This window comes from Artibeus jamaicensis, unplaced genomic scaffold, assembly GCF_021234435.1.
Source record: "Artibeus jamaicensis isolate MK-2021 breed Jamaican fruit bat unplaced genomic scaffold, CSHL_Jam_final contig_233, whole genome shotgun sequence".
NCBI lineage: Eukaryota > Metazoa > Chordata > Mammalia > Chiroptera > Phyllostomidae > Artibeus > Artibeus jamaicensis.
Window position 1 is genome coordinate 64,380,191 of NW_026521486.1, and position 142,433 is coordinate 64,522,623.

At 39.2% G+C, this 142,433-nt stretch overlaps 3 protein-coding genes across 8 annotated transcripts in view; all 3 read left to right on the forward strand.

Moving 5' to 3' along the window:
• Positions 1-16,432: 16,432 nt before the first annotated feature.
• NUP107 (nucleoporin 107) lies at positions 16,433-59,114 on the forward strand. 2 transcript variants are annotated; one of them, XM_037136725.2, is made up of 28 exons: positions 16,433-16,537; positions 18,143-18,234; positions 18,739-18,825; positions 19,472-19,587; positions 23,543-23,687; positions 25,052-25,155; positions 27,683-27,810; positions 28,484-28,532; positions 33,473-33,544; positions 33,939-34,027; positions 36,335-36,413; positions 37,880-37,993; positions 40,737-40,827; positions 40,971-41,047; positions 42,846-42,905; positions 43,751-43,896; positions 44,672-44,720; positions 51,686-51,755; positions 52,068-52,186; positions 52,911-52,949; positions 53,447-53,597; positions 54,114-54,226; positions 54,825-54,927; positions 55,392-55,552; positions 56,320-56,445; positions 57,587-57,700; positions 58,359-58,526; positions 58,854-59,114. In XM_037136725.2, exons 1-28 carry the CDS (start codon positions 16,530-16,532, stop codon positions 58,959-58,961), a joined length of 2,778 nt encoding a protein of 925 aa, XP_036992620.2. In that variant the 5' UTR covers positions 16,433-16,529; the 3' UTR covers positions 58,962-59,114. The 2 variants fall into 2 exon arrangements, with proteins under 2 accessions (XP_036992620.2, XP_036992622.2); XM_037136727.2 differs by lacking the exons at positions 16,433-16,537; positions 18,143-18,234 and having other exon boundaries at positions 18,754-18,826; positions 19,445-19,587.
• A 5,870-nt stretch (positions 59,115-64,984) lies between these two features.
• Positions 64,985-92,302, forward strand: SLC35E3 (solute carrier family 35 member E3). 2 transcript variants are annotated; one of them, XR_008390955.1, is made up of 6 exons: positions 64,985-65,581; positions 66,453-66,563; positions 70,288-70,446; positions 74,257-74,339; positions 77,979-78,548; positions 91,755-92,302. XR_008390955.1 is itself a non-coding variant. In XM_037136721.2 (5 exons), exons 1-5 carry the CDS (start codon positions 65,003-65,005, stop codon positions 78,163-78,165), a joined length of 1,119 nt encoding a protein of 372 aa, XP_036992616.1. In that variant the 5' UTR covers positions 64,985-65,002; the 3' UTR covers positions 78,166-81,207. The 2 variants fall into 2 exon arrangements, 1 of the variants encoding a protein (XP_036992616.1); XM_037136721.2 differs by lacking the exon at positions 91,755-92,302 and having other exon boundaries at positions 77,979-81,207.
• A 35,925-nt stretch (positions 92,303-128,227) lies between these two features.
• MDM2 (MDM2 proto-oncogene) overlaps positions 128,228-142,433 on the forward strand; it is a 20,821-nt gene continuing 6,615 nt past the window's right edge. The window contains exons 1-8 of one of the 4 annotated variants that reach the window (XM_037150081.2): positions 128,228-128,445; positions 129,310-129,394; positions 131,674-131,748; positions 132,075-132,208; positions 135,913-135,962; positions 137,232-137,299; positions 137,421-137,517; positions 138,544-138,704. In XM_037150081.2, coding sequence (XP_037005976.1) covers positions 129,314-129,394; positions 131,674-131,748; positions 132,075-132,208; positions 135,913-135,962; positions 137,232-137,299; positions 137,421-137,517; positions 138,544-138,704 — 666 coding nt within the window. In that variant the 5' untranslated portion in view covers positions 128,228-128,445; positions 129,310-129,313. Of the gene's footprint in view, positions 128,446-128,932; positions 129,168-129,309; positions 129,446-131,673; positions 131,749-132,074; positions 132,209-135,912; positions 135,963-137,231; positions 137,300-137,420; positions 137,518-138,543; positions 138,705-142,433 lie in introns of those variants that run through there. The other 3 variants (XM_037150083.2, XM_037150082.2, XM_037150084.2) reach the window with 3 other exon arrangements.

Here is a 142,433-nt window from a genome sequence, read left to right on the forward strand (position 1 = left end):
CTTGAACTTGCTCTTCTTTATAAATCCTCACTCAAGGACATGTTTATTGATATTAGAGGAAGGGAGAGAAACATCAACCAGTTGTTTCCTGTAGCCTGCCCCCAGCCAGGGCTGAACTTACCCCCTTAAAACATCATTGTTAGTGGCCTATATATCACTGACCTTAAGAATTCAAAGATTTTCCCCAATATTAGTGAAAGCTACCAGATTTTTGTATCTAAGGATCAACAGATGTATTCAGCATTGCATGTCTACCTTGTTTTACCATTTATAAGCAATCGGTAATTTCTGATTTTCTGACTGGTGTGGCCCTGGCTTGGGCATCGCCCCACAAACTGAAGGGTTGCTGATTGGATTACAGTCAGGGCACATTTCTGGCTTGCCAGCCAGATGATTGGCTGGGGAGTGAGAGGGGTATGGTTGACATTTCTTTTTCTCACTATCTGCCCCTCAAAAAAAAAATCTTTAAAAATATGTGGAGACAGTTTTTACTGTTTTATGAATCTAGTTTAACCCAATTCTCCTTATATAATGACATAAATGAAATAATATGCAGCATTTGGGTCAAAATGCAGGGGTTTTTTCTGAAAACTAAATAGCACATAGATCTTACAGGATTTTCATGTGAATAATGTTTACCTAAGACAAGATTTATAGCAGTTTTTAAGTGGGCAGAAATCAAAGCCTTTAATGTTTTTGTCATCTGCCATTATTACTCACTCAAATTTCTATTTATAGTGTAGTAGTTTATGTCCCCTGTGAGCACTAAGTTCGGGACAGGAAACTTAGAGTCGCGTGCCGCATAATGTTTCCATAAATGACGGACCGCATATATAGTCTATGTGTGTGGTAGGCTGTGCCGTCTAGGTTTGTGTAAGTGCAACCTGTGATGTTCACATAACACATTTCTCAACATATCTCCATTGTTAAGTTGCTGATTACTATACTGTCAAACTTGAATGCAACCTGCTGTGTTTGGGGGCAGAGGGAAGTAGCAAAAAGTACATGATAAACCCAAGTCCCTGAAGACGAGGTGCTCAACATTACCAGTGGTGGGAAAGACAAGTCAAAAAGTATCAAGTGAAAATCTAATAGCATATTCTAAATAGATCACTCTCTGTTGTCCATGCTATGCAAGCGACTAACAGTAAAAATTGTATTTTGCTTTAAAATGTATGGATTATTTGATTTATACTTCTATTAGTTTTACTCAGGTCAATGTTAGGTTCTTTGAGCAAATCAACCAGTGATGGAGAGCTACATGGCTGGCAGGAAAAAAAATGAGTTATCTTTCCCTACTGGAAATGAAGTGAGTAATAGGATTAAAGTAACACTTTGACAGCGATATGAAAATATCCCAGGAAGGAGTAATGGTAGAACTAGGGTTAACCCAGCCAGCTTGTAGGCTGCTTGGGTCTGGAAGCATGAAGTAAATAGGGCTGGAGCTGTGAGGAGGAGGAGAGCCCAAGACATTTTTAAAAGAAGTAACTGGAAAACTTGTTAATGGATGTAGGGGCTGAAGGAAAGAGTCAAATAATCTGATTTTATTAGCAGAACCAGAGAGATTGAGCACCAGTGATAATAAGCCGTGAAGGAATCAGTTTTTACTGTATGGTTGAACAAATTTGGGGGCAAGACTATGTTAAGTGAAATCTTTTCATGAGTATCTTTCTGGGGAGAGGCTATGTTAACAGTTGGACCTTGAAGTCACTGACGTACAGGTGGCAACTGAAACCATGAATGTGAGTGAAACTACTTTTATAAGGATTAAGCATGGAGAAAGGGAAATAGAACAGCCTGGCCTACGTGAGCTGAGAGTGGGGAGGTGAGGGTTATAGATCAAGGACTGCCGGTACAAAAGCAAAGGCAGACAAGGCAGCAGATAGCCTTCTGAAGCCTGAGAACACAGCATCTTTGATAGCAAGGAGCAAGCTAATGCTCAATAATGTTCCCCTCTTCTGTGCTGTGGGTCAGCAGTAATTTCATTCTGACATGTCAGTGAATATCTGTCCCTGTATATACTTCTTAGTGGAGAACTGGCTGCTAGTCCAAGATGATGGGATAGCTTTGGAAATAACTGTCCTCTCATTAGTACCAAGTCTATGGGTGGGTATCTGCAGGGATTAGAAAGTCTGTTTCAGTGTCAGTGTTGGCAAACTTCAAATTCAGCTGCACTAAGGCCACAAGACATCTTTCAAATACATGTCATTGAAATACTTCTTCAGAGACCTTCCCAATAATATGAATATTTTTGCTCATCTCATTTTTCTTAAGTGATACTTTGCTATTTTACCTACAAAAGTGTGTTAGGGGGATTCTTAACTAACCGGGTTCTCATGTTGATCTGTTTCTACTTTTTCAGATACTAAAGTCCTAAAAGATATTAATGTTCTAAACAGTATGTATTAGTTCTTAGGGCTACTGTAACAACCACAAATTTGGTGGCTTAAAACAACAAACTCACAATTCTGGAGGCCAGAAGTCCAAAATCAAAGTGTCAGCGAGGCCTTGCTCCCTCCAGCAGCTCTCAGACAGAGTCCAGTCCTCGCTGCTGCTCTTCTTGGCAGTGGGCCACAAGCACTCCAAGCTCTGCCTCTCTTCCTGTGTGTGTGTGTGTGTGTGTGTGTGTGTGTGTGTGTGTGTGTGTGTGTGTGTTATGTCAGGTTTAAGGACATTTGTGATGGCAGGTAGGGCCCCTCAGGGCAATCCAGGATCTTATCAAGAACCTTAACTACACCTGCTAAGACCCTTTTTAAAATAAAAGTAACATTCACAGGTTTGGGCACTAGGATGTGGACATATCTTTGGGGGACATCAGCCCACCACAGGGTGTTATTACTAATTTTGCAGTAACAAAGACTACACTAGAATAACGCAAAACATGCTGAATTAAATCAGACCTGGTGGGTTCCCTGAAGAGATTCCACCTAGGTTGGAAACCCTCAGAATTGAGCTACTCTTCAGGATTCTTCTGAGGGAAGCTAGAATCAATCGGGAGTCAGTAGAGGTCCAGTCTGGGCTCATCCCACAATTCCAAATTCAATATAGTGTCCATGTAATGTTACGTTAACCATTATCCCACCGAATTACCTTCCATGTGTGTTAGCATACATCCTGTCTGCCATAAATATTTTCTACTTTTCAGTGATGACAGAAATTTCCTTCTGCTGAGTGACAAAAATAGCAAACTTTGTTTTTCATCTTCAGACAAGCAGGCTTCCTCCACTCAACCCCCACCTGTAAACAGACGTGTAATTCATATTAAAAGAAACTAAGTGCTGTGAAACCAGTGTCATGATTCAGATTTTACTCAACTTCTGCACTGAATTGAATGTTTACTCTGGTTTTTATTTTAGAAATGGGAGTAATGGACAGGCACAAGAATTATAAAAATGCATTTGGTTAGAATGAAGTACATTGAACATTCAAACAAATTAAGGATTAATTTAACACAATGGGTGTGAAGGTTTTTTCTATATTTGTTAGTACACCCTAGGGGATGAGGTTTCTGTCATTGGATCATCTCCAAAGAGGCATTATTCATTAATTATTTGCAATAATGATACAAGGAGATGGTCATCATCTGTGTGGTTTATAGGTCTAAGACACATGTTCCCAGAAGTCGGTTCAGCCATCCTGTCCTAGAACTATTCTGGAAAAAGTTTTCACCACTTCATTCATTCCCTTGAGTTTTCTGACTTCAATAAAATACGACTTGGATTGTACAAGACTTAACTGAAGAGTGAGAGTATTTTATTAGACTAAAAGTAATTCCTGAACTACATCTTGGGCTCCTTGCAGAAACTGGACCAGCTGGTAATATTCAACACCTGACTCAGTTTTTCAGAAACAGTCGCCACCAAGACACTTCATTCACCAATGCTGTCTGTCATACAGGGTGTCCCTAAAGAAGGAAGTAGTACCCACTACACATCCCTTCATCCTTCCACTCCGAATCTGTACAGCGTAGTCCTATGGTCAGGGCATTCTCCCCTTGGCAGGATGTAACTAAAAGGAAATACAGAATGAATGATTTTGTTACTCTAGGCCCCCTGCCAAGGCACTGGTTCAGAGACAGTACAGAGGACAGGTCTCAGGATGTCATCCAAACAGGATAGGTGTAATTTGCCCTTGAAAGTGAACACAATTTTAGTGCTCAGAGCTGCATCTACCCAAAGCTATTGCATCACAAGGAAGGAATTTTTAACTCCCTTGTTCGTAAAACTCGGAGGAGAAGGATTAGTCACAATTGACTCAACTTCTTTATATCATTTTGAAGAAAAAATTCTAGCAAGCAAAAGATTTTGACAGGCCTTGATCTGCACAGATGAACCATAAAACACCATATGAGTTAGACCAGAATATATTCACTGTCTAGCCTTAAACCTGGTTTGACTCTTAACTTCTCTTTCCCAAAGAAAAACAGTCTGTGAAATTCTAGTAATTGTTACATAATAATTATTAACCTGTTGTTATTACACAGTAACAATCTGTGGTATCATTTCCATACACTGCTTCTCTGCTCCCCTGTCCTGCTATCCTGTCAAGGAAGATAATCACAAAAGTTTAAGAAGGTTGTCACCCAGGTTCCCCAAGACCAATTAAATTGGGGAATAGTGAAAGAAGAACCACTAAATGGTAGCTTAATTCTTGGTTCTTCAGCATGATGTATCTATGAAAAAGACATTTCTAGAATGAACAACTCACAAGCTCTGATGGTTAGGAAGTAATAGTACTGGTTACCATTTCTTTGACCTCCTACTTTATGCCATCCACGGCACTAAGGGCTTACATGTTTCTCTTAGCCCCCAAAACAATGCTATGAAATAGGGACTTTTTTATTAGTGTCCCTTAATAGTGCTAATGGATACATCAAGTAATGGAATGAAATATTCATTATAAACACTGGAAAAGTGAGATTTTTTTTTTGCTGATATAAGTGAATACTTAAAAACCTCAAAAAAAATTGTGTAAGAATCATTCAGGAACTTAGAACGTGGCTTGATACAAGGTAAGTATGCCAAAAATCAACAGCTTTTTTTCTGTACCCACAATAAACACAAGTTGATACAGGGAAAAATATTTATGACAGGCAAAAACTAAATGTCTCAAGGAATAAAACTAATAAGAAAGCTATCATATAATCTTATTAAATGATATAAATCAAGGTCTGAACAAATATTCTTGAATGAGAAGACAATATAAAATATCAAATTCATCCAGTTAACATTTAATGTAATATACCAATTTGAATTTCAGCTGGGTAAGGTTTTGAAATTGAAATTGTACTAAATGAACTTCAAGGGTAAGAAGAAATGGCATTAACCAGTAGAGCAGAATTGAGCCCAGAAGCAGATTCCAATGTATAACAGAAGTTACTACAAAACAAAAATATATAACAATAAACTCTTATTTTGTAAATAATGCTGATACAGTTACCAATCTGAAGAAAATAAAAGTTCGATTTCTATATCATACAAAAATGCAGATATATTAAAAATTTTCAAGCTATAAGTAAAACAAAAATCATAGAATCAAGAGACGAAGAGAAGTCTAGAGATAGGGGAGACCTTAGCTAATTCAAGACGAGCTATTTTAAACTTTAAATATTTTATATAAATTAAATTGCTAAAGTTAAAGAATACGGATTTGAAAGTTGTTTGGGAAAATACAAGGTCAGAATTTGGAAAACAGAATTAATATCTATAAAATACAAATGGTTCTTCAAAACTGAAAACAATGTTCTCCCCAAAAATGAATGAGATAACATAACTAAGCAGTTAAGAGAAAAGCAATTCCAGATGACCCATAAACATAAAAGGGTACTCTAACTAGTCACAAGAAACATGCAGAAAGTACCAAAGAACCCAATACATGGGCAAAAATTGTGAAGAAATAACAGTACAATCCCAGAAGGGAGCTCTGAGGGCAAGAAATTAGTCATATATTGCTGATGGTTGCTATCTGCTAATGTCTATTAAAATTTAGAATAAGCAAACCTGATCCAGCTGTCCTATACCTGATAGAAGACCAAAGAAATGACAGGGTATATACTCAAGACTATTTAGTGACACTACATAAGCAAAAGCAGAAATAGGATAAATGACCATCAATAAAGAATGATTGCATAAATTATGATTCATAGAACATTATGCAGCCATTAAAGACGACTTTCATGTTGCCCTGGCGGGGTGGCTCAGTTGGTAGGAGCATGGTCTCACACACAAAAGGTTGCCGGTTGATTACCAGTCAGGGCACATACCTAGGTTGCAGGGTCCATCCCTAGAAGGGGTACAAATGGGAGGCAATCAGTTGATGTTTCTCTCTCTGTATATATATAGATAGATCTCCCATTCTCTCTAAAATCAATAACAACATATCCTCAGGTGAAATTTTTTAAAAATTACTTTGATGTTTAATTATTGACTTACAGCAGTGATTTTCAACTTTTTAACCTAATGGCACACATAAACTAATTATGAAAATTCTGCAGCACACCAAAAATATATTTTATGGCTATATGCCAAAAATGGGTATAATTTTGAGTGATTTTAATAATAATAATTACCTATCCTTTTTGCTCCAAAGTGACTTTTTGAAAAAATCAGTTACTGCCTGGCTGGTGTGGCTCAGTCGGTTGGGCATCATCCTACAAAGCATAACGTTGCCAGTTCAATTCCCCATCAGGACACATGCCTGGGTTGTGGGGTTGGTCCCTTGTTGGGCACGTACAAGAAGCAACCTAACGCTGTTTCTCACATCAGTGTTTCTCTGTCTCTCCCTCCCTTCCCCCTCTCTAAAAATAAATTAAAATCTTTTTAAAAATCAGGTGTGTATACTTGTATAGAGGGATTTCTGGTACCAAGACTAACCAATTAGATGCAACCTTATTATGTGAGGCGACCAATAAGATGCAGCTATTTTTATGACATATATATTTGTGTTTCAAGACTGGTCATTCACACCAGACTGCTACTGTGTTGAGTGTTGTCATTTTTTTATTTGACAATCTAAGTGAAAAGAGGTCAGTGCCCCTGACTAAATAGTCCAATATTGCATGTTTTCTTAAAAATATATCTCAATGGGCCCTGGCTGGTGTAGCTCAGTGGATTGAGCATGGGCCTGCAAAACAAAGGATCACTGGTTCGATTCCCAGTCAGGGCACATGCCAGCGTTGCGGGCCAGGTCCCCAGTAGTGGGGTGCACACACTGGTGATTCTCTCCCTCTCTTTCTCCTTCCTTTCCCCTTTCTCTAAAAAATAAATAAATAAAATCTCTCAAAAAAAGAGATATATTTCATTGGCCCTTGCTGGTGTGGCTCAGTGAGTACTAGCCTATGAACTAAAAAGCCGCAGTTCCATTCCCATCAGGGCACATGCCTGGGTTGTGGGCCAAGTCCCCAGTTGGGGGTGTGTGAGAGGCAGTCAATCGATGTTTCTGTCCCTTTCTTTCTCCCTCCCTTTCCCTCAGCCTAAAAATATATTATTGTATTGATTATGCTATTACAGTTTTTCCAATTTTTCCCCCTTTGCACCCCTCTACCTGGTACCCTCCTTCCCACCAGCAATCGCCTCCCCCTCAGTTTATATCCGTGGGTCATGCATGTAAGTTCTTTGGCTTCTCCATTTTCTATACTATTCTTAACACCCCCCTGTCTATTTCATACCTATCAATTATGCTTACTCCCTGAACCTTCACCCCATTCTCCCCATTTCCCCTCCCAGCTGATAACCCTCCACATGATCTCTGTATCTATGATTCTATTCCTATTCTGCTTATTGGCTTAGTTTGTTCTTTTAGTTTCAGTGTTTGATCATTGGAATTTGTTGCCATTTTAATGTTCATAGTTTTGATTTTCTTTTTCTTAAGTCCCTTGAGCATCATATGTAATAATGGCTTGGTGGTGATGAACTCCTTTAGCTTTACCTTGCCTGAAAACAATTTATCTGCCCTCCCATTCTAAATGATAGCTTTGCTGAATAGAGTAATCTAGGTTGTAGTTCCTTGCTTTTCATCACTTTGAATATTTCTTGCCAGTCCCTGCTCACCTGTAAAGTTTCTTTTGAGCATCCTGGCTCGTATAGCTCAGTGGATTGAGCACAGGCCTGCTAACCAAAGCATTGGCAGTTCAATTCCCAGTCAGGGCAATTGCCCAGTCAGGGCAAGCCAGGTTCCCAGTAGGGGTTGCTCAAGAGGCAACCATACATTGATGTTTCACTCCCCCTCTTTCTCTCTCCCTTCCCCTCTCTCTAAAAATAAATAAAATCCTATTTTAAAAGTTTGTTTTGAGAAATCAGCTAATTGTCTTATGTGAACTCCTGTGTAGGTAACTATCTGCTTTTCTCTTGCTATATTTAAGATTCTCTCTTTATCTTTAACCTTTGGCATTTTAATTACAATGTGTCTTGGTGTGGTCCTCTCTGGGTCCAGCTTGTCTCTGTGCTTCTTGAACTTCCATGTTTGTTTCCTTTGCCAATTAGGGAAGTTTTCTTTTACTGTTTTTTCAAATAAGTTTTCAATTTCTTGCTCTTCCTCTTTTCCTTCTGGCATCTCTAAGATTCAGATGTTCATACATTTGGTGATACCCCAGAGGCTTTCTATACTATCTTCTTTTTTTCCCCTTTTTCTTGCTATTCTAGTTGAATGCTTCTTTCTTCTTAATGTTCCAAATTGTTAATTTGAATCCCAGCTTCCTCCCCTTCACTATTGGTTCCCTGTAGATTTTTCTTTATTTCACTTAATATAACCTTTATTTCTTCCTTTACATTGTTGCTGTAGTCAGTGAGTTCTTTGAGCATCTTGATCACTAGTGTTTTGAACTCTGCAGGTGATAGGTTGAAGATAGGTTATCTCCATTTATTTAGTTCTTTTTCTGGGGCTTTATTCTGTTCTTTCCTTTGGGCCTCATTTCTTTGTCTCTTCAATTTGGCAGCCTCTCTGTGCTTGTTTCTGTGTATTAGATAGACCTGCTTTGACTCCCTGTCTTAGGAAGGTGGCCTGTTGTAGAAAAGGCGCCTGTAAATTGTGTGCAGTGGAGCTGTAGGTAATTACCAGGGAGGGGCAACCTGCTTCACCACTTTGTGTGTGGGGAGGCCTTGGAGAGGGGCAGTGCTGTTACCTGGCTTCTGGAGGTTTGCCTGGCACTTGCCCTGTTTCCAGTCACTTCATCCACTCTCCATATGTGTTGGGCACCCTTCCAGCTGTTGCCCTGGTGCTGAATCCCCGAGTGAGTGGGTTTGCATATGTTCTAAGACCATGTGAGCCATTTAAGTGGAGTCTTCTGAAAATCCAGCAGTTTATTCCTGTACCCCAACACCCACTCTTTTTTATAGCCACATGTTACAGGGATTTATGTTCCTGGTGCTGGAACCCTGTGCTGTGTGGTCTGGCCTGGGGCTGGGATTGCTCACTCCCAAGGTATTCCAATTTTTATCCACCACACATGAATGTGGGGGACCATCTAATCTGCTGCCACTGCCTCTCTCACCACACTGCATCTCCTCGCCTCTCTGCCTGTCTCCTTGCCTGCGCCCCTACGACCCACCTGGATGGACGTGGCTTCTTTAAATCCTTGGTTGTCGGACTTCCATACAGTTTGATTTTCTGACAGTTATGGGTATTATTTGTTTTGAGGTTTCATTGTAATTCGCTCTGTGGTTACGTGAGGAGGTGAAGTATGTTTACCTACGCCTCCATGTTGACCAGAAGTCAGGTATTGCATGTTTTAAAAATTCTTGCAGCACACTGGTGAAAATCACTGACTTGGATTTCTATGAAGTATTGAAAGTGAACAAAGTAAAATACAGAGAAGAATTGTGTTGTGTGTGTGTGTGTGTATTATATAAACCTGGGAAAGAACTGAAGGATACATACATATCAATTTGTTAATATGGTCATAAAGGATGGTGGGGTGAGGAATTTAGGGAGATTTTAGTAGGTGGGAGAAGAAAAGCAAAAATACAGGGATTGGGAGGAAGAACAGGAGCAAAACGTATAGAGAATCTTCATTGTCAGGAGCAACTAAATATAAATATTAAAAGCTATATTATTATATATACATACAATGTTATTGTATATAAAATATAAATGTAAACATGGGAGGTAATGTACAATTATAAAAATTACTGTGCCAACAGTAGTAATGTGGATGACTTTTGAATCATTTTTCCCTAACATTGTTATCTTTATGTAAAAATAAATTTAACAAAATTTAAGCCATTATCATTGTAACTTCATACTTAAATCAGAAAAAAGAAATCATCATTGAAAAAGCCAAAAGAGTATAGCTGTCTTTTATTTACGTCTTTACTCTTTTTTTTTTTTTTGTCCTCACCCTAGGACATTTTTTTTTGTTGCTTTTAGAGAGAGGAAGAGAGAGAAAGAAACATCGATGTGAGAGAGAAACATCAATCGGTTGCCTCCCATACGTTCCCAGACCAGGGATCGAACCTGCAACCTAGATATGTGCCCTGACCAGAAATCATATCCAAAACCCTTCAGTTATTGGATGGTGCTCCAACTGAGCCACACCAGCCAGAGCTAGCTTTCTTTTATTACCTGAAATGCAACCTTTTTACACAGCTATAAAACTTCAGTTGATCTTGTGAAGGACAAAGATGCAGAAAGACTCCCCTAGGATGGCAGGCCAGTTTCCTAAAGATGAAGCTCAATCATTTAGAAATTGCAAATAGGAAGCCAGGATGGATTTTGAAGCACATATTTACCTAATTCCCCTTTGCCGCACAGACTCAAGCTTCCAGACAAGTTTCAAGGGCAATGTTCAAGACAGACACAGCTTTTTCTTGGCATTATATTGCACTGCCAATACTTACATTCTATGATTTTATGCTTTAAATGTACTTCTATTTATAGAATCTGCATAGTTTGCTCTTACATGTCAATAGCTTTATAGTTCAATATAAACATACTCAAAGTATTTTAAAAGTGAGTTTCTGCTCTTGATTTATAAAATAAATATACTTTATTTTTCATCATTAAAATACCACCTTGAAAATTCTGTTGTTAAAAAATAGATTCATAGCATCATGCATGCTGTATCCTCTTAAGGATACATTTTTATCGATGCTCTAAGGCAGGGGTGTCGCATTCATTTTCACCAGGGCCCACATCAGGCTGGTGGGTGCCTTCAAAAGGACCAAATGTAGCCCTGGCTGGTGTGGCTCAGTGGACTGAGTGTCAGCCTGAGAATCAGGGGGTCACTGGTTCAATTCCCTGTCAGGGCACATTCCTGGGTTTCGGGCTGGGTTCCCAGTGTGGGGTGCCTGAGAGGCAACCACACATTGATATTTCTCTCCCTTTCTCCCTCCCTTCCCCTCTGTCTAAATATAAATAAATAAAATCTTTTTTTAAAAAGGGCGGAATGTAATTTTAGGACTGTATACATGTAAACTACTCCTTAACAGTTAAGTGAGAGCTCGGCACTGCCACCAGGTAGAAACCAGGTGCTGGGCCGGATAAAACAAGGTGGAGGGCCGGATTCAGCTTGCGGGCCTTGAGTCTGCCACCTGTCCTCTAATGAGAAGATATTTACTTAGAGACAAAGAAAACTGTATGTATGTGCTAATTATCCATTCAGATTTTTTACATTGCTTCTCAAAATGCTATCATTTAGTCAGATAAGGATGTGTGTTTGTTTCCCTTTGTTCTTTCTCCCTCCCTGCCTCCTTCTGCCTCTCTCAGTACGCAAGCAGCACGTGCCTCCCATCTGCAGCCACGCCCTGAGGTCTGGACATGACACGCATTAGGTGAAGTGGATTGAAGAGTGAATGTCTTCATCTGTATTCGCAGCACCACAGAAGCCACCCTTCTGGATTCCTGTCCGAACCTCAGAAAAGAGGAGAAAACCCCCACTAAGTGTGAGTTGAATTTCCTGCCTTCAACCCACCAAACCATGCAGGATGAGGACTCAGTCAGAATGATGACTACATAAAAAAATTAACGTGACTTTTCTTACCCAGCCAGATTTATGCGGTGAGGTTCATGCTAGCTCCCTTCTTTTCATGATAAAATCTAAACAGTATAAATCGTGCTATTTAGAGAAAACAGAACAAAACAAGAGACCTAATAAATCATTTTTCAGAAATGCAAATGTGTGTTTGATCTACAGGATTTCTATGCCAGGCAGAGAAATATGTGAAACAGCAAAGGTAAAATGCACAAGCTGCAATAATAGTTTTGTGGTTTAGCTGGAGAGTGTGTTATACCAACAGCAAATAATGATTTTAGTTTTACAATTGCCCCCAAGATCATTTCCACTATTGATGAGGCCTAAGATGTCTGTAAAGAGAGTCATTGAATTAATTTATTTGTCTGGCAAATTTTTTTGTCAGCAGATTCCTCACTACCTTGAAAATGTCATTAACTACTCCTCTGTGCTGAGATACTAGAAGCACAAACCACAATGAAACCTATATTGAGCTCTTACTTAAGTTAGACTTCTATGAAGCAATAATATCCTTGTGACTTCATGTTAAAAATCTTCTACATATCAATGTTTAATCACAATCCAGCAATAAAAGAGTAACTTGGAATTATAGTTTTACATTTCACCATTTTATTTTCCTCTTCAAATTGATCACAAGAAATCAAAAGGAGAAAGAAGCTATAATATAAATTATTTGAGGTTTTTTCCTGTTGTTAAGATCCACCAGGTTAAGATGACAAAGAAACCTTTTAAAGTAGTAGAGAGTACTTGAAGTATCTGTATATGATAGAATATAAAATAAACATAAATTCAATCTGATAATACAAATGTAGATACTCTTTCTAGAATATTTTTTGAAAAATTAAATGCACTTGTGCTGATTGGAAATAACCTACTCCTTCAAGAAAAATTTGAGCATCCGCCAAGTGACAAAAGGTAGAGATGGAAAACACAGATGTGGTCCCTGCCTTCTTGCAGCTGAACGAAAGAGCAAACGCACTGAATACTTCCTACATGTGGTGCATTATAACGACAGTCAGTGTTTACTGAGTGATTATTATATACCAAACACTGTTCAAAGTGATTTTCATATATTACTTCACTTAATCCTCACAATAAATCTATGAAGTAGGTACTATTATTTCTGTTATACAAAAGTAAAGTAATTTGTCCAACGTTCCACTGAGTGAGTGTGGGAACCAGAGAGTTTTTGTGTCTGTACCACCTTTCAAATTGCTGCATAAATATTATTTAATTGCCCGTACAAACTTTTTGAAGACAATACTCTTATTATCTCTGTTTTGCAGAAGAGGGAACAAATGCGGAGAGCTGAAATAACTCACCCAGTGCGAACTGACCAATATCCTACCCACTGTACTACGCTACAGTGCTTTACTGGGAAGATAGACAACCAAGTGTCAACCAGGCTCCACATTTAACTTTGACCCCATTTGACCCTGGAGTAGGCATTTTTCTTCAAACCAGACCCCCACCACCACCCCTCCCTCTCATCCACCTACCTCACAAAAAAAGTCCTATCTAAAAAGACAATGTACTCAATCAACAGCTTCCTTCTATTATCATCACAACTACATTCTTTCCTAGAATCATGTGTCTCATTGAGTCCTTCCATTAGCCTTTTTTCTATACATGAAGTCCAAGTAAAATATCCAAACCTTAGAGGGCACACAAAGTTTATACTCCACACTTAAATATTTTTCTTCCTCCCTGATTCATACACTTCTTCTTCTTGAAATTTAACCTTCTTTTTTCTATCATTTTGCTGCCTGATCTGGATTAAATCCAAATCTTCCAGATTCCCCCTAAAATATATTTAAAGCTCTGTTTTGCTTCACATCACTGATGCTTAACTACTTTGAAATATCACGGGCCCTAGCTGGTGTGGCTCAGTGAATTGAGTGCTGGCCTATGAGTCTAAAGGTCACTGGTTGAACTCACAGTCAGGGCACATGCCTGGGCTGCAAGCCAGGTCCCCAGTTTCAAGTGTGCAAGAGGCAATTGATCTATGTATCTATCTCTCACATATAGATGTTTCTCTCCCTTTCTCCCTCCCTTCCCCTCTCTCTAAAGATAAACTAAAAATAAATCTTAAAAAAAGAAATATCACTGCTACTTATGCATAACTGTGTCAGAATTTTATTCCCATTACCAAGATCTGATACATCTTGAACAGAAACCAAATTAAATAAAAAATAATTTGGGGATAATTTTGTATTATATATGCCATCTATGTGACTAGTGTGTGTGTGTATATATATCTATACAGTTTATTTATAAAAATATATTTATATATGTATAGCATATATGACTAAAATATACTCATATGACTAAAACATTGCCTTGTATAACAATGTGAATGTAGTTAATGCCACTGAACTGCACACTTAAAAAATGGCTAAAAAGGTAAGTTTTATGTTATGTACATGTTACCACAGTTTTTTTTTTTTAAATAAAAGAGCCCTGGCTGATGTGGCTCAGTGGATTGAGTACCTGCCTGTGAACCAAAGGGTCACCAGATGGATTCCCAGTCAGGGCACATGCCCGGGTTGCAGGCCAGGTCCCCAGTAGGGGGCGCACAAGAGGCAACCATACATTGATGTTTCTCTCCCTCCCTTTCCAATCTCTAATAAATAAATAAATAAATAAATAAATAAAATCTTAAAAACAATTTTAAGAATGTAATAGCCAAATTTTATTTGATAATTACAGTAGTGACTTAAATATTCATGTATTTAATGTTATAAGTCAATTATGTTTGAATAGGTAAGCTTACATTATTTTTTCATTAGTAAATTTCCTTTCTCCCCACAATCTTATGATCTAGTACTTTTGTTACACCCAAAAAAGAAACTGAGGCACACCTTGCACCGAAAGTCACATAGCTAGTAAGTAGTGGAGCTAGGTTTTGACCCCAGGTAATTCAGCCCTCAAGTCTGAGCCTTAGACCCCTTGTCTCTATTGCTTTTTTCAAATTTTATTTTATATTTTTAAGAATTTATTTATTTATTTTTAGAGAGGGAAGGGAGGGAAAAAGAGAAGATAAACAATGATATAGGAAAGAAGCATGATGGGTTGCCTGGCCACGACCCAGGCATATGCCCTGACTGGGAATCAAACTAGTGACCTTTTGGTTCACAGATGATGCCCAACCCATGGAGCCAGTGCTTTTTTCCCAAGCTTTTTCTCCAGCTTCTTAACAATTCTGTAAGTTCCTGATAGGTTTCTAGTAAAATCCCTGTCACTGAATCTAAAAACCCTAAAAATAAAGCTACAATGTATACAATATGCACCACACAAGGAGTTACTCCAGGTACTTGTAAAGAAATCCAATGAATATTTTTTGAAATATTTTAGTGTAGTGTAATGTTTACACCTACCAGTTGAATGTATCAAAAATGAACCCCAAGGCACTTCTCAGCAAGTGTTCTCTCTTTGCATATGAACTGAACATAAGGCCACTCCTTCGCCTAAAACCCCTCTTCCTTTTTATTGTGTGTCTTATGGCCAATCACTTCAAGTACATTATACGGATAAAACGCATGGCAAGAACCTGAATCACTGGTTCACGCTTTGAATAAACGTGCCATGGCACTGACAAAAGTCATTAGGATCACAATTCACTTTCCATAGAGAACAAGTGCACTTTTGTACAGGAAAATTAGGAGATAAGAAGAATGACAGAGCACCAGGGTGGGACTGCTCAAGCAGGTTATTAAAAAAGAAAGATCACCACTTTGATGACAACTATGCCGTAGTGTCCTCTGGCATCTCGTTTTTAATCTTCACAAGAACTCTAAGGTAAAGGCATTATCTCCTTTCCACAGATGAGAAATCTGAGGTTTGGGGATTCCGAGCCTACAAGGAGACCAAAGCCTTGTTGTCTCAGCAGGGAAAAAAATACGAAAAAGCCTTCCCAGGAACAGTTTCCCAGGATTAGAGCAGAATGTAAATGCCTACGACAAAACTCCGACTGATTCCCTCCAGGCCAGAATATAGTACATTTTGTCTATATGGCCCTTTGAAATACAGGGCAATACCATCACCTTTTACGCTTTTTAAGGCACGTGATGCTTTTCTCCTTATTAGGGAAATATACCAAGTAAGGAACAAATAGCCGTTATGGAAAACAATTTCAAAAACTGCAGGCTCGTTCTCACGTGGAATACTAGGAAATGACTTCACATTTTTTCGAAACTACCAGTATACGTAAGTTTCGCAGTAGGAAGACCAGGCGCCTGTACCATACCCACAAATGCCAGTCAGACAAAGTGGCAAACACGCGTGAAGGATAAGCCCTACCAGGCCCCACCCCCTGGGAGGTGCTAGCCCCGCGGAGTCCCCACCTAGCACACCTTCGCGCTTGCGCAGATCAGACCTCCGACTGTAAGCGGAAGTTGTCGCCTAGCTACTTAGAATAGTTATTCCTCCGCAGCTCCCACTTTTCCCCACGGCGGCCTCGCGAGAAGACTTCCGGGTCAAAGGGTTTGCTTCCGGAGAGCGGGAAGGCTAAAACGAGGTAACTGATACGAAATTAACAAGATTCTCGGTGGAGAAGGCTGTGGCCATGGACAGGTCAGTTCTGGTGGTGACTGCTGAGCTCGGACACTTGTCCCTCCTACTTGGCAGACTGAAGCAAGGGGAACTCAACTCCCAGAGGAAGCTAAGGAGGGCGTGGGTGTGGATGCTTAGGACTTGTCCACGGCTGGGAGGCTCTGCAGCTGCTGGAAGAAAGACCGCTTGGGTGGGAGAGGGATGCAGAAAGACCGTTTCCTGCATTCCCACGGCGGCTCTGATCTATCGAGCCTTCGAGGAACATTTTTCGCTGCTGCGGTGGGCGGGGTAGGAAGCGGCGAGGCTTGTGAGATTTTGAATGACCTGACGGAGATCACAAAGCCAATCGATAACGGAACTAGAAATCTCATCCTAGACTTTCTGATTACAAGTTCCATTGACTTTTCCTATGACCCTAACGCTGTGGTAGCCGTCTGCGACAAAGATGAGTTATTCAAGTTTCTCGGCCTTGGGGAATTTGTTGTGTAGTGGAGGAAACGTACAGGTAGTTTTGTACAGCTCTATGGGAAAAGAAATCAAGCAATTAAGTCCCCCTGCCACAGGGAGGTATCGGGAAGACCTCTCAATGGAGGTAACTTTCTAGTCGGTCTTTGAATAAAACTAATATCCAAGATTGAATGCCTTAAACACTTTAAAAATATTATTAGCTAATTTAATTTTCGTAACAGTCCTGTAAGGAGAGGTGTTATGGTTGTCTTGTCATAGATAACACTGGGACTAAAAGAGGTTAAGGAACTTGGTCAAAGTTAGGGAGCTAATAAATAGAAGAACCAAGTAGCCAACCTGGATCTGTGTGTCTCCAGACTCTGGAAGGCTAGCTGAAGAGTTAGTGTTCACCAGGTGCACCAAGGGGTCAAATGTTCCCTGGAAAACACGTGTAGAGCTGGATATGAAAGTGTGTGCTTTGCGTAGATAAATGGTTGCGTGTATATGTTTGTATGGAAGAGATGTTTGTGGCTATAAACCTGAACTGGTAAGTTGGAGTCAGATTGTAGAAACCATGGTAGGAAATTTGGACCTGATTCTGTAAGTGGAGGAAAAGCACATTAGATTATTCTCTTAAAGTACAGGTCTCTTAATTCACACAATTTATTTGACCTTAAGCTGAGAATGACAGATGATCTGGAACATTGTGACTACAATAGTGCTGAGACAGGAGACACCCTTAGTGTACTAGAATTCCTCTTTACTTAGCCTCCCCTCTCACTATGCTTAGAAGTATTTTGGAGACTACAGAAAATCCTTTTAAGAGATAGCTCTTGCAATTTTAGGGAATTCCTTAATGTAACAGAGGAAAAGTTTACCTTCATGAAGCAATTATCTAATATAGATTCCAAGTGTTGCCATAATTGCAAAGGGGAAAAATAAACTGAGTGCTAGAAAGTCAAAGAAGTCTTTGTGCAGGTAATATTTAAGCAGGACTTTGAGGGATAAGCAAGATTTGGAACTGAAAGGATACTGTCAACAATAAGAGCAAAGATGTGACTACTGAAATGACATAGACCTGGACTGACTCAGGGTCCTTTGCTCCAGTCATGACTATAAAGTTCTTTGCAAATGCTACATTCTTGTTTCACTCACATGAGCTTGGTTATGCTATTTTAGGAGCGGTTTTGGAGAGATGTCATCCCCTGTGATCCGGGAGGCAGAGGTGACTCGGACTGCACGGAAACAGAGTGCTCAAAAAAGAGTTTTAAATATCCTTTGCATTTTAAGCATCATTATAAAAAATCGCAGCATGTTTGAAATAAGGAGTACAGAATTTTCTTTTTATGAGAGGTATTAAACATTAGATGTAATAATAAAATGCTGCAGAAATTAATTTTTTTGACTCCTCAGATATATTACTTGGTAACTAGCCTGAAATTCAATGAGATTAAAATTTATATCTTCCTAAAAAGTTAGGATATTCCATTACTACTAACTACCATATTGTGGTTAGCTTCTGCTGAGATTAGATAGCCTTTATTAATTTGAAATGTGCCTAAGAACTCATAGTTCAGTGGGTAGTAATCTGAGACTGATATCTGAGAACTTAAATGGTAGAAAGACTTATTCACTCTTCGCATAGAAAAAGTGATAGACATAAAATACCTTGTCCTTGAAAAACATATTCACATATTTTGTATAGTGTAAGTATAGTTAATGCTAACATTAATGGTGTCTTTTCTATATGGAAAACTTTTCTTAACTTCCTGCAGTTCGGGCATCCCAAGATGAAATTTTTGCTAATACCACACCAAGAAATCAGGTTACCCCTCGAACTCCCAGCTCATTTCGGCCGCCTTGTAAGATTTTTTTGCTTTCAAAGCATTTATTATTAGTAGTAGTAGTTAATACTTACAATACACATAATAAATAATATTTGGGTACAATATCAATAATTAAGAACAAATAAAATGGTTGCAGTTGCTATTTGTTGAACTCTGTACTTTATGTAAATAATACAATAATTATGATGTAGATATTATCTCTGTTTTACCAAAACTGAAAGTGAAACTTGGAGAAGTTAGTTAATGCTGATAACATAGCCAAGTAAGTATGTAAGTCATGAAACCAAAATTCAAATAATGATCAGCTTACTCCAAAGCCCATTCCCTCTACACTATACTGCCTCCTCAATGTGTTATTTTATAAAATTAAAATATCAACAATCCATTGACTCATTAGTGTTCTTTTTTACTGCTCAGTTATGTTATAAGGAAAGCATCTCTATTTACAATAAAATTTTTCTTGATGGGCTTAAAAGTACCAAAATAAGTTAAAATATTCTTATTGTGGAACTGTTAATATGTAAAGTATTTATTTGGTTATAGTCAAAGTAATTGAAAACTGAAGATTATTTGTTCTTTATTGTTTATTTGCTTGTTTGTTCTCTTTTCATGATCAGTGCTCATGCACTCTGGATTCTTTTTGCTAACTTATCATTTGTAGTTACTCCACCAAACCGAAGCTTACCCAGGCAGCCAGATGTTTCCTGCATTCTCGGAACAGGAGGAAGGTCTCCCTGGGTTACACAGTCTTCAGGGTTCTTGGGAAATCTATCTATGGTAAGTAGAAAAATAGGGCTGAAATTCTCGCCCTTTATTTATTTATTTATTTATTTTTATTTTTAATATATTTTATTAATTATGCCATTACAGTTATTCTATTTCCCCCCTTCATTCCCCTCCACCCAGCACACCCCCTTCCCCACCATCCCCCCTTTAGTTTATGACCACATTTCTCAAGTTCTTTAGATTCTATATTTTCCATACTATTCTTACCCTCCCCCCTATCTATTTTCTACCCACCATCTATGCTACTTATTTTCTGTACCTTCTCCCCCCTTCTCCCTCTCTCACTCCCCTGTTGCTAACCCTCCATGTGATCTTCATTTCTATGGTTCCGCTCCTGATCTAGCTGTCCTCTTAGTTTGCTTTTGTTTTAGGTGTGGTTCTTAATAACTGTGAGTTTGCTGTCCTTTTACTGTTCATCTTTTTTATCTTTTTCTTAGGTAAGTCCCTTTAACATTTTATATAATAAGGGCTTGGTGATGATGAACTCCTTGAATTTGATCTTTTCTGAGAAGCACTTTATCTGTCCTTCCATTCTAAATGAATGTTTTGCTGGATAGAGCAATCTTGGATGTAGGTCTTTGGATTCCATGACCTGGAATACTTCTTTCCAGCCTCTTCTTGCCTGTAAGGTCTCTTCTGAGAAATCTGCTGACAGTGTGATGGGAACTCCTTTGTAGGTGACTGTCCCCTTATCTCTTGCTGCTTCTAGGATTCTCTCCTTCATTTTAATCTTGGCTAATGTAATGATGATGTGCCTTGGTGTGTTCCTTCCTGGGTCCAACTTCTTTGGGACTCTCTGAGCTTCCTGGACTTCCTGGAAGTCTATTGCCTTTGCCAGATTGGGGAAGTTCTCCTTTTTTATTTGTTCAAATAAGATTTCCACTCGTTGCTGTTTCTCTTCCCCTTCTGGTACCCCTACAATTCGGATGTTGGAATGTTTAAAGATGTCCTGGAGGTTCCTAAGCCTCTCCTCATTTTTTTTGAATTCTTGTTTCTTCATCCTTTTCTGTTTGGTCATTTTTTTGCTCCTTCTGATCCACTCCTTTGATTTGAGTTCCAGTTTCCTTTCCATTACTATTGGTTTCCTGTGCATTTCCATTCATTTCAATTAGTTTAGCCTTCATATGTTCCTCTAATTTGTGACTAAAATCAACCAGTTCTGTGAGAATCCTGATCACCAGTGTTTTGAACTGTGCATCTGAAAGTTTGGCTATTTCTTGGTTGCTTAGATTTATTGGCTCTGGGGCTCTGAGTTGTTCTTGAGCCATGTTTTGATCTGTTTGTGCCTGTTACCAATGAGGAGGGGAGCCTTAGTTGTTCACCAGGGCGGGCCCCCCAGGTCGCTGGTTTGTGATGCTGCATGTGGGGGCCGTGTCAGAGAGGGACAGTGGTGGTTCCCTTAGCTGCTTCCTGGAGCTGGGGCCTTCGTGGTCCGTCTCACTGCTAGCTCCTTCACCAGTTTATCTGCGTGCCAATGTGTGACCGCAATCAGCCCTCAGTGGGTTCAACACCTTGCGCCCTCAGTGGGCCCAACACCTTGCACCCTCAGTGGGCCCGCCTGCTTCTCCACACCTGGGATCCACCCACGGCTGCTGGCGCACCTGGGTCTCAGTCCGGGTCGGTCCGGTGGATCTTTCCTGCCCGACCCTGCTCTGCTGCTGGCTCTGCCCCTCTTACCGGTTTGGCTGAAGTGTTCGTTGTTGTCAGACTTCCGTGTAGTTCAATTTTCTGTGGTTTGGCTGCATTTTTGTTGCTAAAACTTTGTAGTTTTTAAACTTGGTTGTGCGAGAAGGTGCAGTGTTTCCACCTACACCTCCATCTTGGCGGAAGTCCCTCTCCCTTTTATAAAAGTCTGATATCATGCTCTTAGAAATCACTAGGGTACATTATTTGAAATAGCAGAAATATATAAACTGTGATATAGAATGACTTGACCTAGGTGTTTAAAATACTACAGAAAAAGAATTACATCTCATCGAGAAAGAAAAAGAAGAATTATGTTGGAAAAGTAGAGTATTAATAGGCACCTTTAATTCCAAAAATAAGATAAAAACAATTTTTTTATATTTGTCTCTGTACTTACTAAAAAGGCACAGATTTTTACATACATTTGAAATTGTCTAAACTTGGTGTTTTCTGAAGAGTGGTTTTCTTTGTTAAACCTTTCTTTGTCTTACAAGGTTAACTCAGTCTTTAAAATATTTATTATGTAGACTGGGGGATTTATAGAGCATAACAACGATCTGGTCATTGAACAGTTTTACTCTGCTTATGAAACTGGTTTATTTTGGCAAGATCTATCTTGTACTTAAAAGATAAATGAATTAACTGCCGCTGGGTTTAAGCAAAAGATAACTTTTATTATTTACTGCTTCAGAACTGCAAGATTAATAGTAAAGTTGCTACTCTCTTAAAGATAGTGGTAGAATAAGTGTGTATTAATTATTGTAAAATGTTTAGGAATTAATGTGTAGTTAAATGTATTTTCTTGATTGCTTTGATAGTTTTAATAGTTGGCTGTAAGAGGTGGTCTTGGATATATAGGTTGCCCTGAAGGAAGTAAAGTTGCTACATTAATTTTACCATATCTGCCTACCAAGATTTGATTCTTATATTAATGATAACAAGTACCCAGAAGGGACTCAACTATTAATCAGTCTCAAATAGCTGAAGTTTAGTTCTCTTCAGCCCATGTTACTGTCTCATGAATATATAGGGTTCCAGCACCCATCTTTAGCATTTTTCCTTGGGAGACTAATTTTAAAGATACAATTTTACTGTTCCTCATGCGTGGATTTTAAATAAAAGTGAATTTTGTTTAACTTTATTATGGATATTTAAAAATGTCAAAGTAGAATAGTATGAGTCCCCATGTGCTTATTCCTCGGTTTCAATAGTTACCAACGTATGGCTGATCTTCTTCCACCTATACCCACAGCATTTCCCCTATATTACTTTACAACTCTCGGATTTCATAACCATTTCATCCATAAATATTTCAGTACATGCCTTTAAGATATAGGGACACTTTCTGTAACATAAGCACATACAAGCATTGTTTTATTGCACTTTGCAGATAATTGCATTTTTTTTACAAATTGAAGGTAAGCCCCTCCCTCCACCAGCAAAAAAAACTATGACTCACTGAAAGCTCAGATAATAGTGATCATTTTTAACAATATATTTTATTAAGATATATGGCATTATTTTTTTTAGACATAATGCCACTGCACACTTTATAGACTACAGTATAGTGTGAATATAACTTTTATATATACTGGGAAACGCCAAAATTCATGTGACTCACCTTATGGCCGTATTTGCTTTATTGTGGTAGTCTGGAACCCAACCTACAGTATCTCTGTTAAACTGTTAGCACATTTAAACTACCCTTATACACCCACAGGCTGTAACTCTTTAATATTTCACATATCCACTTTATTTTTTTTTATTATCTGTTTCATTGAGTATTTACATTTCCTCAGTTCTGTCAATTTTTTTAAGTTGGTTGGTTCAAATCAGGAACTAAACTGGGTCAACACATTGCATTTGCTTGATGTGTCTTTTAAGTTCCTCCCTCATCCTTTTTAAATTATCATTTATTTGTTGAAGAAACTGGGTCATTAGTCCAGTACAATTTCCCCAAAGGGAAAAATTGATGTGAAATTAGAGCAGTAAGACTTCCTTATTTACCTATTAATATCAGCTTTAATATTGCAAAGTGTGATCTTTATTGCCTTTTGTTTAAGTATAGAATAGGTTAGGTAGTACAAAGAAGAAAACAATTACAAAAGCCATACCTTTTTTTTTTAACAAAATAGCCCCTGTGGCTATCTCTTGAAAATGGAAAACATATGTAAGGTTAAAAAATTTTAACAGTATTAATCTCTTTATTCACTTAATGGCAATAACTCCGTTCCTTTTCCGTATCTCCCTTTTTTGTAAGGTAACTAACCTGGATGACAGTAATTGGACCGCTGCATTCTCAGCCCATCGGTCAGGGCTCTTCACACACACAGAGCCCCACGGTGTGACTGAGGACGTAACTCTCAGTGCTGTTATGTTACGTGAGGATGATCCTGGAGAAGCTGGTAAAATGGCTTTGAGCTTTGTTTGTAACAAAGGAGGTTGTCACTTTACCGAGGTCAGGGAAACTATCTCCTTCTGTTCTTGGATGTCATCATTAAATTTGTTGTTGTTAAGCTAATTAGCTATGGTGATGATGGCTAAGCCACTTGGGGAAGTAGCTCTGGAAGTTTAAAACTTCATCTTAGTTCTCAGTCAGGGCAGCACGTTGCCATTTTGCCCTGCAGTGTAAATAGCAGCCTGTTAGGTTTTTAGTAGACGGGTCTCTAATATTTTTATTATTTTCATATTTGTGCTCCTGAAAGAGCTTCTCTTTCTTTAGATTTAGTTTTTATCTAACACTGTTGATGTGTCATTCTTTGGCCTGTTTGCTGATGCAATGTTTTCAAATAGAATTGAGATTTAGGTTGGTTATTACAGTTTTCTTTTGGGGGAAGAAAGATTTTGCTTTTAGTATCTCTGTACCTACACAGTATCACATAAGTTCTTTATTACTTTATCATCATTATAAGTTAACATTATGAGTGCTATATATATTTGGGGATTAATCCCTTATCAAGTATATGGTTTATAAATATTTTCGCCCATTTTGTAGGTTGCCTGCTCATTTTGTTGATTATTTCTTTTGCTATGTAGGACTTTTTAGCTCAGTTATTGATTTTTGCTTTTGTTGCTTATGATCTTTGTGTCATATCCAAAACATTGCCAAGACCAATGTCAAGAAGCTTTTTCCCCATTTTTTTTCCCTAGAAGCGTTACATTTTCAGGTCTTATGTTTAAGTCTGTAACGCATTTTTAATCATTTGAATGAGTGGTGTAAAACAGAGTGTAAAAATTTAATTTTTCTGCATGTGGATATCCAAGTTTCCCAGTACCATTTATTGAGAAGACCTTTCCCCATTGAATATTCTTGGCTCCCTTGTCAAATATTAATTGCTTTTATATGTAGGGGTTTATTTCTGGAGTCTAGTCTGTTCTGTTGGTCTGTATCCATTTATAAGCTGGTACCATACTGTTTTGATTACTAGAGCCTTGTAGAATATTTCGAAATCAAGTAGTGATGCCTCCAGCTTTGTTCTTTCTCAGGGTTGCTTTGGTTATCCTGAGTTTAGTTTTGCAAGATGAAAAGAGTTCTGCAGGTGGATGGTGATGATGGTAGCACAACAGTGTGAATGTACTTAGTGCCACTGAACTGTACATTTAAAAATGATTGTGATGGGGAATTTTATTATGTGTATTTTACCACAGTTACAATTTTTTTAAAAATAGGTAGTAAAAAGAATACTCATAGCTGTGATTTTAAGTTTCCAATTACCTAGAAGTATGTCATTTAATATTTATTATTCCTTTTCTTTTTAATGTTTTCTAGCATCTATGAGTATGTTTTGTGATTTCCTGCAGTCTTTTCTGAAGCACTCTTCAACTACAGTTTTTGACCTTGTAGAAGAGTATGAAAACATTTGTAGTGTTCAAGTAAGTTAATTCACCCCATTGTTGGTTAAACATCAGTACTCTTAGTTTTTTTGAATGGCATCAACCTGTGAGAATTTCTGAACGGTATGTAAGGGAGATGTCTTAGGTATAACGGCAGGGCGGCATGGTTGGGAGGTCAGCCAGAGTAGCTGTGCTTTTTATATACTGAGGGTCCATATAAGATTTATTTGGGGGACAAAAGGATTCTGCTGCTTTAAAAAAGGAAAATTTAAAATACACAAAGAACTCTTAAAACTCAACAATGAGAAAATGAACAATTAAAAACGGACAAAACATGTTAATAGATGCTTCACCAGAATAAGATATACAGATGGCAAATAAGCATATGAAAAGATACGCAACAGCAGATATCACTAGAGCTTTGCAAATTAAAGCAAGTGATACCACTGTACTATTGGAATGGCAAACATCCAAAATGCTGACATCACCAAATGCTGGTAAGGATATAGAGCAGCCAGAACTCTCATTCATTGCTGGTGGGAATGCAAAATGGTGCAGTCACTTTGGAATACACTCTCTCAGTTTCTTACAAATCTAAGCATATCATTAACATATAATCCAACATTCATACTCCTTAGTATTTACGCAAACAAGTTAAAAATTTATCTTTACACAAAAACCTGCACAGGGATGTTTGTGGCAGCTTTATTCATAATTAGCTTAACTTGGAAGCAACCAAGATGTCCTTTCCTCAGTAGGAGAATGGATAAATCAACTGTGGTACATCCAGACAATGGAATATTATTCAGTGCCAAAATGAAATAAGCTATTATGCCATGAAGAGACAAGGACGTGCCCTAAATGCATATACTAAGTGAAAGAAGCCAATCTGAAAAGGCTACATACTATATGAATCCAAACATCCTGGAAAAGGCAAAACTTGGAGAGAGTAGAAAGATTAATTGTTGCCAGGGGTTAGGAGGGAAGGGCAAAAAGTGGAACACAAGCGGATTTTTAGGGGGATGAAATTATTTCGTGTATTATAATGTTAGGTACATGTCATTATACATTTGTCAAAACTCACAGAATGTACAAAATCAAGAGTGAACCTTTATGTAAACTGTGGATTTGGGATGATAATGATGTGTCGGGGTAGGTTCGTTGATTATAATAATGGTACTACACTGGTGCAGGACACTGGTAGTGGGAGGTGAGGCTATGGGTATGTGGCGGCAGAGAGTAATGAGAATTCTGTACTTTCTGCTCAATTCTGCCGTGAACCTAAACCACTATAAATTAGAAGGAAAGGGGCTTCAAGACACTTGCATTCAAGAATAATTGAAATAATAGCCAAAATTAAAAAAAAATAATAGCCAACATTTTTTGAGCATTTAATATTATTTCAATAATCAGTCTTTGAATTGTTCCATTATATAAAGCACTGGCTTCATTAAATAACAAAAGGAATAATGATCACTCTAGTGAATCACTAGTTAGGATTCTAGTGGAGAATTTCATAAATGAGTGAGAATACAGATAACACTTTTATTAAAAACTGGCCTTAAGACAGCAGTGAAATTACTTTGTGGTTTCTTTTCAAAGCGGAGGGAAGACCTGTTGTGATTCTTCAAGTTCTGAATGAGAATAATCATGTTTCTTTATTTCCTTTGATAAGATAAGGAGGTGCTGTTATTCATAACCTTTGAAAAAGGTTTTTCTTAACCTGAGTCCTTAAACCTCTGATAAACAATTTTATGTGTGTTTCTGGGGAGAAAATGTGTACCTTTCACTAGATTTTCACACGTGTTTCATTCAGTCCCAAAAAGGTTAAGAACTGTTTTAGAACAAGGAGGGACCGACTTTGAAGTTTTGGCAAGAAATGGCGTTGTTTTGATCCCTAACTTAGGAAAATATTTTTCTTGATTTGTTAATAGGATGTAAATTTTTTAGACGTAATTTGAAGATATTTTTAATTTTCATTGCTACTCTTTAGGTTTGTGTTATGATTTTGTCCGGTATAGGTTAGATTTAGCTTATCTTCCGGGTATATATACATGGAGGAAAAAATGTACCCAAGGCAGTTATTATTTTGAGTCTAGGTTATGTTAAATTTTTACATATATACTTACATAAACACACCTTACTTTAAATTAAGGCCATTTCTAGTGGAAACATTATATTACATTCAGTTTAAGAAGATAAGAGATAGGCAGGACAAATTTATAATATAAATATGTACATTTACAGGGGTGGGCAAAAGTAGGTTTATAGTTGTTTGTATGGAGAAAGACATGTAGGTTGGTCATTGGTTCAGTTACCAGCTATCACTGCCTAAAAGGTAAATCATAAATAAGGATATGAAATAATACTAAGACAACAAATAATACAAATAAATAATACAATAATTAACAAATGAATAACGACACCAGAATAAACTTAGTTTTTTGCAAACCTACCTTTGCCCACCTGTACATATGTAACTAGTTTTAGCACATTGTACTTGACGAATACAGAGTTGTTACTCAAAATTATAAATAACGTCCTTCCATCTGTGTTTATAATTCAGGTGAATATACTGAGTAAAATAGTGAACCGAGCAACACCTGGACTTCAAAAGTTTTCAAAAACAGCTAGCATGCTCTGGCTTCTTCAGCAGGAGATGGTCACATGGAGGCTGCTGGCTTCTTTGTATAGGTAAAGTTGTGTAGATGTCATAAATGAAATAGACACAAGGTAACAAGCCAGTAGGCAAATTAATTTTTAAGTTAGGGTAGGATGTGTATGGAAATAGGTTCTGCTATTTTTGATGCTTATCATTTCTAATGCCTTAGTTGTTGGGAGTGAGTTAGGAGGAAGTCCTAAAGCTGGTAGCTACCAAAAATTGAGTATGTAAAAGATATAAGGAAAGTGCTAAAAATCCTGCAATACTTAGGATAGATTAAGAAAAAACAACTGAAAGGTAGAATTTATGTAATGGGGAAGATTAAAAGTTAACCAAATTTCCCTTCTCTCAGATGCTCAGTGGTTTTGACTCATTCTGTTGCTTTCTCATTCTTATGAGAAGATCCTCAAAGAAAAACATAAGCTTTTAATTTTGCCATGTGAAAAGGTTACATTAAAAAGTTAGGTGTATGCATTAGCAGGTAACTGTTAAAGACTTTATGTATATTTTTAAGTATCAGTTTTGTTCAGATGTCAGTAGCAGATTCAGAAGGCATTTACAACTTATATCTCGTTCCTAAAGAAGGAGGGCTAAGTTAATTAAAACTCATTTTTTAGATTGTAGGTTTGTACATGCATATAGCTTCAAAGGTGATTTTATATATTTATATCAAATAAGGCTTTTTAACTTTGTTATTTTCCTCAGAGACAGGATACAGTCTGCCTTAGAAGATGAAAATATGTTTGCAGTTACTGTAAGTTTTATATTAATTTGTTTGTCAAATGCTCAAAACTTAAATGTTTTTAATACTAGAATTTGATTTTTGAAGAATGAAGAAACTCCTCAATCATGAATTTCTTCATTTTTAAAATTTTAAAAGTAAACAAAAGATACAGTAAAAGATAAAAAATCAAATACTGATTTATATTATAGAGCAAAAGGTAAAAAATCTGCTTTATCTCTTACTGTTCAATCTGACAATTTGGCATTGTATCCTATGAGACATTTTTCTGTACATCTTTATACATGCATATACACATAGTTTCCTTTTTTGTTGTTTTGGGGGTTTTTTTGAGATGAGAATTTCATTGTGAAATGCTTGGTAAAACCTCGGAGAGAGCCGCTGTGATGCTCTAGAGATCTCTTCCTTCACACAGAGGCCCTCAGATGTGAAGAGTGGTGTGCTTTACTCTCTTCTGTATCAGGCACTGAACTTCTAGAAAATTTAGGGGAGTGGTCCTTAGGCAGTTCAGCAGAAGCCCAAGGGTTTAATTTTTTATGCAACCTTGGTAAAGTATTGTATAATTCTGACTTGGTTCCTAGCACTTCTCTGACTTGTGTGCACATGAGTGTCACCAGGGGAATCTTGTTAAAATGCACATTTTCTAAAGTAATTTCTTTAGTAATACAAGTTAATTATTAGAGCAATTTAAAACTACTGAAAACATTATGGATAGTTTGGAAGATGTTTCATTTATAGCTTTTTAAAAATCACAGTGTTCATAGTCTTTCAAAAACTAAAATTGTGGCATTTTGCAGGGTTTTGTTCATTAGAAAGGTGACTCAGCAATCTCAGCTAACCAGGTAGAATCAGGAGGGTGATTAAATTTTACAAAAACAGATACGATGATTTCAGAGGTTAATATATATTTTTCACATTGCTGCCATATAAGTATTTATTCCAGCATATGTGTTAACTGTAGGATTCACCAGCTAAGTGCTAACTCCAGAATCACACAGCTTGACCCGTCCTCTTGTGTTTACTACCCTATTGGAGGGCTTCACGTCTGTTGGGTGCACATGAGTCACCTGGGGATTTCTACATTTCTTGTGAAAATGTAGACTATGATGATTCACTAGTTTTGGGGTGGGGCCTAAGTGCATTTTAACAAGCTGCCAGGTGATGCTGCTGCTGTTGTTGGTCTGTGTATTACACTTTGAGTATTAAGGGTATAGACTCTGGTCTCCACTTCATCTCCAAAATGTAATCCATCATCAAGTCTTGTTCACCCTCTCCTGTCTCTTTAGTCTCAGCTCTGACCACTCATCTCTGTTTCTGTGGCCACCACTTCAGATGAAGCCATCATCATCATCTTTTGCAGGGATTATGGCAGTGGCTTTCATCTAGTCTCCCTGGCTCTATATGCACACAGTTGGTTTTTTTTCTTTTAACATGTGGTATAATTCTATTTATACATTATGCTGAGAGTTTTTAATCCATCAACATTTCTTAGTTTTATAATGTCTATTTAATTTTACCTTACGTTTTCTTGTATACCAGAGCATAAACGTACCATAATTTTTTTCAGATATTCAGCTGCATACATTTAGGTTGTTTCCAGTAGCTTTGCTATAGCAATAAATAATGCAAGGAGCATTCTTCTTCATACTTATCTACATATTTGAGTACTTCCTAAATTTCTACAAGTGAAATTGTTGGTTCAGAGTTTGGTAGAGATTTTTATATTACCTTCATAATGGAATGTACCAATTTATATACACTCTCACAGTGTGTAAAAATGTTTACTTGGATACTAATCATTTGAATTTGCCATTTGAGAGGAAGGTACCTCATTGTTTTAATATGCTTATCATTGACCATCAGTAAGGTGGAGTATTTGTCATTCTTAAGCATTTATATAAATTCTGTATGCATCTCTTTTGTTTTCCTATTCTTTCCTTGTATGTGTTAGAGATCATCATCTGTTGTCTTTCAACTTGTTTAAGCCGACATTTCCATATATAATCGATCACATCTGTCATGTTTTCCTTTGTCATTCGTGATTATCTGTTTTTTTTTTTTTTTAAGGAAGGCCTTTCCTAACTATTTAGAAAATATTCTACAGTGTTTTCTTCTAAATCTAAAGCTTATTTTCTTTCTTTTTATTAAAAAAAATTTTTTTTACTATTATTCTGTTACGGTCATCCCAGTTTTTCCTTCTTTGCCCTCCTCCACCCAGCCCACCCCTGCCCTCACAGGCAGTCCCCACACTGTTGTCCATGCCTATGGGTCATTCATACATGTTCTTTGAATATCCCTTCCCCTTCTTTCCACCATTATCTCCCCCAAACCTTCTGGTCACCATCAGTCTGTTCCATGTTTCCATGCCTCTGGTTCTATTTTGTTTGTTAGTTTATTTTTGTTCATTTGGTTCCTCTTATAGGTGAGATCACATGGTATTTGTCTTTCACCAACTGGCTTATTTTACTTAGCATAATGCTCTCCAGTTCCTTCCATGCTGTCACAAAGGGTAGAAGTTCCTTCTATTCTTTCTGCTGCATAGTAATTCATTGTGTAAACATACCACTATTTTTTGATCCACTTATTTACTAATGGGCACTTATGACTGCTGTGAATGTAAGTGTTTTAGCTATTTTTGCACACCTTTGTTTTCCAGACGAACTTTATAGTTGCCATTATTAAAAAGTTAATTGAGACATTTATGGTAATAATATTCAACTTGTAAATTAATATAAGGAGAAATGACATATTTATGTTGAATTTTCCTGTTTATGATCGTAGCATATCTCATTTATTTAGGTCTTTTATAGTTTAATATAGATTTGTATTTTTTATAAAAGTCCCTGTAAATCTTACTGTAAATTATCCTCCTTCCTACTATATTTTATAATTAGTTATTACTATCAAATAAGTGAATGATTTATGTGTAAAGCTCACATTTGGCCATCTTTTGGAACTTTTATTAGCTCTAAGTTTTTCAGTGATTTTATTGGATTTTCTATATTGATAGTAATTTGCAAGTAGTAAACTCCCTTAATCTTTCTTAAAATCTTATTTCTTTTACCTTATTTCATTGACTAGGAGCACCCACACAATTATATCAGTTAGTAGGCATTCTTGTCATGTTTCTGACTTTTGTTGAGAATGCTTTTGTTTTACTGCAGATTAAGAATTGGTTTTTTCTCCTAACAGAGTTGGGACGGATATTAAATGCAGTCACATGTTTTGTTTTGATTTTTTTTTTTTAGTTTCTATAGATCTCTGCTTTAATTTATTACTGAAATAGCTTGCATTAACAACTTTCCTAATGTTGAATAATCCTCAAATTGAGTAAATGCTTGAGTTGTGATGTATTCCTAAAAATACTAAATTTTCTTAACTAATGTTATTTAGAACTTTTCAAAACATTTTCTTTGTGTGAGTTACCCTCATCCAGTTCTGGTGTCTAGCTCTCCCAAACAAGTTCATAAATCTTCCATAATTTGTCTGTGCTTTGTTTGAAGAACATAGGAATTACCCGTTCTTTGAAGTCTTGGTAGAAATACCCCTTTGAAACCATAAAGACCAGATGCTCTTTTGGAATTTAATTACTTCTTATTTTCTGATTACTAAAGTAATTCATGTTTGAAGCAACAGTAGTGAACAAAGGAAAAATAATTGTACATTTTTATAATAAGTTATTTCAGCCACACATGTCTGTCAATCTGCTTTTTCACCTCAAATATTTTTTACTATCTTTTCAATCTTTTATTTAAAAATTGTTTTTTGGCTTTCCAGCAGCACTTTTATTATTCTTCATTTTTTAAGGTTTTAAAAATTGGTTTTAATTTTTTACTTTATAATTATTGGGGTGACATTGGTTACTAAGAATTCTATAGGTTTAAAGTGTATATTCCTGTAATGCATCATCTGTATACTGCATTGTGTCTCCACCACTCAAAATTAAATCATCTTTCCTGTCACTGTATGTTTGGCCCCTTTTACCTTTCACTTACCCCGTCCTTCCCCTGGTAACCACTGTTGTCTGTGTCAGTGAGTTTTTGGGTTTTTTCTTGTTTATTCATTTGTTGCTTTCTCAATCTGTTAATATATTTATTCTGCAAATACTTATATCATTCCAACCAAGTGATATGCATGTCTAAGAAGATTATTTATCCTACATTTGGCTGTTTATTGAACTTACTGGTTTTAATAGTTCTCCATTGTCTGGGTTTTCTGGTGGACAATTCTATTATCTAAAAACAATGACAACTTTGACTCTTTCTCCGTACTTACTACCATTTAGGTTTTTGTTTTGAGGGTTTTTTTTGCTTGTTTGTTTGCTTTTAGAGTTAAGTGACATTTGTTATAGGCTTTAGCTAGATAGTGTATCATATTTGCAAAATATTCTCCTATTTATAATTTATGAAAGTAATTACAAATGACATTTTGGCATCTATCCAGATATTTCTATGGTTTTTCTTACTGACTCTGTGAATAAGATGGATTAATTGTTAGGTTCCATTACCATATTATTCTTTTAATATTACTTGCTAATATGTCCTTAAAGTTGGTCTTAAGAGCCTTGAATTGTTAAGTCTTATCACTATCAGCTGTGTGGAATAAACAGACTTTAAAGTTTTTAATGTTAATTTTCTAATATGTCACATGACTACATTCATCCCTTTATTATGATTTTTTTTTGTTTTGTGTTTTATTTTTCCCTAAAGCAACATCTCTGGGGAAATTAGATATTTTAAATTCCAAGCGTAGCCATAGAATTAAAATACCAAGTAGATGTGGCCACACATTGATATAGCAGTTTGAAATTTATTTATAAAAATTTTCTTAAATGAATATACCAATTTACTCTGTGGTGACTAAATATACTTCGGATTTGCTTTTATCATTCTGTTGAAATAATGTTCTTAGACTATCTTTTTTCTTTCCTTCCATTTATATGTTTTTAATAGGCTCTTAATGCTAGTGAAAAAGCAGTTGTGGAGGCATTATTTCAGAGAGATTCCCTTGTCCGACAAAGTCAGGTATGACTAGAATTTTTAATTTTTTTATGAAACCTGGAAAGAAAAGATAAATAACATAAAAGAACTTACATTGTTTCATTTAAAACTTTTTCCTTAATTTTTTCTTTTTATTTGTAATTAAAAGGAATTAAGAACCTTATTTTGGTTTTCAAATAATAGTCCTGGTATTTCCAGGAAAAGCCTGTTGAAAATTGTATTATTCCTATAGAAAATTTCATTCTTTTGCCATAATTTTTATATATCTTTAAAAAGTAAAAAATACTGGTTGGAAAAATTATTACTTGGTATTTTTACACTAGGAACTTAATTTTTTGAAATTAAGTGTAGGAGTACTGCAAATAAAATGCTAACAGATATTTTAGTTAATACTTTTTTTTTTTTTTAACTTTCCTAGCTGGTGGTAGATTGGTTAGAGAGCATTGCCAAAGATGAGATTGGAGATTTTTCTGATAATATTGAGTTTTATGCAAAATCAGTATATTGGTAAGTCATTAAACTTTTATTCCAAAAACTTGAAGTTTGTTTTGTTTATTCATCTTTCAGCAAATACTTATTCACTTCTTATTCCGTCTGTGAGCGAAACAAATAAAAACTTTGCCTTTATGGAATTTACAGTTGTTTAGGAGAGGAAAAACAAATACGGATCCTGTTAGGTATTAACAGCTTTGAGCAAAAATAACCAGAATTGCTAGATAGAGGATGATAGTGAGTACAGTTTTAAGTAGAAGAGGTGATCAGGGATGGCCTCTCTAAGGAAGTAACGTGTAGTTACAAATAAGAGGCTTTTGCCCTGGCTGGTGTAGCTCTGTGGGCTGAGCGCCGACCTGTGAACCAAAGGGTCACTGGTCTGATTCCCAGTGTAGGACTATCCCTGGGTTGTGGGCCAGGTCCCCAATTGGGGGTGCATGCGAGGCAACCACACATTGATGTTTCTCTCCCTCTTTCTTCTACCCTTTCTAAAAATAAATCTATTTTTAAAAAGGAATAAAAGGCTTTTAAAAATAGAGGAGGAAAGCTATGCAGAAATAAAAGGGATAGTGTTTTGGTTAAGAACAAACTGCAAGGACCCTAAAAAGGTAAAGTATTTGTTTACAAGGAGGCCATTGTGAACACAGCAAAGAATGGTAGGAAGTAAGATTGAAGAGTGCCAGCTCACAGAGGACTTTCATAGGTAGGCAGAGGTAAGTGTTTGGAACTTATTCTAAAAGTGATGAGAAATCTTGAGAATAAAAGAATGTGACATAGTTAGACTTAAGTTTTCAAATAATCACCTGCTATATTTTCTTAATAATCATAATTCAATCAAGAAAACACTTGTGCCATGTATCTAGCTACCTTTGATTTTTTTTTCAATTTTATTTTTCCCATACCCTTCAATACTTTTAAATTATTATAGGCCTTTGAAACCAGAAAGCACCCTAGGTTAAAGGGACAAATTTATTTCAAGACTTGAAGAAAAAGTTCAGCTTACCTTTGAATTCAGTATATTATGTATACAAAGTCTGCAAGTCAGTTATATTTTTTCTCTGCTTAACTAGGAAATTAGTGTTACTAAATGTTTATTAAAAATTAAATCTTCAAAATGAAACAAAATTAAATCTTCAGCCCTGACTGGTGTGACTCAGTGGGTTGGGAATTGTCCTGCAGACTGAAAGGTTGCTAGTTCTATTCCCAGTCAGGGCACATGCCTGGGTTGCAGGCCAGGCCCCTAGTAAGGCTGCATGACAGACAACCACATACCGATGTTTCTCTCCCTTTCTCTCTCCCTCCTTTTTTCCCTCCCTCCCCTCTCTCTAAAAGTAAATAACTAAAATCTTTTTAAAAATTAAATCTTTAATAATTGTGGTTTTCCTAAGCAAAAAATGAATTTTCATCTTCAGAAAAAAAGAATTTTAGTTAAAATGTCTTAAGATTTTTGCAAGATTTATATGAATACAAAATAGAGAACCCCCAAACAGACCCACACTTATATGGCCATTTGGTTTTCAACAAAGCATTCAAAAGCAATCAGATAAGGAAAGGAATGTGAAAAAAAGATCGATCTTGACACCTCTTTTGCATTTTTCAAGATGGATCCTAGTCCTAAATGTAAAAACTAAGCCATAAGCTTTCACAGGAAACTATAGGAGGGCATCTTTATCACTAGGGGATAGGCAGGTATTTCTTTCTTAGGTCACAGAAAGCAATAATCAGGACAAAAGTTGATGTGCCTATCAAAATTAGAAACTTCTCATTAAAAGATATCATTGAGAAAATGAATTGGTGGTAAGCTGCAGGCTGGAAGAAACATACAACCCATGGTTCATAAAGAACTACAACTCAGAAAAAAAACAATAAAAAGCTCAAAGATTCAAATAGATCACAAAGCATACTAGTGAATGGCCAACAAGGACATGAAAATGCTCATTATTAGTCATCTGTGCTAAAATGTGAAATTCTCTTATGTGAAATGCTATAACTTAGCATTTCTACATGTTTTTTTCTGAATTTATATCTTTTACTTTGATGTAATTATTTTTTTAAAGATTTTCTTTATTTTCAGAGAGGAGAAGGTAGGGAGAAAGAGAGGGAGAGAAGCATCAGTGTGTGGTTCCCTCTTGCACACCCCCATCTGGGGACCTGGCCCACAACCCAGGGATGTGCCCTGACTGGGAATTGAACCGGCCACCCTTCAGTTTGTGGGCTGGCACTCAATCCACTGAGCCACACCAGCCAGGGCTGACAAAATTATTTTTTAAATAAACCTATTAAAATTGCTCTTTTAAAAATAAATTGCACCTTTTCTTTCAGGGAAAATACTCTGCATACCTTGAAACAGCGGCAGCTGTCTTCTTACATAGGAAGTGTTCGTACTCTTGTCACTGAATTGGTATGTGTTCTCTTTGAAATGAAATTTGTCTTCAGAGAAAGAAAATAAGGACAACTGTTTTCCAAGTACATGATCTTTTTTAAAGCCTTTTTTTTGTTGTTTTCTGAGGATTTGCTCATACTATTTAACTGTAAAACTAGTTGTATTTGAATTTGATTCAATATATTTAAACATATCTGTGACATAAATTATAAATTTAAAAAGTTATAGAAAGTATTCCTGATTTGCCAGCATTAAAAACAAATTAATTTTGGTCTTACAGCAACATTTGACTCTTACTGTTGGAAAGGACATTCTAGGGTATGAGTAACAATGGATTTGCTAAGAACAAGAGTCTAATTGTAGAAATAAAGGCATAGAACTTTGTGACAGGTGGCAGCATGTAATTTAAATGTTTATGGTGAACAGAGGGGGAAACAAGTAACAACTGAAAAAGTTGCTAGAATTCCATTTGGTAACAAAAGTGGTTTTTGATGAAAATTTTTTGGAAACTACTGGAAGAAGAGCTTGAAATAAATTGTAGCAAAGCTACTCAGTAGCAGGCAACTGAAAGTCATTTTCTCTTATCATCTGGAAAGAGGTGGTTTCCTTCTTCCTAGAAGGAGATCATTTTCCAAAATTGAATGATCGTATTTGTTTCAAAATATTTGTGAAAATAGCCAAACCTATTGTGCATTCCATTTTATGGGCTGGTACTCATATTGCCATACACAGTAACATTGGAATAAGAATCACTTCCTTTCTTAAATCACATTAAAATAACTTTTCATTTGAAAGTCAACATGCAGATCATGTGTGCTCTTTGCTGAAAAGTAAGAACAGTATATTATCCAAATGTTTAAAAGCATATTTCTTCCTATCTGTGAAAGGTAGTAATAACTGGTAGGAATAATTGGATTTTGTTTGTTTTGGAGAGGGGTAATTCTTTATTAAAAGTCTGTTTTTAAAATAAAGAACTTTATTGGGAGTTGGTATGTTTTATCTAGCATCAGCCCCATAATGGGTTCTCTTCTTGTAGGTCTCAGAAACCACCAACTAGCCCTTTCTAGTCACAGAATAGATTGAGATTCTTTTCGTTTTCTCCTCTGTATTCATTTTTCATCTAGGCCTAATTCTGTTTAGTATTAACTTGGCCATACAGTTGCTATTACATCAGTGTGAAGACCAAGTCATCTTGAATTATGAGTAGCATTTCTAGAGTTACCCTGGGTGGGCTGGGCTACTGATGTTTCCACCTTTCTTGACTTAGGCACGTACCTTTGTGGGCTAAAGGAGTCTATTTTGAATGGGCAGCAAGCAGTTGTATGACTATTTGGAATGCTTGAGACACTTCGTTCCCATTATTGATTAACTGAATTGTAAATGAATTTATATCAGCACTATACTCAGGAGGGATTTATCATCTTTTACTGATATTTAAATGTATGTGGGTACAAAGGACTTATAGTTGATGATTTTTTTTATAGGACCCTGATGCTCCCATAAGACAGAAAATGCCCCTCGATGATCTGGATAGAGAAGATGAAGTTAGATTACTCAAATATCTTTTCACTCTAATCCGTGCTGGAATGACAGAAGAGGTAAACACGTATACCATGCTTGTCCAATTTTAAAAAGTCATTGACTCTTACTGACTCACCTCCTATGCCTTCTCGGTGCAGTGACATCTTTCGCAGTGTATCTAGATCTAACTGCCATTGGAACATTTCCACTGATAAGAAACACGTTGCCTCAGAAAGCATTGCACTCTAGTTTGCACAAACCTAACAGAAAAAATTCTTAGGAAGTCAGACTTTGCCTCTCTGTGCACTGTGTAGGCATGTTTTCTTTATTTATAGTTTTGATTTTTAAGAGTTGAGACTATCTGACTCAGATTGCTCTTTCAGATGACACTATGCATTTGAAGACCACCATGGCCCTCAGACTTCTTCCTTTTAACCTCACCTCTTTAAGATGTAATCTCCTTTGTGATAGTTAAGCTCTTATATATATAGGCATACCTCTGAGAGATTCAGGTTCACTTCCAGAAAACTGCAATAAAGCGAGAGGCTGGTAGAGGGTCTTGCCTTCATTTTCTAAAAAACACAACCTCTGTAAAGCACAATCAAGTGAGGTATGCCTGCAGGATGTTTAGTATCTAATCAGACAGCTTACTGGATGGTTCTGTTGACTTTTGTGGTGAGGCAGTCTCATGCACAGGAGCTTCAAGCTTTGGGTATTATGTTGTACCTCTCGTGCAGTACTCTTGGTGACAGTTCTTTCAGAATTAATTCAAAATGGTATCTGTTCTATGGTTTAAAAACCATTAGCATATATTAAGTAATTTCTTAACATTAGTAAGTCTTGGATTAATAAGCCTCACTCTTATTTTTTAATTAAGAAGTTGATATATATTCATTTACTTAGAAAATATTTAAGTCCCAGCCACTCTGCCAGGTGATGTGTAAGATACTAAGAATTGCAGTGGCAAATAAGGTTCTGTTTTTTAAAAACAGAAAACAAAAAATTATCTCATTCCTGAAGACATGAAAACCAAGAACTTCCAGGTCCTACTACCTTTACATTGCCATAGTAATGGGTTTTTGTATTTACTTAAAGCTCTTTTTGTTTTATAACTCTTTTTAACATAATTGTAATCATATTATATATTCAGGGTTTGTTTTTCTTTTAACATTTTTATTGAGCTATAATTCACATACCATATAATTCACCCATTTAAAGTATAGTCATACCTCAGTACTTGTCAGCAACAGAGCTCGTCAAACCCTGTACTCATTGTATGTTGATAAGAAAAAATGTTTCAGCTCTTGGCACTTGCTCAGGATGTGGTGCACTTGCTAGAACTTGTGTGTGTCAGGATGCCGCCCAGGAAGAGAAGATGCTTCATTGTTTGGTACTCGTCAATTTCCACACTTGTCACGAGTTCCAGAACAAATTAGCAATGAGTACTGAGATACCACTATATATTATATACATATATATACTTAAATGATTTTGGTGTATTATTAACTTTTTCTTACGTATATAAGAAAAATGTATATAACAAAGTTGGTCATTTTAACTACTTTTAAGTGTGTATTTCAGTGGCATTAATAACATTCACAACACTGTGAAACCATTGCCTCTATATCCAAAAGTTTTCATTACCCCAAATAGATACTCTGTACCCATTATGCAATAACTTCCCATTTCCCTCTTCCCCCAGCTCCTGGTAACCTCTAATCCACTTTCTATGAATTTGCCTCATCTAGATATTTCATATAAGTGGAGTCATACAATATTTGTCCTTATGTGTTTGGCTTGTTTCACTTAGAATGTTTTCAAGGTTATACATTTCGTTTTTACCCTCTTTTTATATAGCATATCAAAACATTTTTCATGTTTCTACATAGCTTTCATAACTTATTTCATAACTTTTTAAAGCCATCAATCCAGAATGGTGTTTGAGATAGTCTATACCTGATTGTACGCATTAGATTTTCTAGGTTCAAGAAACCGAGCTCAGGTTACTTACAAGAAGGGAATTGATTGGCTCATGGAACAGGGAGGTATAGAGGGTTAAATCTGTCTTTAAGCAGGATCCAGGGACTCAGAAGATGTCATTAGGTTACTGCCTCTTTTCCCAGACGTTTCATTCTGCCTTCTTTTCTGGCTTCATTCTCAAGAAGCCATTCCTTGTGTCTGTAAAGGCCAACAGCAGTTTACATCTTCCTGCCAGGTAGCATTCCCAGCAAAAGGATTGTATCTCTTTCTCAGTATTTCAGCAAGAGTCCTGGGGGTAATTCTTGTTAGATCACATGCCTAACCCTAGGGTTCAGAGATGGCATTAGGCCTGCTCCAACCATGTGAACTCACTGGGGAAGAGGTGGTTCCTGAAGAGATGATGGAACAATAGACATCTTTCTGTCTTACTAGCATTGTAAGCTCATTTGGCCGTATTTAACATAAAGAAATACTGTGAATAGAGTGAATGAGCAATGGCACCCTGTCATTCTAGTAACTAACAATGTTTTTGTAATACTTTTATGTAAATTAAAGGTCATCAACCTCTTTGGCCCCATTTGTCTCTAGCAGAATTAAATGCCTGTGGGGCCTGTGGGAACTTGTTGTTAAGCCCAAAATCACTGCAAAGGGATTATTAGGAAAAGAAAGATCGCAATAAGACGTGCATATGGTGATACAACGAAATGCCATTACTTGTCTCCATCATTCTTTGTAACGTGTCATAAGTTATCTGCTCCTGTCATACATTGCTTCAACTTTCCTATAAGTTTCCACTACTGCACTCGTCATGTGACTAACTGTTCTTTCTTGTTTCCAAAGGCACAACGGCTCTGTAAACGTTGTGGGCAGGCTTGGAGAGCTGCAACACTGGAAGGCTGGAAGCTCTATCATGACCCTAATGTTAATGGAGGTATTTTAGTAGATTTTAGTCTGAGAGTTGGGGATATATTTAGCTCTAAATGCCAGTGTTTGTGAAGTATAGCTTTTATGTTTAGAAATCAATGAAAGATCTCATTTTAAACTATATATTTTATTTCTTTAACTGTTTTATAGGAACAGAATTAGAGCCTGTTGAAGGGAATCCATATAGATGCATTTGGAAAATAAGTTGTTGGAGAATGGCAGAAGATGTAAGATATGATAAAATATTTACTGATACTGATTTTTACTCTAATTAATTGAAGGCCTGCTGAAGGTGCTGTGAAACGTTCATAGTAGTATAAGACTAGATTGCCTGCTTTCAAAGAACTTGAATTCAAATTGAGGAATAGGAATTGGCAGACTTAGTTACTAATCAGTATTACTCAGACACTAAGTAGTCAGAATTAAACACTAATATAAGGCAAAAATATAAAGGAGGTACCAATGAACTCTGACAATAAGCATTGGGCTAAAACTGGTTCCCAGGAAAGAGAATTAAATTGAACTTCTAAAAATTAGTAGGATTTGGGCTATTGGGCATGCAAATAAAGAATTCTAGGTAGAATCATAGGTTATGGTGCAACTTGTGCATTCCTAAAAACCACTGCAGTATCCAAAATTCTGCAAAAACTCACAGGACTTTTGGGGGGAAAGGAGTTAAGAGCACAATAGTCACAAACCATCAGCTATACATAAAAAAATAAAAACAATAGAAACAGCAGTTTCACATTATTAAATGCTTAGGAAATACATAAATACTACAGTAAGTGTGGCACTTTACCTTGAAAGAGACCTGAAGTTTGCTTGGGTGTCAGAGGGTTCCAGCTTATGCATTGCTGTGAAGTGGTAAAAGGAGATCAAATAGAAAATTATAACACTTGCTGTGTATTCATTTAGCTTGTAACACTCCTAATAAATTAAGGTAGCTGGCAGATGTTTGAGGTGTGTTACTTTTTATATTTTCCAATGGCCAGTTCAGCTGGGTGTAGTTTTCTGCATTCACTTAGTGTTTCTTGAGGGTGAAATTATGCACAAGCAAGTGGGAAATTTGCATTATGTTCAGATTGTTCCTTGATATATCACTTGCATTGAAACAAATGCACATTTTCAAAATAAGCACTGGAACAGAACTGACTAATGGAAAAGTGATTGAAAGAGGTAAATTATGAACAGACAGAGGTGGTCCTCAAGTGCTGCTCTACAGAATGAGAGATGGTTTGTTTGTGTTTTTTAATAGATGGATAGTGGTGAACCATTGAAACCTCAAGGGCACATGACAGCAGTATTTTAAGATTAGCTTGGCAGTAGAAAATAGGCTTAAAATTGAATGGACTAAAGGTCAAGAAACCAGTTAGGAGCTTGTCAGAATTATTCAAACACTAAATAATTAAGGGCCTGTCCTAGAGTAATATGAGAGTGAAAAGGGAGGGAGCAAGAACGGTCAGGACAGGCAATCGGAGAGAGAAGGCGGAGGAGGCCTCTGACCGTGAGAGTCCCCGAAGTCACGTGTGTGGATGATAAGAAAATTGAAAGTGCCATTTATAGACTCAGGAAGTAAAATGGAATAAATTAATGAATATAATTAATTCTACTTAGGATTTTGATGCAAACTGATGCCTGACAGGTTCCATGTGCTTTGTTTTGATGTTTTAAAGTCAGTATCAGGTAGTGTTAGATATTTAGAAACTTTGTAGCTGAAAAAACTTGTATAAATTCTATCTAAAATAAAATCTGACTTTTATAAATAAAGAATCCATTACACTTTGATTCGCTTTCACCCTGTATTTGAAATTCAGGTGTCTGACTTTTCCTGAAGAGTTCAGCATGGAATATAGCATCAAACCATGGGGTCCTTTCTTCTTATTACCCCACTGGGTCTTTTGCTAAGTTTAGAAACTATCAAATAAATAAGTTCAGTTTAGCAGACACTGCAAAATTTCAGATTAAGGGGAAAAAACTGACTTATTAAGAAAAACAATTTTCCAAATTTATTTGTATTTATTTCAGGAGCTTTTTAATAGATATGAGAGAGCAATTTATGCTGCTTTAAGTGGGAATCTCAAACAGGTATGCAGTCTATTTTAATAATCTTTATTCCCTGTGAAACAAACTGAAACATAAAATATTCTAATAACTGTATATAATAAATTTTATAAACTTGTTACTTTTTAAGAGTAGCAATGAGCCCTGGCTGGTGGGGTTCTGGGGATTGACTGTTGGCCTGCGAGCTGAAGGGTCGTGGGTTCAATATCTGCTCACACACAGCACATGCCTGGGTTGCAGGCCATCCTTGTTTGCGGGCCTGTGAGAGGTGACTGATTGTTGTATCTCTTGCACATTGCTCTTTTTTCTCCCTCTCTTTCTCCTTCCCCTCCCCTTCTCTAAAAGTAAACAAATAAAATCTTTTTTTTTTAAAGTAGCAATGATAAAGATAATCATGAAATAGAACAGTGATTTGAGCTGCTTAATATGATATATCCCAAACACCAAATGATGTTTTAATACATGAAATCAGACTGTAGTTTCTAAGAACTGTAAGTTTAATTACAACATACATTTATTGATGACTATAGTATGCATAGCTTAATGCAGAAGTGTGTCACTGAAGCATAGCAACTGTTTGGATTGTCTAACAGCTATTTTGAGGTATGTTATAGTAATTAGTTGAAACTGCATAATAGATCGCATGAAAAATTGATGTTATTGTGAACTCAGTATGGAAAAACCTTAATAGTTCAAACTTAGAAGATGTAGTTTGTCAGGGAGTGGGTCCATTATTCGATATTTTATATTATAGCCCACAATATTTTGTGATTACAGTGACTTTATAGTCCATATCAATGGATGTAACTGCTTTCACTTTCTTTTTTGTTGATTGTATTTCTGTGTTCCTGTTTTGGAATGGGGAAAAGCTTCTTCCTGTCTGTGACACCTGGGAAGACACAGTGTGGGCCTACTTTCGAGTGATGGTGGACAGTCTAGTAGAACAGGAGATCCGGACATCAGTAATAACCCTGGATGAAACTGAAGAACTCCCTAGAGAATATCTGGAAGCAAAGTGAGTTTGTTGGTTTTAGTTTTGGGGATTTTTAGTATACGAGGTCTGTTCAGAAAAAGTCCAGCCATTGTTAATATAATGAGAATGGTTTACACAACATTGGTGTAATCTGGCAGCCAAGGAGAGTGGACTGGAATGTGCATGTGTGAATGACGACTTCACTGTACTAGTCAGTGGGGGAGGTAGACACTGTTGAGTGAGCATGTGCACTGTGTGGCCATCACATGACTGTGTGGCCAAAATGACTGAGTAAGTAGAGCAATGAATCTGTGTCAAATTTTGCATTAAACTTGAACATTCCTTCTGATGATTCAGAAGGCCACAGCTATGGGCAACTGGTGATTGGCAGCTTCATCACGACAACACGTGCATCATGCACCTCCATCACATCTCATGCAGGGTTTTTTGGCGAAACATTGAGTCACCCAGGTGACTCAGATTTGGTACCCTGTGACTTCTGGCTGTTCCCAAAGTTAAAATCACTTTTGAAAGAGAAGATATTTCAGACCACTGGTGAGATTCAGGAAAAGACAATGGGGCATCTGATGGCAATTGGGAGAACTGTGTGAGGTCCCAAGGTGCCTACTTTGAAAGGGACTGAGACATCAGTGTCCTGTGTACAGTGTTTCTCATATCTTGTGTCTTCTTCAGTAAATATCTCTTTTTTATATTACATGGCTGGATACCTTCTGGATAGACCTCCTAAAGTTTTATTTTGTAACCATTGTTCATATTATTAATATTATTTTATCCCTTTCCTGTCTTTCTTTGGAAGTTGGACCTTAGAAAAGGTTTTTGAAGAACTTCAAGCTACTGATAAAAAGGTAGATATTTATATGACTATTTTACAATAACTGAATAGGAAACAATAAATGTTATGCTATTGTGCACTGTAGCTAGGAGGCAAAAAAACGTGAAACCTTGTTATTCTTTCCCTTTTTTTCCTCACCTACTATCCGAATAAGAGACGTACTTTGAAAAGAAAAACCTAATTGCATATTTAAGTAATATATTATTTCTGTTTCTTTGGTTTAGGATTGGTCTCATCTAAACATATGTTAGGCATATAAGCTAATTTATCCCTTTCCTTTTGAAAGATAAAAACACATAATGGAAAATAGTAAGACTTTTTCTAGATCTCAAAATAATCTAACATTTCTTAAAGTAATATGCTTTAAAATTTTTTAAATGACCAAAGTAATAGCATATATCCCTGGAATACAGTAATCCAATAATAAAACCTTTATAATAATTTCCTCTCAACACCTTTATGGTTATTCTCATCCCCCTGAGATGGTAAACCGTATTGAAAAGTACCCTTCCATATCTTTCTCCACACTCTTACAAATATTGTAGAAATAATGTAGAAATTCTTCTGTAGGATTTTGGGTTGTGTTTTCCTCATACTAATATACATTACTTTACAACTTGGATTTTTTTTTCATTTAATGATACTTGAAGTTAGTGGATATACAGTTAATAAATTGTTATTCCTTTTAAAAGGTACATAATGTTCAGTAGAATGAGGTATAATTTTTAAATTATCCCACTTTTAGTGATATCTAGGTTATTTCTAGCACTGTAATGAACATTTTTCATGTATATACTTACCCTTTTTTTGACTGTACGACAAACTTGCCCCTCACCCCACCCCCAACTTGAGAGTAATAATGGTTGTTAATGCTGCTGTTGAGTTCTGTTTACATTTACATTGGTGAAATATTGTTACTTATGTTATTAAATATTTTACCACATTTTTTGCTTCAAAATTTTTTTTCCCATTTTCCTCTTCTAAAACCCAAGTGCATCTTATGGTCTGAAAAATGTGTGTGTGTCTGTAGATACATACACATATCTACTTGCCCTTTTTCTTTAGGATAGGTTTCCTGAAAGTGAGGTTGGTGGTAGAGGGGTATATGAATACTAAGTTAATTAACTGCCTATAGCAATTATTTTATACTCCCACAAGTAATTTATTTATTTTAATGTATTTTATTGATTTTGCTATTATAGTTGTCCCAGTTTTTCCCCCTTTGCTTCCCTCCACCTGGTACCCCTCATTCCCTGTGGTAGTCCCCCCTTGGTCATGTCCTCAGGTCGTGCACATAGTTCTTTGGCCACTCCATTTCCTATACTGTTCTGAACCCCCCCCCCCCGTCTGTTCTATAGCTCCCAATTTGTATTTCTCAATCCCTGCACCTTTTCCACCATTCTCCACCTGCCCCCCCAGCTAGTAATCCTCCAAATTATCTTCATATCTATGATTCTGTTTCTCTTCTGCTTGTTTACTTTATTTTTTAGATTCAGCTGTTGATAAATGTATTGCCATTTTAATGTTAATAGTTTTGATTTTCTTTTTCTTACATAAGTCCCTTGAACATTTTCTGTAATAATGGCTTAGTGATGATGAACTCCTTTACTTTGTCTAGGAAGCACTTTATCTGCCCTTCCATTCTAAGTGATAGCTTTGCTGGATAGAGTAATCTAGGTTGTAGATCTTTGTTTTTCAGCACTTTGAATACTTATTTTCAGTCCTTTCTAGCCTGCAAAGTTTCTTTTGAGAAGTCAGTTGATAGTTTTATGGGATCTCCTTTGTAGGTAACTCTGCTTTTCTCTTGTTGCTTTCAAGATTCTCTTTATCTTTAACCTTTGGCATTTTAATCATGATATGTCTTGGTGTGGTCCTCTTTGTGGACTCACTGTTCTTCCTGGTCTTGTATGTCTATTTCCTTCACCAAATTAGGGAAGTTTTGTTTCATTACTTTTTCAATTAAGTTTTAAATTTCTGGTTCTTTCTCTTTTTTTCTGGCACCACTATGATTCAAATATTGATACATTTGAATTGTCCCGGGGGCTCCTTAGCCTATCCTTATTTTATTTGAATTGGTTTTTCTTCTTGCTGCTCTGATTGAATTTTTTTTTTCTTCCTTATATTCCCAATCATTGATTTGATTTTCGGCTTCATCCAGTCCACTGTTGGTTCCTTGTAATTTTTTTCTTTATTTCAATTAGTTTACCCTTCATTTCTGCCTGGGTCTTTTTTATGCTGTTGAAGTACTCAGTGAGTTCCTTGAGCATTCTAATAACCAGTGTTTTAAACTCTACATCTGATAAATTGTTTATCTCCATTTTGTTTAGGTTTTTTTCTGGAGTTCTGTCCTTTCATGTGGGTCATGTTTGTCTTTTCATTTTGGCAGCATCCCCATGTTTGTTTCTGTATGTTAGGCAGAGCTGCTTGGACTCCATCTTAGTAGTTTGGCCTGTTGTAGAAAAGCGCACCGATAGGCTGGATGTGGCGGAACCTCAGATAATCGTACAACCTGTGTGAACCAGGTTAATGGAGTCTCTGATATGGTGTCATTACCCTGTTGCTCTGTGTCGGGGAGGGTTCAGAAAGGGGACAGTGCTACTGCCTGGCTTCTGGTGTTCTGTCTGGGAGGGACCTGTCCAACCACTCTTGCCCTGATGCCAGACATTTCAGCTTCTCGCCATATGCCACTGGTGCCCTTCCAGCTGCTGCCCTGGTGCTAAAGCTCAAAGAGAATGAGTCTAAGTCTATTGTGGGCCTTTAAGAGGCCCACAATAGAATCTCCCTGAGAATCTCCCAGTTTCTTTAGCTGCCCCAACCCCACTGGTTTTTATAGCCAGAAATTATGGGGACTTATCTTCCTGGTACTGGAACCCTAGGCTGCGTGGTCTGGGTTGTGGCTGAAATCCTTGTGTCAGAGGTATCCCTCCCGATTTTCATCCACCACACATGGTCACGGGACCATCCCTTCTATGTCTCCACGTCACCACATCTCCGCCCCTCCTATCTGTCTGGATGAATGTGACTTCTTTAATTCTTTGGTTGTTGGACTTCCATACAGCTCAATTTTCTGAGAATTATGAATGATAGTTGTTTTGTAGGTCAGCTGTAAATTTTGCTGTCATTGTGCTAGGATGCAAGCCATGTTTACCTTTATGTCCATCTTGACTGGGAGTCCCCACAAGAAATTTATTAATGTGTTCATTTCCTTGCATTCTCACTGGTCCGAAATATCACCCTTTTAAATTTTTTGCCGGTCCATCAGAGTAAATGGAAAAATAGGACTACATTGTTCTAGTCACATTTTTCTGTGTATTCATAAGGCTGAGCAAGTTCTCCTTTGTTTACTGACCATCTGTGAATATCCCTGTTCAGATCTTTTACCCAATTTTCTCTTGAGTTTTAGATCTTGTTTATTGTATAATGAGCTCTTTGTATAATAAGAAAATTAATGCTTTTTCTGTCAAAGGTTTATTGTCAGTTTACTATTTTGGAGATTCTAGTTAATGCAAATAAATCAAGGAAGTCAAGGAATAGGTAATTAGAAAAGAGGGAACATTTTCATATGATAAAAGTGTAATCTAGAACCTCAAAATTCAGTAAATTACTAGAATTAATAAGAATTTGTTCATCTAAATTCAAGAAAAAGTTACAAAAAATCATAGCCTTCCTATACTTGTTACAACTAGTTATAAAAAGATACAGCCTTCTCCAAAAGTCCGATTTAAATTATTAACTAAAATACCTAGGAATAAAAATTAACCAAAGGTTTGATAGCCTTCCTAAAGAAAACATGAATAAATATACCACGTTCCTAGCTTGGAAGACTGAATGTAAATGTCATTCATTGCAAAATTAACAGAAAATCCTAGTGCTTTAGATTATTTCTAGACGGAAAATTTCCAAAAAGCAGAATTAAGAAAGAATGAATGGCAAGAAAATTTGGAAGAGAACAATAGTTATAGGATTGTTGCCTTCACAAGAAAACTTTAATATAGAGATACAGTAAAACAGTATGGAATTGGCACAGGAATAAATAGATCAGTGAAGTTCAAAGGTTCATATGAGATCCAGATATAGATGAGAACTTATTAAATGAAAGAGGTGACCTTTCATATTAGAGGGAAAGGGATGGTTTAGTTAGATCCTGGGTGTGAGCATAATTGACTTTTCATCCGGAAAGAAAGCAAAGCTAGATCCCTACCTCATGCCATGTATTACAAGAAATTCCAGATGAAGCAATGGTTCGAATGTAAAAAGAATAAATGCTAAAGGAAAATTTAGATAACCAAATAAAAATTTTTAATATTGGACAAAAAATAAACTACCAATTTTTTCAGACTAAGATGCACCTAGGTTTTAGAGGAGGAACATAAGAAAAAATTTTGAATCGTAAAATGTGGTAAAATATATTTAATAATATAAATAACACAGGCTGCCCCTGTGGCACCCCTGCCCACTGCGAGCCAGGTAAGCTACATTTGGACTATAAGACGCACTCCCATCTCTTCCCAAATTTAGGGGTTGCATCTTATAGTCTACAAATTACGTTATTTTCTGCAAGAAAATCCAGCTGCAGGTTACTCTAAATGGTTTTTTCAATTCTGCGTCTAATCACTAGTTTGATGCCTTTTTTATTACTCTCAGTGCCATGTTCAGAAGAGGATATTCAATGCATGCTTTTAAGCATGGCTGTTCATGTTCATTGAAATCTTCATTGTCTCATCTAATTAGTAGTAAGGAAAACAGTAGTAAAATATAAGAAATTACTTCCAGCCAAGATGGAGGCATAGGTAGACACAATGTGCCTCCTTGCACAACCAAAATAGACAACAACAATTCAGAAACCAAAAAACAACCAGTACTGACAGAAAATTGAATTGTATGGAAGTCCTACAACCAAGGAGTTAAAGAAGACACATTCATCCTGACTGGTAGGAGGGGCAGTCGGTCAGCTGGGCAGAGAGGACTCCCGGCAAAGCAGCTGCTGGCAGACCTCCAGTGCGCAAGGCAGCAGTGGGTGGACCCAGTGAGGCGGCAGATTGTGGAGGGGCGCTGCCTGCAAGGCAGCTGGCAGACCTGGTGGTCCCACATTTGAGCGCAGATAAACCAGGTGAAACTGGGAGGCGAGGTAGACCTTGTGACCCAGGGTCCCAGCACTGGGAAATAAAGCCTCAAAATACCAATTAAAGACACCTGTGGGTATTGAGGTGCTGGGAGAAACTCTCAGTCTCACAGGAGGGTTCATTGGAGAGACCCACAGGGTCCTAGAAAGTACACAAACCCACCCAGACAGCCCCAGCACCAGAAGGCCCCAATTTGCTTGGGGGAAGGGAGGGAATGACTGAAATCCGGCAGACAGCAAGGCAAGCATCATTGTTCCCTCTCAGACCCCTCCCCCACATACTGAGTCACAACCCAGCAAATGAGTTTCCCCACCCAGGTGAACACCTAAGGCTCTGCCCCTTACTAGATAACAGGCGTGACCAGACCCCCCCCCCAAAAAAAATGGCCCAAGCAACAGAACAGATCAAAGCTCCAGAAATAATATAACCAAGTGACAAAGAGATAGCCAACCTATCAGATGTACAGTTCAAAGCACTGGTGATCAGTATGCTCAGAGAATTGGTTGAATTTTTCCATCTGATGCTCAGGTGAAAAAATTAAGGCTACACTAAGTGAAATAAAGAAAAATGCACAGAAAACCAATAGTGATGGGAAAGAAACTGGGACTCAGATCAAGGGAGTGGACCAGAAGAAACAACCAAACAAAAGAAGGAAGAAACAAGAATTCAAAAAAAATGAGAAGAAGCTTACGAACCTCCAGGACATCTTTAAACATTCCAACATCTGAATTATAGGGGTACCAGAAGGAGAAGAGGGAGAGCAACAAGTGGAAAACTTACTTGAACAACTAATAAAGGAAAACTTCCCCAATCTGGCAAAGGAAATAGACTTCCAGGAAGTCCAGGAAGCTCAGAGAGTCCCAAAGAAGTTGGACCCAAGAAGGAACACACCAAGGCACACCATAATTACATTAGCCAAGATTAAAATGAAGGAGAGAATCCTAGAAGCAGCAAGAGATAAGGGGACAGTCACCTACAAAGGAGTTCGCATCAGACTGTCAGCCGATTTCTCAGAAGAGACCTTACAGGCAAGAAGGGGCTGGAAAGAAGTATTCCAGGTCATGAAATCCAAAGACCTACATCCAAGATTGCTCTATCCAGCAAAACTTTCATTTAGAATGGAAGGGCAGATAAAGTGCTGCTCAGATAAGGTCAAGTTCAAGGAGTTCATCCTCACCAAGCCCTTATTATATGAAATGTTAAAGGGACTTATCTAAGGAAAAGAAGATGAAAAACATCTACAGGAAAATGACAGCAAACTTACAGTTATTAACAATCGCCAAAAACAAAAACTAAGCAAACAACTAGAACAGGAACAAAACCACAGAAATGGAGATCACATGGAGGGTAAACAACAGAGGAGTGGGAGGAGGAGAGGGGGAAAAGGTACAGGGATTAAGTAGCATAGATGGTAGGTAGAAAATAGAAAGGGGGAGGGTAAGAATAGTGTGGGAAATGTAGAAGCTAAAGAACTTATGGCACATGGACATGAACTAAAGAGGGGGAATGTGGGTTTGAGGGGGTGTGCAGGGTGGAGGGGAGTGAAGGGGGGGAATGGGACAACTGTAATAGCATAATCAATGAACTATATTAAAAATATATAAGAAATTAAAGTTTGAATAGTTAAGGAAATAAAATAATGGTTTTAAAGATACCATTCAGTCCTGGATTTGTAAGTCTTATATTCTGAAGGCAGTATCCTTCCCATATTTTGTTTCGATTTCCTGTGATCCTTCCTTTCCAAATTTTTCCTTATGTGTGTGTCTTCAGAAGCTTGACATTTTTAGTTTAACAATGAGTGCATACTACACAATGACCACTAGAAGATTTATGGGAAATGTAAAATTTTTTTCAGAGAGTTCTGGAAGAGAATCAAGAACATTATCATATAGTTCAAAAATTCCTTATCCTGGGAGATATTGATGGTAAGATCATAATTTTATTTTACTTTGTGTGAGTTCCTGGCTTTCTTACAGTAATTTTGTAAAAAGTTTCAGAGCAATGCATATGACTTACCACATCTCTTAACCCTTATAAATATTAGCCTATTTGAACACAACTGTCTCCTTGTTAGAAAGTTTGAATTTCATCCAGAGTTTGTTTTATGTGATGGTTGGTAACAATGAGATAGTGATTGAATAGCACTACAGGGATGTGGTAAATGTTCCTGGTAATGTATATTTATCTCCTTTTGATTTTTATCCCTATTATTGCGTCTTTGCTTTGATGGCTTGTAGGTTTGATGGATGAGTTTAGCAAATGGCTTTCCAAAAGCAGAAATAATCTACCTGGACACCTCCTCCGCTTCATGACTCATCTCATTTTGTTTTTTCGCACACTGGGACTACAGACCAAAGTAAGCAAAAATGAACCATTTACTCTTCTCTGCAAGGCAGATAGATGCTTTATACCTATCATCAGGATTACACTGCTTGTTTGTTGTTTTCTAGAAGTAGTTGATGGGGTGTAGAACTCTTATATACAGTCTCACATGGTCACTCCGTGGTAACTCACTGTGGGTAACCTGTTAGAGTTCTAATCTGTGGCTGCAGAATGCTTATGTTCTTCTGGTTTCTGGTAAATTTGTAACTTTAATCCTTATTAGTACCCAACTCGGAATCAACCAGCTAAGCTAACTGAACTAGACTACATTCTGTGTGAGATTTTAAACCTTTGTTTTCTTTTTCTCTTTTCTCTAAGTGGTGAATATCATTTTGGTTAGAATTCATGTAAAAGGCAGAATGATACAGCAGTTAAAAACTTGGTTTTTAGAGTAAGACTCCTGGTTCACAGCCTTACCCAACAACTTCTAGTTTGTAATTCTGGGTAAATGAAACCTCCATAGGTCTTAGCTTCTTCCTCTGTAATACGTGAACAATAGTAGTAACTGGCCACAAAGAATATGGTTAAACCAGGCAGTGCATGCTGTGCTATGCACTTAGCCTATCATATAATTATTGCTCATTGTTAAATATTCAGTCATTAAGTAATTTAATGGTAGAATTTTTATTAGATATAATGCTGGTACACATAAGCAGTTGTGTTTATAATTGAATTATGTCTTTTTTTTTCCTGTGAAGGAAGAAGTTTCCATTGAGGTTTTAAAGACATACATACAGGTAAACTTTAAGAATTCACAATTAAAAATTTTTTTTACTATTTTAATGAAAAAGAATGGTCATATTTTTAATACCCAACAGAACGACATTTACCAGAGATCATTTCCTTTTTTTGTAACATTTTATTTATTTTTTAGAGAGGGGAAAGGAGGGAGAAAAAGAGGGAGTGAAACATCAGTGTGTGGTTGCCTCTGGTGCTCCCCCTCCTGGGAACCTGGGCCACAACCCAGGCCTGTGCCCTGACTGGGAATTGAACTGCTGACCCTTAATTTGCAGGCCAGTGCTCAATCCACTGAGCCACACCAGCCAGGGCTGAGATCTTTTAATTTCATAAGTTCATATTTAGAGTGTAAAATTATTCTGTTTAGCAGCATAAATCTGTTGGTATGAATTTCTTCTAAATGTTTGAAATTTTGAATAAACTGTTTAAAAGTACCACTGATCCTTGAACTGCTTTATTATTACCATAAATACGCTGATCTTTTACTGTTTTCTAGCTTTTAATAAATGAGAAGCACACAAATCTTGTAGCATTTTATACCTGTCATTTGCCTCAAGACCTAGCTGTTGCCCAGTATGCATTATTTTTGGAAGGTGTTACAGAATTTGAACAGCGTCACCATTGCCTGGAGCTGGCTAAAGAAGCAGGTAAAAATGATTAAGAATTTCATCTATTGGGCTTTAGAAAATTTATCTTTCTAGTTTTAAATCATATTTCTCGAGAGAATTTCAATGAAATTCTGTTTTAGGAAAAAAATGTACTTTCACTCATGTATCTTTTAATTTTGGCATTTTTTAACAGTGTCTTTCATATTTTGTTATACTTTTTAAAAGTTATTATCCCTGTCCTAGCTGGTATGGCTGAGTGGATTGAGTACTGGCCTGCAAACCAAAAGGTCTCTGGTTCGATTCCTAGTGAAGGCACTTGGTTGGGTTGCAGGCCAGTTGGGGGTGTGCAAAAGGCAACTGATTGATGCATCTCTTGCACATTGATGTTTCTCTCTCTCTCCTTCTCAACCTCCCTTCCCCTCTCTCTAAAAATAAGTAAATAAAATAAAATAAATAAAAATGACTATCTCAAATATACCAAATTATTGTGACAATTTAGAGAATATTAGTGTGGATGATTAATTCTTGCTTTTGTCTCTTCAAAAAATTCTTTAGATTTGGATATTGCTACTATAACAAAAACTGTAGTTGAGAATATTCGAAAGAGAGATAATGGTGAATTCAGTCATCATGACCTGGCCCCGGCCCTGGATACGGGCACTACTGAGGTAATATGAGGGGAAGAGAGAGTGTTGGGCTGTGGTGAACTTCTGCCTTAAAATACTCTGGCTTCTTTTTTCAGAATCTTCCTTTGTCAGCTAAACCTTTTAAATTATAAAAATTGGAAGCAAATTTAAGGTCTCATGTAAGGATTTACTTACAGTAGTATTAAGTTAAAGAAAGCTTCTTTCGTAGAAAAATCCCTGAGTATTGGATTTTTGCTCATCGGATTATTCTATATACTTGGTCAGTCACTAACTCTTATGTGGTTTATTTATTCCTGTTTTCAGAAAGGAATGAAGGTTTTATCCAGGAAAGAAAAAATATTAGAGTAACATGTAAAGGAATCAGTGATTAAATTGGTGGGACATAGAGTATGTAACTCCAGATTCACAGCCTAGTAAGTTTTTCTGTAATTTAATAGAAAGCTATCAAATGTGAAAATAAACTAAGGAAAGCTAGATTCTTTCACAATTTTGTATAACTTGAAGGAAAAGGATGTTTACTAAAATGCAGATATAAGTTAATTTCACTAATTTACAGAATAACTTAGAAAATAATAAAATTGATGGTTCTTTTTCTTTTATTTTTCAATTAAATGAATAGGAGGACCGTTTAAAAATTGACGTAATTGACTGGTTGGTATTTGACCCAGCACAGAGGGCAGAAGCATTAAAGCAAGGCAATGCGATAATGAGAAAATTCTTGGGTATGCTGTATTTTTATATTCTTTCTTAAAGTTTTTGTTCAAGTCCATATATTCTAATTTTGTTTTTTGTGTTTGTTTTTCTAACCCTCCCAATACAATAAGGAAGGGTATAAAATAGCCACTCCTATATCAAACCTGATGTTATGAAATAAAATATATTTACAGTGAACTTTCATGTCCTACTTAATTTTGCATAGAAAAAGGTCATCCTTTTTTTAAAGATGCAGAAGTATGTAAAAGTAACTGCATTTAGTGAATCCTTTTGTGACTATATCATTGAAATAAGGAAAAGGCCCAGCCATCAGGTGGAAAGGTCACCCAGACCTTTAGCAGAAGTACATGGGACCTGAAATGGTTACCACTCACTGTAAAAGTTGGACATCAGTGATTAGACTCCATCAGAAACCATTACACCATTACACAGAAATCCACATATAATGAAAAATTTTATATCTTTTTCACAGCATCAAAAAAGCATGAAGCTGCAAAAGAAGTATTTGTGAAAATTCCTCAGGATTCCATAGCAGAAATTTATAATCAGTGGGAAGAACAAGGAATGGAAAGTCCACTTCCTCCTGAAGATGATAATGCTATCAGAGAACATTTATGCATCAGAGCTTATTTGGTGAGTTTGTAAAGAAAACAAATGTTCTGTCTTCGTGATGATTTTTCTGATTCACTCTCAGACTCTGAACTGTTTCCAAAAGTGGTGACTGGCTCATTATCTAATCTCACTTGTGACTGTGGTATTGACTGACCCAAGGGCACTAAGTCATGACCTGGTTCCTTATTAGCTGAGCCTCCATTTAATGCCAACCAACGAAGAACATCTCACGTGGCACACAGTATGTGTGATGTCTGAAACTTGGGTTTTCTTAAGATTCTTTGAATGCTTGTCTCAACTTTAATTTCTGCTTCTGTTAACTGAGAAAAGCAATATATTCTCTTTGTTATGACTAAAATAACAACATATCATTCAAAATCCATTCAACAAGTAATAAAATGATTACAGTGGGCTAGGTTCTAGGGCTAAATCTGTGGGGGGCTTTCTGCCCTTGCCCTCTAGAAACCAGTAGACCAGTTAAAAAAACAGACAAGCAAACATGTGTATATCATAGAGTGATGACATTACAGAGTGATAAATGTGAAGATACACATCGGATCAGGGCACTAAGCAAGGAGCAGGCACCAGAAAGCACAATAGTATAAACTTTGCTGGTGTTTGTCACTTGCAAAACATTTATTCACAATGATTGTTTGTTTTGCATAAAAGCTAAATATTAAAGTTTTATTTCTGACTGCTACAAAATTATTTCTAAGAACTGAATTTTAAAAACTCATGTGAAGTTTTATTTCTTGTTTTGTGTTTTTCTATTTCCTTTTATATATTAGGAAGCCCATGAAACCTTTAATGAGTGGTTTAAGCATATGAATTCAGCTCCACAAAAACCTAGTTTGATACCTCAACCAACTTTTACTGAGAAAGTGGCTCATGAACACAAAGAAAAGAAATATGAAGTAAGTTGAATATAGATGAAACCTGTCTATTGCATTTTAATAATACATGCCATATATATATATATACAAAGGTCATTTTTCAATAACTATATTCCTATTATAATAGGTGATCTTGCTGTTAATGTTCTACTTTGGAGGTGGAGGGGAAGCCTTCTGTTAAGTTATTGCTCTGTAGATGATTAACCAGACCTGAAACACACCTTCAGATGATAGTAGTATTCACTTACAGAGCTATTGTTCCAGTGTTTTATTTAACTGCAGTCTTTTGATGTTTATGTTTATTTTGACTGACTGAATGTCAGCACTTAAGAACAGCGGTTTTCAACTGGTGTGCTGCAAGAATTTTTAAAACATACAATACCTGACTGACCTCAGAGGCACTGAGGCACTGACCTCAGTGTCAGAAGCACTGATCTCTTTTTCCTTACATTGCCAAATAAAAAGATGACAACGGCCAACATAACTAGCCCTGCAGTGTGAATGCCTTGTCTTGAACCATAAATGTATAGGTCATATTGTTCACATCACATAGTAAGATTGCATCTGATTGGTTAATTATTGGTGCCACAAATCCTTACGTACAAATAAAGGCAGCAGGTTTTTATTAAGTCACTTTGGAGCAAAAAGGTAGGCAATTATTTTTTGTTTTTTTGTAAGTCAATCGAAGTTATACTTGTGTGTCCAGTCAGCAAAAAATATATTTTTTGGTGTGATGCAGAATGTTAGTAATTAGTTTGTGTGCCATGAGATGAAAAGGGTTAAAAAAATGCTGCCTTTTTTTTTTTAAGCAGGCTTGCTTTGTTTGTTTGTTTGTTTGTTTGTCCTCATCCGAGGACATGCTTATTGATTTTTAGAGAGAGGAGAAGGGAGGGAGAGACAGAAACATTGATGTGAGAGAGAAATATGCATCAGCTGCTTCTCATACACACCCTAGTGAACCTAGGTTTGTTCCCTGACCAGGAATCAAACCTGCAGACTTTTGATTTACAGGGCAGTGCTCCAACCAACTGAGCCACACTGGCCAGGGTAGACATTGCTGTTTTAGAATGATGTTCCATATATATATTCCTGACTGTACTTTACAAACACATTATTTAGTGGTTTTCGTCTATGATATATCTGCCTTATGTTTGTTTTGCAGATGGATTATAGTATTTGGAAAGGGCATTTGGATGCCTTAACTGCTGATGTGAAGGAGAAAATGTATAATGTCTTGTTGTTTGTTGATGGAGGCTGGATGGTAGATGTTAGAGAGGTAAGCTGTGTGTATTGTTTAGAGTTACAAGCAAAAAAACCACAACAACAATAATCTTTTTTGTTTTACTCTGAATAGGAGCATGTGTAGTTCTTATATAACCTTTATACTTATAACTGAACATCCCTTAATTTAAAACTAAAGTGAAAATACCAGCTAGGAATGGCAGTATTCTACTTGGGTAAACTGTTTCTTTAGATTTGGTATGTTCACTCAGAATAATAAAATTAATTCTTTCAAATTCTGGACCTAAATTAAAAAAAAATTATACATGTATTCAACTCAGTTTAAAAGATACAAAGGTAAGTCTTAGTAGTATGAATAAGACACATGTAAAGCAGTGGCTCTCCCCTCTGAGCTCACCATTTAAAAGACCTGGGAAGCTTTCAGAAAATGCTGGGTTCTACCCCCAGAGTGTCTAGTTTAATTAGACTCAGGGAGGGCGTTTGGCTTTTATTTTTTAATTGCCTAGAGAGCTTTAATGTGTAGGCTGGTTTGAGCAGCAGTTACGAAAGTACTAAATGCCATAAGAAACACACACATTAAAAATGCTCTAAGTTTAAGAAATAGAAAGGTTGCTTCTACCTAGAAGAGGTATGGACAGGATGCTGGGAAGGTAGTCATTTTAACAATCTGATAACCACCTGATGTCTCTCAGGATGCTGAAGAAGATCCTGAAAGAACACATCAAATGGTTTTACTGAGGAAGCTTTGTCTGCCAATGTTGTGTTTTCTGCTTCACACCATATTGCACGGCACTGGTCAGTATCAGGAATGCCTGCAGTTAGCAGACATGGTGTCCTCTGAGCGCCACAAACTGTATCTGGTAAGTTCTGGAGCACGTGCACTGTTAGATTTTAGTGATTTGGTAAGTTCGACTTACATTTTCTTAAAGTAATAATCCCATTTTAATAGTTGTGCTCCCCACCCCCCAAAAAATACATACATACTTCCTAAGCAGTTAGAAGTATATAGACTGGCTCAGAGAAATCACTTTGAAACTCCTAACCATGCTAACACACTGGCCTCTGGCCGCATAAATATTAAGAGGGCATTTTTTTTCTTGCGTTAAGCTGATCAGGTTGATTAGGTGACTATAAGTTCTTATTCTTCTTTGTTCTCATTTTCAACTTTTCCCTCTTTCAAAAATCAGGTGTTTTCCAAGGAGGAACTAAGGAAGTTGTTACAGAAGTTAAGAGAATCCTCGCTGATGCTCCTAGACCAGGGACTTGATCCATTAGGGTATGAAATTCAGTCATAAATCATCTGTTCTTTGTAATTTCACTGAGTTCTATGATGAATGCAGTTTTTTGTAAAATACGCATATTTGTAATTACTGGGTTTTTCTTTTGGATTATCATGGGGTAAAATGTTTTTAAAACTAAGACATTTGAATTTTGTACTTTTCAGAATATTATGGTAATACTGAAATTTTAGTGTATTATATCAGTATTTCCCTGTTTATTAGTAAAATTATATAAAAATAAAATAATTCTGTTTCTACAAATTTCAGGCTTGTTTCTGTTGTGTAGTAAGATATGAAAATTATTCTACATTTTTCGTATGATCATAAGTGCTCTGGTATCTTAAAATTACAAAGAGGGTGGAAAGTAGATTTAAGCCAGGTATGTAATTTCTCATCATAAAATTTAGTATTTTTTAAATGTTACAGATAAGAAGATAAATATAGGAAGAATGTTATCTAAAATAATACCAAGCTATTATTTTGTTTATTTTGAAGACATTTCTAGTTTATTAACTCATTCTGCAAACCTGCTACTAAAACGGAGCGTGTAAAGACAGTGTAGGATCTGGAACACAGTGAACTCAGAATACAAAGTGCATACAATCTAATGCAGCCCTCTGGTAGGAGAAATACAACAAATATATGTTATAAGTGCCATCAGAAAATACAAGCAACCTGAGCAGAGACCTAAAAGGTCTCTGAGGAAGTAGCATTTGGGCTGGGGTTTGACTAATGCACTAAATTTGCGACGGCAAAGATAAAGCACAAGAAGGGTGAGGCACTACAGATCAGGAAGTCAGTGTGATTAAGGCCGAGAAGTAGTGCTGCATGTTTATGATTTGACCAATAAATATACCACATTGACTAGAGTGTAGGATTTATAAATGGGAAAAAGTGGAGAGAGAATGTGAGTCTAATAGAAAACATGGTCTAGGTTAGTAACTACTGAAACTAGCTTCTGAATCTCCCAAGGAATTTGTTAAATGTATATTTACAGATGCCACCTCTAAAGATGTTATGCTCAGGAGGCCTGGAACGAGGTCATAGAATTTGTATTTTTAAATAGAATAAGCAATGGATGATTTCTAAATAGGTAAGTTTGAACCATTCTGGCATAAATCAGAGATGAGTGTTGGTCTTCTTCCTCTACTAAAGCAGACAGCAGTAGTTGATCATAATGCGGTCTTCTTGGCATCAAACAGGAAGAGGTGTAGAGACAATGGACTCTGCCTTGTTTTTATTCTAGCTAAAGTAATCCGAAGATGAAATAATTTTTCATCAAAACCTCTTTAATTTTTATCTCTTAACATGTATCCATTTTAAAGTGAGGTAAAGCCATATAAACTGATAAGAGTAAATCTAACAAAACATGTATGGGATCTGTATGTTGAAAACTACAAAATACTGATGAAATAAACCAAAGAAGAGTAAAATAAATGGAGAGACATGCCTTGGTTCATTAACCGGAAGACAGCACGTTAAAGATGTTATGCTTAATACTATTCCTATCAGTGTCTCGGCAAGAAAAAATGGATTGCATATTAGTTGGGATGACTGAATTAATGTTAATTTTCTCCGGTGTGATAATGGTATTGTGGCTACATAGGAGAGTGTCCTTATTCTTTGAAGATGAATGCTAAAATACTCAAAACGAATGGTCATGAAGTCTGCCCTTTATTTTCAAATGGTTCAGTTTTTAAAAGTGAAGGTCCACAAAGATAAGCAACTAATGCAAAATGTTAACTAGTAAATCTATAGAAAGGGCACAGAGTATTTATTATACTAGTTTCTCAACTTTTCTATAGATTTAAACTTTTTCAAAATAGAATATTTGGGTAGAGTTTGATAAATTGTGATAGAACAACAGAATATCCATATGGGAAATAAACAACCCCTGTTTTATACCATATACGGACAGTAGAAGGATGGTTAAACAAATTGTGGAATGTTCATACAAAACATTACTACTTGGCAGTATAAAAAGGAAAGAATTATCTACTCAACAAAAGAATTTACACACACAAAGAGTACATACTGCATGATCTATTTATATGAAGTTCTAGAGCCACATGGTGAAAAAAATTAGAACAGTGGCTTCCTCTTAGAAGTAGGAGGGCTTTCCTAGGGAATTTTGTGTGGTGATAGAATTGTTCTGTATCTTAACAGAGGTGTGGGTTACATAGGGCTTATGATTTATAAATTTACCTTTTGAAAACTGAGTGGAAGGGTGGGGAGTGGGTATACACGAAACAAGAACAGCAGTGGATGAAACCAGGTGATGAGTACAAGAGGGTTGACCATACTGTTTTAACTTTGCACAAATTTTTTTTAACTTCACATTTTTTCCATAATGAAAAGGAAGGAAACGGGCTAGGGAATTGGCAAAATTTGGGTTTGAATCTTATTTTCACCCATTTTAGCTGCAAGATAACACCAATGAACCTCTATTTTCAATATGTGAAAATGAGAGTGATAATTACATTTCAGGAAGAGTAAGGGTTAGGGCTCCTGTGCTTTGTTGAAGGAGGTGAAGAAAACCACATCAACTAAATCAGCATGTCAGGTACAGGTTCTAGAACAGTGGGAAACTGGTGGATGTCAAAGATGGGGTTAGACTGAGGAAGGCCCTGAATGATAGGAAAGGAGTTGGGGGGCATGGGAGAGAAACATCAATTTGTTCCACTTATTTCTGCATTCATCAGTTGCTTCTTGTATGTGCCCTGACCAGGGATCAAACCTGCAACCTTGGCATATCAGGACAACACTCTAACCAACTGAGCTACCCAGCCAGGGCTTTAACTTTTTTTTTATGATATCAAAGTTACGATTATTGTTAATAGACAACTTAGGAACATACAGTAAGATTGCACTAAGAACAGAAAAAATAAAGTGGACTTTTAAATTTACTGTTATTTTTAGCCTGATGACACAGAGGACTTTGCTGGGAAACACACTGGTTCTTATAAACTAGCACATACTTGGGGCATGAGAAGGGCATGGAACTTGTTGAATGTGTTAAAATGGGTTAGCTGGATAGTTTTATCTTTTAACCCAAATTTGAGTTCATATTTTAAATATTTTCAAGTATAAAGAGAAATAGAGGAATGGTAAAAATGGAATTTATCCTTGCTAAGATTATCAGTCCAAGTCTATAACCACAAGGAGATGATGAAGATAGGCTAATGAAAACCTGTGTTCTTAACTGGGGTGAGAGTAAACATGATCAAGTTTTGAGCAGGTAGGGTTCTGTAGATCAAAACTGGAAGGGAGGATGGCAATATAAATACACAATGGAAAAGGCACACAATACAGTACAATGGTAGGGTTCGGTGGCAAAATAGGAAGAAAAGCATATCAGAAAGACCATGTTAAGAAAGCTAGACTTTGACTTTGCCTAATAAACAGACACACAGATCAATGGAACAGATTAAGAGAGCCCAGAAATAAACCCACAGCTTTATAGTCAATTAACATTCAAAAGAGGAAGAGAACACATACAATGGGCTAAAGATAGTTTATTCAATAAATGGTGTTGGGAAAATTGGGCAGATATGCGCAGAAAAATGAAACTAGACCACCTTCTTATACCACACACAAGAATAAATTCAACCCTGACTGGTGTAGCTCAGTGGATTGAGCACAGGCCTGCTGACCAATGGGTTGCTGGCTCGATTCCCAGTCAGGGCACATGCCTGGGTTACCCTCTCCCCTTCCCTTCCCGTCTCTCTAAAAAATAAATAAAATCTCTTAAAAAAAAAAAAAGAATACATTCAAAATGGATGAAAGACTTAATTGTTAGGCCCAAAACCATAAAAATCCTAGAAGAAAACAGCAGCAAAATCTTGGGCGTTGCTCGTAGAAATTTTTTTACTGGGTATAAAAAAAAATTTTTATTGGATATAAAAAATTTTGTTGCCCTTGCCTTCCCCAGGCAAGGGAAACAAAAGAAAAAGTAAACAAATGGGACTTCATCAAACTAAACAGTTTTTGCATAGCAAAGGGAAATCAACAAAATAAAAAGAAACCCCACAGAATGGGAGAACATGTTCACCAATACATCTGATAAGGGGTTAATATCCAAAATTTATAAAATACTTAAAAAAAAAACCTCAACGCCAAAAAACCCAATTAAAATGGACAAGGGATCTGAACAGACACTTCTCCAAAGAAGACAGGCAGATGGCCAATATGAAAAGATGCTCAACATCTCTAATCATCAGAGAAATGGAAATTAAAATCACATTGAGATACCATCTCACACCTGTCAGAATGGCTATCACTGATTCGTAAAAAAACGTGCTGACAAGGTTGTGGAGAAAGGGTACTTTTGTACTGTTGGTGGGAATGCAGACTGATGCAGCCCCTTTGGAAAGCAGTGTGGAGATACCTCAAAAAATTAAAAATGGACCTGCCTTTTGACCCAGTGATTCCATTTCTGGGAATATATCCAAAGGAACCCAAAAACACTTATTCGAAAGAACATCAGCACCCCTATGTTCATTGCAGTGTTATTTACAATCACCAAGATATGGAAGCAGCCCATCTGTAGATGGTGGATAAAACAACTATGGGACATTTACACAATGGAATACTACTTGTCCCTAAAGAAAATTTTATGGATGGACCTGGGGAACATTATGCTAAGTGAAGTAAGCCAGTCAGAGAAAGACAAATACCATATGATATCACTCACATGTGCAATCTAATGAACAAACTGAAGTAACAAGCAGAACAGAGACAGACTCATAGAGGACAGATGACAGCTAATGGTGGGGGAGGGGTTCATGAGAGGAGAGATTGAGCCAAAAGGGAAAAAAGGACTCATGGACATGGACAACAGTGTGATGACTGCTGAGGGGAGGGTATAAGGGGACTAAATGGTAATGGAAAAAATACAATAAAGATTATGTGTTTTTTAAAAGGCTGATTTAAACCTTTAAAAAAACATAGTCATTCTCAAATGTTAGTTTGAGTCATTTCTTGGGGAAGCTCTTAACCTCCTGTCCCTCCCCAAGTTTAGATCAGGTTCTCTTATATATTCACAGGATCATATTCTGTTGCTTCAGAACATTTTTTTGTTATGGTTTATAATTGTTTAGTATCAGTCTTCTCTAAGTTCTATGAGAGGAGGTCTGGATGGTTTTACTCGACCGTTATCTACCAGATACCAAATACAGTGCCTTGCACAAAGCAGGTGCTCAATATTTAAACAATTTTTACATCAAAGAGGAAATTAAAACTCTCAGACTACTTAGCAGTTAAGGACAATGAGAATTACACTGTTTTGAGGACCACAGGCAAAGCTATTCTCAGGGACAGCTTTAAATCCTTTAAATAAACAAAAATGGAGTCAAGAAATCAGGGGAAAAAGTAATGAAAATCAGTAGAAGTGATCTTTCAAAAGCCCCATAAAATAGACAAATTACTGGTAAGGCTAGGCAAGGGACAAAGAGCCCAAATGCATAATGTTTAGAATGAATAAAGTGGTATAAAAACAGATGAAATCAATTTAAAATATCATAATACTATGTACCACTCTAACCAAGTATATTAGAACATTTAAGTAAAATGGACACTTCTAGAACAATAAAAGGCCAAACATCAATTCAAAAAGAAAATCTGAATAGTATACTAACCATGATAAGTATATAAAAGTTCATCAAGGATGAACTTTTTTTTTCATCCTTGATGAACTTTTATATACTTCTCTATGTTTGGAGGACTAAAATTGCTCAGCGCCCCCCTTGTACGTAAAATTGACCAATGGCGTTTGTACAGCCCATTCCATCAGCTTGAGAGCAGCAGTCTAGTAAATCGAGTAACACAGGAAATGTCAAACATCGAGAAAAAGGTCCAAGATGGGACCCGCCAAGATCGAGGTTAGGCGACTAAGTGGAAGTACAGGACTTAAAATACAGCTTTCTGCCGGTGGAGCCCAATGCGCCTGCGCAGGATAGAGGCCACTCCGCTAACAGCTGAGGGCGGAATCGCTGGCGCCCCGAGTCACGTGGTAGGAGGCGGGGCGCAAGGGACGCTGCCGCGTAGTCTCGGGCTCAATGGGCGGTGGCAGAGCAGTGTACGCCGCTTCTGCTCGCCTAGGACTCTCTGCCGCGCTGGGAGCTGAAACTAGTGGTTGCGCCAGCACGGTAGCGGAGGAGGGGGGAGGACAAGGGCGGCCGGAGGCAGATCGGGCGTCCCTCTCCCAAGCTGAACGGCTTTGGCTCGTGGGGGTCATGGCATCGCTGGCAGACCGAGTGCGGGGCAATGGGCGCATCGCCGCCGGGCTGCTAGTCAACCTGCTGGTGTCCATCTGCATCGTGTTCCTTAACAAATGGATCTATGTGCACCATGGCTTCCCCAACATGAGCCTGACCCTGGTGCACTTTGTGGTCACCTGGCTGGGCTTGTTCCTCTGCCAGAAGCTGAACATCTTTGCCCCCAAAAGTCTGCCGCCTTCCAAGCTCCTCCTCCTGGCTCTCAGCTTCTGTGGCTTCGTGGTGTTCACCAACCTTTCCCTGCAGAACAACACCATAGGCACCTATCAGCTGGCCAAGGCCATGACCACGCCGGTGATCATAGTTATCCAGACCTTCTACTACAAGAAAACCATTTCTGTCAAAATACAGCTCACCCTGGTGAGTAGCTTCAGCTTCACAAGGCGCACCTCCCAGACCCTCTTTTTCACCGGGAAATTTGAATGTTTAACCTTGCTGCATACTCCTTCCCATCATCTTAAAATCCACACTTGTGTCATCTGTAAGCATGTGAACTTAAGGCTCATTTGGGGGATATGGAAAAAAGCCACCCTGGCACTCCATTGGGTTCCTACCCCGAGTGTACTTTAATGGTTTTAATAACTGTTGTTAGATATTCTTTAATGCTGTGATCGGTAAGAAAAGAAAGCTGTATTGGGTGGTGCAATTCAGTGTATCAGATTATCTGCAAAATCTCAAACTGAAAAAAGCACACCTCCCCCAGGGGAACCAGACTGTATGATAAACGTTAAAAGTTTAGAATAAAATATGTTTCAGACTATGTCAGCAGGGACGTTCTGCAGATGTTTCTGTATTTTTAAATATAAGGGTATTAACTAAAATCATTTTAGCATTAATAACTTACAATACTAAAGATACGAATGCTTTTGTTATATGTTTATATGTTGTTTAGCCACTAGTTTTGGAGTTCTTTTACTTCTGTGCCCATGTATGTTGTATTCATTTCTTGAAAAGTGCAATGCATTGATTTATTACCCCCAGATTTTAAATAGAATTAATTCTATTTTAAGTAGAATTAAATGAGAATTAAATAGTTATATTCACTAAATGAACATAATGAGGACTATCATATTTAACTTTGCAGAAACAGGATTAACAGTCAGTGTTTTCAAATAGAAAAGAAGAAAAATTTATAGAGGCTTATTGTTTCCCAGTGATTTTTTAAAATTAACCCTGTAATGGCATACTCTTGAATTTAATCTGAACAACATTTACCTCTTTTTCTTTACAGATTCCTATAACTTTAGGTGTAATCCTAAATTCTTATTACGATGTGAAGTTTAATTTCCTTGGAATGGTGTTTGCTGCTCTTGGTGTTTTAGTTACATCCCTTTATCAAGTGGTTGGTAATTTTTTTCTTTATTTGCCTTTTTATCAGAGTTCATAAATTTTGAAGCTGTATCCCAAGGTTTAGAAAATACAGTATAGAGACAATAAACTGTTAGGAAGAAAGCATACTTGCCTAAATTGGCCGACTCAAGCTGAAGAGAAGAAAGGAGACAGAAACTTCATGCCCAGCAATTGCCTCCCTCCCTGTTTGTAAGTGTATAACACCCATGCTTAACAGTCTGAGTGTGGGGTGGTGTTATATTATTTGGGGGGACGTCTTCACAAAATGAGCAGTGAGACTTTTTACCTGAGAACTGACTTCATTGGTTACGTTTGTTGTTTACTCTTCAATTATAACATTATTGTGAAAGAGTGAGCACACTTTCACAAATTTGAGAGGAAAAGATTTATAAATCTTTGCCTTCAAAAATATTCTGCTTTTACAACTTAAATATTGGCTTTGAACTCTTTGTCTGTATGAATAGTTTATAGCAGTGGGTATTTCACTTCTTGTACTAGCACAGTGCCTTATCCATGTAGCAGGCATTCATCAAAAATCTGTTCATGGATCCACTTCATTACCATAAAATCTGGACAAGTGTATTTTTTGTGTTTTATATAGTTGGGAAAAGTAACTTGGTAGCATGCAGTGAAACAGTATTTTCTCTATACTGAAAACCTTGGACTGAAAATTCTAGGGGTGCCTGCATGGGGAAATTAGAATCAAAATATATAACCAATTTTACTTTTTTTTGCTAACATCCACTGGTTGTAAACTGAGACTTCCTTGTTGAGTGTTAGGAGTTTAATAATACAGCCTTAGCATCTTAAACTTCATAATACTGATCACTTTAGAAACATTGTTATGTGAAAATTCGGAGGTTGAACACCTACTTTAGTGGCAGAGACACAATCTAAAAAAGACACCAGTGGCATGAGAGGATGGAGCACTCACTCTCTCTTGTCACTTGACTCCCAGATACTGACTTTTACTGCAGAGAGTAATCCCAGGAAGCTCAGCTCTGAGCTTCAGGAATTTATATTTGGGTGTACTTCAGTGAGTACACCCAAATTTTGTTACTAGCTACAGTAAATGAACATTCTTTTTTGATAAATGAACTTTTTATTTCCCAGTATGGATTAACTATTTATTAAATATAGCAAGAAATTTTATTTGTTGAACATTAGATTTTCTTGTATTCATTATATATCATTTAAATTCAGAGTACTCACTGTTCATGCCAGTGTGACCATTTTGGTTCACACAAGTCTCAACACTCTTATGGATTAGAATCAAAGGATTCTATATCCCTCAGGTAGATGTTTGAAATGATACTGACCAATGAATGACTGTAGACCAGCAGATTCACAGAGTTCTCCATTATTAGCAAATAGTAAAAGTAATGTTACAAAATAGGTATATTCTACAAAAATTTGTTTTAAAAAAAGTTGTATTTTCCCATTGGATGCAGGTATAATTTCTAAGTTATTTTTGCTGGGGTGTTAAAAGATGAGAGATTAGGTATTAGAGTTAGTTGTAGAAAGAGTGTGGACTCATTCATTCACTCAGCAGACATTTCTTCTGCTTTATGCTCAGGCTTGAGGTTACAAAGATGAAAAGCAGCTACAATCCAGTATTGTAGAAACACATGTAAACAGCTAATCATAAGCAGGATAGCTCAGGGTGTAAGGAAGTTCTGCGGTACACCAGGGAGGAAGTGTCACCCTACCAGAGGGTGGTGAGATACGTCTTCCTGAAAAAGTTAACAATTCAAATTGAAGGACACACATAAATTTGCTTAGCACAGAAATGTAGCAGAGGTCTTTCTTTGCATTGGTGCATGGAGCATCTTTTGAGAACTTGATTTGTTTGGTGAGACTAGAGTGGCATTCTGGAAGGACAAGGCCTTGGGCTGGGTGAGTCAGATGGCAGTCTTAAACGTCCTGCTGAGGGAATGTGCTGTCCATCCTGCAGGCACCAGGAAAAGAGTGTAGACCCTGGTGGCTGTGAGGAGTGAATAGGAAGAAAGGGTAACAGGCAGCACAGTTAGGAAGCTCTCCATGGTCCCAGGGGAAGACAGGAAGGCGCTGACCAAGGACAGTGGTAGTGAAGCAGGTAAGGAAGAACACTCAGGAAACCTTTTGGAGAAAGAATTTGTGGGATTTGACTAAATGTGGGAGTGAGAAAAGTAAGGAGCCTGATCCTTGAAGGAGATTTTATCAATCACTGGAGCAACACAGGAGGAATTAATTTGGGATGGAAGTAATGGGCTTGATTTTGAACAAGTCCCTATAGGTTATCTCAGTAAAGATGGCCAGTAGACTGTTAAAGATGGGAGTTTAAGGATGCTCGAGGAAAGAGGTCAAAGCTATAGGTGTCAGCGGATAGTAAAGAAATCAGTTATGAAGATAAAAAAGGAAGGCCAGATATCTGCCTTAAAAATAGTAAGTGAAGGAAGAGGTGAGTGAGGAAACAGTGCAAACCAGAGGTCAAGTTCTCCCAAGGGAAACTGCAGGCTGTGCAGAAAGCTCCGGCAGGAGGAGGGTGTAGGGAGCCCTTCAGGTGGGACTCCTAGAGGTGGTGGTGCCCTTTGGGGGAGCAGTTTCCTTAGAGGGGTGGTGGGCAGAAGCCAGGCTGCACTGCAGAAAGGGAAAGTGCAGGCCCTGACTCACCACGATTCCAGGTGGTTCTGTGTCGGAGAAACGCAGCGTCCGGGTGAGGCCGCTGAAGGGACAGAAGAGCAGGCATACTGTCTGCGTTCGCCTTGCTCACTGCAGTGCCCCTCGGAGCCAGCAGCAGAAGAATCAATTCTTTGTCCTTCATGTTCACAGAAGACCCTTGGTTAAGGCTGGTAGGAGCATGTGTCAGATTTCCGCTCTTCTGTTTCTGACTAGGTCAATGTCTATAGACTTTTGAAGTACGTGTAACAGGACACCCAGACCTACAGGAAGGAAAATTATGGAGGAGCAGTGATTCAAAGGCCTGGCTGTTCTTGCCACATCTTATGCAAATAGTCCTATTGAGCTTTCTTTAAACAGATTTGTGGAACATTTTGAGGGCTGATGGGATTTGAGGCTTTGAGGTGTTGGTTCTACTAAATGATATAGTTGTTTAGGGTTTGTGATCATCTGATTTGTTGAGGTGTATTGGTGGGAGATTACCCACAGAAAAGTCATCCATAAGGAGGAATATTCCTTTTACCATTGACTGGGATTTTTAAAGTGAATGAGAAGACCTCACATACCTTTCTAGCCACATACATTGGCAGCCACCTGGGATAACCGAGGTTCCTGTCAGTCTCTAACTAGGATGCCCTGCCCCCCACCCAGTCTGTTCTTTCACTTAGAAAGAAGTGAAGTCTCTACACAGCATCTGTGCAATTTCCATTCCTGCCATATTTCCCTGAGATTTCTTATGCTTGTGGGCTCATGTATGCATGGGCTTTCTCCATTTACTAGGACCAGGAGGGAAGAATGGATTTTTTTTTCTCCTTCTTTATAACTCAGAAAACAACACATGATCACACATTGACTTTATAAAACTCCTTTCATCCAAGGTGCTTAAAGAACATTTATACATGTCATTGAAATTTGAAATCTTATAGAATAACTAGACATTTCCTCTTCCCCCAGCCCTGGGCCCCACATTCCCACCTCTGCGGCTAGAGTTGCATCTTTCCTTTAAGAAATAATGCTGTTTGTTTTCTGCCTAACTGGTTTCATCTCCTAATTCTTAGTGGGTAGGAGCCAAACAGCATGAATTGCAAGTGAACTCGATGCAGCTGCTGTACTACCAGGCTCCGATGTCGTCTGCCATGCTGCTGGTCACCGTGCCCTTCTTTGAGCCCCTGTTTGAAGAGGGAGGACTGTTTGGCCCCTGGTCAGTTACTGCTCTGGTGAGTTCTGATTGTTTTAGTGTCAAGAAACAAAGTAATATCAGTCCATTCTTAATGCATTTTTAACTTGCAGAGCACTATCTAGTTTCACATTTAATATTCATAATTAGCCTTTAAGGGAGGCAGGGTAAGGATTACTTTTTTTTTTTAGATGAAGAAGCTGAGACACAGAAAGGTTAGGGTACTCGCCTAAAGTCAGACAGGTAGTCAGTGGCAAACCCAGGCCTGAAATTCAGGTCTGCTGATGCCTGGTTACTGCTCTGGCCATTCCAAGGTATAGCCCACCAAGAATTTGGGCATTTATTTTCATTTTACTTATTTACAGTGAAAATACAGGCTTACATATTTTTGTTTTGTTTTGGGGTTTGTTTATTTCCTTCTTCTAAGGAAATAAACAATGGGACTTCTTAAAGAAGTCCCATTAACATTTCTTGTAACACTGGTTTGATGGTAATGAACTCTTTTCGCTTTTTCTCTTCTGGGAAGCTCTTTATTTCTCCAGTTTTAAATGAGAGCCTTGGGATAGAGTAGTCTTGGTTGTAGCTCCTTGCTTTTCATCACTTTGAATGTTGGGTGCCAGTCCCTTCTGGTCTGTAGTGTTTCTGTGGAAAAATCAGCCGACAGTCTTACAGTAGCTCCTTTTTGTAGGTAACTGTCTCTCTTGTGCTTGATTTTGTTTTAATAATATAAATAATACATGGTCATTGTATAGATTTTGAACATACATAAAAATATAAAGAAAGTGAAGGCCTCCCAGAATCCTGCCAAACTAAGATAACCACCTTTATCATTTTTGTGATTATTTCGTGGATCTCTTTTTCAGATATGTAGATCCATGCATGCATGTGTGTTTGTATGTATGTATAATTTTCTTTGCGTGGAGCATTATTATATGTGCCATTTTTATGACGGATTCCTTTTCCCCAGCCCTCCTACCCACACTCATTTCCACATCTCATTACCCCTTCCCTGCCCTTTAAAGCCAGTCATGTCAGCATTTTAGTGTTTGTTCTTCCATATTTTCTCCATGGTGCACATGCCCATATACCAACATAGGCAGCACACACATGAATATAGACATAGGTAAACATTTCTGTTTCTGTTAAAAAGATGGGATCATATCACATGGTTTTCTGTATCTGGCTTTTTTCACTTAATATCTCATGAAAGTCTTTTTATGTCGTTCTTTTCAATGCCTGTATATATAAATAATTCTAGTTCTAATTCTTAACCACTGTGACCAGTGTTGCAATAAGCATCCTGTGTGTCCTCATGAACTGGTACTTTTTTCTGTGAAGCAGAATCCTGAGAGTGGAGTTTGTAGATCAGAGGGGTATGTACTTCGGGGACATTGTAAGATATGAAGTATAATCCCCAATGTAGGGAAGAAATGTCTGCTTCCCATAACTGTAGGCTTTGGAACACAGTCCATAGTGATGTCTTTTCTGTTGGTGGTGTTAACTTAAACTTACATAGCTCTTGGTCTGTTCTTGGCACTGTTCTAAGCACTTTGCAAGTATTAACTTACTTAATCCTGATAACAGCTTCATTGTATGGATACATACTGTTCTTCTCCCTGTATTTACTGATGAGGAAAGGGAGAGTTAAGTAACTGAGTGAACATCCCACGGCGAGCAAACAGAGCTGGCGTTGGAACCCATGCATTCTGGCCGCGAAGTCCATATTCTTAAACACCCCACTGTGCTGCCTGTGAGCAGGTCGATAGCTGTGTCAAATTCACATGCTTTCACATAAACCCTTTTTTCCAAAGTAGAAATCATTAGGCCAACAGTTAGATGAGATATTTCCTCTAATTTTACAAAAGTTCTAGTTATCTTGGTGGTCTGGTCTTCCAACCATTGCAGCTTAGGTGCCTTAAATTGGAAAGGGAGAAGTTTTTTGTGATAGGACCCCTGACAGATTTGGAAAAGGTGAGCAGCAGAAAGGTCATAAAAGAAATCAAAGAAACCTAGTGCCCAGCTGTCTGAGGCCATTTAAATAAGGGAAGGTCCCTTTAATTTCCCTAGGGGGCATCATTGTCCCAAAGGAGAGTTCGTAATTGTATTGTTAACGCTAAGTCATCAGCAAATTGGTATGTAACATTCTATGAACTCAATAAAATTAATAATATATTTCTAGAAACAATTTAATTTTTTTTTAATTTTTCTTTTTATTTTTTATTTATTTTAGAGAGAGGAAGGGAGGGAGACATAGAGGGAGAGAAACATCAGTTGCCTCTTGTACACACCCCAGCCAGGAAGTGAACCCACAGCCCAGGCATGTGCCCTGACCGGGAATAGAACCAGGGACCTTTCACTTTGCAAGATGATGCCCAACCAACTGAGCCACACTGGCCAGGCCTAGAAACAGTTTTTTAAAATCTTTAAAGAGCAAGTTGCTTTTCGTTGAACAGTTAATGGGCCTGACTTTTATAAAACAAATGACATATTACTATTTTCACCTAAATAGGGCACAACTCCAGCTTCTAACTGCACTGATCTAAAAACCGATAAAACTCACATGGGACAGGAAGAATCTTGAAATGTGACTTATCAATCTCTTTGGAATTTAAACTTATTACTAATTGCTGTTATAGCGAATATTTTATCTTAACTCTCACTTCAGAAGTAGAAACTGACATTGTAACTTTTGAAACAATATTGTGAGGTGGGTTTGTAGAGAATGTTACGTGTGTACACAGTGGTACAGCCCACTTTGTCACCCTGTCCTCGGCCAAGTTGTCTTATTCACTGCCCCGAGTGCCCACCCTGTGTTCTCATGCCTCCCTGCCTTGGCCCGAAGTTCCCTCTGCTTGGAATCCTACCCCCTTTTTTTCCCATAATGTTTACATTTGAAATCCAAAGACTTTTCTCACTATCCCAGCCCAAAATGACGTGTCCTGCCTAGAGATTCACAGAGAACTTATTGTTTGTTTGCCTGTAAGTGAAGGAGCTCATTTCCCTTCATTGCCTGAGCCAGAAATCTTGCATTGCACCCTCACTTGCATGTGTGAAGAGGTAGCGTAAGGGAGCGGGTTAGGAGCGGGGACTCCAGAAGCACACCACTCGGTTTTAATCTCCACCCTGCCACTTCCTGGCTGTGTGATCTTGGGCAAGTCACTCTCCTTCACTGTGCTCTGTTTTCTCTTCTATAAAATGGGATAGTATTTACTACCTCATGGTATTTGTGAGGATTGAATAAATTAACATATGGGAAGCTTTTAGAACAATCCTTGGCACATAATAAGTACCATGTAAGTGCCAGCTGTGATTATCACGGCTTTGATTATGTCTGTAAGTGGTATCTGAGCTCTTCGAGGACAAGAACATGTCGTGTTCCTCACATGGCATGGCCAACCTGTGTACATGACTACGCATTGATTCAGTTTAAGTGAGAACAAATATGGACAATTCAATAGAAAAAAGATCTTGAAGGATCCATGCTAAGGTATTAATAGTGGTGGGTGGTTGAGATATATTCTGTTTGCTTATCTTTATTTTCTGATTTTTCTATAATGAACATGTATTATATTTAAAAAGTAATTTTTCTTCAGATAAATAAAAGCAAAACTGGAAATGCACATTCAGAGGCAGGATATTATTGGGGAATTTTTCTTTGAGTTTTGTAGACAAAATTACATTTCAGAATATTTTTTACTCTCAATTTTTGTTGTCTTTCAAGTTGATTCTTTTTAAAATCTTGTTCCTAATGGTTGATACTCGAGTCTTTAGAAATACCTAATGAAATGTGTTTGTACTTGATGATTATACTGATTGGAGCTGTGTTAATGATTCTTTTGTCCACTCCTAGTTCATGGTGCTGCTGTCTGGAGTCACAGCGTTCATGGTGAACTTGTCAATCTACTGGATCATTGGGAACACTTCACCAGTCACGTATCCTTTTCCTGATGGCTCACAAATGCATGGTCTTTCATATTTTCTAAAAGTCCATCACATCAATTCCTTGAGTCTCACAATTACTATCACATGGCCTAAATTAAGTAGAGTAGCTATTTTTAATCTTTAACATCTCATTCCACACTAGAGTCTGTAGAAATTTAAAGAAATATGAACTGGGAAATGAATTAGCTTTTCATATCATGATCATTTTTGAATTTTTTAAAGTCATAGATGGTCATTTTCCTTATCAGAATTAATATGAGAACCATTCCTTGCACATAGTGGGGTTCGATAAGTATTTGTGGAGTGAATAATGAGATGGGCGCTCGGGTTGTCTATCAGTTCTCAGTTATCCGTGTTAATAGAGGTGTGGTTATCCACGTAGCAGAAGATAGTCGGACCTCTGAAACTGACCTACGTGACTTCTGAACTTTAGGATGTTTTTGCACTTATGTGGATATGGGTGTGCCTGTTTTTCTCGGTATTATGTCACAAAATGAAGTCATACTTTGAAGGCCTGAACCAAACTCAAGTGCCTTCTTAATATTCTGCTCGTCATTCTGTTTCTGTTCTCGTTTCACTTTGCTGCACTCTTGGGCAGATGCAGAGGATGGATTTCTGTAAGTCAGAGAGGTAGTTCAGCAGTGGTGTGTCGTAGGGTTCTGATTCACGTAAATGAGTGAACACTGATGTCGTCAAAGTAAAAATGCAGCATATTTGACAACTATCAACAAATAACAACAATGATAATAATGTTTTTAAAGAATAACACTTAGTATTTATTTTGTGCCAGGCACTTTTTGAATCACCTCGTGTATATTAGGCATTTAATTCCCATAGCAGCTCTGCAAGGTAAACTTTGTTATTTTACTTTGCAGAGGAGGAAATGGAGGTGCAGAGACTTTGCATAACTCAAGGTTGTGCACCTGAGCGGGGTTGTATCCAGATTTCGAATCATGCAGTCTGATCCCAAAACTTCTGTACCATGCCGCCAAGTCAGGGCATCCGAGTGTGTGCCCTTGCTAACATTGATCCATTCAGCAGGCATTGAACACCCAATATAAACTGTTCACTGGCTTAGTATTTACATATTGCATATCTGCTATATGTCAGACACTGGAGATATAGTGAAATAGACAAAAATCTTTGCTCTCACAGGCTTAGACTATAAACAAAAAAATAGGTAATATACATATTAGTGTTACATAGTGTTAATTGCCAAAGAGAAGAAAATAAAGCAGAGAAGAGGATATGAAATGTTGAGGAAAGAGTTTAAATTTTAGGGAGAGAAGGCAGGAAGGCCTCTCTCTAAGAAGAGGACTTCTGAGTAAAGATCCGAAGAAAAAGAGGTCACTCCCTGGGGATCGGGACGGACAGCATTCCGGGCGAGGGAAGGGTGGGTGAGAGGCCCCAGGGAACAGCAGGGAACCAGAGTGGTTGGGGTGACGCGGAGGGTGGAGTGCGGTGGGCTCTGGGCAGCGACAGGGAGCCAGGTGGAGCAGAGCCCTTACCTAAGGATGATGACTCTGAGTGAGCACGAAAACCATTGGAGTTTTGAGCAGAGAAATAGTGTGATTTTACTTATATCCTAATAAGGTCACTCTGGTCTGCTGTGTTAAAAGCTTTCCCAAATCCATGCAATTGACCTTTTTGGCCAGATGATTCTTTGTTGCAGGAGCCTGTCCTGTACCTTGTAGGATGTTCAGCGTAGCCCTGGCCTCCACCCACTAGATCCAGGAGCTCTCGCTTCCCCCAGTCATGTGAACCAACAATATGTCTAGATCTTGCCCAGGTGGCACAGTAAGCCCTGTTTGAGAACCACTGGATTAAATGAGGCAAGGCAGGAAGGGAAACTGTCAAGAGGCCACTGTACTGTTCTAATTTAGAAATAATGGTGATTTGGAACCAGGATGGTAGCAGCAGACATAGTGAGAAGGGATTGGATTCTGGATATATTTTCAAGTAGAGACAACAGATTTTGCTGACAAATTGGATGTGGAGAATACGAGAGGAAATAAAGGCGACTCGGATGGTTTTTGCCTGAGCACCTGGTAGAATGTAGTTGCCATCGGTGGGGGTGGGACAGCCCTGAGGCTGAGGTTTGGGGGTGGGGAGGAAGAGCACGTGTTCAGTTTTGGGCGACAAGTCCAAGAGCTCAGAGCCTCAGCTGGGGGTGGTCCCGAGAGAATCAGTGGTGTGTAGGTGTTTAAAGCAGTGAGACTGGTTGAAATAGCTAAGCAAACAAGTAGAAGAAAAGAGGCCCAGAGATTGAGTACTGGATCATTCAGTGTTCGGAGATCCAAGAGGTGAGAGGAGCCAGGCAGCAGAGGCAGGAAAGCAGCAATAGGGCAAAAAGGAAGGAGAGTGGTGTGGCAGCCGAGGGCAGGGGAATTCACTGCTGGGCCAGGTGCGGGAAGACATAGATGAAGGGGTTTCACAGGGTGGGGGTGCTGGTGGTTTCAACAGGTGCTTTCAGAGTGTTGAAGTGAAAGTTTAACTGGAACAGAGTGGAAATTTAGAGAGAATTGTACATAGCAAATAGAGACCTCTCCTTTTCTCAATTGACAAAAGATTCACTCTAGAATTTCTTTACATGTGCCTTCCCTCTGGTATAAATATCTTTAACACATCATAAGTTACTTAAAAGAGGCTGAGGAGTAAAGAAATGCCGAAGTGTTAGAGCCAGTGCACTCAAAAATAGCTCACAATTGAAAATAAAGCACTTGTGATTATGGTTCTAATGAACATCCTTGGGAAGATCCTCTGTCTCTCAGGAATCACCTGTCAGGTCAGGCAAGCTCAGGGACCCCGTTACAGGGCCCACACTTTCCTGCCCAGAAGGCCCTTCCCAGGCTGCGCCATGGGCCCGGCCTCAGAACGGAGGAAAGAGCCTAGGCTTTGCAATCAAGCAGATTCAGGTGCACGGGCCCCGCTCTGCCCTGACCCTCATCAGTTACGAACTGGGGGAAATAGTACCTACGATGTTGGTTGTTATGAGTGTTTGAGGGAGTATGAGTCAAGCACCTGGCAGATGTTTATTAGGCATAAGTACTGCTATTGATAACTGTTATTAAAGCTGGTACACCTGGTGCTTAGTGCGTGGCATGTCATTGGTGCACACTGTTACTTTCTTCCCCTTCCCCTCTTCCCTCCTAAACCTAAGCATGCTGGGTGTGCTTACCTTGAGTCAGCTCTCTGGTGCCTTGCACATCTCACCTCACTTCCAAGAGTAGTTGTTATTAGAAATGGCTCTCTAAAACAGAACCATAAATTGCTGTACAAAATATCTTCCCTGTACATCACTCTGAACTCCTTTCCCTACCGTATATTGTAGCCCCTTTCTTCTTCTTTGGAGAGGCCAGTAGGGAGACTTGAAGCAGTCTCCTGTCACTTACTACTTGCTAAAACCTGCCTGTAGAAAGTAGGATTGACCCAGTGCTTCACTGAGGTTCTTGTTCTTCACGTTGGGGGAGGAGGCCCTGCCGTTCAGTCAGTGTGTCCTGCAGTTCTTTCCAGCCCCCAGGAGCCATTGCTCTGTGTGTGTGTGTGTGTGTGTGTATGCGCGCGTGCACGTGTGAGTATGAATATAACATCTGACTTGTTATTCCTTTTTATCCTTATCCGAAACCTCAGCTACAACATGTTTGGACACTTCAAGTTCTGCATTACTCTGCTCGGCGGCTATGTTTTATTTAAGGATCCACTGTCAGTTAACCAGGGCCTCGGCATGTTGTGTACATTGTTCGGCATTCTCGCCTATACCCATTTTAAACTCAGCGAACAGGAAGGAAGTAAGAGTAAACTGGTACAACGACCTTAATTGGGCTTTTTGTGGAGAAAAGAAAGTTACCCCAAGAAGATTACGAAATGTGAAATGTGCGAATGGCTTTCAAAGACGGGGAAAAAAATTACATTGCAACATTCATTGAATGATGGTTTATAAGAAGTGACACAAAGGAAATTTTATTTATAAATAATGACTTTTTAATTTAGTGTACTTTTTTTCAGAAACTTAATTCATGCTGCTTTTCAAAGATGATGATGGTATGAATTATATAGGATGGTTTATACCAAATGAAGTACATGAAATTAAAGTTCCCTAGTAGTGACAAAGGACTTCCTGTCACTGAACTACAAATGTGTCAAGGTTTTAAGTGTTCAGACTATTCCAAAAAAGGATGCAGAAGACTCCTCTACCTCCTGGTAGGTGGTCCCCAGGGTGAACTCTATCATAATTTCAGCCAGTGTTCAAATCAGAATTTAAATCTAGCATTTCCATCTTAGTTGGTTTAGTAAAACTTCCTGCTTATTTCATTTATAGAAAGTGAAATATAATTTATAGAAAACATAGTACAAAAGACCATAAAACAAAATCCAATTCCAAAAGTAACATTCTCCTAATAGAAAATTGACGTCAGAGATTATGCAGCCCTGACTGGTGTGGTTCAGTGGGCTGGGTGACTGGGACATCCCACAAACTGAAAGGTTGCAGGTTTGATTCCCATTCAGGGCACATGCCAGTTGGGGGCGTGCGAGAGGCACGATCAGTGTTTCTCTCCCTTTTTCCCTCCTTTCCCCTCTCTCCAAAAATAAAGAAAAAAAATCTTCTAAATGTTTCTTTAAAAAAGAAGTTATATGTTATCCAAAAAAACCTAGGTTTTTAAGTTATATGTTATCCAAAAAAACCTAGGTTTTTAAGGGGGCCTTCAGTGAATTCTAGAAACTACATTTAGTTAAAAAACAAAGTAACTCCCCATTCAAATGGCCCAAAGGAAAGACTATAGATGAAATAAGGTTTCTTATTATCTTGGTAACTGTTCTCCTGGCCTCTTTGAGCCCATGCTGGTAATTTCTAACCCCCCCCCCACTCTGCTCTTACTCCCACCGCCCACTGCTGCCCCAGTTGAGGCGTCCGTGGAGCTTTCTCTGGCACCGAGGACTCGGAGGGAACTGTGTCTGGCTGCCCAGGGGGCTGAGGAAAATTCTTACACAATAAGTCAGGGCAAATGCTCTCCAAACACTGAGCAGAAACTTGGTGAAAATGTTAGGAAAGATTTGAAAGAGGAGTAGAAAAATGGCTAATAATTAACTACTTCTATAAATTTTTTAAGGAATTTTTTAAAATTAGGGTATAGGGGAAATACATGAGTCCCACCTAAAGAAATAAATAGTACCACATATTTAATTGCAAAATTTATTTCTGTCTTCCAGCTTCTTGACATTAGAGCTTCAAAAGCAGTTGTTGATAACCTCTCATAATATTAGATGAACCCTCTTGTAATAAATAATTCTTTTTCTAAATATTATTTTTAAACTTTAAATGAGAAAACAACTCTTAAGAGGATGAAGAGCCATGTGTATTTTGTAGGATTTTTTTTCCTGACCCATTTGAAAGGAAAGCCTCAAAGAAAATCTATTTTGACAGTATTTTGTATCAGTCATTCTGTTGTATGATTAGTATGTGTGGTTTTCTATTTGGGTTTTAAATATTCTTTGTTTCTTCTCAGTTTCTGAAAATATATTTTGTGCTAAGAATAAGAAGTATAAGATGATTTGTCTTACAGATGGGCCTCAGGCATTGTTTGTGTACCACATTCTCTGTGTGTATGTGTCTAAATGAACATGTGATTATTTTCCAAACGCTGGAGAAAAGTATTGCGACGCAGTGAGAATTATGTGACTTCTGTGCACCAACAGCTGAGGTCATTCGTGCCATGTACAGATGCTCATTAACTGTAAATACCACTTGGGGGGCGGGTTCGAATAAATGACTATGTCAATAGGAACGCAGTGAGAAAGTTGGAGGAAGATAGGGTGGGATATGGATGTATATATACATATACATTCATATCTATTAATGAAAGAAATATGTACTGCTGGAACTGGAGGCTGATAAACATATTTGGCCCTGAAGACAGCTTCCCAGGGAAAAGGAAGTTCCTGGAGGAAAATGTGCCAGGTGACCAGGACCTGCCATAGTGACAGCATGGTGCCGGGGAGGAACTGCACTTGCTGTGGGTGTCGCCACCCTCGTTTTTCACCCTGTGTTAAATGACTGAGCTTCTGTTTCCACCTGGTACAAATAAAGAGACCCTGATGTTTTTACTTCTGTGCTGTGTTGGGACCAGTGGAAGAACAATAGCATCTCTGTGGTCGCGCAGCGGGAACGCTGGCCTGTCCAGCTCCTAAATATGTGGAATCCAGTGAAACAAAATCCTCGTTTTCTTTTTAAAATATCAGAAAAAAGAAATCTCTCCCTGAAATGAACCAAGCTTTCTTCTGTTTCATTTTCTAAAATACTCTCCTAACGTGGCTGTATTTAAGTCATTAGTCACCTTTGTGGAAAATGTAAGAGCAGCAGCGTTAATCCAGTGCGTCACATGGACCCCAGTGGTCAGTAGTGGGGGGAACGAGTGTGTAGGATGGCCACACTCGAAAGTCTGATGCAGAGCGTGGAGGTCAGGTGTGTTGGACACAGCCTGTTCCGCATCTCTGTTTCCAGACTTGAACTGGATTATGCTTGCTAACATTAGAAATACAATAATTTCACTCAGCAGCAGAGGCTTATTTAATGTGTGTTATATGTCAGGTGCTGTGCTAGGCACAGTGCAAAGACAGTCCTGTGTTTCCAAGAGACATCTGTCTAGCAGAAAAGATAGACGTTAATGAAATAAAAGCAAAGTAAGTTTATTATGCTAAAAGGGACATGGTTGCCTGGGAACCAAAGGGTCACCAGTTCCATTCTCAGGGCACGTGCTTGGGTTGCGGGCCAGGTACGGGTGTGCAAGAGGCAAGCCCATTGATGTTTCTCTCCCTCTTTTTCTCCTTCCCCTCTCTATAAAAATAAATAAAATAAAAGGAACGTGATTATCTGGAGCATATAACCAAACACTCTGGCCCACTCTGGCTGTCAGTGAAGGTGTCCATGAGGGAAGGATGGCTGAGCTGAAATCTGATGAAAGCATGGAAGTGAGCTAAGCCAAGGGAGGTGATTGCATTTCTGGTAAAATGGAGTAGCATAGGCAGAGGCCCATTGGTTGGAGGAATTACGAGTGTAAATAACTGCAAAAAGGATGGAGTGTAGGGGAGGGGGAGATAGTTTATGGCACGAGCCAGGAAAGGCAGGCTGGCCTGGGACCATAGACCATCCTGTCAGCTATGTTAGAAATCTAGGAACAGCAAGAGGGTGTGTGGTGAGCAATGTCACAGTCAACCCCAGTGTTTTGAAACAAATGGAGGAGAACCAGATAGATGCCAGGAGACTATAATGAGATGTGATTACTTGGAAGGCTGGTGGTGTGACAGGAGAGGCAGTACGTTGAAGAGAATTTAGTAGATGGACTCCACCAGACTTGAGAGAGACTGGAAATGAAGGGCACAGGAGACAGTGAAGTTGGTGATCACATATCTGGTTTGCACAGCATGATGGAGAATGATGCCATTCTCTCAGGAAACACAAGGGAGAAGGAAGATGAGCTTATATGTAGCCATCTTGATTTGAGGCATCCAGTTAAAGGCATTAACCAAATAACCATACAGGTGTAGGCATTAGGAAATTTTTGACTTAGAGTGGAGATAAAACTTGGGGAGTTACTGGAATATACTCAATAAGGGTGGAAACAGACCAGGATGAGCTTGGTATAAAGCAAAAAGGCGTTCTATTGTACAACTGAACCTGGAGGAGCTCCAGCATATACCGGTAGAGGAAGATAATTCTGCAAAAGGGTAGGAGAAAGATGAGGATGACGATATTGGAAGCAAGAGTAGACAAATGTGATAATATTACTGGGAGATCAAGGTAGACACGGACAGAAGAGTAGCCATTGTATTGACAGTTTATCGTTGACCTTAGTATGGCAAGAAGCACATTGGAGTGGGCTGAGTTGTCTGCATGTGAGAGGTGGGCCATGGCATCCAAGAGTATAGATGCTTCTTTTGCTAATGCAGCCTGCAGTGTTACAAGCAATATTCATTCTTGCTTGACATGAACTGGCTGCTTTTTTGTGAGTCTAAGACTTCTATTGTAATGGTTATTTATTATTACAGAATTAAGATTGTAGAGTACCAAACATCCTGTGTATGCCTAGAAACAGGGCAGCTGCTTCTGAAATGGATAATATTTTGCTCTGAAAAGAACTTTTATTTTTGGCTCCTGAGCTCCCGAATGTATTCTTGTCATGTAGGTTGCTATTAATATAATCAACAGTTACTTTTGCCAACTGCAGGTACTTTGGAAAAACAATTTTGCAAGCCCACTAGGGGCTGATCCAGTCATGCATTTACTTGTTTTTGGTACTGTTAAGGTTAAAAAGAAAAAGAAATTTGCCAAGAAAAAGGCCAGTGTCAGTCTGGGAACTAGTGCGGTGCAGGGTACAGGGCCATCCCGGACATGAGAACTGTGGCTTCCAGCCCAGAGGCTGCCATTTACTAGGACGGCCTTAGCATTAGGCGAGTCACTGCACTTTTATCTCAGTTCCATCTATGAAATGGAAGCGTGGATCCCAATGATGTCCAAGGGCTCTCTATAAAACCCCTAATTCTGATTTCTCAGACTAAACTCGTGATTTCTCATTTGTTTACCTTGAGAGCAGATTTAAGTAAATACATGAGAAAGAGTTTATTTGGCCCTCATAAGAATTGTTTTTTTCTTTAGGAGCATTTCTTTACTTATAGATTCTGTTTTCATGTGCATTTCTTTACTTATGGGTTCTGTTTTTAGAAAGTACTAGATTGGCTAAGAAGTCCGTTTAGTTTTTTCCATAAAATAAAAGGCACATTTTTCATTTTCACCAATAACTTGATTGATTTGGATATTTTGAGTATGTTGGCTGTCTCCCACTATTGGCTTCCAGCGGATAGAGGTCAGGGGTGCTGCTAAACATCTTCCAATGCATAAGATGGCCCCACAGCAAAGACTTATTTGGCCAACATGTCAGTAGTACCAAGAAACTTCACAAACCACTTTTGACACATTTGATCAGTCATAGCACCTTCTCCATACACTGCACAAATTTTTTTTTGCATTTTTACCTTTTTTGAAATAAAGCATAATATGCCAAAAATGTTATATATTTTTTTTCATCTAAAGTATTAAAATGGCTGCACAAAATTTCACCAATTTTGCCCTGGCTGGTGTGTCTTAGTGGATTGAACACCGATCTGCAAACCAAAGGGTCACTGGTTCAGTTCCCAGTCGGGGCATATGCCTGGGTTGCTGGCCAGGTCCCCAAGTGGGGGGTCTGCAAGAAGCAACTACACATTGATGTTTCTTTCCCTCTCTTCTTCCTTCCCTTTCCCTCTCTCTAAAAGTAAATAAAAAATCTTTTAAAAAAAATGTACCAGTTTTGGTAAGGTTTTTTGTAAATGCATGCTGATATGACAGCTGTCACAATACAATCTAACAAAATTGTTTCTAATGAAGTTAAAAACAACTAAGTGCTACTAGAGCTGTCTTATGGAAAAAAACTAAATGAACCTTTTGACCAACCAACCCAAAATGTGCAAAACATGAAATGTGGCTTATTTTCATGTTTGTTATATTAGAGGATATGATTTGATTCATTTGGCTTATCAAAGAAAGCTGCTTTGTACATTGTATGAAATTGGCAGGTGAATTATTGTTAATTCAACTATTTGTTTATACTTTTTGCTCTGCTGTTTTTAATTTGGAAAATAGCACATCACCCAACCCATAGTAACTCACACTTTTCTGTTTAACCAAAAACGTCTCATACACACCACGTGTGCCATGGGAACAGGCCTGCACGCTTATTTAACCGGCCAGGGCTGTGCATTTTTTTAAGGACTATTTTTTTTTAATAATGTGTTTTATTGATTATGCCATTACAGTTGTCCCCTTCCCCCCTCCCTGTATACCCCCTCCTGCCCACATTTGCCCCTTTAGTTCATGTCCATGTGTCATAACTTCTTTAGCTTCTACATTTCCCACACTATTCTTGCCCTCCCCCTGTCTATTTTCTCCCCACCATCTATGCTACTTATTCTCTGTACCTTCTCCCCCCTTCTCCTCCTCCCACTCCCCTGTTGCTAACCCTCCATGTGATCTCCATTTCTGTGGTTCTGTTCCTGTTTTAGGTGTCCACTTAGTTTGCTTTTGTTTTAGGTGTGATTGTTAATAATTGTGAGTTTGCAGTCCTTTCACTGTTCATGTTTTTTTAACTTCTTTTTCTTAGATAAGTCCCTTTAACATTTCATATAATAAGGCCTTGGTGATGATGAACTCCTTGAATTTTATCTTATCTGAGAAGCACTTTATCTGTCCTTCCATTCTAAATGAAAACTTTGCTGGATAGAACAATCTTGGTTGTAGGTCTTTGGTTTTCATGACTTGGAATACTTCTTTCCAGCCCCTTCTTGCCTGTAAGGTGTCTTTTGAGAAATCAGCTGACAGTCTGATGGGGACTCCTTTGTAGGTGACTGTTCCCTTATCTCTTGCTGCTTCTAGAATTCTCTCCTTCATTTTTATCTTGGCTAATGTAATTATGATGTGCCTTGGTGTGTTCCTTCTTGGGTCCAACTTCTTTGGAACTCTCTGAGCTTCCTGGATTTCCTGGAAGTCTATTTCCTTTGCCAGATGGGGAAGTTCTCCTTTATTATTTGTTCAGATAAGTTATTCACTTATTGCTCTTCCTCTTCCCCTTCTGATACTCCTATAATTCAGATGTTGGGGCATTTAAAGATGTCCTGGAGGTTCCTAAGCCTCTCCTCATTTTTCCGAATTTTTGTTTCTTCATTCTTTTCTATTTGGTTGTTTCTTTCTTCTTTCTGGTCCACTTGATTGATTTTAGTTCCAGTTTTGTTTCCATCCCTATTGGTTTCCTGTGCATTTTCCTTCATTTCACTTAGTGTAGCCTTCATATTTTCATCTAATTTGTGACTAAAATTAACCAGTTCTGTGAGCATCCTGATCACCAGTGCTTTGAACTGTACATCTGATAGGTTGGCTGTCTCTTGGTCGCTTAAAAGTATTAGCTCTGGAGCTTTGATCTGTTCTTCCGTTTAAGCCATTATTTTTTCATCAGGTCATGCTTGTTATAGATGAGGGGCGGAGCCTTAGGTGTTCACCAGGGTGGGGCAACCCAGTGTCTGGGTTGTGACACTGTCTGTGGGGTGGAGTCAGAGAGAACAATGGGGCCCTTCTGGTGCTGGTTCCTGGGTGTATGGGCTTGTATACGTTCTAGGACCCTGTGAGTCTGTCCAGCAAATTCTCCTATGAGGCTGGGAGTCTCTCCTGGCACCTTTTCAGTCAGTGCTTTTAGGCTTTATTTCCCGGCACTGGAGCCCTGAGTTGCACAATCTGACTCGCTGCCTGTTTTTGCCTAGTTTATCTGAGCGCAATTGTGTGACCACGGTCAGCCCCGGGCCACCTGCACTCCTGGGTCTGGCAGCCACCACCCTTTCCTGCTGCAACCGCTCTCTCTGGGCCACCGACACCACCCCTCTTACTGGTCTGGATAAATGGTTCGTTGTTGTCAGACTTTGGTACAGTTCAATTTTCTGTCTGTTCTGGTTGTGTTTTTGTTTCTAAATCGTTGTTGTCTTTAATTTTGGTTGTGTGAGGAGGCACAGTGTTTCCACCTACACCTCCATCTTGGCTGGAAGTCTGAAGACTGTATTTTTTAAGAGTAGTTTTAGGTTCATAGGCAATTCTAAATTTTGAAATTTTTTTGTTAACCACAAGAGATTATTTTTTTCTTTAAAAAATCAAATGATCTGTATCAACCAAATGTCATTGTTTTCCTTTTCCTGCTTGTTCTTATACTTCCAAAAATGTCAGTTTCCTGTTTTTTCAATTCCCCTTTTTTTAAAATTACAACTGGCCTTTTAGTGCAGAAGAGTGATGAGTAGACCCTTAACGCACGAAGTTGGAGGGGGAAAAATTAGCCTTTCAAGGAGATCTCCTGGGATCTCTGTAACTTGCACTGACTACAGGAATGATCAGATGCTCCAGGTCTTTCGCTGCCTGGACTTCAAAAGAAGAACTCTTTGGACTGGAGTTCTTAGAGAATTTTGCAGTGACTCATTGGGTATATTGGTTAGAATCAGGATGTTCTATATAACTCACCAAAAACTTACGCAGAGAAAAAAAGGAAAATAATTGGCTTCCTATTCTTTGTTTACCACCCCCTCTACAGGCTGGAAATGCTAAATTCTCTTTCTACTGTGTTGCTTTGTAGGTAAGGGTAATCATACGAGAACTCACCAGTAAAACATAATTGGAAGTTTGCTTCAGGTTTCTGAGGAAGCTTGTACTTTCATGATAAAAGAAATGGATGTGGTTGGTACTGCCTATTCCTTCCCATTTCCTGCCCTGAATGTAGCTGTGGATGTGTGGACCTGTGCCACCTGGTGAAGGACAGGTGAAGAGAACCTAATCCCCAAGTGCTGAGCTGCTGAACAAGCCATCAGGTGCCTCTTTCCAGGCTTCTTGTTTCAGGTGGAAAGCAAACTCCCATTTGTTTCGGCCACTTTTAGGTGCTACTTTCAGCCAAAAGCATGCCAGTGGGCATTTGAGGGTGCAAAGGGAAGAGAATGGAGGTCTTGCTCTGTCACATTTAAAGGAAGCAACATGTAAATATAAGTGGATAAAACACAAACAGGGTAGTGGCTAGTGTGACCCCAGCCTTCCTTGCATCGAACCCCAAGGGTGAGGTGGATGGGAAAGAAAAAGTGGTTTGGTGGACATGGGAACTCAAAATAGAGTCTGAACCTTGAGATATTGCTGGCTTGGGGTGAGCGAACCAGTTTCAACCAGGAGCAGACTTTCCAACCAAGTGGGAGACGGCCTACCTGGCCTCCCCCCATTCTCTTTCTGCTCCCCGATTTTGGCCACCCCCAATTACCCAATACTGCCCTTCCCCCAGCCATAGTGTTATACCTGTTTGGCCACTACTCCAACTTTGCTTCAAGTTGTGTCTGTAGATGAAGGAAACACTGGATGTTGCCTCAAGCCATGTGGCTGGAACCAGAATGCACACAATATAAGCAGGAGAACATCTCAGGAGGAGGGAACTGATGGAGCTGTGTGAAAAACTCAGAAAAGCTAAAAGAATAAATGTGATTAATAAATACAGTTGACTCTTGAACAGTATGGGTTTGAACTGCACAGGCCCTCTTTTCCATGGATTTTTTTTTTCAATAAATACTGTCAATGTATTTTCTCTTCCTCATGATTTTCTTAATATTTTCTTCTCTCTTGCTTATGTTATTGTAAGAATATGGTATAAAATGCATGTAACATACAAAAATGTGTTAATCAGCTGTTTTTGTTACTGATAAGGCTTCTAGTCCACCGTAGGCACTGAGAGAGGACCAAACTTTTTGCCACCCGAAAATATGCTTCTTGGAAAATTTATATATTAAGAAACAAAAAACTCAGTAAACTAACACCTGGGCCCTTACCTGCCTAAAGGAATTCAGACAGAAAAAACTGTGTGAAGGAAGGGAGCATTGCCTTAGCACCCTGTCAGAAACTAAGGGTGGTAGAAGGCAGCAACGCCTGCCTCCCAAACCTCCTTCTGTGAGCCATTGGTGGCCACCAGGAGGTGGCCCAGTGAGAGTTTGATTTTTACGTTTGCTCTCTTCTACCTGTGAATTGACCACTTTGAATTCCCAGGCTCCTGCCCTGCTTCTCCTTCCTTCGAAATGGCATATAAGTCTCAACTGCCCAATGTGTCGTCAGGACTTAGATTCTTATGGCCTCCCCACATGTGGGCCATTTATTATGGCCACCCATAATAAATGTTGGATATTTTTTTACTGTTAATATCTCTTAGTTTGATTTTTAACCTAGCTATAAGAGTTTAGAATGTGGGAGGAAAAATTAATTTTTACATCCCCACAGCTATATGGCCATTAAGTTTTGGGGGGAGTCAGAAGTTACACTGATTTGCGACTGGGGTGGCGTCGGGGACGGCACCCACCCCTTCCCTCCACGCTGTTCAAAGGTCGTCCGTAAAGAGAGGCTGCCGCTAGGCATACAGGGAGTAACCAAGGGGCACATTCGGGCCACTTCTCTGGCTCCAATTTCTAATATCTCAGATTTTTAAAAAAATTTATTGTGGTGAAGTACACATAAAATTCGACATCTTAACCATTTTTTAAAGTACACAGTTCAGTGGCATTAGGTACATTCACACTGTTGTACAAACATTAACCACCATTCAGATCCTGAACTCTTTTCGTCTTGCAAAACAGAAACTATATCCAGTAAACAGTAACTACATTCCACCCTCCACTCCAGCTGCTGACAACCACCAGGCTACTTTCTGTCTCTCTGAGTTTGCCTAAGTACTGCGCATAAGTGGAGTCATTTAGAAATTGGCTTATTTCCCTGAGTATAATGTCCTCAAGGTTCATCTGTGTTCACACGGGTCAGAATTCTTTCTATTTATCTATCTATCTATCTACCCATCTATCTATTTATTTGATTGATTTGAGAGAGAGAAAGCAATTTTTGTTGTCCTGCTTGTTTATGCATTTATTGGTTGAGTCTTGTTATGTGCCCCAACCAGGAATCAAACCCACAACCTTGGTGTATCAAGATGACACTCTAACCAACTCAGCTACCTGGCTGGGCCCCCCTTTCTTTTTTTATGTCTTCATATCTTCAATTTTTAATTGACACCCGAGGGTATTTTAAAGTTGACTTTGTGGAGAGTAGAAGGGGCAGAGAGAGACTGCTGGCTGCCACTGGGGATCGAACCCGCCACCTTTTTTGGTATTCTGGGTGACACTTCAACCAGCTGAGCCTCCGGGCCCAGGCTAAACCTACTTTTTCAATTACTGCCAACACACAGTGTTAAATTACCTTCAGATGTACAACACAGTGATTAGACGTTCCTATACCTTCCAAAGTGCTCACCTCAGTAGTCTAGTGCCCACCTGACACCTAGTACTTAGTCATTACAATATGTATCCTGTGCCGCACTGTACGTCCCATGACTATTTTCACAGCTGGTAGTTTGCACTTAGTCCCTTCCACCCATTTTTTTAGCCATTCCCTCTCCCATCTGGCAGCTACCAATTTTCTCTTTGTATCTGTGAGTTTGTTTCTAGTTCATTTGTTTGTTTGTCCTCATATGGTATCCGTCTTTCTCTGTCTGACTCATTTCACTTAGCATCATAACCCTCTAGATCCATAATATTGAAAAGGTAAGATTTTATTCTTTTTTATGGCTGAGTATATATACCACCTGTCTACTCACTCATTATCCATTGACAGACACTTAGATTGCTTCTGTATCCTGGCTATTGTAAATAATGCTGCAAGAACATACGGGTTCATATGCCATTTCAAATTAGTGTTTTGGATTTCTTCAGATAAATACCCAGAAGAGGAACTGTGTAGTTCTACCTTTAATTTTTTGAGGAAACTTCTATTATTCACAGTGGCTTCACCAAATTTCAGTCCCACCAACAATGAGGGAGGTCTTCCTTTTCTCCACATTATCACCAAAATGTACTATTTGTTGCCATTCTGACAGGCGCGAGCTGATATTTCATTGTGGTTTTGATTTGCTTTTCTCTGATGCTTAGTGACATTGAGCATCTGTATGTCCTCTTTGGAGAAATGTCTGTTTAGGTCCTCTGCCCACTTTTTTTTTTTTTTTAAAGATTTTATTTATTTATCTTTAGAGGGGAAGGGGGGAAGGAGAGAGGGAGAGAATCATCAATGTATGGTTGCCTTAGTGCATCCCCTGCTGGGAACTGGCCTGCAGGGAACCGGCCTGCAACCCAGGCATGTGCCCTGACTGGGAATCGAACTGCAATTGTATGGTTCGCAGTCCTGCACTCAATCCACTGAGCTACACCAGCCAGGGCCCTCTGCCCACTTTTTAATTGGATTGTTGTGTGGTTTTTGTTTTTGTTTTTTTGGTATTATATGAGTTTTTGTATATTGAATATTAACCCCATAACAGATATATCATTGGTGAATATCTTTTTTCATTCAGTTAGTTTTCTTTTTGTTTTGTTGATGGTTTTGTTTACTGTGCAAAAACTTTAGTTTGGTGTAGTCCCATTTGTTTATTTTTTTTTCTTTCCCTTGCCTGGAGGGACATAAACTAAAAATATTGCTAAAAAGTGATGCCAAGAGTGTACTATGTTTTCTTCTGGGAGTTTTATGGTTCCCAGGCTTAAATTTAAGTCTTTAAATCTATTCTGAGTTTATTTTTGCATACAGTGTAAGACAGTGATAGGGGACTCAAGAGTTGGAAAATTTTGGTAAACAGTTAATAAGCCTGGTAGATAATGCACCTGTTAAAGCTATTGTTTCAGGAACTGCAGGTGCAGGCCCACCACTCCCAGGAGAGACAGGCGACCTCCTGGGGCACCGCTGCAGACATCCCAGCCATTGTGTCCCAGGGAGAGACAGTGCCTGCCTGCCCAGGGCAAGAATGCTGCAGCTTATTTTAATCTAATTTTCCCCAAATTTCAAACCCCTCACTGCACTTCATTCTCTGTTATAAAAAGGCTGGCTTCGAGAGAAATGTAAGAGGGTTTCTTAGGGTACAAACGCCACCACTTCTTAGACATCCGAAAAAAGCACCCATAAAGATTCAATCCCTGTCTCTGCTTATTGGGTCTGGTGGGGGACAGGCAAGGCAGCACGAACACCAGCTTTTCTGGTTTCAACAGTAGCCTAGTTATTTATTTATTTATTTTTGGCATTTTTGTCCAGTTTTCCCAACACATTTCTTAAAGAGACTGTCTTTAACCCATTGTATATCCTGGCCTCCCTTGTCATAGATTAGTTGACCACAAAGGCTTGGGTTTATTTCTGGATTCTGTTTTCTCTTCCATTGATCTAAGTGTCTGTTTTTATGCCAAGTGCCCTGCTGATTTGATTGCTGTAGCCTTAGTTAGATATCAGGTAGTCCCAACTTTGTTCTTTCTCGATGTTGCTTTAGCTATTTGGGGTCTTTTGTGATTCTATATCAATTTTTGGATTATTCTAGTTCTACGAAAAAATGCCATTGCTTTGAATCTATATTGCTTTGTAGTGATACTAATTTTACCTGTCTATGACCACAGTATACATGCTTCCATTTATTTTTATCTTCAGTTTTTTTCCTTCAATGCCCTATAGTTTTCCAAGTAAAGGTCTTTTGCTTCCTTAGTTAAATTTATTCCTAGGTGTTTTATTAATTTTGATGTAATTGCAATGAAATTATTTTCTTAACTTCTCTTTCTGATAGTTCGTTATTGGTTTACAAAAATGCAACCAATTTCTGAATGTTAATTTGGTGTCCTGCTACTTTGCTGAATTCATTTATTAGTTCTTGAACGAATAAAGTCAGCACCCTTTGCTATTGTGGCACCATTTGCTGAGCAGATGTTGCCTTGTTAAACATGACTGCCATTTTACTCTTCTGATCTTGTCCCCAGGGCTGGAAGTTACTGGAAGCAAGAACAGAACTGACCACTCCCTATAGCCACAGGCAGAAGATAACACTGGAACAAACTTCAGTCTGTGTTACAACAGCCCAGGCACCACACAACAGCACCCCCCACCTTTTTATTCCAATTATAATCCAGTAAAAGCTCAAACCCCCTCCCTCACTGCCGGTGGTTCTCTCCACACCATGCCCCTCTCCTTTCTTGGAGAGTGAATAACAACGTCACTCTCGGTGCTTTCTTCCCTTTGTGAATTCTTCCACAGCCTGAGTCACCTCCTGGGGCACTGCTGAAGAGGAGCCTCTGAGGACAAGTGGAGGCATCCGGGCCATCGTGTTCCAGGGAGAGACAGAGGACCACCTGCCCTGCGAACAGCTAACTGCCCGGGGCGAGAATGCTGCAGGCTTCTTTCACCTAACTTTCCCTGAATTTCAAAACCCCTCACCGCACCTTGTTTATTCTCTGTTATTAAAAAAGGTTGGCTTGGAAAAAAAAATGTAAGATGGTCTGTTAGGTAATCAGATCGTCAGCCATCTGAATAAAGCCCCATAAAGATTCAATCACTGTCTCTGCTTATGGTGTTTGGTACGTGACAGGCTGCACAAATGCTGGTGTCTTTTCCGGTTCAAAACTTCTGGGATTGGATAAAAGATAAAATGACAGACACATGCTTCTTTTGTATAGGTGGGTAAAGGGTAGTTAACAATCTACAACTGGCATAACAATAGCAGTGAGGGGATTTGTAGTCTGATCTGGTGGTTGTGCCTAAGGGGCTGGGGGGGGGGGGCGAAAGGGAAGTTACCTTAACATTCCAAAGGCTTGTCATCATAGATGAAAAAAGACAATAGACAGGATCAGTAAAGGTAGAGATCGACCTTTGCTAGGGAAAAAATACTGGCCTCAGAAATGACTACCCACCATAGAAGGCTTTCAGTTAAGTTTTAATTTTAGACCATCCTTTGCGGTTTCTTTAGGTCTCTGAGTTCGGAAGGGTCCTTGCAGGTTTCCCCTGAGCCTGTCAGATATGTGGTCCCTTTTCTTCCACACACATTATCAATACATAATTCCTAAAGTCACATCTTTTGTTAAAAAGTACTCTATGCTATTCTGAGAGCCTCGCTTCTTTTTTAATTTGGAGCGGTTTTTCCATTAGACCTCAGGTTGAAAGAGTGCAGTTTGCTGCCCTCACCCTGTGAAAGGGAGGCTTGTCTTCTCCGGCATCTGCCTCCCAGACAGAACACTGATGCAGAGGGAGCAAGCCAGGACTCTGGGCTAACCCCAAACGAGTGCGCATTCATAAAACAGGGGAGAAAGCAGGGAAGTCTTGTTTAAGACAAACTGTGCTTGCATTGAACATCTTGGGGAAGAAAAATTCAGGTTGAGTTTAATAACATCATTTTTAATAGTGTAAGATTTGTGATTGCAGTATAAACTTAAGTTACCTTGGGGATGAATACAACAATATATGTGATGGGAATGAAAAATTAATTACCGCACTTGGCCCCTAGATGGGTAGCTCAGTTGTTGAGAGCATTGTCCTAATACGCCAAGGTTGCGAGTTCCATCCTCGGTCATGGCACATATGAGAATTAACAAATGAATGCATAAATAAGTAGAACAACAAAATTAATGTTTTTCTGTCTATTCCTCTCCCTCTAAAATCAATATTTTTTTCTAAAGATTTTATTAATTTATTTTTAGAGAGAGAGGAAGGAGGGAGAAAGGGAGAGAAACACTGATATGTAAGAGATTCCACTTGGTGGCCTCTCACAGGCCCGTGATCGGGGACCTGGCCCCCAACCCAGGCCTGTGCCCTGACTGGGAATCAAACCGGAGTTTGGTTCAAAAGCCGGCACTGAATTTACTGAGCCACACCAGCCAGGGCTCAATGAACTTTTTTTAAAAGAGAAAAATTAATTACCATTCTCATAAATTTGACAAAGTATTTATAATTTGTAATCATTATAATTCATGGGGATGTTGCCACTTCCCCATTAATTCTGAATGTTCTCCTGCTGAAAACTCTGGATGAGAAAGGATTCTCTACTAAAGGAGAAAAGCAAGATCCTTGAAGTATTAGTACAAGTAGTGAAGGGACCAAAATTCTGCCACCATAAAGCTGCTTTTTCAGATGTTGATTTTAAGTTGTTTATTAAGAAACAAGAGGCTCAGAAAGAACCTCTGAACCTCCCTCCTTCCCTCTGGGAGAGATTCAGATAAGAATAATACCCCTTATTTCAGGTAAAGCCTGATGGTAACTATGTGGCTTGGCTTCTTAGCCTGGAGAGGCAATTAAAGTTTAATCAGATGTCAACGTAAGAAACATTCACACCTGTAGAGAGATTTTCCAGGGGTGTCCGGCCTTCCACCCATCGGCTGCAAGCAACCCAGGGTGGCTGTGACTGTGGCCCAACACAAAATCATAAATTTACTTAAAACGTGAAATGTTTTTGTGATTATGTGTCGCAGTGTATCTAACGTGTGGCCCAAGATGACCAATCATGCAGTGTGGCCCAGAGACACCAAAAGGCTTGTTAAGCCAAACTGATGACTATTTCTGGGAAGCAAAATCTCAACAAACTGAGAAAATGCTCCCTCCAAAAAGGCAGTTGTACCACTTATTTTATATTTCAGAATCAAAGGGGAAGCTGTTAAGGGGATTACACAAAATTTATTGGTATAGATTAAGGAGATAGGAGAAAGCAAAGTGAGGCAATCTCTGGGACTGGATAAAAAGAACAGGAATAGACACCTACTAATTTTACTTGCTAGTATAGGACAGTTAACAGCTGACAACATGATAATTATAACAGCGAGGGGATTTGTGGTCTCTGCTCTGGGGTGGTTGGTGCTTTCAGGGGTGTGGTGTGGGGGAAGGAAATGACTTTGATGTTCCAAAGGCATGTTATCAGGTGTGTTATCTTAGGTGGAAAAAGACAACTGACAGGCCCAGTTAAGGTGAAGACTGCCTTTGTTAGGAAAAATACTGCTGTAGGACGTGACTACCTGCATGGACTCCTTTTAGTTAGAAAGTTGTCTATGTGGTTGCTTTGTCTCTGAGCTTGTAAGACCACCACACAGGCCTCACCTGAGCTGGTCAGGTTAGGTATGTGGCCCATTTTTTATCTTTCGTGCACACTAGAGATTTTTATGAGATTCCAGCAAAGCAGATTTAAGAGAGCCTTTATGATCAATTGCTATTCTTGTTGTGTTCATGCAAATAATTAGGCCAAGTTTAAACTAAACTTGTCCTGGCTGATGTGGCTCTGTGGGTTGAGCATAGGACTATAAAACTGAAAGGTTGACAGTTCAATTCCCAGTCAGGGCACATGCCTGGGTTGTGGGGCCAGGTCCCCACTTGGGGTCAGGTGAGAGGCAACCATTCGATGTTTCTCTCCCTCTTTCTTCCTCCCTTCCCCTCTCTCTGAAAATAAATGAATAAAATCTTTTAAAAAAAGAAACCAAATGCAAAAAAATAAATCTTAATTTGGCTATTTTTGATACAAAATCAAGGTGATTTTAAGAGAATCTAGTTATTAATTGCCTTCATAGTTTTATTTTTCACCTGTAAACTGAACTGGATTCTGAATTTTTCTAGTTTCCTTACTTGGCTACAAACTTCTGAACTAATGTTTCTTTTTTCTCCCATTCTTTGACTTGGAATTATTGAGAACTAAAACTTTTGTTCCTGAGCCTTGTAATTGCAAATTGTAGCTAAAGGACAGAACATAAACTTGAGAAATCACCACAACAGCTCACACTTAAACACTCTCAGTGACTGATGCTGTGTAAGCCTAAGAGTTTACCTGAGCACCTGGTGACACTGATAGGAGACTTGAGAGTTGGAAAACTCTAGTTTAAGTAATAGCTAATAAGCTTAGTAATCAATGCATGTAAAAGCTTTTGTTCCAGGAACTGACGGTAAGACCCACCCTGACTCCAGGAGACCTTAAGCAGTTCCACCTTTGTTCCTCAGGAGGAATGCAAGCAATTCCAGATGGTATCTGAGCCCCTGTACTCCAGGGTGAGATGGCCACGGTCTGGGACACAACTTAAGACCAATGCCCAGGACGAGAGTGCTGAAGTTGTTTTTTTAATCCAATTAACTTTTCCCTGACTTTCAAAACCCCTCACCTCACCTTGTTTATCCCCAGCTATAAAACCTTGGCCTGGAAAGAAAAGACAAGATGGTCAGTTAGGGCATTGTAACAGGGTGCAGCCAAGAGGGGAGCCCCAAACAGGGATTTGTAATAGGGCCCAGAAGAGCTTGGAGATGATTGGCTCCGCACCACAGGGCCACACCTGCCCGGAATGCTGGCAGCTGTGGCCGATTGTGGGAGGAGCCAGAAATGCGGCTCCAGAGGAAGACTGGTGCTGGGATTGAAATGGGGCCATGGCAGCCATTGGGCGTCTCTCTTCTTGGGACCACACATCTGTTTAGGACCACTCGGCTCGGGTGGGAGCCAGGACCACAAGGCTTTGGAAGTGTTCCCTTTTGCCACATGGAGGGTACTGGGAGTACTGTGTGTGTTTGTGGAGAACTTTAGTTTGTATTATTACAAATAAATAATAAATTCCTTTCCTTTTCACTGATTTCTGGTATTAAGAGATGTCTTTCCTCAGGCGGCGGGCCAAACAAACCCAGTAGGTAGAGAGGAACCCCCGGAGAAAAAGAGAGGGTCTTTTATACCATCCAGCCACACCCCACCACCTGCTTCTGTAACAGTTTCTGGCGACCACCAAGGGACTACAACTGCCAGCGGCAGACCCACCCCCTCAGGCGTGGGAGAGTGAGACTTTGGGATTTTCCCAGTCTCTGAGAATTTCTCTGCACTCCTCCTGAGGGCATCAGCTGCCTAATAACACCTGGAAAGGTGAAAAAAATAAATGAAATGGGGAATGGAGCAAAGGTGAAAGTACTTTAGGTAGTTTGTTTTTTAACACTGTTTGGAATAATGGAGTTGTGGATAGTGGTTTGGTTAGTATGCTGCTTCCAGGTTGCCCTGGTCTGCTCACTTAGTTTCTGTGAGTTCAGGTGGCACTAAGGGACCCTGCACTCGGGTTTGAAGAGAAAGCGAACCCCTGGGTTCTGTAAACCGAGCCTGCCTATATGTAGGGGATTGGACAGCAAACCATGTGGGATGAGCCATGTGAGCGCCCCACCATGGAGGATGGGTCGTGCATGGGAGTCACTATCTTGGATGACCCAGGATGGGTGAGCGCTGCTATCTTGGATGATGGGTCACCTGAGAGTTCTGCCATCTTGGAACTGGGCGAGGTGGTGGGCTAAGTGTTCTCTTCAGATTATGGGCTGTGTGTTGCTGCTGTGTGGGCACTGCACCAGTCAGTTTCTCTGTGCAACTGGTTCCGATAGGGAGGGCTCTGGTTCTGAAGGTCATGAACTGAGGTCCAAGGGTGACCATTTGATTTATAGAGTGTTTGCAAGGTCTAAACTTCAGAAAGTCTCAGGATGCCAATTTAAGGACCTTTATTGGAAGGTGCCTAGAGTGCTAGGGACTTTTGGCTGCCACATACTGAGTTTAAGTATGGTCCTTCCCAGTATGGGAAAGGAAGAAGGATTAAAAATATATAAATATCAGAAGATTAAAAGTGAATTGTGGTTAAATCTGGATGGGTAAAAATATGCATAAAAGTTGTGAAAGTTTTAAACCTGGAGGAAAGGAAACCTCAACTGCTTGTTTTCTGGTTTCATGGGAAAAGGAGCAAGTTTCTCCCATTGGTTTGTTTCTGATCAGAAACCCTCTGTCCCTGAAGACTGTTAAGGTCACCTGAAGACCTAGCTAGGGTCACCTGAAGACCTGGTCGAGGTCATCTGTAAGACCTAGGAAAGGTCACCTGTAACCAGTTGGGGACAATGCCTTTGCCACTTGAAACCCAGGGAAGGTCATTCGGGGCTGATGCGTACTTCGGCCTGAGGCTAAAGAGCATGTCTCTGCCCATCTGCTCTAAAAAGGAAACTGAGGACTCCAGGGACGGTTACTATTTCATACCCTATAAAAAATGAACAAAAAGAAGTATAAAATACATAAATATCAAAAGACAAAGAATTTTCCTTCACAGTTGATATCTTTCTCCCTACCTGATCCTCCCAAAATTTGGCATTACATAAGGTTTCTTTGCATAAACTCATTAATACCGGTCATAAATGGTGATTTGTTCCTTGAAATTTTAACTGGAATGTCACACCTGAAGGAGGCATGTCTAGGTTCTGGTCTTCACCAGAAAGCCCTAAGGAACTGGGATTGACTTGGCAAAACTAGCAAAAGCCCACAAGAAAAATCCTGGTACCTTGGATGGTTGTGCAATTTGCACCAATCTTTCCAGGGAAGGAAAGAAGGTTGCTTTTCTAAAATATGGGTAAAAAGGAACCTGTAGGCACAATGGAAGCCTCAAGGATTTGAGTAAAACAACTGGTACAGGCGAAGCCAGATGGCAGATGTGTGGCTCTGCTTCTGTGCCCCAAGGGGCAGACTGAGAAGTCAACCTAAAGGTTCCCTGTGTGAGTTCCAGCAAAGCAGAATTAAAGATCATAGGTGATCCAGGCTGCTCTTAGTGTATTTATGCAAACAAACAGTAAAAATTAAGAGCTGGACTAAAAGTAGTCCCTTTAATAACAATGAGGGTCATCTTAGGAAGAAAAATTATGGTTCAAGGAAAATCACAATACTCAGTAATGGGCATCAGAAATGGTGCAACTGTCTTGAAAGTTTGTTTTTCAATTTACAGGCACAAAGGACTTTTCAAATTGATCACCGCAGCAAGGGACTTGTAACAAGATGTCTTCCCAAAAGACAGTCCCACAGGCACAGAGACTGGCTTGGGAAATTTTTTAATAAATTAGCATGTGTCCTTTCTTCTGTTTTCATAGGGCATGTGCCTTGGACCTCGTTACCTGAGTGATTGGTTGCAATACAGGCCTCACTTAGGGAGCCCATCTTCATCATCGCCCCCCGAGACATAATGGTTTGACTGAAGTAAGTGGTTGGGTTGGGGCAGTCTGTGGGCTTCATTTTAAAACTGATTTTTTGTTTTCTGTCCTAAAGGCTTGGACAGAAAGGGCTCAGAAATCTGAAAGGAGGGAAATCCTAATATATTCCCCTCAGCCTGAGTGAAGTGGGGTGGGCCACAAGAGTTTTGGATAGGTGTAGCATGCCTTGTGCACCTTCCTTCAAATAAGCCTTTCTTTACCTAAGTCCCTGACTTTGTCATCTAGTGGTTATGATTTAATTGTGCTTCCAACTCTCTTTCCAAATCTGTCACCTCTCAAATATGCCAACTGTTTAGTAATGCCAGCCTTTGGACACCAAGCCTGCAACTTCTGGTGACAGCCAACTAACCTGGGTTCTGTAAGGCCTTTCAGAATCAGAAACTGGTTTATCATTTGATGTTTTTAACCTTTCTTGATGTTTTTTTTCTTGTTTTCAAAAACAAACCCTTTATTAAACACCTGATTACTTGCTTACATAATACAGGCCTCACTTTGGGAACCCATCTGTATCACAGCCTCCTAAGACGAGACTCAGCCATTTAACTGAACGGACGTTATCTCCAAGACTGGATGATTTAATTGACAAAATTTGGGGCAGTCTACCAACTTACCTCCTGGAGTGTGGAATTTGATTATTTAAAGTTTTAAAGGTGGGACTGAAGGGACTAAAATTCTGCCACCCCGGGTTGCTTTTTGGCATATTGACACCAAGTTTATAACCAGAAGAGCCAGCATCAGTGCTGCCGGTCACCCACCAGACCCAATAAGCAGAGATTGAATCTTTATGGGCGCTTTATTCAGATGGCTGGTGATGTGAGAAGATGGTGGGTTTGTACCCTAACAGATTGTCTTAAATTCATTTCTAAGCTGATCCTTTTTAGAAGAAATCGTAGGTAAGGGGTTTGGAATTCAGGGAACAAGTTAATCAGATAAAAAACTGCAGCATTCCTTCATCTGCGCCCCGGGCGGTGGTCATCTCACCCTGCAGCACAGTGGCTCAGATACCATCTCGAGTTGCTTGCAGTCCTCCTGAGGCACAAAGGTGGAACTGCTTCTGGTCTAGAGTCAGGGTGGGTCATACCTTCAGTTCCTGGAACAGTAGCTTTTACGTGCATTGATTACTAAGCTTATTACCTAAAACTAAAATTTTCCAACTTTTGAGATCTCCATCAAGTTTATTAAGAAACAAGACTCAGCCCTGGCTGGTGTAGCTCAGTGGATTGAGTGCGGGCCTGTGAACCAGAGTATTGGGGTTTGATTCCCAGTCAGGGCACATGCCTGGGTTGCAGGCCAGTTCTCAGCAGGGGACACACAAGAGGCAACCACACTATGATATTTCTCTCCCTCTCTCCTTCTCTTCCCCTCTAAAGACAAATAAATAAAAATAAAAATAAAAATAAACAAGACTCGGAGAGAATCTGTGACCTGATAGAAATGCATGAGAAATAGAGGCAGGAGGTACCAGAGGATTTGATCCAAGTGCCTTTATTTGGTGCTGCATTTATTTCGGGCTGAATCACAGGGGGAGATGGGGGCAGGGAGGCAGGAATGGGTTTTTTTTTAAAGAAAAAGCTGGTGTTTGTGAGGGGATAGGGGAGAGGTTAGTCTCTTGCTCTTCTAGGCGGGTGCCTCAGGGTTCCAGGATGTGAGCTAGGACTGGGGATTAGGTGAAGTGTCTGGCTGTTCCCAGGTACAGGAAGGTCAGTCTTGCCACCGGCTATTGTGCCTGGCGCCAGATGTCCATTGTGGGAGGTGGGAGAGAGTTTCCATCAAGCCGCAGGCTATCAAGCGCATCAGGACAACTGAGTAATGGGCAGTCCAGAGGGTTGGAAACTGGCGGGACTGGGTCTTGAGCAGTCTGGCTGGCTGGGAAACTGGCCTGACCCTTTCATGGCCCTCCCCAATTTCTTACTGAAGATTCATGCAGAGAAACATGCTTCAGGAAGGAGATTTTAGGTTGCCACCTGAGCCTAATTTGGAATAAATATGGTAAATGGAGGGCTTCAGCCAGGAATGTGTTAGCTAGATAACCCAGTGTCCCCCGTTTCTGAGACACCTAGCAAGACTATGCCTGACATGTGTGTTACTCTCTTACTCAGCTGCCTGCAAACCTCCATTCTCACTTCTGAAATCTGATACCCAGTTCCTCTTTACTCCTTTGTCCAAACAGGACTTATATGTTAGGGTGGTCGGTGATACAGGCTGTGAAAGAAGTCGCAAAGAGGAGAAATGAAATAATAAAAGCTGGCATTTGTGCTGCCTGTCACACCTGCCAGACCCAGTAAGCAGAGACAGAGATTGAATCTTTCTGGCCGCTTTATTTAGATGGCTGGCGACCTGAGAAGATGGTGGGTTTGTACCTAACAGACTGTCTTACATTTCCTTTCAAGCCAGCCTTTTTATAACAGCAAAGTGTGGTAAGGGGTTTGAAATTCAGGAAAACTTAGTTTTAAAAAAATTGCAGCATTCTCGCCCTGAGCGGTTAGCTGTGCCCCAGGCAGCCCTCTGTCCCTCCCAGGAACAGTGGCCTGGATACCATCTTGAATTGTTTGCAGTCCTCCTGAGGCATAAAGGTGGAACTGCTTATGGTAACCTGGGATCAGGGTAGGCCGCACCGGCAGTTCCTGAAACAATAGCTTTCACATGCATTAACTACCAGGCTTACTAAAATTTTCCAAGTCTTGAGTCCCCCATCAGATAGTAAAGAACAAAGTTTTTATTCACTCTCCAAGAAAGGAGAGGGGCGTGGTGTAGAGAGATACACCAGCATTGAGGGAGGGGGCTTTGATCTTTTACTGGATTATAATTGGATTAAAAAAGAACCCAGCATTGGGTTGGGGTGCTGTTGTGTGTCCCCTGAGCTATTGGGGTGTTGTAACACAGGCTGCAGTTTGTTCCAGTGTTACCTTCTGCCTGTGGCTGTAGGGAGCAGTTAGTTCTGTTCTTGCTTCCAGTAACTTCCAGCCCTGGGGACAAGGTCAGAAGAGTAAAATGGCAAGGTCACAGGCCTGCTAGGCAAATGGTGCCATAATAGCAAATGGGGCTGACTTTGTCCTTTCATCATTATATACCCAGTTTTGCCTCAGTGTTTTGGGGATTTTCATGGATTTATCATGTCTGTATGAATTCCCCATCATGTATATTAAACTTTGATTTTATCCTGCTAATCTGTTTCTGTTAATTTGATTATTAGGCCAGCCCAGAAGAACGTAAAAGGTGGGAGGGAAAGTACTAATATATTTTTAGATATATTAATAGAATATATATGAGACAGTAAAATCTCATTTTGTTGAATAAATCCATTATAGTTATACGTATAAAAGGATTGTTTTTTCATTTAGCTTATGGCTTATGACCACTCTGCTTCTCTAATAATAAAAACACTGCTTTGCAGATTTTTAAAAAAATTAATACGTTTCCAAAGTGGTTTCCTTTCTATCTTTTCCTTCTAGCCCCCCATTTTGAATATTTGGCAAACCTCTATCCTGACCTCCACTTTTTCTTTATTTTATTAGAAGCTTCTGGAGAGCAGAAAACTTGTCTATTTGGTCTGTCAGCGGTGGGCAAAATAGTGTCGGGCACATTTGACATTATGTTTCACTATCAGCACTAAGCTGGTAATTCTCAACACTGCCTATTTATTTCTGTGCTCCTGACTACAGTTCATCGTTGTTCTTTCAAATAAAAATGGTGTCCCATAAAAAAACACAATGTACTCCAGCTCACAGCACAATTAGGGGAGTTTTTTCTTGTGATGACCACGGTATACACTTCGGTGTGCAACAGAGTGCTTTATGGGATTTGCCACTGAGTTGTTACCAGACAAGGGCCTGGCCCTGCGTGGGTCAGCCTAGAGCCAGCAATAGTGAGTGGGTTCTTGACTTTGTGTAGGAAAGATTTCACAACACAAGTCCATGCGACTATGAGGGTACATTTGTTAAAGGTGGGGCCAGTGAAACAAGGAAGGGCTTAGCATAGAGGAAGCAACAGGAGAGCCTAGGATGGGCTGTGTTAGCTCACTGGGAGGTCAGAGAGAAGGGGGCTCTGGGGACAGGGTCAGGGGGTTAGCCTGGGACAAGCTGCCAGCTGACCATTGCCTTAGAGTTTAGAAGACACATGCCTGTGAAAGAAGTAGGGGAAGAAAAAGGAATGGCACAGGCTACAACCCAGAGGGAAAGTGCACCCACATCTTTGTCTTGAGACTTTTATCTCTCTCTTACAGGCGGGAACCTTAGGGGAGGTCTCAGGGGAGGGTTTAGTAGCTTATTTATCAGTTCTCCAGGTGCCCTTTCAGGGTCATGGCCTCCTCTGATTGGTCAGTGCCAGCACAGGGGCTCTTTAGTCACTGCAGTTGGTCCTGAGGTGGCCCACCTGGGTCTGGAGCTGAAATCCAACTGAGGCCTAGATGCTATCTCCAGGGAGAAGTGGTTACCCTGGGGGTGAGCTTCTTGTTTTCCAAGTTTTGCTCCCTGCCAGACACTTGGCCTTCCAGCCTTTAATCCTGGGAGCCACCTGCACCTGGCTGTAAATTCCTCAGACATTGTGTTCAGCTCTGCCCCACTTTCCCTGTGCCACTTGTCGAGGAAGGTCCCTATTTCTCACTGTCCTGTCTCAATATACAGAATACTGATAAATTGTAAAGTGAATAATTTGAATAATTTTGACTGCATTTTCAAAGACACTCTTGGGGGACTCTTAGGGGAAACCATCTCTCTTTTTTTTTTTTTTTTTTTTTGCCTTTTTTCACGGTGAGTGGGAGATGATGAAGAATGACACAATGACTGCTAGTACAGCTGGTGCCACAGACTGGCTTCATGCCCAGATGCCTACCGCCCTACCCACCATCAGTGCACATGTCCACAAGGTGAAAAAGAGCAAACAAAGTCTTTGTATCAGTATGAAAATAATTTAGACTTTACAAGAGTTTTGCAGGGGTTCATAAACCATGCTTTGAGAACCTCTGCCCTGGCCTTTCTGGAGGTCCTGGTAAACAAGACAACCACGTCCCTGCCTGAGGTGGAGCGCAAGTCCCAGGGTTGGTAGAAAATCTAGAAAATCAATGAGTAGAGTGGAGAAGTAAGGTGATTTCAGAGGCAATGAATTCCATGAAGAAAATAAGGGCAGTAATAGGTAACTAGGGGTGGAGGAGGGGCTGTTTTTGAGAAGGCCCTTTGAGGTGGTGACATTTAAGAGGAGAGATCAGTGGTGAAAGGCTATCTACCATCAGGACCCTGCAGGAGAGATTTCTGGAAACATGAAACAGAAAGGTCTGAAGCCCTGAGGCAGGAACTGGTCTCTAAGAAATGGGGGAAAAGGAGCCGTCAGGTCTGGACAAGGGCAGTATTTTTTTGGCCTTAACATTTCTTCAGAGGAATCCCATGTTATTATCCTGAAAAATGACAACAATAGTAACTTGTTGGATTCTAGCAATAATCTTATTATTTTCCTTAATTTTGCACATGAGGAAACTGAGGTGTGCAGAGAATAGGAAAGTTCATATCAGGGCTGGGATACCCAGGCAGTTTGGCCACAGAACCTATATTCATATTTAGAGACACTTTTTGAGAAAACAATCACTCAATAGATTAAAAGCTTTCTTGTTAGTGCATATAAAAGCGTGTGTGTGTGTGTGTGTGTGTGTGTGTGTGTTATATGTAATTTATCCCTTTTTACCTCAGGTCTGGGACCTGGAAGCTCTATTACCTGAAGAGGAACCACAGTTTAGTGAAAGGAGTTTCTCTGAATGATTCCCCTGAAAAGTGTCTCAACTTGAGCAGTGACCCATGCATTGATTGCTCATGAAGCTTGTGCCTTAGTCTAAATAAAATAAAAACAAAGAGCAATCAGCTGTGAAGATGAACAATCTACTCCGTGACAAGTTCCTCTGTATAGGTTGAGTTATGTTTCTAACTTCCGTGGTGATTGAATGAGAGGTTACAAAGCTACAGGATGGGACTAATGTAGGTTTGCAATTGTGAGTATATGAAACAGTTTACTGTTATATTTCTATTTATTAGTTATTTCATAATTTTCCATATGAACAACTGTAAACCTAATTTTGCCTTACCCCATATCATGCTCTACTCTAGCAGGGTGGGTCTGGCCAGATCAATGAGGAGCAGAGGAAGGGACCCCAGAAGCTGCACAATAGCCGGCAACCGCCCCCCCCCAGAAGGGAGGGGTTTGCAAGAATCTCCCAAGGCAGCCCAGGATTGCAAGTGTAGCTAGGGTTTGATAGGCTTCTATGCCCCAGGAAGCCAAACAGCAGCTGGGTAGCTCAGGACACTCCTGCGGAGAGCTTCCCTGGGCTGTGGGGGCCAGAGGACTTGCCTTGGAAGAAGACACTTGTGCCCCAGAAAGAGACACTTGTGCCCCGATGCACTGCTGGGAAACTCGTGCCTTTTTCCAGAAAATGGCGGCTGGAAGAGGGGCGGAGACACTGGGGCTGACAAACACAGCAGACATTAGCCCACTTTGCTTAAAAAGCCAGATGCTCTATTGTGCATGGGTTTCTGGGGCAGGACCTGAAAAGCAAAGAGCACATAGAAACCTGGCCCTTTTTCTCTTTTTTTCCCCCAACGTGGGCCCAGTCAGCGGTCCAAGGCTGGAGTGTCCCTGGGTAGCGGGCCCTGGAGACCATGTGGCCAGGTTATAAGCCCGGGGTCCCTCCCACAGTTGTCGTGCAGCCCTGCCAGGCTGGGTGTACACAGACTCCAAGAGATGCCTGGAGCTAAGCTGCAACCAGAAACCTGCCAAGCTGTCTGGATGAGCATGAGACAGCTACCTGCATGTTGCAAAGGATGGCACTTTTATTTTTATTTAAAAATTTTTTTCCATGTTCTTTTTAAAATATATGTTATTATTCCATTACAGTTGTTCTATTTCCCCCCTTTAGTCCCCTTCCCCTGCACACCCCCTCTGCCACCACTCCCCCCCCTTTAGTTTATGACCACGTCTCAAGTTCTTTAGATTCTATATTTCCCATACTACTCTTACCCTCCCCCCTATTTATTTTCTACCTACCATTTATGCTACTTATTTTTCTGTACCTTCTCCCCCTTCTCCTCCTCCCACTCCCCTGTTGCTAACCCTCCATGTGATCTTCATTTCTATGGTTCTACTCCTGATCTTGCTGTCCTCTTAGTTTGTTTTTGTTTTAGGTGTGGTTGTTAATAACTGTGAGTTTGCTGTCCTTTCACTGTTCATCTTTTTTATCTCCTTTTTCTTAGGTAAGTCCCTTTAACATTTCATATAATAAGGGCTATCGTGATGATGAACTGCTTGAATTTGATCTCATCTGAGAAGCACTTTATCTGTCCTTCCATTCTAAATGAAAACTTTGCTGGATAGAGCAATCTGGATTGTAGGTCTTTGGATTTCATGACTTGGAATACTTCTTTCCAGCCCCTTCTTGCCTGTAAGGTCTCTTTTGAGAAATCAGCTGACAGTCTGATGGGGACTCCTTTGTAGGTGACTGTCCCCTTATCTCTTGTTGCTTCTAGGATTCTGTCCTTCATTTTAATCTTGGCTAATGTAATGATGATGTGCCTTGGTGTGTTCCTTCTTGGGTCCAACTTCTTTGGGACTCTCTGAGCTTCCTGGATTTCCTGGAAGTCTATTTCCTTTGCCAGATTGGGGAAGTTCTCCTTTGTTATTTGTTCAAATAAGGTTTCCACTCATGGCTGTTCCTCTTCCCCTTCTGGTACCCCTATAATTCGGATGTTGGAATGTTTAAAGATGTCCTGAAGGTTCCTAAGCCTCTGCTTATTTTTTTGAATTCTTGTTTCTTCATCCTTTTCTGTTTGGTCATTTTTTTCCTCTTTCTGGTCCACTCCTTTGATTTGAGTCCCAGTTTCCTTTCCATTACTATTGGTTTCCTGTGCATTTCCATTCATTTCAATTAGTTTAGCCTTCATATGTTCTTCTAATTTGTGACTAAAAATCAACCAGTTCTGTGAGCATCCTGATCACTAGTGTTTTGAACTGTGCATCTGAAAGTTTGGCTATTTCTTCATCACTTAGATTTATTAGCTCTGGGGCTCTGAGTTGTTCTTGAGCCATGTTTTGATCTGTTTGTGCCTGTTACGTATGAGGAGCGGAGCCTTAGTTGTTCACCAGGGCGGGGCCCCCCCAGGTCACTGGTTTGTGACGCTATATGTGGGGGCGTGGTCAGAAAGGGGCCACCCAGGTCGCTGGTTTATGACGCTGTATGTGGGGGCGGGGTAAGAGAGGGACAATCGCAGGCGGTCCCCTCTGCCGCTTCTCGCCACTGGGGCCTGCACGGTCTGTCTCACTGCTTGCTCCTTCACCGGTTTATCTGTGCGCAAATGTGTGACCATGGTCAGTCCTCAGTGAGTCCACCACCTTGCACCCTCAGTGGGTCCACCCGCTTCTCCACACCTGGGATTCACCTACAGCTGCTGGCGTTCCTGGGTCGTATGCCCAGGTTGGTTCAGTGGATCTTTCCTGCCCAACCCCATTCTGCTGCTCTCTCTGCCCCTCTTACCGGTTTGGCTGAAGGCTTCGTTGTTGTCAGACTTCCATATAGTTCAATTTTCTGTGGGTTGGCTGTGTTTTTGTTGCTAAAACTTTGTTGTTTTTAAACTTGGTTGTGCGAGGAGGCACAGTGCTTCCACCTACGCCTCCATCTTGGCGGAAGTCCTCCAGGATGGCACTTTTAAATGGGAGAGAAGCGATTCCAGACGCATCTTTGAATTGGTCTGGCCTGGCAGAGGGTGGCAGGGTTATTGGCCTTTGAGTGTTTTAAGGGGAGCAAGGATCTGATGCAGAAACCTTCCATTATTACAAAACTGTATAGCCTTTCAGTAGACAACCCCTTTCCTTTTTCACCAAATCTCTGACTCCAGAGTTTGTCTGTTGGCAGTGAGCAGCGGAACCCCAAGTGTCTTCCCGGTAGCTCTACTGCCAAGTGTATGCAGAGAGGCAGAAGGTTGTGATTCCCTCTCTAGGAGCAAACCTCACCTGAGACCCCACAGATAAGGGGAACTAACTTGCCAGTTTGGGTAGGAAAGTGCAGCCTGCCTCCTGCAAGGACAATGAGACCACCCATGTCACATTCTTTTTTTTTTTTAATTGATTTTAGACAGAGAGAGAAAGAGAAACATCAATCTGCTGTTGCACCCTTCCATGCACTCACTGGTTAACTCCTCATGTACTCGACCAGGGATTGAACCTACAACCCTAATGGACCTGGTTCAACACTCCAACCAACTGAGCTACTCAGCCAGGCCTCTCACATCTTGAGTGCCAATCCACAGGCACTGGATGAAGGATTAAGCCTAGCTCAGAAAGTTGAGATTTATCACTTGAGCCCTGCTCAGATAGCTCAGTTGGAGCATCATCCTGATACACCAACGTGGTGGGTTTGATTCCCATCAGGACATGTGCAGGAATCAACCAAAGGATGCGTGAATGGGCGGAACAACAAACTGATGTTTTGCTATGTCTTCCTCTATCTAAAATCACTTTTAAAAATTTCTTTAATTCTTTAAAAAAATGTTATCACTTGGTCTGTTTTACTTCCTTGTTGTAGGCACTCTGTCATCTGGGTTGCAACAGATCCGCATTCCTTCCTGAGAAACTAACCTCAGTCCAGTGTTTCACCATCTGTACCTTAGTCCTGGTAGTACACTGCTGCTTCTGCTCACCCGGGAACCCTCCTCTGAGCTTCTGGGAACTATGTGGGGTTATACATTTAACTCATTACAACTCAGGCCAATAAAAAAATTATGCATTAATTTTGCTCACAATTATTCATGAGGCTGAACCTGGAATTTAACAGAAAAACTAATGGAAAATGCAATAGTTAAATCTGGTTGGATCTGACCAGCTAAGCAGTCAATTTAAACAGTGTCTCTTAGCATAGGAAGCTGATTACTTATAAATAAAGGAAGGGAGCTAATGGAATGAAACATTAAACCTAATAAACTAGGGAGCTTCATCACATGTTGAGATCAGAAATTAAGCTTCACTCACTATGAAACCACAGCATTCACAGGCTCCCTGAAACAGACAAAAGAATCTCCCCAAGTATCATCTAGAATGGTACCAGTATTCTCAGTGGCATCATTTATTTTCTTCTGATAAATAAATTATATTTATCAAATGATATTTGGTATCATTTAATTTCTTATAATAATATATCTGTATATTATTATCATAATAATATAGCTGTAACTTGCTTTTTAACCCAGTTGGACCTACTGCATTTTTTTAACTGACTCATACAACTGCATACATAGTTTGAATGTACACTTTCTTAGTCATTATTCTATTCATGGTTCAGTGTTTCCCATTTTTCCTTATGAGGAACTCTGCAGTGTATATGCTTGTACATGTTTTCTTGTGCACAAAGTGACAGTGTTTTTTAAAAGTAGACAGTGATGTCTGCAATTGCTGAATCATAGACTACATGTATTTTTATTTTACTCAGTATTGACTAATTTTCCTTCAACATGGCTGTATCAATTTTATATTCCCATTAGCAGTGTGTGAGTGCTTTCTCACACCCATGTCAATATTTTATTAATATATTTAATCTTTGCCAAGGTAATAGTTGAATATTATCTCAATGTTCTACACATAATCAGTTTTTCTTTTTAAATTATATTTTATTGATTATGCTAATACAGTTGTCCTGATTTTTCCCCTTCCCCCCTCCACCCAGCACCCCCTACTTCTTCAGGCAATCCCCCCACCATTGTTCATGTCCATAGGTCATACTTACAGGTTCGGTGGCTATTCAATTTCCTATACTGTACTTTACATCCCCATGGCTATTCTGTGACTGCCTATTTGTACTTCTTAATCCCCTCACCTCTTCACCCATTCCCCCATACTCCCTTCTCATCTGGCAACCTTCCGGTAACTATCTTCTTTTCTCTTGTTTTTAAGAGTCTCTCTTTATATTTAATCTTTGGGCTTTTAATAATGATATGTATTGGAGTGGGCCTTTTTGTATCCATCTTGTTTGGGACTCTATGTGCTTCCTGGACTTGCATGTCTATTTCCTTCACCAAATTAAATAATTTTTCTTTCATTATTTTTTCAAATACATTTCCAGTTTCTTGCTCTTTCTCTTCTTCTTCTGGCACCCATATGAGGTGAATGTTGGACCACTTAAAGTCGTCCCAGGGGCTCTTTATTCTATCCTTGTTTTTTGGATTCTTTTTTCTTTTTGTTCTTCACACAATTGTTTTCTTGTTTCTTGTGTTCCAAAAAATTGATTTGATTCTTGACTTCACAACTCTACTGTTGTTTCCATGTAAAATATTCTTTATTTCAATTAGTGTATCCTTCATTTCTGACTGGATCTTTTTTATGCTGAGGTCCTCACTAAGTTCCTTGAGCATCCTTATAACCAGTGTTTTGAACTCTGCATCTGAAGATTGCTTATCTCCATTTCATTTAGCTCTTTTTCTGAAGTTTTGATCTATTCTTTCATTTGGGCCACTTTTCTTTGTCTCCTCATTTTGGCAGCCTCCCTGTGTTTGTTTCTATGTATTAGGTAGAGCTGCTATGACTCCCTGTCTTTGTAGTGTGGCCTAATGTAATAGGTGTCCTATAGGACCCAGTGGCACATCCTCCCATATCACCCAAGCTGGGTACTTGAGGTATACCCTTTGTGTGGGCTGAGTACACCCTCTTCTTGTAACTGAGCCTTGATTGCTGTTGGCAGGTCAATGGAAGGGATTTACCCAGATCAGTCATCTGCAAGGACTTGCTATGACCACTGATCACCAACCTCCACCCTCTGTGGAGGATCAGCTGTGCAGGGCAGGGGCAGGTTGGTGGTGCTCTGATGTGGTCTGTAGCTGTCCACTGGGTGCTTTGGCCCTAGAGTTTACTGGGTGGTGCAGGCCAAGGTCAGCCCCAACCTATGTTTTACCTAGGGCACCTTGCCTGAGCTGTAAAGCAATCAGAAATGGCTTCTACTTCTGCTGGGCTTGGAGATTCCCAGGTGAAGCCAAGCTGTGACTATAATCTGGCTGCTGTTAAGGCTCACTGAAGCCAGCTGTTACTTGTTTGATAGGATTTAGGAGCCAAGACCAGCCATTCTCTTGGAAAAACAGATTGGGTTAGCCAGTAAATTGGGTAGAGTAGAGTCTCTGTGGATCTTTAAGGTAGGTCACACAATGTTGGCCAGGTTGGTGGAGTCTCAGATACAGCCCCAGCCTACCAGCCCTGTTGGGGGAGGGCTCAGCAAAGCAATAATGGCCTCTGGTCACCCCCACAGCCAGACACGTCAGTCTCTTGCTGTGTACCACTGGTGCCCTTCAAGCTGCCACCCTGGTGTTGGAGCTCAGAGAGAGAGAGTCCAAGTAGGTGACTCTGTGTGTGGTTTCCCCAAGAGGAACTGCTCAGGGCTTCAACAACCTCCTCCACTGACTTGATCCCCACTGGGTTTTGCAGCCGCAAGTTGTGGGAACTTATCTTCCTGGCCCTGGAATCCTGGGCTGGGGGAACTGGTGTGGGTCTGGGACTCCTCATTCCCAAGATATCCCTCCCAAATTTTTATGCACGCGAATGTGGGGCCAGCCTATTCCATGTCCATGCCCCTCCTACCAGTCTGGATAAGTGTGGTTTCTTTAATTGAATAGTTGTCAGACTTCCATTCAACTCAATTTTTGATGGTTCTGAGTGATGGTTGTTCTGTATTTTAGTTGTAATTTTGATGTGGTTGTGTGAAGAGGTAAGTCATGTCTGACTTTGTGGCCATCTGACCACAAGCCTAGTTTTTCTTGATAATTGGTGAAGATCAGCTGTCAGATGCTCATTGGCTAATTGTAACTTAGCCAATAGTAACTTATCTTAGTATTTCCCCATCTTATGAAAAAAATGATCTTTTTGGCCAGCACTAGGCCTATTAACCATGATGCTAAGCTTAGGGGAATACAATAATACTTTTATTTATTTATTTATTTTTAGCTTTTCAGAAGTAACATTTATTTATTTTTAAAAATCATTTGTTTGATCTTTTTTTAAAAACTATTTTTCAACTACAGTATTCTGCCTTTTACTCCCATCCCAGCCCACCCCCCGTGGCCCCCACCTCCCTCCCCTTTCCACCCCCCTTAGTTGTTGTCCATGTGTCCTTTATACTAGTTCCTGTACAATAATTAGTTTAAAAATTTAAAGACCAGTTCTTGTATTTAACCAGAGTGGAATGTAGACAGGGTTGCAGCTGCAAGTATTTGGAAGTTCTAAGCAGCAGGTCTAACATGGAGAGAAGATCAACCTATTCGTGCTCAGAAATAAGAAAAGACCGGCAGTCATTTGTCGGAGAGGTCCATGACCTTCACGGTTTCACAACCGAGATTCAGCTGTCAAATACCAAGTAAAAACCCCAGGCCTTTCCAGAAGATTGGGGAATCACAAAAATGCACCAAGACTATTGGGCATTTAGGTGATTTCCAATTTTTTGCTATTATCAATAGTTCTGTGATAAAAATTCCCTGGACAAAAACGCCTATGTACATCTTAACATCCTTATGACCATCTATGTTCTACAAGCGGATTCTCTGGATCAAAGAAAGCGTATGTCAATTTACAGTGCTACAGTTGATGTAAGTTACTTGTTTTCCCATACCCTTGGCTATATTATATTTGGAAAGATATGGATTTATAGGTCTTCATGAAAAATAAAATGTCTGATAATTTTACATATTAAAATTTTTCATTCCAAGGTTACTTTAATCAGTTAGAACAACTTGTAGGTTATGTTTATAGAGAAAGGAATTTAGTTTACGTTATTGCAGTGACCAGTGGGGTCCAAGTAGAAAGTGTTGTCAGGTGCTTTAACTGTGGGCTTAAGGAAGAGGTGTGATAGCAGGAGAAGAGGGGAGCAGAAAAGGTTGAAAAGAAAAAGTAATAGAATAAGAAATGAAGACAAAAGAGAAAGAAAAATGGGGGACAAGAGGGCCCAGACTCCTGCTCGTCAGGCTTTGCCCATGCTTGTCCATTTTCCTGTGTAGTTGTCCTGTGTGATGTTTTCAATTCAAATGTTTAGCAACTGCAGCTTTCTTGATCATCAGAAGAGGAAATTAAAGAGCAAGCACAATTACAGGCTGAGAAGTAATTGATGAAGCCAAAATGAGAAATCAGCACAAAATGTTTTGTTTTTAAGGGAAAATCTACGTGTGCCAACTTGCTAATTCACCAGGATCTTGAGGCTCTGACCCAGAGAGGTTAGTCATCCTTCTTTTGAAAAGGTTCCCTCCCTAGTTTGCTAACTGGTGGTTGTCTTGTTATTTAACACAGCAGGAACTTTAAACCTCTCTGTAAAATCTAAAAATGAATTCGAATTCTAATAGGCAGCATTTCTGTATGTTAAAACGTTAGTCAACTGACTACTTATTTTACTTCTTTCTACTCTTTAGGGTGATTCCCATTTAAGGGAAGTCTCTGAGCTAAAACCTCATTTAAATACTTTCCAGAGGCTTTGGTGGGGTTTTTTTTTTGTATATTTTGCTGATTATACTATTACAGTTGTCCAGTTTTTCTCTCCCCTTTATCCCCCTACTCCCTGCACATCTCCACCCTCCAGCATTATCTGCTCTCCTTAGTTCATGTCCGGGGGTCATACATATAAGTTCCTTGGCTTCTCCTATATTATTCTTAACCTACCCCTGTTTATTTTGTGCCTACCTATTATGCTTCTTATTCCCTGTACCTTCCCCCCCCCATTTTCCCCTCCCTCCTGATAACCCTCCATGTGATCTCCATTTCTATGATTCTGTTCCTGTTCTAATGGTTTGATTATTTTTTGCTTTTTTTAGGTTCAGTTGTTTGTTGACATTTTACCATTCATAGTCTTTGATCTTTCTTCTATTTTTTAGATAAGTCCCTTTAACATTTCATGTAATAATGGCTTGGTGATGATGAACTCCTTTAACTTGACCTTATCTGGGGAGCACTTTATCTACCCTGCCATTCTAAATGACAGCTTTGCTGGACAGAGTAATTGTGGGCGTAGGTGCTTGCCTTCCATGACTTGGAATACTTCTTTTGAGTCCCTTCTTGCCTGTAAGGAAGGTTTCTTTTGAGAAAGCAGCTGATAGTCTTATGGGAACTCCTTTGTAGGTAACTCTCTCTTTTCCTCTTGCTGCTTTTAAGATTCTCTCCTTATCTCTAATCTTGAGTAATGTAATTATAATGTGTCTTGGTGTATGCCTACTTGGGTCCAATTTCTTTGGGACTCTCTGGGCTTCCTGGACTTCCTGGAAGTCTATTTCCTTTGTCAGATTGGGGAAGTTCTCCTTTGTTATGGTTTCAAATACGTTTTCCATTTCTTGCTCTTCCTCATCTCCTTCTGGCATCCCTATGATTTGGATGTTGAAACATTTAAAGTTGTCCCAGAGGCTTGTAAGCCTCTTCTCATTTTTCAAATTCTTGTTTCTTCATTCTGTTCCAGTTGAATGTTTATTTCTTCCTTTTGTTTCAAATTGTTGATTTGAGTCCTGGTTTCCTTCCTTTCACTGTTGGCCCTATATATTTTTCTCAGTTTCATTTTGTGTAGCCTTCATTTCTTCCTTCATTTTGCGACCAAGCTCAATCAGTTCTATGAGCATCCTGATTACCAGTATTTTGAACTCTGCATCAGATAGGTTGGCGGTTGGCTATTTCCTCTTTCCTTACTTCTTTTTCTGGAATTTTGATCTGTTCCTTCATTTGGGCCATATTTCTTTGTCTGGGCACACATATTACATTGTAAGAGACAGAGTCTTAGGTATTTACCAGGGCAAGGCAACCCTCTTTGCTGCATTGTGGTGCTGTCTGTGGGGGGGAGGGGCATAGAGGGAAAATGCCATATGTTTGGCTCTTGCCCCACTTTTTATCACTCCCTTCACTTTCCACAAGTGGATTGTGCCCTTTCAGTTCTGATTCCTGGGTGGGTGGGCTTGTGTACTTTCTAGGACACTGTGGATCTCTCCAGTGGACTCTCCTGTGAGGCAGGGAGTTTCTCCTGATGCCACAACCCCTCTAGTTTTTACAGCCAGAGGTCTTGAATCTTTAGTTTCCTGCACTGAAACTCTGGGTTTCGCCCTCTGTCTTGCTTTTTCCTGGCTTACCCATGGGTGAATATGGGACCCTCTGTTCCACCAGCCCCAACCTCACCCTCCTAGGCTTTCAGCTGCCACCTTGCCATGTGATCTCTCTGGCCAGCTGCCCCTCTCTGCCCCTCTTACTGGTCTGGATGAATGTTTCTTTAACTTCTTGGTTGTCAGAGTTTCATGCAGTTTCATTTTCTGGCAGTTCTGGTTTTGTTTTTTTTTTAACTGGTCATTACCCTTCTTTTGGTTGTACGAGGAAGTGAAGCTTCTCTACCTATGCCTACATCTTGGCTGGAACTCCAAAGGCTTTCGTTTTAAGATAACAGAAGAGAAGTTCCTCTATAAATAAGTTAAAGATTTAGAAAGCCAATGATAGCAATATCTCCCTTTAAAGACCAGAGTATGGCACAATCTGTGGGTTTTTAAAATTTATTTTATTATTACTATTTTTAACATTTTATTTATTTTTAGAGAGGGGAAGGGAGGAAGAAAGAGAGGGAGAGGAACATCGATTTGTATTTGCCTACTGGGGACCTGGCCTGCTACCCAGGCATGTGCCCTAGATTAGGAATCAAATCAGCAACCCTTTGGTTTGCAGGCTTGGACTCAATCCACTGAGCCACACCAGCCAGGCTGCAGTTTTGTTTTCAAGCTTAGAGGCTGTGGTCCATTTTCAAACTCTTGATAGAGGGCTCTGGCTGGTGTGGCTCAGTGCATTGAGTGCTGGCCTGCGAACCAAAGAGTCGCCATTTTCATTCCCAGTCAGGGCACATGCCTGGGCTGCCAGCCAGGTTCCCAGTTGGGGGGATGTGCAAGAGGCAACCACACATTGGTGAAACATTGATGTTTCTCTTCCTCTCTTTCTTCCTCCCTTCCCCTCTCTAAAAATAAGTAAATAAAATCATTTTTTAAATAAAAACATTTTTATTTAAATTATTTTGTTATTGTTCAATTACAGTTGTTTGTATTTTCTTCCCACCCCTACCCCCAACACCCTCCAAACCCACCTCCCTCCCTTGCTTCCACCCTCCCCCTGGGTTTTGTCCATGTGTTCTTTATAGTAGTTCCTGAAAATCCTTCTCCCCACTGTCCCCTCCCTGCTCCCCTCTGGCTATTGTTAGATTGTTCTTAATTTCAATGATTCTGGTTATATATTTTTTGCTTTTTTCTTTTGTTGATTATGTTCCAGTTAAAGATAAGATCATATGGTATTTGTCCCTCACTGCCTGGCTTATCTAACTCAGCATAATGCTCTCCAATTCCATCCATGCTGTTGCAAAGGGTATAAGCTCCTTCTTTCTGCTGCATAGAACCCGATTTTGTAAATGCGCCGTAATTTTCTGATCCACTCATTTGCTGATGGGTACTTAGGTTGCTTCCAGCACTTGGCTATTGTAAATTGTGCTGCTATGAACCTTGGGGCACATAGGTTCTTTTGGACTGGTGTTTTAGGGTTCTTAGGGTATAATCCCAGCAGTGGAATTGCTGGGTCAAAAGGCAGTTCCATTCTTAGTTTTCTGAGGAAATTTCATACTGTTTTCCACAGTGGCTGCACCAGTCTGCAATCCCACCAACAGTGCACTAGGGTTCCCTTTTCTCCTCATCCTCTCTAACACTCGTTTGTTGATTTGTTTATGATGGCCATTCTGACCGGTATGAAGTGGTATCTCATTGTGGTTTTAATTTGCAGCTCTCTGATGGTTAGTGATGTTGAGCATCTTTTCATATAGCTCTGGGCCCTCCGTATGTCCTCCTTGAAGAAGTATTTGTTCAAGTCTTTTGCCCATTTTTTAATTGGGTTTTTTGTTTTCCTGGAGTGGAGTTGTGTGAGTTCTTTATATGTTTTGCAGATCAAGCCCTGTCTAAGGTGTCTTTTTAAAAAAATTTAAAAAAAAAACCCTCTTGGTAAAGGCTAAATGTTTTCTCATCACCTTACCTCAAAGCGTCCTCATCACATTTAAGTATTTAAAGACATAAATCCAGATATACCACATTAAAAATAGGAAAACAATTAATAGAATAATTCTTAAATTTAAATTATTGTCTAATTTTAAAAGTAGGGCTGGGGCAATTGGAGAGTTAGTCAAAGGGTAGGAACTTACAGTTAGAAGATGAGTAAGTTCTGAGGATCTAATATACAACATAGTGATTATAATCACCAATATTATATTTTATACTTCAAAGTTTCTAAGAGCCTTGATATTCGATGTTTTCAGCACAAAAAAAAAAGAAATGATAATTGTATGATGTGATGGCTAGCTAATACTGTGGTGGTAATCATATTGCACTATATAAATGTATTAAATCCACACATTGTACACCTAAACTTATACAACATTATATGTCAAGTATACGGAATAAAATTTTTTTAAGTAAAAAAATATAAGAAAGACCAATGGGATATTTCTTTAATATACAATTATAAAATTTACTTGATTTGTGATATGTTTTCTAAATCAGCGGATGTTTAAAAACATGTGGAAGGATTGAGCAAAAGGGAAAAAGGACTCATGGACATGGAGAGCAGTGTAGTGATTGTGGGGGAGGCATGGATGGAGGTGTAAGGGGGATAAATGGGTAATGGGAAAAAATACAATTACAAATAAATTAAAAAGACAAATAGCCCTGGCTAGTGTGGTTCAGTAGATTGAGTGCTGGCCTGCAAATCAAAAGGTTATTAGTTTGATTCCCAGTTGGGGTACATGCCTGGGTTGCAGGCCACGTCCCCAGTTTGGGCGTGTGAGAGGTAATCAAATCTCTCACACGTTGATGTTTCCCTCCCTCCATTTTTCCCTCCCTTCCCTTCTCACAAAAAATAAATAAATAAAAATAAAAATCTTTTAGAAATAAATAAAAATAAAATAGAAAAATATTTTTCTAACAATTTAGTAAAGCCAGTATCACTTAAATGGTGGAAATAAATCATTAAAAATTTACCAACTTAAAAAAGAAAACCAGAGTCTTTATCACAATTATAAATAGGTAAATAAAAGTGTGTGTGCGCCTGCGCGTGTGTTTGTTAAGTACACTGGAATCTAGAACTTTGCCAAGCATAGGTGAAAACCTGAAAACCATCATGTAGTGCATATGGAAGGAGAGATCCTGTGCGACCAGTCACGTTGAGTGTTACTTGAGAGATCACTGCAGCCCACTCAGACAGGTATCGATGTATTTCAAGCAGGAATGTGGCAGTGATCCTTAATTCATATCTTTCACAAATATTTACAAGCCCAGTGCAAGGCAATGGAAAGACAGCCTGATCAAAACAAAGTCCTCCTGTTTTTGGAGCTTATAACACAGTCAAGTGTATTCAGAGGGAAATACAATTTGCATTTTTTTCAGAAGGAAAAGAGCTGGGTTCTTAAAAGAGAGGCTAATCAGGGCATGTTGGCATCAGTGTAGAGACAGACTCCACAAGGTCTGCATGACGGGGACTTGTGCAAGCAGGAGACAGGGTGAGCTCAGACAGAATCACTGTGAGTAATGATCAACTCAGTTACTCAGACAGCCTCAACGTTCAGTGGGTGATACATTCATATTTTCTTGTCCACGAATGTGTCACTGCATAAAAGTTTAGTATTTCATACATGGCTGTGTTCTCTGAACTTTAGATTAAGGGCTCTGTGATGCAAGGAGATGTCTGACATTTCTTTCCACTTTTCTGGTTTTAGTACAGTGGGCTGCATGCAGAGGACTCTTCAGTCAGGCTAGCAGCTGAATAAAGGGCTATTTCTTCGACTGTACCTAGATGGGAAAGTCCCCTTGGTTAGATGATTCACCCAGGGATTTTGTATTCCTAGCATCCAAGAACTGAGGAACTCTACTTCCTAGAGCTGAGGATCTGTAATAATCAGTGCTCAGTAAATACTTGTGGAACAGTAAATAAAATACCAAGTGAATGAATACATTTTTTACTACGCTCATAGGTCTATTTTCATGTGTCTAGTTAAGCTACTCATTTAAGCATCCAATCATGTAGCAGATAATCATTGAAAACATGCTGCATGCCAGGCACCGTGTGTGTGCTGGCGGTACAAAGGTGAGTAGCGACAGACCAGACGTAGCCCTTGTGGGGCTTATGATACAGTCTTTATCACACATTACAAAAGTCGGATGCAGAAAATTGATCAAGCGTGCACTATATTTACTTTATTGGCAGGAAAGAGGGCACAGGGTGGGGAACTGAATGAAGTTGAATTATGCCCCAACTCAGCACATTGTACCAATAGTCATGTCAGTGCTAGGATCCGGCAGAACTCCTGGGGCTGCCAGGGTTCTAGTCCCAACGCAGTGGACATCTTTGGAGTTACCAGCAAACTTCCTTGCACGCCTGCCATTTTCTTCCGGGACCACCAACCTGCAGGAAACTCTAGCCACCCTTCCACACCAAAGGAGGGTAGACTGCACTTGTCTCTTCTGCCAGTTAGGTAGCTCAGCAACTGTCATACAAGATATGATTGTCACAGAACACAAAGGATTTGTCCACTTGGTGCTAGCAAAGCCAAACACTAAACACCAAGAACTGCAAAGGAGAAAGACTGACTATTTTATTATGAATGGCACTGCCCAGGAAAAAAGGATCCAGGGTTTGTGGAGGGTTTCTAACAAACTATAGAAATGATCCCTGAGTGTATAGTCTTTGTGGAGGGTTTTTACGTGAATAGGCTGAATGTGCATGGAATGAGGAAGCTCCGGTGGAGCAAGTTTTAATTGGAGGACCCTGGGGCGTAAACACAGAGCTTTCTGGACAACTGGACCCTGTACTTCTGAAAGGGTTTGGTGGTCAAGGTCTGGTTATGTCCTGGTTTTTTGGTGGGTGGAGGAGCACAGCTTTAGTTACCAATCGCTAGAGATAAAAGTTCTCTCTCCTGCACATGCTTTCTCGGCATGACGTGCAGTTTTGGTCTGTTGTCCCTGGACAGCAACTCAGTATCTCACTAAATAAGATAGGGCCTTTCTGAGCTGGTTCTGAAGTTACATGATTACAAATGTCAGATTTGGTTAGGGATTGTGGCATGTTATAAACTCTTCATTCCTTCGGAAGGTGGCCTATATTGTTCCTGGTCCTCCCTTAAAATGTTCAGTGGCAAAAGTCACCAAACCAGGTGAATTTGTATCAACCTTGTGGGAACAAGATCACAAATTTGTCCTTATTTGAATGTAATCTTAAAGAATGAAGGAACTGTTTTCAACAGGACAATATCTCCAAATAAATCCCTGAAATATCTGGTAACTCTAAAGACAGGATAAGATATCAGGTCTGCTTCATTATCATCCTATTACAGTATTCTGTTAAAAATTTGATTCATCAGTATCTAAAAAAAAAACCACCCATTATAACTAAGTAGAGTTTATGGCAATAAATACAGGATAATTCAATATTAGAAAGTCTAGCCCAATGTGCCAAGTTTGATCCCCAGTCAGGGCACAGATGGGAATCAACCAATGAAAGCACGGATGGGTAGAACAACAAGTCGATGTTTCTCCTTCCACCTCTCTCTCTCTCTCTCTTTCTCTTTCTCTCTCTCACTCTCACTCTAATCTATTCATAAAAAAAATTCAAAATGGAAACGTTATCACTATGATCTTACTGTATTAATGGATGAAGGAGAAAGGCCGTATGGTCATTTCCACATGCATAAGGAAACATTAGATAAAACTGAACACTTGTTATGTGGGTTGGGCATTGTCTTGCAAACCGAAATGTCACTGGTTCAATTTCTGGCCAGGACGCATCCCTGTGTTGCAGGCCAGGTTCCCAGTTGGGGACTCATGGAGCAACTGGTCGACTGATGTTTCTCTCTCTCTCTCTTTCCCATCCCCTCTCTCTGAAAATAAATAAAATCTTAAAAAAAAATAAAGGATGTAAAGTGAAATCTGAAAAAAAAATTGGAGCAATATGTCCTTTTCTTGTCTGAAGAAGAATCCAGATTGAAAAGATGTCAATCAAATTAATTTATTAATCCAACACAATTTGAGTAAAAATCCCAATAGGATTATTTTATGTATTAGACAAACTAATTCTGAAAGTGACATCCAAAAAGAGTCAAAACAATGCTGAAAGCGACAAGGAGAGCTTTCTCTGTTAGATATTAAAACTAACTATAAAGTATAACACCCTACAGCCTGGCAACTTCTCTCATATGTATGTAGCCTACTGCGCTGTTGATGGATCCATAGGTTTATGGTCCACAATTAAAAACATGGACTCAATGGATACACATGAAGTTGACACTTATGTTTGCCTCAAGAGAGGAAGGGACTGAGATTAAGAATGAGAACAGGGAAATTTCAGCTTTTTTATACTGAGTTAAATTGGCACACAACATTATATTAGTTTTCCCTGGCTGGTGTGGCTCTGTGGGTTGGAGCATAGTCCTGTAACCAAAAGGTTGCTGGTTTGATCCTGGTCAGGGCACGTGCCTGGGTTGTGTGTTGATCTTCGGTGCAGGAGGCAGCTGGTCACGTTTTCCTCTTGCATCAATGTTTCTCTCTCTCTCCCTTCCCCTCTCTCTGGAGTAGGACTAGAACAAGTCTTTTTTATTATTATTTACTTATTTAAAAAATGTATTCATTTAATTGTTCAAGTACAGTTTTCTGTCTTTTACTCCCATCCCAGCCCCCCCCCCCGCGAGAACAAATCTTTATAAAAACATATTATATTTAGGTATACAATAGTTATTCAATATTTGTATATATTGCAAAATGATCACCATGATAAATCTTTTTTTTAATTTTTAAAAAGATTTTATTTATTTATCTTTAGAAGGGGGGAGGGAAGAAGAGAGGGAGAGAAACATCAATGTATGGTTGCCTCTCATGCGTCTTCTGCTGGGAACTGGCCTGCAACCCAGGCATGTGCCCTGACTGGGAATCGAATTGAGATCCTTTGGTTCGCAGGCCCATGCTGAATCCTCTGAGTTACACCAGCCAGGGCACTGTGATAAATTTTGTTAGCATCCCTTGCCATTCATAGCTACAGAATTTTTTATCTTGTAATGAGAACTTTCAGGATTTACTTTCTTAGCAACATTCAAATACAGTATTATTAAGTGTAGTCGCTGTGCTTTATGTACTCCTGGCGTATTTATTTTATAACTGCAGGTCTGTGCTCTTTGGCCGCCATCACTCCTTCTCTCCACTGCACCACCAGTCAGTTCTCTGTGTCCAGGAGCCCGGTTTGTCTTCTCTTTTTAATTTTTTTAAGAGTCTACACATTAGAAAGATTATATGGTATTTGTCCTCTTCTCTGGCCGACTTATTTCAATGAACATAATGCTCTCAAGGTCCATTCATGTCATAAATGGCAAGATTTCTTTCTTTTTATGGCTAAATAATTTCCATGGTGTATATATCTCACATTATCTTTAGCTTTACCCGCTGGCGGACACTCAGGTTGTTTCCACAGCTTGGCCCTTGTAAATGATGCTGCAGTGAACTTGGAGGTGCACGTATCCATCTGAGTTAGAGTGGGGTTGCTGGATCATGTGGTAGTTCTATTTTTAATCTTTTGGGGAATCTCCATACTGTTTTCTATAGTAGCTGCACCAATTTACATTTCTAACAGTGTATGAGGGTTCCCTGTTCTTCACATCCTCGCCAACACTTATATTTTTTTTAATAAAAAGGTTTTATTTAATTTTAGAGAGAAGAAAAGGGAGGGAGAAAGAGAGAAACATCAGTTGGTTGCCTCTTGCAAGCCCCCAACTGGGGCCCCAGCCACAACACAGGCATGTGCCCTGATGGGGAATTGAACCAGCAACCCGTCAGGGCTGGGTTCACAGGCCAGAGCTCAATCCACTGAACCACAGCAGCCAGGGCTAATTTTTTTGTCTTTTTGATAATAGATGTTCTAATAGTGATACATTACTGTGGTTTTAATTTCCATTCCCCTGATGATTAGGAATGTAGAACATCTTTTCACGTGACTGTTGGCCACCTGTATGTCTTCCATACCAACTTTTAAAAATATGTTCTAATTTTAAAATATATCTGAAGAAGAAATGACAAATGTGAATTCTAAGCAGTGGTTACATTGGACATAAATTGTTCTGTAAATGCTTCTGCATATTTTAAACTTATCAAAAGAAACAAAAATTAGTTAATTCTAAAAATAGAAACAAAAAGTACATCTGAAACTGATGCAGCATGGTATTGAATGTAAACAGTGGTTGAAAAATAAAATAAAATAATTCGCAACAAAAACCCTGTGTTTATATTTACCATTTGCTGGAATTTTGCTTATTTAATAACACTATGCATCTCTAGATGTTTGGAATTTGAACTACCTGTGTAATTTTAGATGATGTCATAAATATTGTGAAACTTTCAGCATTCTGAACACTCTAAACACTTTCTGAGATAAACTCTGTTTTTAACCGTTCTTTAAAAATGACTTGTCATTAATAAATACAAATATGTTGTGGCCTTTGGGCCAAGATAAAATTTTATTGTGGATTTGTTTGCAGAGTTTAGGTTTCATAGGTTCTGGGTATCGCCATCTCTTAGAACATATGAGGTGTCAACAGTACTGCTACAAATGAAGAAGAAATTTGCCCCAGAAAAGCCTTGAGTAAGCACAACAAGGGCAGACTGACTGGGATAACTCTGGAATGCGGGGAGCAGCTGGTCTGTATCTCTTTCTCGATGTTAAAGTCACAAACAACAAGAACTGTTTTTAGAGTGAACGTATCTAGTGTGTTTTCTCTTTTTTTCCCTCTAACAGCAGAATTCAGTATCATAACTTGACTCCTGGCTTTTGAGACACCATTACATGGCCCCGTGTCGGTTGGTCTTCTGGTCATTCCTCTCCTTCTTTACTGTTTCTGCCCCTGCAGCTTATCCTAGTCCAGTCTCTTCTCACCATTAAGGAACTTGTCACTTCTTAAGCGTTGAGTCAAACATCAATGCAAAAGCTCTGTCTCCAGGCTGAGCTTCAGAGCCACTTTTTCCAGCACTTTTTCCTTCTGTGGTACGTCTTCCACAACTCAACCACCAACCAGCTTTTCAAGTTCTCCAGACTTTTTTGTCAGCAGTATCACCATTCTGTGTGGGTAGAAATTAAAGAGTCACCCTGCCCTGGCCAGGTGGCTCAGTTGGTTGGAGTGTCATCCTGTACACCAAAGGATTGTGGGTTCAATCCCAGGTTGGGGCACATATGGCAGGCAACCGATTGATGTTGCTTTCTCTCTTTCTCCCTTCTTCTGTCTCTAAAATCAAAAAACATATCCTTGGGTGAGAACTTAAAAAAAGAAAAAGGTGTCATCCTGCTAGGTTCTCTGACCGACAAGAGGATAGTGTCTTGTTCACCTCTTGGGACCTAGGGTAGTGCTTGATACACAAGGCAGATCGTCTTTCTTTTTAAAAAATTGAATTTATTGGGGTGATAATGTTTAATAAAATTTTCAGTTCTGTTAAAAATATTTTAACTTCTACATTAATTTTGTTTGTTTTAGGAAAGGGTTTTCTTGTTCGTTTGGTTTTGTTTTTTACTAGGCCATTGCTAGCAAAAAAAGAAGACTGGTTTTGGTGCTTAGAGCCCTAACCACCAGCAGCCTGGCCAGGTAGAAAAGACATGTCTCATCCCAGAGGAGTTTTGCAAGTTTTTTTACACATCCAATAGCCAGGAGAAAGCCTTTCTAAAAGAATTTACATTAACTCTAAGCAGAGATGGAGGAAGGTGAATTGGGGCAGTTCTGGGACTGGGGCAGCAGAGTCTGTAAAACTCCTGTTTAACAAGAAGCAGAGGCCCCTGGGGTTCTATGGCACCTGGCTAGTCTTGCTTTTAAGATAATCTCAGAAATAGCCCCCTGGAGGGTAATTTAATAATTCACACATGTATTAAGGAGTGTGAGCAATCTTCTGTTGGTTTTTATGCCACCGTCGTTAATGATTAACCCCTTTTAGTCTGCTCCCTCCGCCCTCTGGCCTGCTGTGATTTAATTAAGGACACCTCAGAATTTTCTCCTTGTCAACACCAATTCCTTCAAAGATAGAATCCTTGCCTCATCCATCTCTCTCTCTCTCTCTCTCTCTCTCCCTCTCCCCAACACTCTGAATACAGTCATTTCTTCCTTCATTTATGGTTCTGTTATCCGTGGCAGAGAAGTTCTTGTGGTATTTATTGAGAGGAAAAGAATTTCCGGAGACCCGCATGGGAGGATGGAGCTCCATGGTAAACTTTATTGATGATGTAAAATTAAGGAGGATCCCCTCCTGACTCCCCAGTGTCCCATTTCCATCTGTCTCTCCAAGGAAAATGTTCGATCTTGTTGTCAGTAGGGCCAATATAAAGCAGGCGAGCGCGCTGTGTGAGTGTGGATCTTTGGGCGAGAAGGAGAGAGAATTCAGTCCTTTTGGAGCCTGCAGGTCGCTGCTAAGCAGTCTCAGTTGCCATTCAGGTGGCTTAGCTTGTTCGCGACTGCTCCAGTAGCAGAGTCTGTGTGGCTGCTGGCCATCAGCTGCTAAGGCCACATGTCCTTGGGGAGATAACATGAGTCGAGTGTAGGTTCCTGAGAGACAGCACGTGCTTCTTTGTTCCTCCGGGACTATATATCTCTGGCTTGGAAAACACCAGAAGCTTTTTCAAGACAATCAGTCAATTTCCCAAGCTTTTGGGGGCTTTGGATGGACTTACACCCCCTAGTTAGACTGGCAGGCCTGTATGGTCCAGAAGTATTCCCTGTGCTCCCCAACAATCTGGTACTGGAGTGGGGAAGAGAGGAGTGTTAATCTCCTGAAGCTGTAGCTTCCTGTTGGAGTAAACAGGTTTATGCTCCCCAGTTTATTAAGTTCAATGTCTAAGTCCCTTTGCTCTCCTTTTTAAATTAACAATTAGTTAAATACCAGTGATAACACTTCCACTAGAAAAGGACTAATGCTATCAATTCTGCCCTTCATTTCTGCCCTATAGAATTGTGTCTGTGAACAGAGTATTTTTAAAACACTGGGCTAATGAAAAGGGGGAAAGTTGGTCCAGAGGGGCCTGGACAAATATTCAGAACTTGAATCTGTTTCTGATGGTCCTGTTAAAAAACACAACTCGAAGCAATTCACTTGTTTATATCCTCCCAATCTGTCTACTACCTCCTCTGTCCGAACCTCAGTTCCCTTGCTTCAGATTTAAAGGAGCCTCCAAGATCTTAAAAAGTTTTTTTTCTTTTTTATTTTGAGAGAGAGAGAGAGAAGGATTTGTTGTTTCACTTATTTATGCATTTATTGGTTGATTCTTGTTTGTGGCCTGACCAGAAACAGAACATACAACCTTGGCATAGAGGGACAATGCTATAACCAACTCAGCCCCTGGCCAGGGCCAGAACTTTTTTTCTTTATTTTTTTCAAGTCAAACTGATTTATTATTTCACAAACAATTCTTTACATTTCACTTCTGGACTTTTTGATAATACTTTTCTTATGCCTGGAATATTCTCTTCTGTTTTAAGTCTTAACCATCCTTTAAGACACAAAATGCTCTGGTCCTCTGAGGCTCTCCTGAATTACCTGGGTATTCGCTGAGCAATCCTGTCTTTGAACTCTTACAGCACATACCTGTTCCTTTACTTGGCATTAACAAATGACGGCTTGTGTAATTTACATTGTTGTGCTTGTTTTTCTTCATCTCTTGTGATTTTCTTTTATCCTGTGCTAAGCACGTGCTCTCATAATCAGAAACTTCATTACAGTCGTCGTGATAATGGCAAGAGTTTCTCATTTAATTTATTTTTTTATTTTTTAGATTTTATTTTTATTTATTTTTAGAGAGGAAGGGAAGGAAAGAAGGAGAGAAGCATCAATGTGTGGTTGCCCCTCATGAGTCCCCTGCCGGGAACTGGTTTGCAACCCAGGCATGTGCCCTGACTGGGAATCGAACCTCGAGCGTGTGGATCGCAGGCCCATGCTCAATCCGCTGAGCTATGCCAGCCAGGGCTAATTTTTTAAAAAATATTTTATTTATTTACTTTCAGAGACAGGGTAAGGGAGGGAAAAAGAGAAGGAAAGAACCATTATGTAGGAGAGGAACATGGATCAGTTGTCTCCTGCAGGCCCCCAACTGGGGACCTGGCCTGCAACCCAGGCATGTGCTCTGACTGGGAGTCCAACCAGCGACTTTTCAATTCACAGGCTGGCACTCAATCCACGGAACCACATCAGCCAGGACTAATTTTTTAATAAAAAAGTTTTTTAATAACTTTTATTTTTCAATTACAGTTGACATACAATATTATATTAGTTTTAGGGGTACAGCATAGTGATTAGAAATTTATAACTTACAAAGTGATCACCTAAGTTTAATACTCACCTGATACCATACAAAATTATAATTATGACATTATTGACTATATTCCCTGTGCTGCACTTCATATCCCTGTGACTATTTTTATCACTGGTAATTTGTATTTCTTAATCCTTTTCACCATCTTCAGCTCTCTGCCCCCAATCTGGGGATCACCAATTTGTATTTTGTTTTGTTTCTTTATTTTTGTTACTTTTTAAAAGCCAAACCAAATTATCCTTGAATAATGTCAGTTGTGGCCGATATGTTTAAGGAATACTCTCTTCTAGTAGGCTAGAGTATAGAAGAAGGGAAAGATGTAAAAACGGTCCTTGTTCATAAGGAACTAATTTTTTCTGGTCGAAGAAGATGGTCTTTGCCAATGCCTGTCCTTTGTGGGTTGAACCAACTCATTTCTTATGTCCTTGTTCATTTTTGAGATTGCCATGTCTATCTGCTAAAGGGGGCAAATAAGTGAGTATGGGGTGCCTAATACATATATATTTTTAATGAGAATGAATGCATACATGAACCAAGCCAAACATTCTAGAAGTGTAAAGTGAAAAGTAACCTCTCTTCTTTATCCCACCAGTCTTACTTCTGTACCTAGAACATTAGCATGCATCCGCACACAAGCCTGTACTGTTCTATTTTTACTCGTACTTAAAAAAAAAAAAGCAAGTCTTGAAAGAACTCATTTATGTACAACTCCAGTGGCTGGAGGCATGGGCTTAATATATCTCACAGCTGTTAATTTTGTTTTCTTTTTTTGGTAGCGGCGCTTCGATATGCATTTGCCTGTAGACTCCACTGAGGTTGTAAACAAAAGAAATACAAAAAATAGCTCAACGGAAACAGAAGTCCCTAGCTTTCCGCGCCAAACCGGCAGCCGTGGGCAGGGCCAAGTCTCCAGAGGGACGCTGTGGATAGGGCTGGCGGGTGGTGAGCGCCGAGCAACCCGGCCCCACCTGGCGGGGCTCACCAAGATCCCAAACTGCCCCCTTCGGGGAGGTGGCAGAGCCCAGCCCCTTCCCCCAGTTGGTGTGAGCTGCGGTAGGACCCGGACGCGCGCGCGCGCGCGCACACACACACACACACACACTCACACACACACAAGCCCAACGGGCCGCCACTTCCGGCGCGGTCCTCTCCGGCGGTAGGGGTCGCTATTTGGGTCTACCTCGCCCTGCTCGGTTCCTCTTGGGGCATGTGCGGGCCTGTATTTCTAAAAGGAAAATGGAGCAAGAAGCCAAGCTTGAGGGGCAGCTCTTAAGCCTCTGATCTAGGTGCTGCTGCTTGCTAAGTCAGGAGCCGCCTTCTCCGGACATAGTAAGTTCAAGGGCCCCGGTGGCCTGGGCCCACGAGTAGAATAGTCGCCGAAACCTAGGGTGGAGGGCTGCCACGCACCCGTGAAAGGAACTAGGCAGCCTTGGGGGACCGCCACCCCCAAGGCGCTGAAAACCCTGCTCGGTGAGGAGTAGGTATGGGCGGGGAAGCGCGTAGGCAGTTCTGGGTTGGCGCTGTGACTTGGGTCTCCCAGCTCTCTGTCGGTTCCAGCCTTCTGCCTGCTCGCAGTCTTTGTCATTTCGTGGTGGGAGGTACGGAACACTAGGTTTTGTGGAGGTTTTGTTGGAAAGAGGCCAGCTTGTCGCCAGGGTTACGGCCGCGCTCCCGGGGGTGGGGGGGGCACGAGGGAGGGGCTGTGCAGGGGCACGGCGGGCCTGTCCGGAAAGGTCACGTGGGCGGGGATGCTGCAGAGCCCCCAGCTGGGGAGCCCCCAGCTGCCTCCAAGCCGGGGTTTGGAATAATGACAGGTGCCTGTTCTGTAACCAGTCTGAGGCGGGCATCGAGTCTGGGCGAGATTGGGCTGGTGTTCTGGGCAGGTTGACTCAGCTTTTCCTCTTGGGCTGGTCAAGTTCGGACACGTTCTGAGTGTGCAAAAAAGGAGCTAAGCCCTGACTTGTCTCCAGCTGGGGTATTTAAACTGTGACTATTGCCAGCTGTGTTCACTGTGGTCACAGGCGGACAGCACTCATTCTGTAGTGATCCAGGTAAGGACTCATTTGCTAATAATGGCTTTAGTTTTAGGAAACGCGTTATTATTTAAAGGTATTGTTTTTCGGTTTTTATCATGTTTTATTAAGACATTATTTTTAGGTTTTTATCATGTTTTATTTTTGTCTTTATTCTTAGACAGATGTGTAATACCAGTATGTCTGTGTCTACTGATGGTGCTGTAAGTACCTCACAGATTCCAGCTTCGGAACAAGAGACCCTGGTTCGTATTTCGTCTCAAAGTGTAACTTTTTAGAAGAATTTACTTTATGAGGTGATCAACTAAATTCCGTAGACATCTCATCCCCCTGCCCTCATCATAGTATGGCTGTTTAAGTGAACTTGAATGTACAAAGCTTAAATTCTGCTACTCAGGTATAACTGTGGAGGCAGAGTTAACTATCAGAAACGGTCTTTTCTTAGCCCTTTATGACAGTGGGTTTCAGAGTGAGTTCCATTACATGCTGAAGTTTATTACGTGATAGAGTTTTTTTTGTGTTTTGACTTGTTAGTATTTAACTTTTAAAATGGTTCCTAAGTCACAAAAGTAACTCATGCTTGTAGAGTTTACATGCTTACGGAAATGTAGATAGTAAAAAATGGAAAGTTCTAGTCTTTTGACTATGTTAGATATTTAGAATATATATATATATATATACACACACACACACACACAAAACACACACACATATACACACACCCTGTATTTTTCAGACTGTAAGATGCACTTTCCACCCAAATTTGGGAGGAAAGTGGGAGGGTGTCTCATAGTCCGAATGTAGTTTACCTGGCTCTCTGTGGGGAGTGGGGCAGCAATGGAGCAGGGTCACAGGTTATTAAATATTTTACCACATTTTTTGCTTCAAAAAATTTTTCCCTATTTTCCTCCTTTAAAACCTAGGTGCATCTTGTGGTCTGGTGTGTCTTATAGTCCTAAAAATATGAGGACTCTATTTATATACACACACACATACATATACACATATACACACACATGTGAATCTTAATATTATTGTCCTAGTAGAGCTAAACTAAGGCTACATCTATGTTAAATAAAATTACAAAATTGTTTATTTATTTAAAATTTTTTTTAAAGATTTAGTTTTAGAGAGAGCGGAAGGGAAGGAGAAAGAGAGAAACATCAATGTGTGGTTGTCTCGCGCGCGCCCTCTACTGGGGACCTGGTCCACAACCCAATGTGTGGTTGACTCTCAAGCACCCCCTACTGGAAACCTGGCCCACCACGCAGGCATGTGCCCCGACTTGGAATCGAACTGGTGACCTTTGGTTCACAGGCTGGCATTCAATCCCCTGAGACACACCAGCGAGGGCTGGTTTTTTTTTTTTTTTTTTTTTTTAAAGCAATACCTATCATTGTGTGGTGCATGGTAGGTCAATAAATGTCAAATAGATAATTGAAATGGAGACCAACTAAGAGCATGATATAGTAAGAAAATGGTGGCTTATAATTGAGGAACATAAATTGTAGTCTCATATCTGCTCTTAATTATCTTGCCACCTTGGTTTGGTTATTTAAATTCTTCATTCTTCAGGATCCTAATAAGTAGAAGGAAAAGATTGGTAAAAATCCCCACACTAGAGATTTACTTATTTTTCTGGATTTTGTCATTTAGTTTACAGTAAGCTCTTTGGAATATTTTTTTTTAACTTTTTGGTTTTATGTCTAATGTTTTATTCTGAAATGTAAAGCTCTTCTGGATGAAAGTACAGTTGACATACAGTACTGTATTAGTTTCAGGTGTAGAACATAGATTTCACATTTATATACCTTACAAAGTGATCACCACAAAAAGTCCACTGTCATCTGTTACCGTACAAAATTATCATGATATTGATATTATTAGTATTCCCTGTGTTGTACTTTACATCCCTATGACTTACAAGTTTGTACCTCTTAATCCCCTTAACCTTTTTGCCCATACCCTCACCGCCCAGCCCTCTGGCAGTTACCAGTTTTTCTGTATCTATGGGTCAGTTTTTTTGTTTGATCATTTGGAGTATTCTGGTTACATGTGAGTTTGTAAGGTAGTAAGCAAATAACAGAAATAACTGGAAGAAAAAATAGTTTTCTCTGCAATGGCGTGGATACCAGTTTTTTTATGGCAATGGGTAGCAGTATTTGAGAAGTCTGACTATTTGCATAATAATTAGGTCCCAGCATTTTTTTCAAACTTCCTAGACAGTCTGTGGTGTTCAGTTTATATAGTCTGTTACATTTAGTGAACACATTATAACTTATTTTTTGAAGTATAACCTCATGAGATTGTTAAATGTAATGTGCTTCCTTTATTGAAATTATAATGGGAGTTGAGGATGGGTGGGGCAGGGGGCTGAGGTGGGGTGAAAATGGAGACAACCGTACTTGAACAACAATAAAAAATAAAAATTTTAAAACCTTAAAAAAATCATGGACATGTTTGCAATGGGTCTTAAAGTTTTGTAATAATTTTGGAAGTATAATAGCAATTCTGTTTTTTATAGGTTAGACCAAAGCCATTGCTTATGAAGTTGTTAAGATCTGTTGGTGCACAAAAAGATACTTACACTATGAAAGAGGTAAGCTGAATTAAGAGTTAATGAAATAATTAATGTCTTACAGCATTTTGCTGCCTTTTTCTTTCCTAATGTGTAGTATGTAGATATCTGGGCAGAGTGAAATTCTGAAAAAAAAATACATTTTAACTAAATCAGAAGCAGTGTCCCTGCTTCTATCAAATTAAAAGGAAAAGGTTTAAAAGAAGTTTTTTTTTAAGGGTTGTTATTCTAAATGGTTGTGAATGTGGGTGCTGGCTGTTTAACCCTCTGCAGATCAATGTTATTGAATGGGTTTGAAACTAACATTTAATTTTATTTAATGCTCAGAAATCATATTTCTATTTCAGGTTATATTTTATCTTGGCCAGTATATAATGAACAAAAGATTATATGATGAGAAGCAACAGCATATTGTGTATTGTTCAAATGATCTTCTAGGGGATTTGTTTGGAGTGCCAAGTTTCTCTGTGAAAGAACACAGGTAAATTCTTCAGTCCATTGTAAAACGCCTGCTGGGCAAATGTTTCAGTTCACCTCCACTCTCGTTCCCTTTGGTCAGAAAAAAAATGGTTATAACATATATAAAAGATGCTAAATTTCTTAGCAATATAGATTGTTGTTTGAGGACCTAGCTCTAAAATTTTAAAAACCTGGGTTTCAGATCTAGCTCAGCTACTCATTTAGTAGCTGTGTGATTATGTTAATTGACTTAATTCTCTCTTAACCTTAGTTTCCCCCATTTGTGCAGTAGGAATAATATAAATACTTCATGTGGAGGCAATGAAAAGACCTTGTGTAAAAAGCATAGTGTTTGGCATATAGAAAATATTCAAATATTAGTTATAGTTACTGAATATTAAAAAAATACTGCAGTCACTTCCAAAAATCTTTATTCAACCCTGCGATAAAGGCTTAGATTTGAGCTTTAGCTGCTTTGGAAATCCTTTTCTTGTATACCATTATGGTACTTAATCACCTGGATTTAGTACACGTAACATTTTCAGAATTATTCTACTGAGAACTGGAGACTTTTGTAGGATTATTCTGTGAACTGAAGACTTTTGGGTCATTCATACCTCACATTTGAAATCCTGTTATTGTAGTCCATATGGGGCCTTAGCATGTATATCTTAATAAACAGGGTGAATACTTCTCACCTGAAAGAATTCAATAGATTCTACTGGTATTCAATGCTCAATAATAATAAAGATAATAGGGCAGTAATTAAATGGGACATCTATAACTTTAAATCAACTTCATTAACATGAGCATAATATAATTTATTATTAAACATCAAGAAAACACGGTAAGAAAGCTAAGAACAAGGATAAATGACTATAGTTTGTCACTGAAAGGCATTTTTTTACCTGTCATTTTTATATTATGTGCAGATGTATGTTTTACCTAGTTGTGAACATAATATATTTAATTTCATCTTGTTTTTTTTAAACCTTTATTAAAAATTTTTTTTAATCCTCACCTGAGGACATTTTTTCATTGCTTTTAGTGAGAGGAAGGGAGAGAGAGAAACATCAATGTAAGAAAGAATAAACATCGATTGGCTACACCCAGAGCAGAGATCAAACCAGCAGTCTAGGCATGTGCCCTGACTCAGAATCAAACCCCAACCTTTTGGTTATGGGACGATGATTCAACCAATGTGCCACACTGGCCAGGACTCATCCTGCTACTTAATTTAACATATGAACATGTTTTCATTGACAAACCACTTCTATTTAATATTTATTCATATTATCATTGGGCTTTAATTGTAAAGCCCAATAAGCTTTAGTTGTATAAATTTAAGTAGTAACTAGCCCTGGCTGTGCAGCGTGGTTAGAGCATTGTCTTGGTACGCTAAGGTTGTGGGTTTGATCCCCTGTCAGGGTACATACAAGGATCAACCAATGAATACTTAAATAAATAAGTGGAATAAGAAATCGATGTTTCTCTCTCCCTCTCCCCATCTCTCTCTTCCTTTTTCCTCCTCTTCCCTCCTCCCCCTTCCCTCCTCCCCCTTCCCTCCTCCCCTTCCCTCCTCCCTTTCCCTCCTCCCCCTTCCTCCTCCCCTTCCCTCCTCCCCCTTCCTCCTCCCCTTCCCTCCTCCCCTTCCCTCCTCCCCTTCCTCCTCCCCCTTCCTCCTCCCCCTTCCCTCCTCCCCCTCCCTCCCCCTCCCCCTTCCCTCCTCCCCCTTCCTCCTCCCCTTCCCTCCTCCCCCTTCCCTCCTCCCCTTCCCTCCTCCCCCTTCCCTCCTCCCCCTCCCTCCTCCCCTTCCTCCTCCCTTCCCCTCCCCTTCCCTCCTCCCCTTCCCCCCCCTCCCCCCCCTTCCCTCCTCCCCTTCCCTCCTCCCCCCCCCCTTCCCTCCTCCCCTTCCCTCCTCCCCCTTCCCTCCTCCCATTCCCTCCTCCTCCCCCTTCCCTCCTCCCCCTTCCCTCCTCCCCTTCCCTCTCCCCCTTTCTCCCACCCCCCTTGTCCTCTCTCATTAAAATCAATAAATAAAAACTAAAAAAAAGAAGTAACTATTAGTGATTTTGCATCATTTGAGTATTGAATCTTCTGATAATCTTTTGAGATGTAATTTATGATATTAAAATTATCTTTACTTTTTAAAGATTTTATTTGTTTTTAGACAGAAGGGAAGGGAGGGAGAAAGACAGGAGAGAAACAATGTATGGTTACCTCTCCAGTGCCACTACTGGGGACCTGGCCCACAACCCAGGCATGTGCTGGGTCTAGGCTGAGAACCAAAGGGTTTGCAGCCCTCAATCCACTGAGCCACAACAGCCAGGGCTTAAAATTATCTTTGACTTGAATTCTCATATGCTGAGAGGTTACACACGTAGAAATTACTGATTTAGAAAAAGCATATCAATAGGATTATTGATTTTTGTGAGTTTAAGGAACTATATCATCAATCCCGAGGGTAAAAAGTAGTTGGGTTTGTCACTTCCTCCTTAACCTTGAGAATTAAAAATTATATCTTATGACCAGTAAACATTCTCTAAAATCCTTAGTTAAAAAAAACATATGCCCTGGCCGGTATAGCTCAGTGGATTTAGCGCAGGTCTGTGAACCAGAGGATCGCAGTTTGATTCGCAGTCAGTGCACATGCCTGGGTTGCAGGCCAGTTCCCAGCAGGGGACGCAGGAGAGGCAACCATACATTGATGTTTTTCTCCCTCTCTCCTTCCCCTCTAAAGATAAATTTTTTTTTAATTAAAAAAAATTTTTTTATTTAGTTATTTTTCAAGTACAGTTTTTTGTCTATGTCTCCTATCCCAGCCCACCCCACCCCATGCTCCCCACCTCCCTCCCATTTCCACCCCCCTTAGTTCTTGTCCCTGTGTCCTTCCTATTTGTTCCTCCAAATCCCTCCCCCTTTTTCCCCTTAAATTCCCTTCCCTCTCCCCTCTGGTCACTGTCCCCCCAAAAAATCTTTTAAAAAATGTGGTTTCTCTAATGTTAACATGGTTACTCCACGTTTCTTAAAAAAAAACAACAACAAACTATGATATCAGTGAATGCTGGAATAAGTGAATTGTCTTCCAATTATGATGTAAGTTTCATGAGAGCAGAGATTTGGTTGTTTTATATTCTTTTCCCCCAGTTTCTAGAACAGTTATTGGTATGTAATTGGTTCTCAGTCTGTATTTATGAAATGAGTGAATACTGCTGTATCTTCAATAAATTTTAAGATCAAGAAAGAAAATCCATTACATTACTCGTCTAAGGTCAATGAAAGTCAAAATGATAATCAAATTCCTATAGTGGGTGTTCTAGAACACTACTTTCTTAGGTAGTCAACTTAATAAGCACAGAGCGGAAAATATATGTTTGAACATAAGTACATATAGTAACTCGCCTTTTGCATTGATACCCATTCTCTGGGGTTGTTTGGTAAAGTACAAACAAACCACATTTCAGGAAAGATACATAAAATCTTTCAGCTAGAGAAACCTTAGGGATTGTAAAAGGTAGCTGTATGTAATCATTCTGCAACTAATTAGGGTGCTTTTTTAAGATTTAGAAGCTTGATGTAATTTGAATGCAGTGATACCAAATTTGATTTGAAAAAATTTTTGATTTATGTGCACTAATTCGTAATAATGATTTAAAAGTCTGGTTAAGTCCAGTTTAATACATTTTTATTTTAAAATGTACATTTCTTATTTTTTCCCCCTTCAAGGAAAATATATACAATGATCTACAGAAACTTGGTAGTAGTCAATAAGCAGGGTAAGTGAATTTTTGAATACTATAAACATATACCATAAAAATATTTTAAAGACATTTTGTGCATATCCATTCATTTTATAATTGATTCTCTTTAAAAGTTGCTTTAATTATATGTTTACTTTGAATAAAAGAATAGACATTTAGCAGGAAGAAATACATATGAACTAAACATAATGCCAGGGTTCTAATGCAGATTTACAATATGTAAGGTTGAATGTCCTATTATATCAGTTTAAACCTTGGGATATTAGAGTTAGAATTTGTTTTGAAAGGTAGATCATTTTAAAAGCTCCTGCTTAATAGAGATGCACTCAAACCTGAAATGTACTGAAAGGCTTGAGTATTTGAAAGGTAGGACCATTTGAAAGGGTGGGTATTTTTAGTTGTTGTTTTTAAAAAATTTTTATAATAGAGTTTTGTTTACCAATTTGTTCAGGTAAGTTTTAAATTTCTCCGAAATTGATCTTTTTCCATGCCTTAGTTTGGATTTTAATACCTTTTCATTTGTATTATTGCAGTTAACTGTCTAATACTGGTTTTCCTACCTCTGCTTTTTTTTCCTTCTATTTTGCCTGAGCGATTTATCATTCCTGTGCCTAAAGTACCATTTAGTGAGGAGTTCCTTATTGCTTTCTGGATAAAATAACTTGCTTGTACACTGGCAAGTCAGTCTTATCTCTTGGATTAACCCTTTTTAATGGAGAGTGGGTGTAGCAGTGCCATAGGGAAGATTCTGAAGGGGCGGTTGGAGAGAACGTGTTGAAGCGGCATTGCCTGCCAGAGTGCTTCTGGCTGTTTGCATCCTCTTGCTGTTCAGTAAGATACAGGATCCTCCGTGATCCCACTCGTGTTCCAGCTGTTACACGCTACCTGCAGTTTCCTGCAGCAGCACTGGTAGTTCACTTGTGGAATGTTTTTTAACACACTGTTCCCTCAGTCTGGAATTGCCTTTCCTGATCCTACTTCTACATCTGAAATGAAAACTTCCCTGATTCCTTGTTCCTCAGACACTGCTCTGTCCCTGCCAAATAATCATTGCTGTTCTTTGCCACTGATTTATCTTACACTTGTATTGTGTTCATTGTACCTTATTATTCTTATACATTATGAAAACTGAATTCTTCTTTACATCTCCAGCATCTAGCATAGGGATGGCACCTGGGAGACAAGTTTAATGTTTGTTGCAAGGTTAAATTGTGTAAGCAGTTTGTCCTGGACTATCTATGTAACTTTCTTAGTTTGTGCTTTTCTGTTTTTATTTTCTATCAGAACCATCAGATTCAGGCACTTCTGGGAGTGAAACTAGGTGTCACCTTGAAGGTGGGAGTGACCAAAAGGTAATCTTGAAGTTAACTTACTCCAGTATGATTCTTGAAAATTGGGAAGCTTATTAACATTGGAAATTAACTTTGTGGTGTTACCACTTAAGTTGTGGGTCTTTTTCCCTTTAATGCATAGGACTCTGTGGAAGAGCTGCAGGAAGAGAAACCTTCATCCTCAGATTTGGTTTCTAGACCATCTACCTCATCTAGAAGGAGAGCAGTCAGTGAGACAGGTAGACATGAATGGTTAATTGTTTTCAAATCGCTTTTTAAAAAGTGTTCATTTTCTAATGAAATTAGTACATTTATGCTCAATGAAATTGTTGTGCTTTTTTGGTTTAGATGAATGAATTTTCATTCATTTAAATTTTCATTTTTATGTGATTTATTCGGTTTAAAAATCGCTTTCTTAGAAACATTTTTCTGGTTGACTGACTATAGCAGGTATGGTTTACTGGGCCCCCGGAATTTATAGTTAGCCAGCTGTCTATTCAGGATAATAGAGGACAAGGATATACACTCCGTTTTACTTATTCTTGGTCACCTTAGCAGTTAACATATTTAATTGTTCCTAAGGTGACAAAACATCAGTGAGTTTTAAAATGATAAATAGCATCTTAGAAATAAAGACGAGATAAAAAAAGTAGCTAAACATTTTTGCAGAGAAAAGATAGTGGAGGAGGAAGCTGTCGTCTAATCAGATGTCATTTTAACAAACTATGAATCAGGTGAAGGAAAATCAGTGAAAAAGAAGAGATAAACCCACACTAGAATCTTGTACATGAGGAGGGTAGTAAGGGCAGAGGATGTCTTACTAAATACATGGGGCTGGAACAAAAGGTTGGTTATTTGAGGATAAAAAGATCAATTTCTATTTATAACTTATGCCAAAGTAAATTCCAGATTTACCTTCTAAGTACATTAAACATTTTTTTGCTTTTTCTTTTTTTCAGAGAAAAAAATTTTATATCTAAAGAGTTGATTTAGACAGCAACTCTAGATTGTTTGTTTAATACAAGCTGTAGAAAGATTAAATCGTGACTTAATAAAGATAATGTTCTGAAAGCAGCTTAAAAAGCTTTTAAAAATAATATTTTGCTATTACCGTGGACAGAGCCAATGAAAGAGTGTTGACTTTTGAAACAGCAGTTTAATTTTATTGGAGCTAAATTTTAGTACAAATAAATACTCATGACAGCTTAATTTCTAAGTAAATCTGTGTAGCAGTTTAATTAACTTGTTTTTCCTTACATATCCAGAAGAAAACTCAGACGAATTACCTGGTGAATGTCAGAGGAAGCGCCACAAATCTGATAGTATTTCCTTTTCCTTCGATGAAAGCCTTGCTCTGTGTGTAATAAGGGAGTTACGTTGTGAAAGAAGCAGTAGCAGTGAATCGGCAGGGACTCCATCAAATCCGGTAATCTTCTTGTTTAAATAAAACATGACTTATTTTAACAAGACTTATTTTTAAAATCTAAGTTTGGCAGTTCTAATAAGTATAGAATGCTCATGTATGATATTTGATTGCTGCTATAGACAGTGATAAAATGATTTTTTCTTACAGTTTCTTCTTGAATTTTTTTGAGTTTATTTATGCCAAACTGGTGACATGTGTCAGGGAGCAAGATCTCAGATGCTCCCAGTAAATTTTTTTTTCAAATAAACCTATGTAGATGTTCCCCACCCTAACCCTAGGTTTGGGGAGGATAGTGTAAGACAGTGGAGTTGCATTGGGGTGTGTTGAAAAATTAGTACCAATATTAATAGTTATTTTTTAAGATTATTTATTTATTTTTTTTTAGAGACAGGGAAGGAGAAAGACAGGGAGAGAAACATCAGTGTGTGGTTGCCACTTGAGCACCCCCTACTGGAGACCTGGCCTGAAACCCAGGCACAAACCCTCACTGGGAATCAAACCAGTGATCTTTTTGTTTGCAGTCTGCTGCGCAATTAGTGAGCCACACAAGCTGGGGCCAACATTAATAGTTATTAATGTCACCCTACATACTGGAGAATTTTGTGGGCCACTGCACTAATAGTAAATTCAAATAAATTGGAGTATAGTCTGAGTTTAGAAGTTTTTTTAAATAAGGGGACAAAAATGAAAATTTAGTTAGATATTTTAGGATTTTAAGGCAAATTTGTCTTGAATATTTAGAATAAAAATTTTTTACTACAGTCGTCAGCTAATAGGTTGGCAGAGTCTGAGCTTTGTATCTGCCATGTGTAGGTGTTGACATCAGGAAGCCTGTTTACTGATGCTATGAAATATGGTGTATTATTTCATGGGTGACAAATATCAGTACTTTTGATGGATAAAAATTCCAAGGTATTAACCAGGAATAAAATTTTTAAGAGATGCTACTGAGAGAAGTTTTGTAAAGAAGTTTTTTGCTAACAAGAGTACTTGACAAATGTAATATTTTTCTTGTCATTAAGTATTGGTCTTTGAGATATTACTAAAATTAGAACATTTATTAGTGGTATGGCAATGCCTCACGGCCATTGTTCTGGATCTGAGTGATCCTTTTTCATTTCTCCAGAAGATGGAAGGGATTGAACCAATTGTGATACTAACCCTATTCTTTTTACATATTCTTGTTGCTCGTGTTATTTTCGTTTTTCTCTTCCAAAGCAGTGATTTTATGCCTACAGATACAGACTCTACAGTTACCTGTATTTAATACAGCTGTTACTTATGCCGGCCACTAGATGGCAGGAGGACAGCAAATTTATTCAGTAGCTATTTATGTGTCTTTTTTTTTTAAAATTATTTTTTCTCTTTTACTGTTTCCTTTAACTTGCTTACTTAAGTGATCTATTTTTAAAAGATTTTATTTAATTTTCAGAGAGAGGGGAAAGGAGAGGGAAGGAGAGGGAGACACATTGATCCGTTGCCTCTCATATGCCTCCAACTGGGGACCTGGCCTGCAGCCCTGGTGTGTGCCCTGCCTGGGAGTCCGACGAGCAACCTTTTGGTTCGCAGGCCAGCACTCAATATACTGAGCTACACCAGCCAGGACTTAAATGTCTTTTCTGTGCCAGGTCCTATTTGGTACTGGGATATAGTAGTAGTTAAGGTAGATAACGGTCTCTGCCCTCATGTTGATACAACAGTAACAGTTTAATAAACAAAACATTTAGTAAATGCTATGAATAAAATACAGGTTCTTGAAAGCAAATATGTGTGATCTGAAAACTGAATCCAATAAAATAAAACAATGTATATACAAACTTCATGTTTGTATCATTTTATTCCTTACAATCTCCCGTTAAAAAAATTTAACTTTTTTTCCCTCTCAGAATACCAGCCAAATTATAGTTAAAGTTCTTGTGCTTGCTTTCTTCCTGGAACCACAGCCTTGTTATCAAAGCCAAGTAGAGGGAACTCTGATCCCCACCACCCCCACACACGCACTCCTATCCTAAAAATCCCTATTAGAAGTCTTGTTTTTTAGTTTAAGGCCTAAACTTGCTCTCCTCCTGCCATCTAGTGGCCGGCATAAGTAACAGCTCTGTTAAATACTAACTGTAGAGTTCATATCTGTAGGCATAAAATCACTGCTTTGGAAGAGAAAAACGAAAGTAACACAAGCAACAAGAATATGTAAAAAGAACAGGGTTAGTATCACAATTGGTTCCATACCTTCCATCTTCTGGGATTGGATCACTCCGATCCAGAACAGTGGCCACGAGGCACGGCTATACCACTAAAGCCCTAGTTGTGAAAGTTTTGGGAGGGCAAAATTTTTTTTTATTTTGCTTCATATAAGAATGTTATAGTTATCATTTGGTGTTGTCATTCACCAGGTTGTAAATGGAGTTAAAGGAAAGTGCATTTCCCTTTCATTTTTTCAGTTTAATAAATTTGTGCAACCAAGGCAGTCCTAGAACCAAGGCAGATTCTAGGTCTGTACCAGGCAGTTTGCGTGATAGCTTATTTTATCATCTGGGAACCCTCAAACTTCATGTGTAAATGGGAAAACTAATACTTGAGGGTTTCAAATAACTTAGGATCTCATATTTAATAACTGTCACAATTGGAATTCAGATAAAACCAGGGATTTCTGACTTCGAAATTTAAGATCTTTCCAGATAAGCTTATATGATGCTTTTTATAAATATATAGTATTTAATGTTTCTGGGTCATTCTTTTTTGAACATTAGCCAGAACTTTAAAAATCCTTTAATACTGCTTTCTTTATATACTCTAGAACCGGGGTAGGCAAACTTTTTCTAGGAAGAGCCAGATTCTAATTATTTGGGCTTTGCAGGCCCTATGGTCTCTGTTCCAACTACTTAGCTCTGTAGCTTTAAGGCAGAGGCAGCCATAGGTGACAAGTAAACACAAAGGCATTGATTGCTGTGATCAGTAAAGCTTTATAAAACTAAGTGGGTGGGGGGCTAGTTTGCTGACCCCTGTCACACAGGATGCTTTCTGAGATTTAATTTTTCTTGTCATTTACCCCCTTATTCCAAACTCAGTGTACTAAAGACTCGTTAATTGAAATATCCGGTTTGTCAGGTTACTTTATTTAAAGTGTTGTAGCTTGACTTCTGAATTTAACCCGATTGTTAATGAAGCCCTCCTTAGGAATTAGAACTACAGCTTGATGAATGCTGCTTTTACCACCGCTTTCTTAACCTCACTGTAAAAAACAAAATGAAACAGTATTTTGACGATAGTGGTTATAAAATCATATGTTTTTAAAAATAATGGAAATTTATTAGAGATCATTTAATTCAGACGCCTTTCATAGATGAAGTGGCTGTGGCCTTTACAGGTTAAATATGTCCCAGTTTTAATCACCACTTCATGGAAGTTTAGAATAAGAGTGTATGTATCCTGATTCATAGACTTAATGGGCTTTTTCTAGTTGTAGCCTTCTGCTTTCCATATGCTCCTACCCTTACCCACTGATAGCAGATACTAATTCTGAAGATTTTATTAGGCTCTTACACTTTTCTTTTAAAAAAAAGTTCGTAATGACTGAAACAAACCCATTTGTTCTTGCTGGGCTTGTACCTCTCTTCAGACTTGACCTCGGCCTCCCCTCAGGCCTTGTACAACCTTGTCGATGATAGTTTTGTCCAAGGGGAAAAAAACCCCACGTCTTTGACTTCTTGGCAGTTTTCTTGCCTGTGG

Bases quoted from the DNA above. Each gene is read 5' to 3' on its own strand.
- NUP107 (XM_037136725.2), top strand. The intron at 41,048-42,845 runs GTAAGATATGAT...TATTTATTTCAG, and splicing joins GTTGGAGAATGGCAGAAGAT to GAGCTTTTTAATAGATATGA. The intron at 57,701-58,358 runs GTAAGCTGTGTG...GATGTCTCTCAG, and splicing joins GGATGGTAGATGTTAGAGAG to GATGCTGAAGAAGATCCTGA.
- SLC35E3 (XM_037136721.2), top strand. From the start codon at position 65,003: ATGGGCGGTGGCAGAGCAGTGTACGCCGCTTCTGCTCGCCTAGGACTC. The intron at 65,582-66,452 runs GTGAGTAGCTTC...TTTTCTTTACAG, and splicing joins TCAAAATACAGCTCACCCTG to ATTCCTATAACTTTAGGTGT. The intron at 66,564-70,287 runs GTTGGTAATTTT...CCTAATTCTTAG, and splicing joins TTACATCCCTTTATCAAGTG to TGGGTAGGAGCCAAACAGCA.